Source organism: Diceros bicornis, chromosome 5 (assembly GCF_020826845.1).
Source record: "Diceros bicornis minor isolate mBicDic1 chromosome 5, mDicBic1.mat.cur, whole genome shotgun sequence".
Taxonomy (NCBI): Eukaryota; Metazoa; Chordata; class Mammalia; order Perissodactyla; family Rhinocerotidae; genus Diceros; species Diceros bicornis.
In genome coordinates this window covers 57,737,485-57,881,663 of record NC_080744.1, presented here as the reverse complement: position 1 = coordinate 57,881,663, position 144,179 = coordinate 57,737,485, and the positions used below count along the sequence as shown (strand labels likewise).

Sequence of the window (144,179 nt, the reverse complement as noted above, 5' to 3'; positions counted from 1 at the left end):
AGACCTCAGGAGGGAATCATGGGAACCCACAATTTATTGCCAGTTGGTCAGAAGTACAGGTGACAACCTGGGACTTGCAATTGGTGTCTGAAGTGGGGGCAGTCTTGTGAGATTGAACCCTTAACCTATGGGGTCTGCACTAACTATGGGCAATTCTTAGCATCAGAAATGAGTTAAATTGTAGAACACCCAGTTGGTGTTCATGGAGAAATGGAGAATTTCTTGGTGTGAAAAAACCCACATATTTGATGTCAGAAGTGTTGCAAGTAAAGGAAATGGTGTTTTCCTTTATCTTTCTTCTATCATTCAAAGTAATTTCCAACTGACTTTCTCATACCTCCTTATTCAAAAGCAAAGACTTAATAATGAACAACTACTGTCTGCAAGGCACAGATTAAGTGAGAGGGATTCAACCACGATTTAGATAGAGTTCCTATATTCAACGATAATTGGTATCACAATCTCATTTAGGAAGGCAGACAGAAACCACTAACCATAATACATAGAAGAATAGTGTGGAAAGAATGCTTTGTGTCTATCAACAGAAGAATGGCTATACAAATTGTATATCCATAAGATGGAATACTATTCAGCAAAAAGTTGCAAATTATTGATATACATAAAAACATGGATGAATCTCAAAAAATTATGTTGCGTGAAAGAAGTCAGACACAAAAGAGTACATTCCATTTATATGAAGTTCAAAACAAGTGTAACTAATCTATGGTGACGTAAGTTGGAACCATTGGTTGCCTCTGTGGACAGCGGGGCAGATTGACTAGAAGGGAGCATGAGGGAACCATCCGAGGAAAAGGAAATGTTGTATATCTTGACTGGGATGGTGGTTACACAGGTGTACACGTCTGTCAAAAGTGATCCAATTGTACACTCCAAATCTGTGCATTTTATTGTATGTAAATTCTTCCTTGATTTAAAAAAAATATGCTAAGGGATCACAGTGGAGAAAGCCACTTGCTTTTCTGAGTCTAATCAGGAAAGACTTCACACAGGGTGACATTTGAGCAGGACCTTGAAGGAGGAATAGGATGTTTTCTGGTTGGAGCCAAAAACAAGAGCAAAAATGTGGATGTATGGTGCATCACAAGCAGAGGCCTCAGGGATGTGTTTGAGAATGTCCTAGAATGGAGAATAGGGAATGGTGGGAGGGAGGAAAAAGTGGTTGAAATCAGATTGTGAAAGGCCTTGAATGATATATCTTTTCAAATAAGGACACCAAGAAATCATGGAAATGCTTAGATTATGGTTTTTTCTGATTACATAAATAATATATGCTCATTAAAAAAAATACAAATAATTAAATCGTGTATAAAGCCAAAAGTCCCCCATAATCCTAACTCCCCAAATAGTCATTGCTGACAATTTAGTTTTATCTTTCCAGACTTTATGTGTGTGCATATTTTAATATTCACTTTTAAATTTTTAATAAAATGGACTAATAGGATACATATCGTATGCTCTATAAGGACTAAGATCACACCTGTCTATTTTCACTCTTGTATTCTCAGTATCTAGCACAATGTCTAGTGTAAGAAATATTTGTTGAATGGAAGAATGGTCTAGATCTTGCTCTTGTTTTCTAAGATATTCCAAATATCCGTATTCTTTTTAATGGCTGTAAAGTGTTCTGCTCTTTGAGGCAAAGCTCTATTGATAGACATTTGGTGCAAATTCCTAACAGTTACAAGACTATTACAAGATCCTTATGTACTTGGATGTATTTCTATAAGATAAATTCCTAGAAAAGGAATTGCTGGTTCAAAATATGCACATCTCAAAATTTTATAGCTATAATAGAGTTTGCTAAATTATCACCCAAAAAGGTTGTACTAATTTGCTTTCTCACAACATGCTGTTTCTACCATATGCTCAACAATTCTTGATATTATTCATCCTTTTCATCTTTGACAATCTGATAATCTAAAAATTATTTGCTTGTTTTCCATTTCTTTGATTACTAATGGTTTAGCATTTTGTCTTATGTTTATTGGCTACTGCATTTTTTTTCCTGTGAATTAACTGTTTATGTCCTTTGATTACTTTTTCACTAAATCATTAATTTCTTTGTTACAGAAGTTTCTTATGTATTATAGGTGAAAATTCTTCATAATATATGCCAAAAATATTTCTCCCAGTCTTCTTTGTTTACGGTATCTTTTGCTGTAAAGTTTTAAATTTTACAGTCAAATCTGTCCATTTTTTCCCTTGTGATTTGTGGCCTCAGTGTAGTGCTGAGAAATACTCTATCCACCTTAAGATTATGAAACTATTCTAGTTTTTTTCTAGTTTAATTTTTGCATTTTTAATGTCTAGATTTATTTTATAGTGAAAGTGAAAGGACCTAGCTTTACTCTCCCCAAATATAATCAAAGAAATCATCAAAGAGCCCATTTATTGAATAGCTGATTCTTTCCCCATTGATTTAAAATGGCAATTATACTATATACTAGATTTTTATATACACATGAGCCTGTTCTGGAACTTTCTATCCATATCTATTATTGTAGATTTATGGTATATGTTGGTGTCTATTGGGCAAACATAGAAATATTTTAGATATGCTTTATTTTTTGAAAGTAGCATTGTTATAAATCTAATCTAGATTAGGTAAATTAACAAATCAGACAAATTCATTTATGATGTTAAAAATTAAATATTGATATTGGGTATTCTTTTATAGTGTGTTAAATAGGCATTTAATATGGAGAATCGCCTTCTCATTCATGACGTTTTGTTCAGCTATTACAGAAAAACAACAAGTTTTGAGTGTAATAGTGATTCTATATTAATCGCCTATAAACACATTTTCAATAAACGTACATTTTTATATTTCTTTTTCTTTGTACTTGTTTTATTTGTTGAAATGTAATTTTATATCTGTTGAGTCTAATAACAATAATTTGGGGTTTGTAATTTGAATGTCTTTTTTATCATATTTTTATAATAATTCATTTTTGTTGTATTTTACAAAAGTATTGATCTGTGATGGATTAGAAATTTTGTAAAAAATGGCCCTCCACTATCGATAGTTTGAGAAGCAAACTAGTTCTAGAGAGACAACTAATTTCAATATCCAACTGTTTGCTGCTTGTATAAACATAATTGATTTTTGTACATTGACCTTGTATCCTATGACCTTACTAAATGCACTACTTAGTTTTAGTCTCCTTTTTGTAGCTTCCTTAGGATTTTCTACACTGACAATGATATCATCTGAAAATAAAGAGTTTTATTTCTTCCTTTCCAATCTGTATGACATGTCTTTTTGCACTGCCTAAGACCTCCAGTACAATGCTGAATAAAAGTGGTGAGAGTGGACACCCCTGTCTTGTTTCTAATCTTAGTGGAAAAAGCATTTAGTCTTTTATCATTAAGTATGGCCTTAGCTGTAGGTTTTACATAGATGTCCCCTTTTCAGGTTCGAGAAATTTCTTTCTATTTTATTCCTAGTTTGCTGAGAGTTTTCTTTTTAATCAAAAATGGACAACCTAGAGAGTGACGTCAGCATCATGGCGGAGTGAGCTTTCCCGTGAATTCTTCCCCCACAAAATAGAACAAAAGTAACAGCCACAGACCAACAACGGAATCCCAGACAGTGAAAAGCTGGAGCGGAGGGATCCACACTGCCGCACATCTGAGAGCGGAACGTGCTGGGCCCCCGGAGGAAGTGGGGAGAGGTAAGGAGAACTCCGCTCCCTCCCCATCAGATCAGCGATCGGGTCCGCGCGGCTCCCAGAGAGGGGGGAGGGGCGGCCCTCGGCGGGAAACTGTAGCTCTTCGGGCGCTCTCAGCCAGAGGGAAACTCCCGCACAGAGGGCTCAGAGGAGCCACAGGGCTACCATCAACATCTGAGCAACCCAGAGAGCGGATAAAGAGGGGCAAACGAGAAGCCTCCCACGTCAGGGACCCAGAGGGCAAAAGAGAGAGCTCCCCCCTCCCCGCAACCCGGAGTCTGCAGCTCGACCAGATCTAGCGGTCCGAGGCAGACCTGAATAAACTGGACTGGACCCGTGGATCGCAGTGGGGAAAAGAAACAAAACAAAACAAAACAAAACTGCGGATCGCAGCAGAAAAACTGGGGCAGAGCGCAGGGGGCTTAGACTACAGAGCCCTTTACCACCAGACAGTGGCGGCAGGTGGAAATTGCAACCAGAGACTTCCAGGATGAGGAAAATCAAAACCAACACAGGAACCACAATGCAAAAATATATGAAATCACCAGACCAGAAACAAAATGACAAGCACCCAGAAATCAACCCCGAAGACACAGAAATCCATAAACTAAATGACAGAGATTTCAAAATAGCTATCATAAAAACACTCAACGAAATACGAGACAACACAGACAAACAATTAAATGAGATTAGGAGTTTCTTCACAAAAGAGATTGAAATCATAAAGAAAAACCTATCAGGGCTGATGGAGATGAAGAACACAATGGAGGAGATAAAGGAGAATCTGGAATCTTTAAAGAACAGAGCTGACAATATGGAGGAAAGAATTAGTACTTTAGAGGATAGGAATACAGATATACTCCAGATGGAAGAAGAGAGAGAACTAAGACTAAAAAGAAATGAAGAAAGACTCCGAGAAATATCGGACTCTATTAGAAAATGTAACATAAGAATTATAGGTATTCCTGAGGGAGAGGAGAGGGAAAGAGGAACAGAGAGCCTATTCAAGGAAATAATAGCTGAAAATTTCCCAAATCTGGGGAAGGAGCAGGAAATACCAGTAAGCGAAGCCAACAGGACACCTATATATATTAACAGACAAAGGCCTTCACCACGACACCTAGTGGTAAGGCTAGCCAGGGTCAACGACAAAGAAACAATATTAAGGGCAGCTAGACAAAAACAAAAAATAAGGTACAAAGGAACTCCCATCAGGCTCTCAGCGGATTTCTCAACAGAAACTTTTCAGGCTAGAAGAGACTGGAATGATATATTCAAAATACTAAAAGACAAAAACTTTCAGCCAAGAATACTCTATCCAGCAAAAATATCCTTCAAATATGATGGAGAAATAGTAACTCTCCCAGATAAACAAAAGCTAAGGGAGTTCATGGCCACGAGACCGCCACTACAAGAAATACTCAAGAAGGCCCTCAGGCCTGAAAACAAGAAGAGAAAGGGAACACAAAGCTTGGAGTAAGGAGAAAAGTAGGTAGACAAAATCAGAGAAATAGTAGATCTTTACCGGAATAGGTTAGCAACCACTTAAATACTAAACTCAAAGATCAAAGGAAGAAATTCACCAAAAATAAATTTAACCTCATCACTGTAAACACACAGCCACAACAAAAGATAGAATAAGGTATAACAAGAGCAACTTAGAAGGGGAAGAGGAAAGTGACTGAATTGACTTAGTATAAGGAAATAGGAGGCTATCAGATAATGGACTATCTCATACAGAAGATTTTTCGCCCAAACCTCAAGGTAACCACTAAACAAATAATCAAATTAAAACCACATATGATAAACAAAGAGAAAACTAGAAGAATCATAAGACAGAACAACCAAACTGAATTGGCAGTCCAAAACAAATGGGACAAGAAACAAAGGAAATGCAAAAGAACCAGAAAATAAGTGACAAATCAGCAACATTCAACCCTCATATTTCAATAATTACCCTAAATGTAAATGGATTGAACTCTCCAATCAAAAGATACAGAGTGGCAGGATGGATTAAAAAGCAAGACCCAACAATATGCTGCCTTCAGGAAACACATCTTAGCACTAAAGACAAGCACAGGCTCAGAGTGAAAGGATGGAAGACAATACTCCAAGCTAATGGCAAACAAAAGAAAGCAGGTGTTGCCATACTCATATCAGACAAAGTAGACTTCAAGATAAAACAGGTTAAGAAAGACAAAGAAGGGAAATATATAATGATAAAAGGGACACTCCATCAAGAAGACATATCACTTATAAATATATATGCACCCAACATAGGAGCACCAATGTACATAAAACAACTATTAACAAACCTAAAAGGAGAAATCAACAACAACACAATAATAGTAGGGGATCTTAACACCCCACTTACAGCAATGGATAGATCATCCAGACAAAAAGTTAATAAAGAAATATTAGACTTAAATGAAAAACTGGACGAGATGGACCTAGTAGACATATACAGAGCACTCCACCCAAAAACAGCTGACTACACATTCTTCTCAAGCGCGCATGGAACATTCTCTAGGATAGACCATATGTTGGGAAACAAAGCAAGCCTCAATAAATTTAAGAGGATTGAAATCATAACAAGCATCTTTTCAGACCATAAGGCTATGAAACTGGAAATGAACCAGGAAAAAAAAACTGGGAAAGTGACAAAAATGTGGAGATTAAACAACATGCTACTGAACAACCAATGGATCATTGATGAAATTAAAGGAGAAATCAAAAACTATCTGGAAACAAACGAAAATGATAACATGCCATATCAAACCATATGGGACGCAGCAAAAGCGGTCCTGAGAGGGAAACTCATAGCGATACAAGCCCACCTTAACAAACAAGAAAAAGCCCTAATAGGCAGCCTTAAATTACACCTAACAGAACTAGAAAAAGAAGAACAAACAAAGCCCAAAGCCAGCAGAAGGAGAGAAATAATAAAAATCAGAGCAGAAATAAATGATATTGAGACCAAAAAAACAGTAGAAAGGATTAATGAAACAAAGAGTTGGTTCTTCGAGAAGATAAACAAAATAGACAAACCCTTAGCCAGGCTAACTAAGAAAAAAAGAGAAAAGGCTCAAGTAAACAAAATTAGAAATGAAAGAGGAGAAATTACAACGGATACCATGGAAATACAGAGGATTATAAGAGAATACTATGAGAAATTATATGCCAACAAATTGGACAATCTAGAAGAAATGGATAAATTCTTAGACTTATACAACCTCCCAAAATTGAACCAAGAAGAAATGGAGAATCTGAATAGACCAATCACAAGTAAAGAGATTGAAATAGTAATCAAAAACCTCCCAAAAAATAAAAGTCCAGGACCAGATGGCTTCTCCAGTGAATTTTACCAAACATTCAAAGAAGATTTAATACCCATCCTCCTCAAACTATTCCAAAAAATAGAGGAAGATGGAACACTTCCTGAATCATTCTATGAGGCCAACATCACCCTGATACCGAAACCAGACAAAGACAATACAAAGAAAGAAAATTACAGGCCAATATCGCTGATGAACATTGATGCAAAAATCCTCAACAAAATATTGGCAAACCGAATACAACAATATATTAAAAAGATCATACACCATGATCAAGTGGGATTTATACTAGAGACGCAGGGATGGTTCAACATCCGCAAATCAATCAACGTGATACATCACATCAACAAAACAAAGAATAAAAACCACATGATCGTCTCAATAGACGCAGAGAAGGCATTTGACAAGATACAACATCCATTTATGATAAAAACTCTCAATAAAATGGGAATAGAAGGAAAGTACCTCAACATAATAAAGGCCATATATGACAAACCCACAGCTAACATCATACTCAACGGGGAAAGACTGAAAGCCATTCCTCTGAGAACAGGAACGAGGCAGGGCTGCCCACTCTCACCACTCCTGTTCAACATAGTACTGGAGGTTTTGGCCAGAGCAATTAGGCAAGAAAAAGGAATAAAAGGAATCCAAATAGGTAACGAAGAAGTGAAACTCTCACTATTTGCAGATGACATGATTGTATATATAGAAAACCCTAAAGAATCTGTTGGAAAACTGTTAGAAACAATCAACAACTACAGCAAAGTTGCAGGGTACAAAATCAATCTACAAAAATCAGTTGCATTTCTATATGCTAATAATGAACTAACAGAAAGAGAGCTCAAAAAGATAATACCATTTACAATTGCATCAAAAAGAATAAAATACCTAGGAATAAATCTTACCAAGGAGGTGAAGGACCTATACAATGAGAACTACAAGACATTATTGAGGGAAATCTACGATGACATAAAGAAATGGAAAGATATCCCATGCACGTGGATTGGAAGAATAAACATAGTTAAAATGTCTATATTACCTAAAGCAATCTACAGATTCAATGCAATCCCAATCAGAATCCCAATGACATTCTTCACAGAAATAGAAAAAAGAATACTAAAATTTATATGGGGCAACAAAAGACCCCGAATAGCTAAAGAAATCCTAAAGAAAAAGAACAAAGCAGGAGGCATCACAATTCCTGACTTCAAAACATACTACAAAGCAATAGTAATCAAAACAGCATGGTACTGGTACAAAAACAGACACACAGATCAATGGAACAGAATTGAAAGCCCAGAAATAAAACCACACATATACGGACAGCTAATTTTCGACAAAGGTGCTAAGGACATGCAATGGAGAAAGGAAAGTCTCTTCAATAAATGGTGTTGGGAAAACTGGACATCCACATGCAAAAGAATGAAAGTGGACCATGTGCTATCGCCATTCACAAAAATTAACTCAAAATGGATCAAAGACCTGAAGGTGAGACCTGAAACTATAAAACTCATAGAAGAAAATATAGGCAACACACTATTTGACATTGGGTTTAAAGGAATCTTTTCGGATGACATGCCTACCCAGACTAGGGAAACTAAAGAAAAAATAAACAAGTGGGACTTTATCAGACTAAAGAGCTTTTATAAGACAAATGAAACCAGAATCAAGATGAACAAACAACCAACCAGCTGGGAGAGAATATTTGCAAAATATACATCTGACAAGGGGTTGATCTCCATAATATATAAAGAACTCACACAATTGAACAACAAAAAAACAAACAACCCGATCAAAAAATGGGCAGAGGAAATGAACAGACACTTCTCCAAGGAAGATATACAGATGGCCAATAGGCACATGAAAAGATGCTCAACATCACTAATCATCAGGGAAATGCAAATCAAAACAACACTAAGATACCACCTCACGCCCGTTAGAATGGCTATAATCACCAAGACAAAAAACAACAAATGTTGGAGAGGATGTGGAGAAACAGGAACCCTCATACACAGCTGGTGGGAATGCAAATTGGTGCAGCCTCTATGGAAAATGGTATGGAGATTCCTCAAAGAATTAAAAATAGAGATGCCCTATGATCCAGCCATCCCACTACTGGGAATCTATCCAACGCACCTGAAATCAACAATCCAAAGAGGCTTATGCACCCCTATGTTCATTGCAGCATTATTCACCATAGCCAAGAAGTGGAAGCAACCTAAGTGTCCCTCGACTGACGACTGGATTAAGAAAATGTGGTATATATATACAATGGAATACTACTCAGCCATAAAAAAAGACAAAATCGTCCCATTTGCAACAACATGGATGGGCCTGGAGCGTATTATGTTAAGTGAAATAAGCCAGAAAGAGAAAGACAAACACTGTATGATCTCACTCATATGTGGAATATAAACCAACACATGGACAGAGAAAACTGGACTGTGGTTACCCGGGAAGTGGGGGTGGGGGGTGGGCACAAGGGGTGAAGGGAGTCATATATGGGGTGATGGACAAACAAAAATGTACAACCCAAAATTTCACAATGTTAGAAACCATTAAAATATCAATAAAAATAAAAAAAAAAAAAATGGACAACCTAGAAGAAATGGCTAAATTCCTAGGAACACACAATCTTCCAAGAATGAATAATGAAGAAATAGATAATATGAATAGACCAATTACTAGTAATGAAACTGAATCAGTAATTTAAAAACTTCCAACAAACAAAAGTCCAGGAACAGACGGCTTCACAGGTGAATTCTACCAAACATTTAAAGAAGAGTTCATACTCATCCTTCTCAAATCATTCCAAAAAACTGCAGAGAAAAGAATGCTTCCAAACTCATTTTACAAGGCCAGCATTACCCTGATACCAAAACCAGACAAAGATACCAGAAAAAAGAAAATTACAGGCCAATATCCCTGATGAACATAGATGCCAAAATCATCAACAAAATATTAGCAAACCAAATTTAACAATACATTAAAAGGATCATACACCATGATCAAGTGGGATTCATCTCAGGGATGCAAGGATGGTTCAACATCCACAAATCAATCAACGTGATATACTACATTAACAAAACAAAGGATAAAAATCATATGATCATCTTAATAGATACAGAAAAAGCATTTGACAGAATTCAACACCCATTTATAATCAAAACTCTCAACAAAGTGGGCATAGAGGGAATGTACCCCAACACAATAAAGGCCATATATGACAAACCCACAGTTAACATCATACTCAATGGTAAAAAGCTGAAAGCTTTTCCTCTAAGATGAGGAATAAGACAAGGATGCTCATTCTCTCCATTTTTTATTCAATCTAGTATTAGAAGTCCTAGTCACAGCAATTAGGCAAGAAAGAGAAATAAAAAGCATCCAAATTGGAAAGGAAGAAGTAAAACTGTCACTATTTGCAGATGATATGACACTATATATAGAAAACCCTAAAGACTATACCAAAAAACTGTTAGAACGAATAAAATGAATTCAGTAAAGTTGCAGGATACAAAGTTAAAAACCGGTTACATTTCTATACATTAATAACTAACTATCAGAAAGAGAAATTAAGAAAACAATGCCATCAGGCCAGCCCCAGTGGCCTAGTGGTTAAGTTTAGTGTGCTCCACCTCAGGGGCCTGGGTTCAGTTCCCTGGCGTGGACCTACACCACTCATCAGCGGCCATAGTGTGGCAGCAGCTCACATACAAAATAGAGGAAGATTGGTCACAGGTGGTAGCACAGGGCAAATCTTCCTCAGCAAAAAAAAAGAAAAAGAAAAGAAAACAATCCCATTTACAACTGCATCGAAAAGAATAAAATACCTAGGAATAAATTGAACCAAGGAGGTGAAAGACCAGTACTCTGAAAACTCTAAGACACTGATGAAAGAAACCGAAGATGACACAAATAAATAGAAAGACATACCATGCTCATGACTGGAAGAATTAATATTGTTAAAATGGCCATACTACTCAAAGCAATCTACAGATTCAATGCAGTCCCTATCAAAACACCAATGGCATTTTTCACAGAACTAGAACAAAGAATCTTATAATTTGTATGGAACCACAAAAGACCCTGAATAGCCAAGGCAATCTTAAGAAAGAAGAACAAGTAGGAGGTAACATATTCCCTGATTTCAAACTATCCTACAAAGCTATAGTAATTAAAATAGTATGGTACTGGCATGAAAACAGACACAAAGATCAATGAAACAGAACAGAGAGCTCAGAAATAAACCCACAGATATATGGTCAATTAATCTATGACAAAAGAGGCAAGAATATACAATGGAGAAAAGACAGTCTTTCCAATAAATGGTGCTGGGAAAGCTGGATAGCCACATGCAAAAGAATGAAACTGGACCAATATCTTATACCATATACAAAAATAAATTCAAAACAGATTAAAGACTTGAATGTGAGACCTGAAACCATAAAACTGCTAGAAGAAAACAAAGGCAATACGCTCTTTGACATCGGTCTTAGTAATATTTTTTTGGACTTGTCCCCTTAGGCAAGGGCAACAAAAGCAAAAAAAAAAAAAAAAACCACCAAATGGCACTACATCAAACTAAAAAGCTTTTATGAAGGAAACCATCAACAAAACAATACGGCAATCTACTGAATGGGAGAAGATATTGGCAAATCATATATCCAATAAGGGGTTACTTATAAAATATATAAAGAACTTATACAACTTAACATCAAAACAAACAAACAACTTGATTAAAAAATGGGCAGAAGACCTGAACAGACATTTTTCCAAAGAAGACATACAGACAGCTAACAGGCACATGAAAAGATGCTCAACATCATTAATCATCAGGGAAATGCAAATCAAAACCATAATGAGATATCACCTCACACCAATAAGAATGGCTATTATCAAAAAGACAAAAAATAACAAGTGTTGGTGAGGATGTGGAGAAAAGGGAACCCTCATGCACTGTTGGTGGGAACGTAAATTGATGCCCCTTTACATAAAACAGTATGGAGGTTTCCTAAAAAATTAAAAATAGAACTACCATAGAAACCAGCAATTCCACTTCCGGGTAATTATCCAAAGGAAACAAAAATGCTAATTCGAAAAGATATATATACTCTCATGTTCACTGCAGCATTATTTATAATAGCCAAGATATGGAAGCAACCTAAGTGTCCATCGATAGATGAATGGATAAAGAAGATGTGGTATATATACAACAGAATATTATTCAGTCATAAAAAAGAATGAAATCTTGCCATTTGTGACAACATGGATGGACCAAAAGGGTATTATGCTAAATGAAATAAGTCAGACAGAGAAAGACAATTGCTATAGGACTTCATTTACATGTGTGGAATCTAAAAAAAAAAAATGAACAAACAAAACAAAACAGAAACAGACTCATAAATACAGAAAACAAACTGGTGGTTGCCAGAGGGGAGGAGTGTTGGGGAGTGGGTGAAATAGGTGAAGGCGATTAAGAGGTATGAACTTCCAGTTATAAAATAAATGTCATAGAGATGTAATATACAGCATAGGGAAAATAGTCAATAATATTATAATAACTTTGTATGGTGACAGATGGTCACTAGATTTATTGAGGTGATCATTTCATAATGTATATAGATATTGAATCACTATGATATACACCTGAAACTAATATGATATTGTATATCAATTAAACTTCCATAAAAATAAATATCCACCCCCCCTCAAAAAATGGATGTTCGATTTTGTTAGAAGCTTTTTCTACATCTATTGATATGATCACGTCTGTTGATATGGTGAACTGAATGATATTGGTATGTTAAACCAAACTTGTAGTATTGGGATAAACTCACTTGGTCATGTATATTATACCTTTTATATATTATTGGATTCAATTTGCTAAACTATTGTTGAGGATTTTTGTATGCATATTCATGATAGATGTTGGTCTGTAGTCTTTTGGGTTTTTTTCTTTATAATATTTTTGTTATCAAAGTAATGCTTGGTAATGCTCATAGAATGAATTGGGAAGTGTGCCATTGCTTCTATCTTATAGAAGAGTTTGTGTAGAATTGGTATTGTTTCTTTCTCTTTTTTTTTTTTTTTTTTTTTTACATTTGATAGAATTCTCTATCAGTGAAGCCTTCTAGGAATTTTCTTTAATGGATATAAGGGATTTCTGGTTAGCTCCAACATGTAAAGAGCTTGGAAGTTGTCATTCCCATCCTTACAACAAAAAAAAACTAATTACTGAAACACTAAACTAATTACTGAAAATCAGTAATTTTTCTTGCACCCATTAGAGAACTAAGGTCTCAGGGCAAGCCATCACCCTGAAATCTGGAGAGACAGGAGAATCCAGGGAGTCACAGCTGAGATTTGCTTAGAGCAGAAGCTATTGGAGCCATAAAGTGGTAGGGACACTTAAATGATAATTTTGACAAATTGCTGGAGTGTGAGTGTGTAATAGCGTAAGAGCGAGAAACGCCTTAGACTGGCACATAGTTGTAGGAGCCCCATACTTTTGTAGATTTTTACCTCCAGGAACCCCAAGAGATTCTCACGGTGAAGAGCCCTCTATGGCTCTGGCAGTGAAAGGGTAAGAATAATCATTGTAAAATATCCCCAGAGTGTTCTCCATAACAAAGGCCTACTCTCCAGGGAAAAAGATCTTACAAGAGCCTTATCCCACCTGAAGGAAGGGCATTTCTTCCACCCCAGCCCCCTTTAGCCTTCCTGTCTCACCTAAGGGGGGCAAAACCTAAGAGACACTTAGTCAAGGGATATAGTTCCACTAAAAAACTGAGATTTAATCTTATGATTATAGGACCCACCCCCTCCCATACCTTAATGCCACACCAACAGGGCTCCAATATAATAGTGGATTATGGCTGAAAGAGCTGCAAGATTTAGCCTTTCTTTGAGGAGGAGCACATAGGGAAGCCCAAAGTCAAGAGAGGAGACAAAAACAAGGACGCTAGAGGAATCTGAAGCCTCTGGCACTCTGAGCTGCAGCAAACACTAAATACAGCCCAATTTAACCTAAAACTTACCCTAAAGGCCTATTTACTTCAGTTCCTATTATCCAATACTTGATGTATAGCTTTCAATAAATAATTACAAGGCATGTTAAGAGGCAAGAAAAAACACTGTCTGAAGAAAGAGGGGTATTCAGATTTTCTATTTCTTCTTGAGTGAGCTTTGTTTTTTTAAAAGGAATTTGTCCATTTCATCTAAGTTTTTAATTTATTGGCATTAAGTTGTTCATAATATTCCCTTTTTATTTAATAATGGAGGATCTGTAGTGATGTCTCTTCTCATTCCTGATAATCATAATTTGTGCATTCTCTTTTTCCTTATCAATCTGGCCAGAGCTTTATTAATTTTATTGATTTTCTCAAAGAACTAGATTTTTGTTTTGATTTTCTTCACTGTTTTTCTATTTGATTTCTGCTATTCTCTTCATTACTTCCTTTCTTCTGCTTATTTTAGCTTAACTTGCTCCTCTTTTTCCAGTTTCTTAAGTAGAAGCTAAGTTATTGATTTTAAAAGTTTTCACTGGGGCGGCCCCGTGGCTTAGCAGTTAAGTGCTCGCGCTCCACTGCTGGCGGCCCGGGTTCGGATCCTGGGCACGCACCGATGCACCGCTTCTCCGGCCATGCTGAGGCCGCGTCCCACATACAGCAACTAGAAGGATGTGCAACTATGACATACAACTACCTACTGGGGCTTTGGGGGAAAAATAAATAAATAAAAAATTAAAAAAAAATTTTTTACTTATCTAATATAAGCATTGAATGCTAAAAATTTCCCACTCTAGTCCTCAGGGGCTTTGTTTTGGCAACTGTCCTCCCTCTCTCCTGCATCATTAATTCTTCCCTTTCCACGGAATCATTCCCGTTTTCATACAAACATGCTGTTATAATGCTATATTATAGGGAAAAAAAGAAAACGAAAACACTCTTTCTTGCCCCCCACAACCTCCTTAGGCTGTCACACCATTCCCCTTCTATAAATATGGTTATCTGTCCTCTAATGCTGTGTCTACTTCCTTATCTCCCAATTTCTATAATCCACTTCATTTAAGTGTTCACCCCTACACTGAAATTGCTTTTATCAAGGTCACGAGAAAATTCCATCTCTCCATATGCAACAATCAATTCTTACTCCTCATCTTACTCATTATTCAGCAGTATTTGACATACTTTCCCCTGGCTCTCAGGCCACCACTCTCCTGGATTTCCTTCTTTCCTCAGTGATGACTCCACCTCCCCTTGCCGACCTCTCAGTTGGAGTGCTCCAGGGTTCAATCCTCAGTCTCCACCTTTTCCTCTTGCTCTACATCTATTACCCAGGTGCCCTTCATCCACTCCTAAAATTTTAAGTATCATCTTATGTATTCGAGCTATTCTATATTACTTCATAATTTGTAGTGCATAATTTTGTAGTTGCATAATTTTTTAGTTGCCTTAAAGTAATATTTATGTGTTTTAATCTGGGCAGTGCGAGTATGTGTTCTCTGAGGACAAAGATATCCACTATCTTGTTCTTTCCTATCCTTTTAAAGTATCTAACACAGTGTTCTATGCATGGTAAGCCCTGATTAAACACTGTAAACTCCATCTCTGCTTTTGCTCAAGCAGTGAAAAACATATGGTTCTACTATTAGGAAGACACAGGATTTACAGTGATTCACACTTAAGCAACAAGTACCACCTACAAATTATTGAGCCTTAAAGCCAGGACCTGCTCAGGGCTCATAACCTACTATGGTCACCTTAGAATGTGTCAACCTTCAATTCTTTTACTGAGACTGAGACCATAAGCCAGTTGAGTGGTTCCTTTTATTCAGCATTTTCAATGAGGTGAAGGTAACATATGCACTTCTTTTTTTGTCTTTTTATTGCGGTAACATTGGTTCATAACATTGTATAAATTTCAGGTGTACATTATTATACTTCTATTTCTGCATAGATTATATCATGTTCTCATGTTCACCACCCAAATACTAATTACAATCCATCACCACACACATGTGCCTAATTACCCCTTTTGCCCTCCTCCCCCCACCTTCCCCTTTGGTAACCACCAATCTAATCTCTGTCTCTATGTGTTTGTTGTTGTTGTTATTATCTACTACTTAATAAGTGAGATCATATGATATTTGACCTTCTCCCTCTGACTTATTTCACTTTGCATAATACCCTCAATGTCCATCCATGTTGTCACAAATGCCTGGATTTCATCGTTTCTTATGGCTGAGTAGTATTCCATTGTGTATATATACCACATCTTCTTCATTCATTCGTCCCTTGATGGGCACTTAGGTTGCTTCCAAGCCTTGGCTATTGTGAATAACGCTGCAATGAACACAGGGGTGCATGTTTCTTTACGCATTGGTGTTTTCACATTCTTTGGATAAATACCCAGCAGTGGAATAGCTGGATCGTATGGTAGTTCTATCCTTAATTTTTTGAGGAATCTCCATACTGTTTTCTATAGTGGCTGCACCAGTTTGCACTCCCACCAGCAGTGTATGAGACTTCCCTTGTCTCCACATCCTCTTCAGCACTTGTTTCCTGTCTTGTTAATTACAGTCATTCTGATGGGCGTGAGGTGATATCTCATTGTAGTTTTGATTTGCATTTCCCTGATAGTTAATGATGTTGAACATCTTTTCATGTGTCTGTTGGCCATCTGTATATCTTATTTGGAGAAATGTCTGTTCAGGTCTGTTGCCCATTTTTTAATTGGGTTGTTAGTTTTTTTGTTGTTGAGATGCATGAGTTCTTTATATATTTTGGAGATTAACCCCTTATCAGATGTATGGTTTGCAAATATCTTCTCCCAATTGTTAGGTTGTCTATTCATTTTGTTGATGGTTTCCTTTGCTGTGCAGAAAGTTTTTAGTTTGATGTAGTCCCATTTGTTTTTTTCTATTGTTTCTCTTGCCCAGTCAGACGTGGTGCTTGAAAATATGTTGCTAAGACCGATGTCAAAGAGTACACTTCTTTCCATTGGAGGTTTCTCATGTGTTGAGGCTGGTCACAGGGAAATCCCTGTTCCAACCAGATAACAAACTAGAGCTACAATTTCAGTGTGGAAGGGCCAACAAAACTGTACACAAATTTGGACTGTTACCTGAGGAATGTGCACCCTTTTATAAGCTTACAAGTTAATAGCAAGTAGCCCTTGGTCCCTGAGGATAGTTCATCTAACAACACAGTCAACATAAACCTGGAACAGCCTTATTTCAAGCCATCAGGCATCATACAGCTTTGAGCTTCAGGCCATAACGATTCTCTATGTAGCCTGATAGCGAAGGCCAATCTCGACCCCTTAGCTGCACTGTCTCCTCATCCAGGGGAGGAAAAACAAAAGGACTTTATAGGCTGCTCAGGGTCACTGGGTAGAAACTAAATTGTAGTCTCCTCATCAACCAACTCCTCTCTTTAGTCACTATTATAGGATGTTTTATAAATTTACTATTTTATAATTACTTAGGAGATTTTTCAAGGTGAAGTTCCAGGATCTTTGAGGATTCTCCTCCACTTGGTTTAAGGCACCTCAAGGAACTTCTCTGCACCAAATTGTTTCTGAACACGCAGAAATGAAATAGTCTTTATGAATTTTAAGTCAGATAAGAAAGATATCTTTTGAAAAAAGTCTCAGAGCTGACCAGTCATAAACAGAATCTACAGCCAAGTTTTATAAGAGACAAAAACTGTAATAACAGATACCAACGGATACACTATTGCAAAGAAGAGGAAACATGGGAAATGAGTAGTGCCAAATAATCTTTTTATTGTTCACTGAAAAATACAGGTCTAGAAAGGGTCTATTGCATTGTGTATTGAACACAAGGTCTGATATTGCAAGTATATATGACATAACAGTATAACTTATATAAAATGATACATATTATACAAAGAGACAGTACACACCTCTCTAAACACTAAAATTTAATAGAATGAAGTAAAGCCTTTTATTAAATGAGAAATGTAAACATTGCGATCATAAACAAAGAGCTCTAAGCAAAGCACTTTAAAATTGTTTTGTTGTGACATCTACTTTGTCTACCTGTCTTACGAATGGTGGGGCCCAGGAAAAACTTAGCTAACAAAAAGCTAGCACTCTCAAGGAGCTCTTCCCAGGGAGCAGGCTGCTGGTGCCTGAGACAGGCTGCCACCCCGGCTTCCCTGGAGCCCTCAGGTCCACGCTGATTGCTAATCCCTGTCTTGGGGCTAGTCTGAGGTGAGTGGGAACAGTATCAGGTAGAAGGAAGCTTCTGTCACAACTGCTTATACTGCACCAACTCTATGGATAAGAACACCTAGCATTTTTTATGTGAATCTGCCCCTCTCAGCAAACATTGAAATGTGCTTGAGAATAAAAATATTAACATTGGGAACAAAAGCCATTTTCTGTGCAATCTGCAGATATCATCATTTATTCCTTTCAGCCATATTTTCATGAAAATGCTCAAAAGAGGCTGCTAATACTATATTACCAGTCAGGCAGGCCAGGATCGAGGTAACAAAACTTCTCCAGTTACAACTACTAATTCAAATGAATTAAAAATAAATACAAATTTGTTAGAGAGCAACAAAATCAATCTATTATTCACTTGGAAACATATTCAAGCACTACAATAATATTCACATTCCAAGGTCAACTTTAACTATACCTACATTTCCCTCCAAACTGAGAAAGCCCTATGTGGAGGAGAGATACAACCTCAACACCACCTCCTCTCCAAATACCATCAGGGCTCAGAAAGATAACAAATGCAAAGAAAAAAAAAAAAAAAAAGCATCTCAATATATATACAGCAACAGAGGAAGACTATACTCTCCCTCTGGGCTTCCTTGGCATGAGGCAAAGCAAGGCTATTTGTAACAATAGTGCCTAAGCTGACTATGGCAGTGTTCACATTTTAAGAGAAATCAGGATTACAAAGTTCCTCTTTGGATAGGTAATCAAGGATTATTAAATAATTTCCTGAACTAAGACAATAGTCAAACCATCAAAGAAAATTTTCTTCTCACTTGAGAAGTTTTTATGAGATTTTATAATATCCCAGCTTCTTTACTTAATATTAAATTTAATGCACAGAGGACATCCTCAGAGCTCAAGTATGAGTACTATTAATATTCTCAGATTTTTCTACACTTTACAGATCAGCAAAATTTTATCAGACTATCCATTTAAGAGATTTGTAAGTCAACAGTAATAACCAACTATACATTTTTCTTATTCTGTTCATCAAAGAACACCACGTTCCACTAGGAATAAAGCCCCGTTCAATGGGTATCTTGTTCTCCTCAACTCTGCACAGTAAATTTCACTATTCAGTCTCTATGTCCTTGACTCTTCCTATGACTCTTCTAGACTAAGGAAAATCTTGTATTAAGGTGGAAAATTCTGAACTCTAGCAGAAGTATTGGTATTGGTGCTGAAGTAAACTTTAGGGGACTAACCATAATTGCTTATGTTTACAGCCTTGCTAGAAACCCTATTCCTCTTGAATTCCTAGATTGAGAAATTCTAGTAATTTATGGAGGGGATTTCACTGCTAAAGGTCTAGTTCACATGTAAGGTTCTGGTCCCTGGAATTATGTGTGGCTAGCCCAAAATACTGGCCGAGTTTCCATTTTAAACATGTTCATTATCCTTCCCCACCACAGCATTGTCAAATTCCTCCATCTTTCATGTCACTGGTGAGCCCCCACATTGCTACTCCTGTTTCTTTTGGATGTTCTACTGCACATATGGGATTCACTGAGGTTATCACTTTAAGTCTAGGGAATTTCTATTTCACACGATCAGCTCCCTAAAAGCCATCAACTGGGAACAATTTCTAGTTAGGAAAGGCACAATTCACTGGCATTTCCTCTTTATAAAGGGAATCAAAAGGGTTGTTTAGAAGCTGAACAAACACCTTGGGTATTCCTATAAAGGAAATGCTGTATCTGCTACCAAAACCCAGAGACATTTACTAGATCTAAAGATTATATGGATTATGTAAAAGCATGAATTTGGCAGTTTAAGACATAATTGCCAATTTTACACTACAACATTTGAGGGGGAGTGTTTAGTATCACAGGAGCAAATTAAAAGTGTCAACACCACCCTATTTGCTTGTTTTCCTCGTGTTTTGGTAAACTTCCACCAGCTTCAGTGAAGCCTGTCCCAGGGTACATCACTCAGCAACCTGCAGAGCTGCTCAGAGAGAGAACAATGGGCTTCACCTCAACTAGCCCAGCAACTAGCACTCAGCTGGCAAACACTGCCTTGGGGCAGAGCCCATGAAAAGCGTTAAATCCAGGAAAGATTTATAGATGTTACACAAAAATTCTTGGCTTTATAATACCTTTCAAGGAAGTCAGAAAATAATTGGTTTTTAGTTAAAGAAACTGAATCTATACTTGAAAAACAATGTAATGACTCAAAAAGCAAATTCTAGAATGGAAAAACTACAGAAAAATACAGCTGATTAATCAATCGTTTACTTTGGCTAAATTATCATAGTAAGTCAGTGCAATTTATTATTGCATTTAGAAGCACAGCCTACCATGTTCTCATAAAACAGGGTACTAGTGAAGTACATGAAAACAGTTCACAGAGATGGTAGCCCTTTAGCCTTTTGTGACTTCAGAACTTAAAAAGACAAAGGCTAACCAGGATTTGACATTCAGATATTTACTTGCTCAGCACAAGTTGAGTTAGGAGACAGCTAAACACCTGATTCTTATTTACTTATGGGACTCTCAGGCAATTCCTATTTGGACACCAATGGTTCTAAACCCAGCTGCACATCCGAGTCATCTGGGAAGCTTTTAAAAATTACCAAATGCCCAGACCAATTAAATATGGAGGGTGGAGCCCAGAAATCAGTAGTCGTTATGTTTCCCTAGGTGATTCTAATGTACAGCCAAGATGCACATCACTGATGTATCCCTTTTAGAGAGCTGTTGCTTGAAAGCCATATTGTATCTAGATAGTTTTGTTTTGTTCTAAATTCCACCAGGAAAAGGGATTTTAAAAAAAGGCACAGTTGTGCTTCCTCTAAAGATGCAGCTTACTGTTTAAGAGGTGCTGGTTCTCGGGGGTTATCTGGAGCGCTGGTTGAAAAGGAGGAAGTCTTTGTCTTGGCAGAGCAGGCATAGTTTCAGGCTTCGGCAGCTGCCTCCAGCAGCAAAGAATGCCCAGATGCCCATGAGCACCATGATTATATATGCTGACACCAGATTTATTCCATAATGAGGATTTATGAAGGTCTGCAAAGGGAAAATAAATCAGTTTGGGTAATAACAGCAAGCTTATTAAACACGTGGAGTAACCAAAGATAAAGGAAAATATGGAATACTCTCAATAGCTGGGGTGTGTTTCATTAAATATATAATGTATGTCAAGTGTTGAGGAGCACCAGGCCCCACAAAGACACATGGAACTAACCTAGTCAACAGACACTAGCCCATAGATCTGTGCTTTGCTGATTCAAATGGCAACCCTAGAAGGTAACCAGAGGCCAGAACCTAATGAAATACCCAAATAGAAGGTGCATGTTATATAACCTGGGCCCAGTTTATAATAATTTCTATGTTAATTTGCTCTTAGAATTTGCAAGAAAGTGAGACAAGTCCAAGTTACTTTAGTATAAATCCTTAGTATTCAAGGGAATATGAAGGAACAGCATCTCTTTTTCAGCTGCACAATTGCTGTAGGTTCTAAAAGTTCATTGAAAAAACACTGATAGGATGCTGAGAAGTACTGTTACACAATAGTGAAGACCAAAGTGTCTATCCTAATGGGGCTTATATACTAGTAAGGGAGACAGGCAACGAATGAAGAAACAAATTAATTAACTACAAATTGTGATGAATGCTAGGACAGAATAATTATAATTATGATGGTGCTAGGATAGGTAAGAATAAGATGATCTACTTAGGGTGGTCAAGGAAGGCCCTGAGGAAGTGGCATTTAAAATGAGACACACAAGAGCAGGAGTGAGCCAGCCTTGTGTAGACTGAAGGAGAGAGCCAAAGGAAGGCAAAGAGCTCAGTGTGGCTGAGAACCTGAGAAGAGCTGATATTAATAACGCGTAGGGACGGAGGGGCAGCACATGAGATGAGGTCAGAGAGGAAGGCAGGGGCCAGCTAAGCAGCATGTTGGTAAGGAGTGTGGATTTTATCCTCAGTGCCATGAGGGTCACAGAAGGGTTTTAGGCAGAGGAGCTGAATGACTTGATGTAGATTTTTAAAACTGCAAAGAATGGATTAAAGGAGGTTATGGTGAAAGCAGGGAGACTAGTTAGGAAGATTCTGTAGTGGATGAGGAGAGTACAGGATGGTGACTTGGAGTAGGGCGGTTGTGATACAGACGGAGAGAATGGATGATATGATCTGACAGGACTTGCTGGTGCATGGAATGTGAGGGAAAGGGAGAGGCCAAGAACGACTTCCATGTTGCTGGCTTTAAGTAAATGGTGGTGCTATTTCACGAGATAACAAAAACTTGAGACAGACCAAGCTTGGAGGGATCGGTAAGAATCAAGTCCAAGGAGAACACGCTAAGAGTGACACGCCTGTGAGATTTCAAAAGGCAGATGTCAGGTAAGCAGTTAGATATATGAGTGTGGGGCTCAGAGGAGAGGCCTGGGCTAGAAAAAGGAATATAGAAACAAAGTCCATAGATGGTATTTAAAGCCATAGCTATGAATGCAATTACTCAGGGATCTAGGTAGAGAGAAGGGAAAAGAGAAGTCAAGGCGAAGCCCTGAGAACATTTATAAATTATTTGTGCTGTTTAGTATCACAGGAGCAAATTAAAAGTGTCAACATCACCCTATAGGCTTGACTCTTATTGAAAAGGAGTCAGCAAAGGGGTGTGAGAAGAGCAAACATGAGGTAAGAGGAAAATCAGGACAGTGTGATGCAGAAGTCAAAAGATGAAAATATTTCAAAGACGGGGTGGTCAACTCTTTTTAAAGGCTGCTGAGATGAAAAAAGAACAATGTCCATCAGATTGGAGAAATGGAGGTCCTTTTTGACCCTGACAAGTACAGTTTTAGGAGGGTGGTTGAGCAGAAGCCAGATTGGACTAGAAGTATGAGAGATGAAGAAGTGGAGACAGAATTTATGCAGGTAACTCTTTTGAGAAGTCTTGCTGTGATGGGGAACAGAAGAAAAAGGGTGGTAGCTAGAAGGGGAAAAGGCAATAAGGAAGAATTTTATGTAAGACATGTCTATATGCTGATGAAGAGAGGAACATGCTGGTAAGGTAGGATACAGAGCACTATCAAAGGAGTGAAGCCGTTAAGTAGGAGAGAATTAGGCCTAGAGCCCAAGTGGAGGGACTGGCCTTTGATAGGAAAGAGATTTCCTCTGCCGGGCCAGGGTAAGGTGGAGAGATGGGTTCCCATGTGGCCCAGAATTTATACTTAACAAAGGAGAGGATCTGATTGGGTCAGTGTGTCACTGTACACCTTTGCCTATCAAGGCTCCTCACTGTCCTCGCCCTCATCATACCTGCACATATCCCTGGCTAAGGCACCAACCCTGCCTATCAGCTCTGGCCAGGGAAATGGGCCGATTTTACAGGTAGCACCTTATGCAGAAAGAGTGCTTTTCACAAGAGGCATCTGTGGGCATGGCTAACGTTGAGCATTTTCTGGATTCTTCTTCAGAATAATTCTATATCTCAAATCCACTAAATTTTAATTTATTTTACAGGCTGCTAAGCTCTTTTGTATTTCTCTTTAAAAAATTGTTTTCTCCTTCAAACAATTACAAAAGCAATATGTGATTATTGTAGAAAATGAGAATACAGAAATGAGCAAAATAAACAAATTTTAAAGCTTGAAATTCAGATGTCAATATTTATTAAACAGAAACAAAAAGTGCAAACCATAAAGGAAAAATTGATTAGACTACATTAAAATGAAGAACTTTTTCTTATAAAAAGATAACATTAAGAGAATACAAAGATAAACCACATTGTAGGAGAAGTTAATTACAATACATACATCAGACAAAGGCCTCTCTTAGAGATATATAAAGAACTCCTAAAAATCAAAAAGAAAAAAACAGACAACCCAATAGAATGATGGGCAAAAGATCTGAATGGGCACTTCACAAGAGAATTTCCAAGTGGACAATAAACATATGAAGACATGCTAAACCTCATTTAATCATGAGGGAAATGCAAATTAAAACCATAATGTGATACCACTACACACACACTGTGATGGGTAACAATAAAGAGAATGCCTTAATAAGCGTTGGTGAGGAGGTGGAAGAACTACAACTCACAAATTAATGGTGGGAGTGTAAGTCGATACAACCACTCTGAAAAACTGAGTGGTATGAACAGATGACATATGTACATCCCATGACCAGCAATTCCACTCCTAGGCATATAACCCAAAGAAATGTCTACATCTGTTCACCAAGAGACATACACTAGATACTACTCAAAATAGTTAAAGACTGGAGACACCATAAATTTCTCTCTGCTGGAGAATGGATAAATTATGGTATAGTCACACAGCAGAACACTATACTGCAATGAAAGAGCAATCAATAGCTATACTCAGATGAATCTCACAGAGTGTTGAGCGAAAGGAGTTGTATGGTTCCATTTACATAAGACACCAAAAGGCAGGGCAAGCTGTGGTGGTAGAAGTCAGCACTGTGGTTCCTCTTGGAGGAGCAGTGAAGTGGCACTAGGAGGCTCGTGAGAGCTGATAAAGTTTTCATTTAGGTTCAAGTTACATAGGTGTGTTCACACTGTGAAAATTCATCAAGATGTACACTTCTTATTTGTATCCTTTTCTGTATTTTAATAAAACAATTACTTAAACATTCTCTGAAATCTGCCATTCAGACATAACTACTGTTAAGATTTTAGTATATAATATTTCAAATTTCCTGGCTTCTTTTTAATCATTAAGGAGAATAATATAATCTATTCAATATTAAACAATATTTATTGGCCAGCTACTGTGTGTCAGGGACTGAGGATACAAAGATTGACAAGATAAGGTCCCGTCCTTGATGATCAAACTCTAACTGGAGAGAGATGTAAAAACTATATTAAAATAATGGTCGCCAAGGACAAGTGTTATAACACAGCTATGAATAAGGGCTAGTGAGAGTGCCGAGTCTGAATATGCACCTTTTCCAGGGAGGCTTCACATGGAATGAACAGGAGTTTTCCAAACTGACCTAGGTTAGGAAAGATAAGTCACTGCAGACAAAACAGCACGTACAAACGGATGCCACACTGGATCAATTTAGATGGAGTCTATGATGTGAACTTGCGGAGCAGCAGGAGGTAAGTTTTGACCAAGAAGATTGATAAGAGGCTTATGTCAAACAAAGAAGTCTGGGTTTTATTTCAAAGGCATCTGCTACAGCTGGTCACTCTCTCCTCCTTAATATACTTGGTTTCCAGGACACCTGGCTCCTGGTTTTCTGCCTGCCTCACTAGTTGCTCCTTTTCAGTCTCCTTTGCTGGCTCCTCTTCTTCCCCCAACCTCAATGCTGGAGTGTCCCAGGGCTCAGTCCTTGGGCCTCTTGTCTGCTTATACTTACTCCTTGTAATCACCGTTTCTAGCCCAGATTTCTCTCCCAAACTCCAGACTGTTTTATCCAACTGCCTAACTGACATCTCCACTTGGATGTCAAATAGGCACCTCTAAGGTCATGTGCCCAAAGAGAACTCCTGATCTCCCCTCACAAGCTTCCCCATCCCAGCTGACGGCAAATCCATCCTTCTACTTGTCCAGGCCAAAAACCTTGGAGACATCCTTGGCTCCTCTTCTTTCTCTCCCATGCCTTATCCAGTCTGTCAGGAAATACTGTTGGCTCTAGTTTCAAAAATATGTCCTGAATCTGATCATTTCTTATATTCTCCACTGCTATATCACCCAAGTTGTCACCATCTTTCTTGAGGACTGTAATCTCTTCCCTCACTGCAGTCCACTCTCAACACTGCAGTCAAAGTGATCCTTTTAAAATGTGAGTCAGATCACGTCCCTCTCTTCAAAACCCTACGACTCCCATTTCACTGAGAGTAAAAGCCAAAGTCCTGCATTATCTAGACGTGGTTCTCACTTCTGACCTCCACCTTCCCTCCCCACCTTCAACTCTGTGACAGTATCTCCTATTAACCTCTCCCTGGCTCACTCTGGCCACCCTTGCTTCCATAAACATGCCAAGCATGTTCTTCAGTCTTAGGACTTTGACACTGACTGTTCAGTCTGGGATGCTCTTTCTCCAGACAGCCACATGACCAACCCTACACTTTACTTTTTTGCTGAAATATCACCTTCACAATGAAGCGTACTCTGACTACCTATTTCAAAAATTCGATAACCCTCACCTCCCACACTCTGGATCTCTTTTAACCTGCTTTACTTTTCCTTTTTTCCATAGCACCTATTAATTTCTAAATATTACATAATTTCTTATTATGTCTATTGCTTATTGCCTCTATTTCCCACTAGACTGTACAGGCAGGGATCTTTGTTTTGTTCACTAAACTGTTTTGTTCACCTAGAACAGTGCCTGGAATATAGAAGGCACTCAATAAACATTTGTCAAATGAATGAATAACCAGTTGGATCCATAAGAAGGACATTTGCCTTTTTCATGTAACTTCCTTTCTGATTATAAAAGTGTACATTGTAGAAAATTTGGAACATGCCAAAACTATAAAGAATAAAAGAATCCACCCAGAGATAAATGCTGTTAATATTTTAATGCATTCTCTTTCCAGTCTTTTTTCTATGAAGATTTGGTTTTACATAATTGCCATCATATTAAAGGTAACTTTAGTATCCTGCACCACTGAAAGGTTTTTGGTAGGGGAGGCAATAAGACTGCATTTTAGATGGATCAGAGGACAAGGAGCCCAGTATAAGAAAACTTGATATAAATTCTAAATGAATGGAGAGAAGCATGAGGCAGAACACCATCAGAAGGAACTTTGTCAATACTTGAGGTGAGAAATGGTAACGGTCTGGACAAGGCAGTGGTGAGGATAATTCTGATGTAAATATACTACAAATTACAATAAAAGTCAGTCCCAAAGCATTAAATGTACTTAAAAAATATATGTAGACAAGTTTTCTTTTTAAACTTTATTTATTTTGAAAACTGGCATTATTATAATGTCAGTGAGGAGAGAGTGAAATGGGCACTCTTGTTACAGATCAGAATGAATAAAAATGGTACCACCCTTGTGGAGGGTATTTTAGCAATTTGCATCAAGGGCTTTAAAGATATTCACACCATTTGACTTCATAATTCTATCCCTCAGAATCTAAACAATACATTGAAAAAGTTTCAAGTACAAAGATGGTCAAGACAGTATTATAACAACCAAAAGCAGAAACAGAAGTGATCAGTTAAGCAAATTATAATTTTTATGTAATGATATAAAGCCATTAAAATTTATATATTAAAAGGATTTATAATAAAATGGAAATTATTTAAGATGTGTTAAATAACATAAGCATAATGCAAGATTACTTCAGGTTTGAGTATACTCATTAAAAGAAAGACACGTAGAAAAAAATCTTTAATAAGATCAACCAACAAATTAATAGTTGTTGTCTTTCTGTAGACTTGGATGATTTATCTATCATTCATTCATTCATTCTTTTAAATGACTTTTCTGAATTTCCTCCATTTCCCATGAGTATGTATTGCATTTAGAGTGGAATCTTCCACTTTAGATATGTGGACTTGCGTTCCAAAAAAACAGTTTGAGCACAGTAGCAATACTCACCAGGGCTGACACCAGCAGATGGGTCAGAAGAACTACAAGAAGGGCATACCACTTCTTCTTCTCACAGCCATCAAAAAATACAATGCCCCAGAACATATGCAGCATTATGATTACCAGCGTCATGAAAGCTGAAAGACAGCCATCCATTAGTGCCCAGTCATACAGACAACAGATACCAAAGCTCACTGAACACCTGGTCATGAAACAGGCTTTGGGGTACACCATGCCACTGTGAGAGAGTTTAACCACCATCTCACAGAAGTAGAACCCTGACACACATATACTCGAATGGTAACTCGGAAAGCAACATTTCTGAAGGAAGGGTCAGCTTGCAGCGGCTTCTCATCTAGAACGTGAACCTGTCAAACAAAAAGTTAACTTGGATCTGGCCTTCAAGAAGTTTTTCTGAGGAATGCAATAAAACTATTGTGACATCTAATCAGCTCATTTCAATCAGTATTTGCATTAATTAAGAAAGACTTTTCTCAATTAAAAGGAATATTTTTGTTTTAAACAAGTCTTTTCACTAAAGTAGAATTTCTCCTTGGATATTTTTTTTTTAAAAAAAAGACCAAGGGAAGAATAAAAATATTAAAAATTGCAATAATTATCTAAGATTCTTCTTAGGCAACTGAAACTGAATTTGACCAGCACACACAGGTTTTTCTGTGGAATACTCTGTGTGTGTGTGTCCTGGGTGGGTGTGTGTGGGTGGGTGGGTGTGTGTGGGTGGGTGGGTGTGTGTCTTCTGTCCTGGACAATATTTTTTATTTAAAATGGGCAAGTTCGAGAGAATCTGAAAATTTTAACTTGGAAAAAAAAAGGCATACAGATTTCCCTTTTCAGCCACATGATAAGATACCTTTAACACCCACCAGTCTGGCAAAAATTCAAGTTTGACAATTCTCTTTGAAACTGCTGGTAGGAAAACAATCTTCCATTACCTAGCAAAGTTGACAATCTGCATTCTCTATTTCATTCCAGCAATTCCACAGCTAGATCTATATACTCTGAAGCAGTTAGTTCTTGGATTAATAGATCACTAGCACCTGCGAACCTGTTAGAAATGCAAATCCTTGGGACCCACCCCAGACCTCCTGAATCAGACATGATGAGCCCAGCGATCTGTGTTTAAATGGCCCTCCAGGTGATCCTGATGCATGGTCAAGTTTGAGAACCATGGTCTAGAGAAACTAATGTATTTGCACAAGGAGATATATACAACAATATTTTTGTAATAACAAAAAATTTCCATCGTTGTCAGAATGGATAAATTGTGGTGTATTCACACAATGGAATACTATATGATCTACAATATAAATGATCTCAAGAATATAATGTTGAGTGGGGGTAAAAAGCATATTACGGAAAAATGCCTATTATTTCACTTATACAAAGTCAAAAACATGCAAAACAATATTAAAAAGCCATAACTGTTGTGGCTGGAGGAAAGCAAGTTGTTACATCTAGTGATAGCATGCCAGCATTTCAGTAAATGATAGTAAATACTTTAAAGTACAAGAGGATTTTTTTTTTAAACTTTGGGACAATGGTAGACTAAACTAAAATGATGTATTTCAGTCCCAGTGATGATCCTGGAAAGGGAAGTTCTCCTGAACATAGATGCTTGGTGATGTGATGGTGTAGAGCTGAGACCACTGAAGATACCCAGGAGGTAAGTTTATGTCAGAAAAGACCAGGGTAGAAACTGTGTCTACACAGGCACAAATGTTCACACTCTAAGGTTTTTCTAAAACCTAGATGTCAATCAAATGTCAAGAGAAAGCAATGACACCATTAATGTGTCATCTGTTTGTCAGCTTATGTTTGACCTTCTCTCTATGCATTACCATGAACAGTGAAACCAGCCAATCATGCTCCTACAGTCAAGTCCTAGAGTTTAGCAACTTGGAAAATGCTCTTACTTATAGAATTTCAAGCACATTCTCATCCAAAAGAGCATTATTCTGTCAGTTTCAGATAAGCATCCTCAAGATATCATTAGCCCCAAACTTTCTCCCAAATTTTAGGTCCATATTTCTGTTTGCAAGGCCCTTTCCTGCTAAAAAATACCTGTGATGGATTGACCCTGTCTCCAAAGTAAAATCCAAACATCTCAAATTAGCATCCAACACCCTCTACAACCTAGACCCAAATTACTGCCCTTTACTATTCTTCAAATAAATCCTATGTAGCAGAAAATCAGAACTCTTATAATCTGTCTATGCCTCTGTGTTGTTACTTTTTTAAACTGATTGTCCCTTTTGCCTGAATACTCTACCCCTCATCACCACCCCTGCCCATTTCACCACATCCAAATCTTACTTTTATTTAAGACCTAGATCAGTGCCATCTCCTTGGTGCTTTTGTGTGTGTGTGTGTGTGAGGAAGATCAGCCCTGCGCTAACATCTGCCAATCCTCCTCTTTTTTTGCTGGGGAAGATTGGTCCTGGGCTAACATCTGTGCCCATCTTCCTCCACTTTATATGGGACGTCGCCACAGTATGGGTTGCCAAGCGGTGCGTCAGTGCGTGCCTAGGATCCCAACCGGCGAACCCCGGGCCGCCGCAGCAGAGCGTGCGCACTTAACTGCTTGCGCCACCAGGCTGGCCCCTGGTGAATTCTTTCTGATACCTACTCTTCTCCATTTTTCTTTCCTTTTTAACACTCAACACACATTTGCTGAGCACCTGGATGGTCTGGCCTGAAGATTATGTATATGACGTCTGGCATCACACAATCCTGAGTTGGAATCCCAGCTCCACAATATGGGTTCGGGCAAGATATTTAACCTCTCTGAGCTTCTGTTTCCTTTATTTCTAAAATGGGGATAATAATACCTCATAGAGTTGTTGCAGGGAAGAGAAGTGCTTTGTAAACCATGGCTTTTCAGTAAATGATAGCTACTACGTGCTGTGGTCTCCAGATTCAAAGATGAATAAGCCACAGCATTTAGTGAGTTGGACTATCAGGTGAGAAAAGTGAGGCAAGGCAGCAACCAACTACCACATTCATCCAAGTTTCCTGGGTACTTGACTACATTTTAAAATTCACTCTTCTTCACTCTTGTGGATTATTTCTTTCTCTGACTTTGTATTACTCTTACGTTTATTTTCTTCCTCTGACTTTGTATTACTCTTACAGTTATTTTATTCCTCCCCTTGTTCACTAATCCATACAATAAGTATTTATTCAGTGCCCAGTACGGGCCAGGCACTGTTCTAGGCACTGCGGCTATCATGGTGAACAAAACAGTCTCATGGGGGCCAGCCCGGTGGCATAGCGGTTAAGTTCGCGCACTCCACTTCAGTGGCCCGGGGTTCACAGGTTTGGATCCTGGGCACGGACTGATGCACCGCTTGTCAAACCATGCTGTGGCAGCGTCCCATATAAAGCAGAGGAAGATGGGCACAGATGTTAGCCCAGGGCCAATCTTCCTCAGCAAAAAGAGGAGGATTGGCAATGGATGTTAGCTCAGGGCTAATCTTCCTCACAAAACAAAGAAACAAAAAAAAAACAGTCTTATGGAACTTTGCCTCATCTTTTCAGTTTACTGTTTCATTAACACAATACCTAAAGGGGATCTCTCAGACATTTATTAAAACACTGTAAATTCCTACTTGACTGCTTATTTATTTAGCTAGCACTAGTTTCTAGCTGGCTTCCATGGTCATCATAAGCCTTAACTATTACAATGTGCTACTTAGAATACTGGGATTTATTACTTATTCCCTCTGTAACTGGTTAGAGGTCCAACAGAAATCAAGACCTGGATATCTAAACCATTTGCCACATACATGTAGCTAGAGTTACATACATACTATTTTGATATTTCTCTCTAGTAAATGGAATTAACTCCAACTAGAGATGAAGATTTGCTAATAGTATCTCTAGGGTACTATCTTTTAGTTACCAGACCTTCCTCATTTCATGTTCCTAAATATAAAATTCCAAAAGTCCTTCAGTGAATCTAACCTTAAAATTTGCTTTGTTCTAATATTCTTAAAAGTAAAAAACAAAAAAACTTCTATAAGTTAACCATAAGAATATCAAAATTAGTTTATAATCCAGATTAATAAAAGGAGTTTCCATAATTTCTAATGTTTTGGAATATTAATCAGAAAGCTGAACAATTCTAACAAGTATTGTACATCTATTTGTGAAATTGTAGCTGTTTAGTTTGATAATGGACTTCCTCTTCTAATAATCTTTTAAGTCAAATTCTCTTGGTCGAGAATGTTACAATCTAACCTCTTTCTAAGCAAAATGTTTCAGTTCTATCTTTAAGAAGCTACATTTACTATTTGGTTCTTTCATCCTTCCTGCGTGAATACACCCTACATGCTCTAGCACACAGATTCATAAATTTTCACACTTATCCCTCTCTCCCTCATTCCTGATATCTACTCTTCTGTCCTTGTAAAGACAATGGCCTAAGATAGCAACTGATTCTAATATTGGATCCTGCCAGCATGGAAATCGCTATCATCTGGCTTCCCCTGACAACTTCAGAGTATCTCTAACCATGCCAGAGAGAACCAGGGGCTGGTGGTGGTGGCAGCAACAGACAGAGGAGGACTTCCCAGAGCCAAGGCTGAGCCTCCTCAGCTGCCCAGAAGCAGGATGTGATTACCAATGGGCTTCTGGCTTCTTTCTCCAAGTAAGAGAAGGGTCTGGAGTGTCCGAGTTCTGTGAAATGAGGGGCTCTCCTCCATCCCTCTTGGGTTGCAGAAACTCACTGGATTCTTGCGAGATCTCTAATGACCTAGCCCAAGCAGGAGTCAGGCCACAGAAGTAAATTAACGTTTTTGAAAATGCCTTTCCTGAAATAGAGATTTAACTTTAAATTTTTGCTTTAAAAAATGTAAGAGAATTCTGTGACCTAGTTTATTATAATATAAATGTACATCTATTACTAATCAAACAACATTCTCCAAGATTAAAAAAAGACATTTTGAAAACCATCTCGTACTGCCATAAGAAAGGCATAGTCCTGTCCCTTAATACCAACCAGATCATAAAGGAGATGTCCTGAAACCAATTTGAATGACTACAGGCATTTAAATAGCATTTATCATTTCATATTTATGAAAATGCTCCTGACGTATGTTCATGAGCTGAACAAACTACCAAGGATACGATTTTATGTTTTAAGTCCCCCTAGCGAATGTTAAGAATGACGAAATTCTCTCCTCAAATTAGCTCTTCAGTGCAGAGCCAGTGTTGGGAAACCTCTTAGAATTTGTCTGATCTAGTCCCCTATGCAATGAAAAAAATAGATCCCACAGCACCCACTTCAAATATTTACAGTTTAGGAGCTTACTTCATTAAAACAGTTACTGTGGGAAAGTTGCTTCTCAAACTGAACCCAAATCTGCCTTCTAACAGTGATTCTCAAGTGGAGTGATCTTGCCCCCAGAGGGCATTTGTCAATGTCTATAGACAATTTTGGTTACTACAACTGGGGGAGGGGTGCCTCTGGCATCTAGTGGACAGAAGCCAGGGATGCTGATGAGTACCCTACAATTCACACCACAGCATCCCCTCCAACAAAGAATTATCTGACCCCAAATGTCAACAGTGCCAAGGTTGAGAAGCCCTGCTCCAACTCCTGCTTGTTGATCCTAGGAAGGCTCTTCGAAGAAGTACAAGTCAACTTTTTTTCCATATGTGGCACATTAAAAAATATTTGAAACTCTCCGTATTAGTCAGCTATTGTCACAAAAATGCTGCATAACAAACCATGTCAAAATTCATTGGCTGGAGCTGCCATTGGCAGCGTGGGGTCTAAGGCAGTGCTCATGGGAACCTGGGGTATAATCCCCTAATGGGGAACCCACCTTCTGGCAGTGGGCAGTGAGTGTGGGGCTCTCCGGATTCTATTACTTTGTATTAATGCTTCATTGACTTCATGAAATTAACTAGGGCCTTTCCATGTTTGTTCTGGCCTGGAATAGTTTCAGCACCATCAGATTTATCTTTTCTTTAAAAGCTTGCTTCAAACCAGCTCGCAAACCATCTATTCCTGATGTCATATACAAAGCAAAACCAAACCCTTAACAACTTGGATGGACATTTAAATGGAAGTTGAAGATAAGATTTGCAGTTGGATTGGATGTGCGTTATGAGAAAAAGAGAAGACTCAGGAATTACTCCAAGGTTTTTTGCCTGAGCAACAGGAAAGATGGAGGTGCATCAACTGAGATGAGGAAGGTTGCAGAGGTACACCACTTTAAAGATATTGTTCACTGTCTTCTGTCCTCCAGAATTTCTGAGGAGAATCAGCAGTATTTCAAATCATTGTTCCCCTGAATGCAGGGAGGAAGTTCCCCTAGAGACGGAAAAGCAGTCTACCATTTGAAACAAGGGATTTCAATTCTAAGATTGAAATATTTAAGTAAATATTCAAGTAAATCTTTGTAAATCAAAATATTCAAGTAAATCTTTTGTGAAGAACTTTAGAATAATGAAAAAGGTGATAAAACCCAACAGATCTATCCCTTAAAATAAACCTCAAGGGTGATTAATTCCTTAAGAGAACCATGAAGATTTCCAAACACTTATGCATATAATACAAAAAGTCCGGTTCTGGGAAATCTGGCTAAAATCTGTTCCAGGAATAGTGTTGGAAAACCTCAGAGTACACCAATTAAACATGTTCCATGCGAACTATTCCCCCAGAAATTGTGCAATACAGCAGCAGTGATGTGAACATTCTGATTCTCTTTTTGTCTTTTTGCTGAGGAAGATTCGCCCTGAGCTAACATCCCCTGCCAATCTTCCTCTTTTTTTGTCTGTGAGCCGCTACCACAGCATGGCCACTGACAGACGAGTGGTGTAGGTCTGCACCCAGGAACCAAACCCGGGCCGCCAAAGCGGAGCGCACCGTACTTAACCACTAGGCCACGTGGGCTGGCCCCTGATCCTCTTTAGAAGAGCTGTGTAGAGGTAGAAGAGTGAACTGGTGCAAGTGGTCCCAGCAGTGAAGAACATCCTTGGTGAGAAGTGGGCATAGAACAGGTCAGTAAATGCCAGGACTCCCAGCACATTCTCCAGCATAGCCATGGAGCTGCACAGGATCAAGCTAAGGTTGCTGAGGAAGGCCAGACTGATCAATCAAGTTGAAAACAGGGCGGTTTTTTCCCCCTTTCAAATTATAAATATTCGATGTAATGGACAAAACACATATTCCTATAGGGCTAAATGAAGGAAGATACGACGATGGATGATATTCAAAAAATGTTACTTTTTTCCAACTTTATAGGGTAGTACCCTGCTCATTACAGCTATGAGAAAAATCTGTGAGATTCATTGAAGAAAAAGAAACTAAACATCAAAACCACCAGAAATTAAAGGCAGTAGTAGATGAAGAAAATAAGGACCAACTTGCATGTGAAGAAGAAACAAGGCCTGCAGAGAATAGAGAAGCAGAAGGAGTTAGACTGCCTGAGCTACAAAGGGGTGACAGGTGCTGGCCACTCAGCCATGTGAGGAAAGAGACATCAGTGTCTCAGAAGGTGGCCTGGAACATACCTGAAAGAGCCACCAAGTCTCAGAGCACAGCCTATGTCGTTCTTCCAAACTCGGTGAAGCAGTCCACTGAGCTGCCCTGTTTGCCCACTGCCTAAAGATGGCTGCCTGTGCTCTACATACTTGATAATGTATCACAGGCTACTAGAGTCTATAATAGGCCAAGGGTTAGTGAAAGACATTCTGAAAGTATAATTTTCCATTCTCCATTATTTGAGCAGCTTCAAGGAAAGACTATTACACTACCAATATAATGAAAATACATATTTGATGATAAAATTGATAACATATTACAACATATAGAATATCCTTGTGTCATAAGCAGTGGCAGTTAGTACTGATAATTTATTATAAGAAATTAAGATTCGAATAAGTTCAGAATGGATAAGAATTGCAGATTAAGCTCCATTGTCGATCATTCTCTCTGTATCATTAATAGATGTTATATTTTTTCTAACATTTTGGAATTGGTAGTGTAGTTATTTGAGATAGTCTTGCTTACAAAGAGCTTTCATTTAAAAGTCTAAACGTTTAACAAACTGCCACACTGTAGAGATTATACTTAAAATATTGTGAAAAAAAGATGAATGAGAAAGGCAACTCACTGGGTTACAACAACAGGGATTTATTCTCATGCTCACTGGTCTAAAGGTTGACTGTGCTTTGGCTGATTAGGGCTGGGCTCAGCTGAACAGCTCTGCTGCAGGCTGCTGGTACAGCTGGGTCTGGCTCCTCACTGCAGGTTGGGCCCAGATCTGCTCCATATGTGTCCATTCTGGGGTCCAGGCTAAGTGGGCATTAACTATGTAGAGCATGTTCTCTCTCATAGCACATGATCAGAGCCCAAGAGGGCTGGCCCAACCACGTAAGTGCTTTTTAAGCTTCTGACTTACATCACGTCCACTAATTGGCCAATTCAAGTCACATGACTGAGCTCAAAGCCAGGGGCAGGGAAGCACATTCTAGCCATTATGAGGCCATGCAAGCATGTGGATGTATGATTCTATTATAGGTGAAGGACATACTGGGACAAAAACGGAATCTCCCACATTCCTCTTACTTTTATTTTTCTTCAAGCTTAATATTCCTCTTTCTTTCAATCATACCCCATAGGCCACAGCTTCTAGATCATTCACCATACTGACAATGTTTTTCTATACCAATCTTAGTTCTTCAGTATTTCTGTTAAATCGCAATGCTCAGAACTGAACATGATACTTCACATTCGATCTGACCCGTATTAATTTCTCCTAGTGAAAGGTTTAGTGACTAACAAGTTTAAAACCTTACCTAGATAAGAGTACTGCCAAGAAAATAGAATATAAATTAAATGGTTTGGGGAAGTTTTAAAAAAATATATAAGCTGTCCTTCTTACTGAGTACTAAAGACATTTTTCTTCTAAAGCATAAGGGAGGCAATTCAGAGAGATAAACCCAGATTCCACACAAATTAAAGAAATTATCCTCTCTCTAAATTCTGTTCTTTCATTTCAAGAACCAAATTCTCTACCCTTAGGCCACCTTACAGTTTATAAAGCACTTAAATATATATTCTCTAAATTAATTTCCTTTAATTCTTCACAGCTCTGAGCTAGGTATTATTTTTTCCCTTCCTGAAAGATGAGGAAATTGAGGGTTAGATCAAAGTCAAGTACTTCCTTTGCCCAGTGAACAATGTCTTTCTTACCTCGAGGCCTGGGGAAAACTCTTCCCTCTGCCTGAACATTCTTCCCTGACAACCCCCTTCCTTTGCCTGCCTGGATATTACTCATCCTGTAAGTCTCTACTAAAGCAGTACTTCCTCCATAAGCTGTGCCTAGCTTTCATTTTTTCAATAAATATTTATGAGTCTGTCTAGAAACAAAGGACTCCACAAAGTGTTGGGGATACTGCAGTGAACGAGACAGACACAGTCCTTGCACTTATATGGCTTAGCAGCCAGCTGGAGAAAGGGACGTAAATAACTGCCCAATTGACCAATAAATTACAACTGCGGTAAACGCAACAAAGGAGAAGTACAATACCATCCAAGTGCGGGTTAGGGCTTGTCTTTTGTGCGCTCAATGCTCTGCCTCATCATAGCACTTATCACACTATACTGTAATTAGCTGTTTGTCTTTATTCCCCACCATGAGTAGAATGTATAGACATTAACTAGGCTGTATTTTCATAGCTCGGTATAACTCCTGTTGAATAAAAATACTTAACAATTGCTTGTGGAATAAGTGATGAAATGATCAAATAGACTTGTCCAAAATACAAAATTAATGAGCCAGGATAAGACTTGAACTCAGGACTCCAATTCCCATACTCTTGCCTCTATACAGCATTACCAAGAAATGGTAATGATTTTAATAAAAGTTAATGCTAGCCTACTACACAACTACAAATAAAAAAGCACTTATACATACATATTCTTTATAAACTATGCCTACCTGTAACATGAAAACCTACGTACACACAGGTATCATATAGGGTATATCTTACACCAACATAGGTACACTAATTAGTAACCCCATAGTCCTTATTCTGATTATTACTTAGGCATTTGTATAGAACATGTTAAACTAGCACATAAACTTATAGATTTAACTGAAAAATTAAAATGAGCTCACGCCTAAATAAATGGTAACAACATCAGTTATAAATAATATATATAACACAAATATATACAAAATTTGGGGTTATTTTTAAATGCAATAAAAAGTAATTTCTTAAACGTACAATTCAAAGTTTATGCTCCAAAGAATGATGTTATAACAAATAAGAAACTCTTGCATATGATAAAGTAACAGCTGCTCTTTCACTCTATAGGTAGATATTCACAGCACCGTCAGCCTGCCATCCTAACTTAGCTAAAAACATTAAAATATTTTATTTTCTTTGAATTTTCCCTTGAATTTAAAGAAATTACAAATATAATCCCCAAATCACTAGCACATCTTTCTTTTACTTTCTTCCACATGAATCATTTTAAGCTCGTCTTATGAAAACAGCCTGGCTCACCAAAGAGAATTAGCACCATCTAGTGAAAGAAGCTGGCAGAAAAATACGCTCCATTAGGAGGATGCTACTTGAGAACCAAAAGAAAATTGCTTATGTAGCAGTATAATAGACCGATTTAAGAAAATATAGAAAAATGTAGCAGTAATATCCCTTCCTGATTATGTCTTGTTAACTTATATAAGACTCTAACAGACTTTAACTATTAATATAACATTTGTTCTAAAAACCTAACACTTGGTATTACAATCATTAAAAAAACTTGCCAGAAATATTCTAATTATGGAATGTTTAAAAGGAAGATAATTTGCTATGATGGAGGCACCACTAAATAAGTATGACCCATTAACACACTTTCCCATCCTCTAACTTGCAGCCAGATGTAAAGGGCCTTGACTCTATCCTGTATACCTTGGAAAGCCATTACACATTTTTGTACAGGGAATATTAGTTTGGTGGCTGCATACATGATGGATTCATATGGAAAGTGTGTTGAGGAAAGACTAACCAGCTGGGGATTGAAGGCAGTAATCTAGACAAGAGATGCTGAGGCCTGAACTGAAATAGTGAACAAAAGTCCATTGGGTTTGGGGATCACTACAACATGCAGGAGGTCTCTGAACTACTGCAGCAATTTTTTTTTAATTTAGTCATACCTCCTTATATCTTTTCTATTATTACCTCAAACTGTACTGAAATGCTTATTCACTTTTTCTTATCTTATTCCCCCTACTAGAGGGCAAGCTCCTTGAGGACAGAAATTACTTTTAGGTGTTAAATACATAATGATTTAATTAAAAGAATATGTGCATGGGGTCACTTATTTCAATGATATAACTTGTGGAGATAACAAAAAATACACTGGGGTTTTGTAAAACTGTTGTTTAAAAGATTCTTCTTGTGGAATTTATGAGAAATTTTACGTTAATTACATACATTATCAACCCTGAAATGTGTGTGATCATCACTTCATGATGACAATTTTTATATGATGGATGAAAAAGCAGTCTGAAATAAATTGGTCCTTTTATACTGTATCTTTGGATAAAAAGGTCAACTCATTTATTATCATTTTTTCCTCAATTTCTTTTTGTTAAAGAATAAAGTACGATTTATTTTTAAATGTTCAAAAGTAAGAAAACTAAATATTAATTTTTTTCAGATACATACATGAAGGTAAAACTTCTATGTTTTACCTTCAAAACAAGTAACATGTTAACATTAACTTTCAAACCTGGTTAACCTAGGGAATTAATAACACAAAATCAGGGCAACTGTTACCTGTAAGGGAGGAGTGATGAGGAACAAGGGGCACTAAGTTCCTGCAAATGTTCCAGTTCTTAAGGAATAGGGTAGATGGGTTGTTATTCTTTAAATGATACACATATATTTAAATATACATTTTTAGATGTATGACACTACTTCACATTAAACAAGAACCATTTTTTTCCTCTCATTTTCAAGATTAAATTATAATGCCTATCCCAAAAAGGGGCCAAGATGACAAATTAATTAAAGATTAGGGCTTATACTGAAGATAAATATAAACTAATAAAAACCAAAAAAGAGCATACAGCCTATAAAATTCACTTCTAATACATCAAGTATACAGCAACATTGTTAGTATAGTAAAATAAAAATAAATTTTACGCAAGCTAAATTCTACTCTAAAATCCTAAAATACTCCAAGCAACTTTTTATTTTCCTAGGTCCCTTACTTCGTGGTGTCTAACTGTATTTTGCTTTTAAAAGGTATAACATAAACTTCTATTCACTTGAATTCCTAAGCTAGAGAACTCTAATAAGGATGTTCATTTAGACCAGAAGGCTGAACATTCACAGCTAGCAGGCACGTACCTGAATTTAGGAAGAACTGGGGAGAGTCTCCATGAATGCCCACCGTGCCTGGCCCCAAGGAGTCAGACAAGGTATTTACAAAGGAAAATACTCCACTCATGATTCCAAAGCCCAAGCCAGAAACTGAAGAGGAAGAAAAACACTGTTAAGCCCTTTATATGCTATGATTTCTCTTCAAATCAAATTTCCAAGGTCTAGAGAATACTATTTTGTTGAAGGGGAAAGGGTGTACATGCTGTTGGAGAAGCAGTGGAGAGCTGGCTCAGAAAAGGCAAGTGCTTGGCTAAATGATGAATTAAAAGAGAACAGGGGAAGAGGAAAGGAAATGAATAGCGGAACATAGCACAGAAATGAAAAAGATCTAGAAAGGCACAGAAGTAATAGGCGAGACAGAAGGATACAACGCTGAAGTTCTGGCTTTAGTTTATGGTAAGAGTCTGTAGAATTAAGTTTGATGGCTTAGAACCAGAACTGAGCTTGAGGGGTGACTGTGTATGATAAGGAGTGATCCCTGGGCCAAACTGGGGTGACTCAACTTAGGGACCTAGATCCAATCTTTAAAACATAATTCTGAAAGAAAAATATGCAGAAGTATTAACTGTATTAACATGAAGAGTCTTCCCATTACAGCCAAAGTCATGGTAACCACCCAGAGAAGGTAACAGTAATACCACTTAGAAATTGCCAATTAACTAGAGTGTATCCATGTTAAAAACCTAACTTTCAAACCTGGTTAATATTTAGTGGACACACAGATAAGGGTCACCTGCAATCACTTGCCTTTACATAAGGGCCCTGGAAAGCTGGAAAAATAAACAATGTACACCAATAGGCCAAGGCAGTAATAAAATACTATTTGAAATCTACAAAGACGTAAAAGATAAAAATGGCTTTTATGTCAAGTCTAATCTTTTTTCTTAAAGATATCATGCAGTTCTAACCTACCATAGGCCAGCAGTCGCATAGACGGTGCTGTCTCATCTGCGTTTATATTCTTCAAACCTTCATTGGCTTTTCTAAAATAAAACCACACAGATAATTTTTTTAAAGAAAAAGTAGTATATCAGGAAAACACAAGATATTTCAAAATCCAGATATTTACTGAGGCTTTTGATCAGGTTATACTCTAAATCTAAAATCCATTTAAACAAAACCAAGCAAATTTTCAATTAACCAAAATCAACCAAAATTTCCAACCAACTTTTGCCTTTTATCTGACTTTCACAGAGAGGGGAAAAACATAAGAAAAATATAAGTAAACAAGCCCTCAGGCATTGAGTTTAATAAGAAAAAAAGCAACATTTCTGACTACTTTCTGAGCTCAGTAAATATTTAATTCAATATCAAATGGCATCTACCACTCTGAATTTTTCCTCTTCCCAAAGTACTATATCTTCAATCCCACTTTGTTGGTACTTTATCTTTTGCCTGAGTTATACTTATTCTGCCACCCTCCCATCTATCTACCTCCCACTCCACAGAACCTAAATTATACTCTTCCTTCAAAGTCTAGTTCAGGCAGCAATTTCTCAAAGAAGCCACCTTTACCAAGGATTGGTAATCACTAATCTCTCCTTACTCTTAAATCCTATAATACTGATGGTCTGATCTCTCACATGGGTACTTAATCATATGGTCTTCTGATTCTAAAATACTGTACATATTTGTTTCATATCCCCAATCATGCTTCAGGGGAGAACAAAATGCTACCTTCAGAAAAGGAGATAAATGAATACCTGAATGAAACATTAGAATACTGCTCGATAAGAAACGATCTTCAGAATGATCATATCCATGCTTCCGTGTGGACAATTCACAAACTTACCATGAGTCCCTGCCCACCGTGCAGATGTGTTAGGAATGCAAGCTGTGGCTAGTTGGTTCCACTAGTGTCACTATTACTAACCCTTGTTGGCTAGAAGCTCAGCAACAATGATCTTGACTCAAAGGATATTTAAATTATATTTATATAAAGTGTATTTATTAAAGCAATAAAGGAATCAAATATTTTAGAATGATTTTTCAGCAAGTGCTGAAACAAAAATGAGTTAGCTTAACTCTAAGAGTAAAAAATTAAATTAACCACGCACACTTATGAGCATTGTGTTAATTCAAGGTATGCATATTAATTATAGTTGGCCTATTCGTTACATAAATATAAATATCATTGATTACATTAAGTTAAGGCAACGCAGAATTCAACCACAATAGGAATAAGTATAATGAAAAGGTCTTTTGCTTTTCTAGATTCAAAAGAAACAATTTGCCATTTCAGTGCGCTTCATCATTTGGTAGCATCATTGGAAGCATCATTTGGTAGCAAGGACATGAGCCAAAACTTGAGTGACCGTCATCTTTCTTTGGAGCAGTCACCAAATAAAATCTCCAATTTTCCTAAATAAACTTACCTGTCACAGGAATGTTGTTAAAGGCTAATTAAAGCTTAGAGACATATATAAGAGTAATAATCCATCAACAAATGGATATAATGGTATAATAGAATCAATAAATTTTGGAGGATTTCTGTTTTATGTAAATTGCTCAGTAATGAATAAAAGATTTTTGCTATTTGGTATAGCGAAGTACTGCTATCACAAATATATTAAATAAATTCAAAAGTTTAACAAACTTCCTCATTCTGTGTTGCAAGTTTGTAGGAGGAAAGGTCTATGGCACTAACAGTTCACAATGCTAACCTTAGGAAGTGAAAAAGTACAAAACACCATTAGTTTCTGCGTTCCTGACGGACAGAACACACAACTGATGATGTAAGGGACAGTTTTTAATTTGACCATTTTACTGAAGTGGAAAATTCTTTGTATCTTTTATTGTTTCCAAGAACAAAAAGAAAAAGCCCAACTGTTTAAATATACACTTTGAAAAACTATGGATAAATCAGACTGTCTTTCTTGTTTGTTCTGATTCTTTTTCGTATGTGTAGTGAGGGACAGTACCAAAAAATATGCATATAAATTAAATACCATTTTAGAAATTTTAAAAAACAGACTTATGCCTTTTAAGAAACTGCAATGATTATCTTAACATTTTTTTCTATAAATGGAAAATTTTCTAAAATTACCAAATATTTATGGTATCAGCATTATAAGACAAAATTGAATTAAATTATAAAAGCTTCAATCCAAACCAAAACAATTCTAATGTATGGTTTAGATAAGGTACAAAACCATAACTTGGATTTTTTTAAATTAATGTAGAAAGTGCTATCACTTGTGGCCACCTGCCAATTTCTCATGTGCAACTCTTTGCTAAGCTGAAAGTTACAATTTATTTAGTCACTCCTTCATTCGAGATGAAGTACTGTTCCTAAGGCCTGACCCATGAAATAAATTTATATTAGACTGCAATGATAAATATTTTGATTCAATTCCATATACGTAAAAAAAAAAAAAAAAAAAAAACTGGTACAAACTCTCCACATTTTAATCTGGCACCAAATTCAGATAGCAAAGATTTGATTAAGGCAGTACTTTAAAGTTCAAAATTTACTTTGGCAGTGGAGATAGTTAAAATATTGATTAAACCCAAGTTCCTATATTTGAATGTAGTGTAGCATAAGAGAACAACTTAAATGTATCTATATATATGTTAGTCATGAATAAAGTACCATAATAATTCTCAAACTTGTTTTAACACATAACTATATAACATCCAACATTTCTGAATTTTGCTAGGAAAATATTGTACAATATTTCAAAAGCTTGTTAAAGATGCATTTTGCAAAGGCAAACAAAGGCACCTGTTAATACAGGTTTGTCCTACTACCTGTTTGCAAATTTCCAAAGGTCCTTTCAGAGGAGCATATGTGGTTTCCCCAGAACACCAAAGAGGCTTCTCTGAACTTGCTGGCATGAGAGCCTGCAAACTGACAGCCATAATTCCTTCTGCATGTGGCCCTACTCCCTCACTGCCCTCATTAAAAATGGCAACCCATGTTCAGCTTGTAGTCCTTTGCAACCATAGGTTAGTGCCAATAAAGGGATGCATTTCAGGTGGAAACTCTGAAGAAACAAGGTAGTGAAGAACAGCAGATACTCATTTAGCCACTCAGGTAAGTCAGGTTTTAGAACCTAAAGTGCTAAGGGGTGACTAAACCCATGTCCTAAACTGTGAAAATCTATTCGAAATTAAGTTTGTTTCAAAATTAGAACCATCATATGTGAGAATGCAAAACCAACGTGAGCCAATGATGTTGCTGACAGGAAAACCCAGTGCAACCTGAAGCTGAGCTGTTAAGAGAACAGGGCCCAGTCAAGGGTGAGAAGGGCTGCTGCTCTCCGCACTTTGACCACAGCAGAGTACTGTGCTGGGTCCTGAGCACAAGTAAACCCCAGGCACTGACAAAAAGGGCTGTGTCTACTAACATAAAAGAACTGAGACAGGAAAAGCTTTGGAAGCCACATCTAGGTCTTCTGAGGGCCAGGTGAAGAAATGAGGAATGTTTAGCCTTGAAAGAAACAAGATGACAACCATGTGACAGAGATTTCATTTGCCCGTGTGGAGCCGAGGTCAGAAAGAGGGAGATTTTGATTACCTTAATCTATTCTACAATTAAAATTAAATTTTGGAATGGTAGTAACTGCTGCATACCAGAAACATTCACCCACAGTTGAATGTCCATCTGTTAAGGATACTGTATTCCCACGGAAACTTAACATTATCTTCGATATTTGTTTGTTGCTCTTTAATATTTCTAGGAACTAATAGAAAAGGTTTAAAAATGAAATTTCCAACATATGACTTTTGCTTCTAAGCAAGGGCTTCCTGGTTTTCTATTTGTAATTTAAATTGCTTCATTATTAAATTTCATTATCTTTTATTAAAAGCAACAAGTAAAAAATACAGAAGGCCTAGCATATTAGCAAGAACAAATTATCAGAAGCCTATTATAAGAGATATTGTTGAGATTCTGTCTTGGGTACATCCATGAAATTCCTGGAGTGCCTTAATTATCTCATTTGCAGAAATGAAAAGAGATAGCACATTTATCACTCTACTAAGTCTTACTACATAATCAAAGCCAACCTCATGACTGCCTGGAAGAAAATATGGTTCCAAGTTCAAGCTGTGTTTCAAATCAGTGGTTTCATGTGAGGTCCTCATGGTTCCTACAGATGACCTCCTTTCTGGCCTAAAAAGGGAACTTGTCCCCACAGCTTTTTTTTAAATGTATTTTTCTGTTATAGATAGGGAAAATCACAAAATGAACCCATTTTCCCCTAATACAGTCAAAATAATGGTAGACATAATCTCCATAATAATTATTTATTTTAGGTGGTGGCAAGAGAAGCACATACAAGCGCTAAGCTAGAATGGTGGTGGTGGTTGTTTCAATGACTTTCTCTAGCTTATCTTTCTCCACGGCACTTATTATCTTCTAATATACAAAGCATTTTCTTGTTCATTCATTTGTTATCTATCTCTTTCTCCTATAATATAACTTCCATGAGGACATAGATTTTAATCATGATGTATCCCCAGTGCCTAGGATAGTGCCTGGTATTGAGTAAATTCTCAAGAAATTTTTTTGAATGAGTGAAGGCAGGCAGGAACGTCCACACGTTAAAATACTCAATATTTTCAGGCTGGAAATGTACAATCTCTTGGCTTTGAACTAGGTAGGAAGGGATGGACCCTCAAATACCACACTATTTTAATGTTTCAAACTACTAAATCACAATTCAAATGTAATTGGGAAAAAAAGGTAAAGCAAACATTTAACTTACTTTAAAAGTTTATAATATGCAAACCGGAACATTTCTTGGATAAAGACTGAGACTAACACCCCAAAGATCAGCAGGTATTTCTGTGTTGGTCCATCTTTGTCACCAGTAATGGTTCCTGCTATGAACCAAACAAGGGAGGAAAGGAGTAGAGACACCAACCAAAAGAAAGCTCTGAAAATTAGGAAAAAAAGAAAAGGTTACAAGTGAATAGGATTAATAATGATTTAAAAGCAAAAAAAAAAAAAAAAAAACCCTGCTTGAGATGAACAGTTCCTGACTCTTTAATAAGGAAACAAAAAATCCTCATAAAGTGATGTTCTGGATCAACTGTTCTTAATCAATGGTGCATTTTCCCTAGTGAGATGAACACGCAGTCCAAGAGGAATTTGAGATTCTTCCTAACAATCACTCTTTTTCAGTCACCCTGCTATTTGTAAGTACATCCGCAGACTACCCGCCAAGGACTATCTAGTTGGAAACTTGGTTATTTGCTACTCCTCCTAATTAAGTTTTGCCCATTGATGTGCAAATAGAAGTGTCTTTTCTAGAAAAATGCCTACATCTCTGGATTGGTATAAAATCCAGAGGTTGAAAACCTGTGCTCTGATCTAGATTAGTTTTCCAGGCCTGGTTTTTACAACATTCCTGTGGATTTTAACGATTACAACAAGCTTTACAAACCTTTTGCCCAAATCTCCGTTGTTTTTAAAATGACACAGGTGATGCAGCACTTTCAATACAGCAGTGAGAGGTGAAGAACCTCAGAAAAAGTGGGAATCGCTGGCCTAGACTCAAGGGTGGCGGGGAGCCCCAGTAGGAGCTGCCAGACAGGTGAAAACTAGGATTATGACCACTATCACCACCAGAGTTCAGTATTTACCAAGCTCCCGCAAGGAGATGCACTGACAGGTGCTTCGGTGTTTTCGCAGGTTTCCACCCTTTGGCGCACACCTGAATCATCCGGGGAGCTTCAAAAAATCTCTAGCCCGAATTCCACCCCCTAGACATTCCGATTCATTTGAGCTGGGGTAGGAGTTGGGCATCGGTAGGTTTTCAAGCACCTGATCCCCAGGTGCGAATGGCTCTTAACCCCTTTGGGATTACAGACGCCTGTGAGAATCTGAGGGAAACAGATCTGAGGGGCCCCCTCTCCAGAAAAATACAAGATGCATATTTGAACTTATCCACAATTTTTTCATACAATTTTAATGGCTTCACGACTCACTAAAGCCCACCCACGGACCCTAGGCAAAAACTCAGCAGCCAAGCATTAGGGTTTTCTGAGACCCACAGGGTCAGCTCCCTCCCCAGAGCCTGCCCTCTGGGGTCGCGGGACTCTCGTTTTTTTCCCGCCGACCCTGGGAGTCCCAGAGAGCGGGATCTCGGCTCTCTCTCTCTCAACCCTTCTCCCCTCCAAAGCCCAACAAGGTCCAGCCGTTTGGTGGGGACGCCGGTACCCTGGGTGGAGAGGGGGAGTCAACGGGGTCCGAGATTCCCGGCGCAACTGCCTCACCCGATGATGAGGAAGATGACGCGCAACGGCTCGGTGGCGATGGTGAAGATGTAGAGCGCGAGCGCAGGCCCAAAAGCAATGAAAGCGCAACCGAAGAACACGGCCGCCGTCATGGCGACCGCAGAAGGCGGCCCGGGGGCCTGGCGGGAACGCGAGGTGTGCGGTGCGCTGACAGAGCTGAACGCGGGGCGAGGAGGGGCGCGGCGGCGGGGCGGGGCGCGGCGGCGGGGCGGGGCGCGGCGGCGGGGGCGGGGCGGGGGCGGGGCGCGGCGGCGGGGCGGGGCGCGGCGGCGGGGCGGGGCGCGGCGGCGAGCCTCATCGCCGGCTTTCGGCCCCACCCCGCGTCTGGGGCCGCCCTGGGCCGCGCAGCAGTTCGTGATCCAGGGCAGCGTTTGCTGGCGACTTTAGGGCCGGGGCAATAGCGCCCCCCACCCCTCAACCCCCACCACACTAACACGTCGATCAGGCCACCGAGCCAGTCTCGAGGTGGATACGAGGGGAAGTCCCAGCCCGCTTTGCAGCAGAGAACGGGGAAAGAACCAGGTCAACTAAAGAAAAACTTAGCGCCGAACAGAGGAAGGATTCAATCTCTAAATAAAGGAAACTATTTTGAAGCGTATTTTTCCATTTGCATAGTTGGGGGAACTTCGTGCTCCATCATGTATAAAACCCAAGCTGGGATAGGGGCGACCCAGGCGATAACTCACAGACGGTAAAAGGATGAATTAGTGGTGGACAAAGCTGTCCTCAGGGTTGTTTGGGCTACCTGGTTTTCTTTTTTTCCCCCTCAAGTCTTCAAAAAAGTTGTTTTTGAAGGTGTTCTCTGATCGCTCTGTAGTAACGACAGCATCTCCCTGCTGTTTTTACTTGCTCTGTTGTCTGCTCATTAACATGTAAACTTTGGGAGGGCAGGGGCTTTATTTTGTTCTTGTTTCCACAGCACGTAGAAGGTGCTCACTAAATATCTGCTCAATGAATGAAATAATTTAAAAAGTGGAACTTAAAAACATTTGCTATTTTATATTAATTTAACCAGGTTTAGAAATTAAAACCAGAAGGTTAAGTTCCCTAATCATTCACATATAAGATTATTCTCCATGTTTAATGGGAATAATAATAATACCTCATGGGTTATTTTGAGGATTGTGCCTGCACAGTAAGTGCTATATAAGTGTTAGCATTCCTACTCATTCTTTCACGTCTATTATGAAAAAAAGCTCTTGGGAATCATCACTAAAAAGAGAAATGCCAGTAGACAACAGTTGTGACCTGACTGAAGACGTTTTGTGGCTCCCCTCTGAAAATGGGCCTTCAAATAATACAATTACAGGTATTTAATTCTCATGGTAAAATGTCACCTTTGCCCATTTAAAACAGACATATTTTCCATTTACTCCACAGAATACTTCATTTTGAAATGTCTTATCCAACACCTAGTGAAACTTGGGTTGAGATAACAGTTCAAAGTGATAGAGTGACTCACCATTAGATAGATTCTTTTTGGTTCCATCCTGATCAAAGTTATCAAATGCAATTCCATTACTTCAGCTCCATGCAGAAATGCCTTCACAAAAGTATAATGTACTTGGGTCCTCAGTGTAAATTAAGATTTTTATACAAGAAATGGCCATCTACCTTTTTTCCTCTATATTTTATAAGACTGTTTCATTATTATGGGGGCCAGCCCAGTGGCCTAGTAGTTAAGTTTGGTGCACTCTGCTTTGGTGGCCCAGGTTCAGTTCCTGGGCGCGGACTTACACCACCTATCAGCAGCCATGCTGTGGCAGCAACCCACATACAAAATAGAGGAAGATTGGTGATAGATGTTAGCTCAAGGTGAATCTTCCTCAGCAAAAAAAAAAAAAACGTGTTTCATTATAATTGTTTGGTATCTCTGATAGATCCATGCTTTACTATTTGAGTTCAGGGCTGGAAAAAAGTTTTGTTTCTCCTGACAAATGCATATGCTCAGCTTGAGAGCTAACTCATCACATTCAGGCATTATCTGATTCCCAGGAAGCTTAGAGCTAAATTTAATTGTCAATTATAGCAACTATTCTTCTGTGTTTTTTTTTTTTAATTATAATTACTGCCGTGACTTCAGAATATGACTTATTCTTTTATCCCTATTTTAATGATTTGATTACCCTGATTTTAACCAAGATCTATGTGTCTTGGGTTTGTTTTTTTTTTTTAATTTTTTTTTAATTGCAGTAACATTGGTTTATAACATTGTATAAATTTCAGGTGTACATCATGATACTTCTATTTCTCCATAGATTACATCATATTCACCACCCAAATACTAATTACAACCCATCACCACACACATGTGCTGAATTATCCCTTTCGCCCTCCTCCCTCCCCCCTTCCCCTCTGGTAACCACCAATCCAATCTCTGTCTCTATGTGTTTGTTTATTGTTGTTATTATCTACTACTTAATGAAGGAAATCATACGGTATTTGACCTTCTCCCTCTGACTTATTTCACTTTGCATAATACCCTCAATATCCATCCATGTTGTCACAAATGCCTGGATTTCATCGTTTCTTATGGCTGAGTAGTATTCCATTGTGTATATATACCACAGCTTCTTTATCCATTCGTCCCTTGATGGGCACTTAGGTTGCTTCCAAGTCTTGGCTATTGTGAATAATGCTGCAATGAACACAGGGGTGCATGTATCTTTACGCATTGGTGTTTTCAAGTTCTTTGGATAAATACCCAGCAGTGGAATAGCTGGATCATATGGTAGTTCTATCCTTGATTTTTTGAGGAATCTCCATACTGTTTTCCATAGTGGCTGCACCAGTTTGCACTCCCACCAGCAGTGTATGAGAGTTCCCTTCTCTCCACATCCTCTCCAACACATGCTGTTTCCTGTCTTGTTAATTATAGATTATATGGCTATAATCTGACGGGCATGAGGTGATATCTCATTGTAGTTTTGATTTGCATTTCCCTGATAGTTAATGATTTTGAACATCTTTTCATGTGTCTGTTGGCCATCTGTATATCTTCTTTGGAGAAATGTCTGTTCAGGTCTTTTGCCCATTTTTTAATTGGGTTGTTAGTTTTTTTGTTGTTGAGATGCATGAGTTCTTTATATATTTTGGAGATTAAGCTCTGATCAGATGTATGGTTTGCAAATATCTTCTCCCAATTGTTAGGTTGTCTTTTCATTTTGTTGATGGTTTCCTTTGCTGTGCAGAAGGTTTTTAGTTTGATGTAGTCCCATTTGTTTATTTTTTCTGTTGTTTCTCTTGCCCGGTCAGACATGGTGCTTGAAAATATGTTGCTAAGATCAGTGTCGAAGAGCATACTGCCTATGTTTTCTTCTAGAAGTTTCATAGTTTCAGGTCTTACATTCAAGTCTTTAATCGATTTGGAGTTAATTTTTGTGTATGGTGTAAGGTAAGGGTCTACTTTCATTTTTTTGCATGTGGCTATCCAGTTTTCCCAACACCATTTGTTGAAGAGACTTTCTTTTCCCCATTGTATGTTCTTGGCTCCTTTGTCAAAGATTAGCTGTCCATAGGTGTGTGGGTTTTGATTCTATTCCATTGATCTTGTGTCTGTTTTTGTGCCAGTACCATGCTGTTTTGGTTACTATAGCTTTGTAGTATATTTTGAAGTCAGGGAGTGTGATACCTCCAGCTTTGTTCTTTTTTCTCAGGATTCCTTTATCTATTCGGGCTCTTTTGTTGTTCCATATAAATTTAAGGATTCTTTGCTCTATTCCTGTGAAAAATGTTGTTGGAAATTTGATAGGGATTGCGTTGAATCTGTAGATGGCTTTAGGAAGTATGGACATCTTAACTATGTTAATTCTTCCAATCCAAGAGCACGGAATATCTTTCCATTTCTTTGTGTCTTCTTCAATTTCTTTCAGCAATGTTTTATAGTTTTCGGTGTACAGATCTTTCACCTCTTTGGTTAAGTTTATTCCTAGGTATTTTATTCTTTTTGTTGCAATTGTAAATGGGATTGTATTCTTAATTTCTCTTTCTGCTACTTCGTTGTTAGTGTATAGAAATGCAACTGATTTTTGTATGTTGATTTTGCATCCTGCAACTTGACCATATTCGTTTATTACTTCTAAAAGTTTTTTGGTGGATTCTTTAGGGTTTTCTATATATAATATCATGTCATCTGCAAATAGTGACAGTTTCACTTCTTCCTTTCCAATTTGGATCCCTTTTATTTCTTTCTCTTGCCTGATTGCTCTGGCTAGGACTTCCAGTACTATGTTAAATAGGAGTGGTGACAGTGGGCATCCTTGTCTGGTTCCTGTTCTTAGAGGGATAGCTTTCAGTTTTTCACCATTGAGGATGATATTAGCTGTGGGTTTGTCATATATGGCCTTTATTATGTTGAGGTACTTTCCTTCTATACCCATTTTATTCATAGTTTTTATCATAAATGAATTCTGTATCTTGTCAAATGCTTTCTCTTCATCTATTGAGATGATCATGTGATTTTTATTCTTCATTTTATTAATATGGTGTATCATGTTGATTGATTGGCGAATGTTAAACCATCCCTGCATACCTGGAATAAATCCCACTTGATCATGGTGTATAATCTTTTTAACATATTGTTGTATGCGATTTGCTAGTATTTTGTTAAGGATTTTTGCATCGATGTTCATCAGTGATATTGGCCTGTAATTTTCTTTTTTTGTGTTGTCCTTGTCTGGTTTTGGTATCAGGGTAATGTCAGCTTCATAGAATGAGTTAGGGAGCTTCCCTCCCTCCTCAATTTTTTGGAAGAGTTTGAGAAGGATAGGTATTAAGTCTTTGAATGTTTGGTAGAATTCACCAGGGAAGCCGTCTGGTCCTGGACTTTTATTTTTGGGGAGGTTTGTGATTACTGTTTCGATCTCCTTACTGGTGATTGGTCTATTCAAATTCTCTACTTCTTCTTGATCCAGTTTTGGAAAGTTGTATGATTCTAAGAATTTATCTATTTCTTCCAGATTGTCGAATTGGTTGGCATATAGCTTTTCATAGTATTCTCTTATAATCTTTTGTATTTCTGAGGTGTCTGTTGTAATTTCTCCTCTTTCACTTCTGATTTTACTTATTTGTGCCTTCTCTCTTTTTTTCTCGGTGAGTCTAGCTAAAGGTTTGTCAATTTTGTTTATCTTTTCAAAGAACCAGCTCTTGGTTTTATTAATTTTTTCTATTTTTTTTTTGGTCTCTATTTCATTTATTTCTGCTCTGATTTTTATGATTTCCCTTCTTCTACTGATTTTGGGCTTTGTTCTTCTTTTTCCGGTTCCTTTAGGTGCACTGTTAGATTGTTTATTTGAGATTTTTCTTGTTTGTTGAGATAGGCCTGTATTGCTATAAACTTCCCTCTTAGAACCGCTTTTGCTGTATCCCATAAATTCTGGCATGTTGTATTTTCGTTTTCATTTGTCTCCAGGTATTTTTTGATTTCTTCTTTGATTTCTTCGTTGACCCAGTCATTGTTCAGTAGCATTTTGTTTAATCTCCACGTATTTGTGGCTTTTCTGATTTTCTTCCTATAGTTGATTTCTAGTTTCATACCGTTGTGGTCAGAAAAGATGCTTGGTATTATTTCAGTCTTCTTAAATTTATGGAGACTTGTTTTGTGGCCTAATATGTGATCAATCCTGGAGAATGTTCCATGTGCATTTGAAAAGAATGTGTATTCTTCGGTCTTTGGATGGAATGCTCTGTATATCTCTACTAGGTCCATCTGTTCTAGTGTGTCGTTTAAGGCCAATGTTTCCTTATTGATCTTCTGTTTGGATGATCTATCCGTTGGTGTAAGTGGAGTGTTAAAGTCCCCTACTATTATAGTGTTACTGTCTATTTCTGTTTTTATGTCTGTTAATAATTGCTTTATATATTTAGGTGCACCTACATTAGGTGCGTAGATATTTACAAGTGTTATATCCTCTTGTTGGATTGTTGCCTTGATCATTATATAATGCCCTTCTTTGTCTCTTTTTACAGTTTTTGTTTTAAAGTCTATTTTGTCTGATATGAGTACTGCTATCCCAGCTTTCTTTTCATTGCCATTTGCATGGAGTATCTTTTTCCATCCCTTCACTTTCAGTTTGTGAGTGTCTTTAGGTCTGAAGTGTGTCCCTTGTATGCAGCATATATATGGGTCTTGTTTTTTTATCCAATCGGCCACCCTATGCCTTTTAATTGGAGCATTTAGTCCATTAACGTTTAAAGTAGCTATTGATAAGTATGTACTTACTGCCATTTTTTAACTTTTTTTTTCCTCAGTGTTTTAGTAGTCCTTCTCTGTTCCTTTCTTCTTCTATACAGAATTGATGGTCTCTTTAGTTTGACCTCTGTCTGAAAGCTCTACTCTTTAACTCCCCTCCTCCCTCCTTTTATGTTTTTGATATTATATCTAACCTCTTTTTTGTGCATTTGTATCCATTATGTTCTTATCATGGAAATAAATAATTTTTCCTATTTGTGATCTTCTCTCTTCCCCTTAAATCAGTCCCTTTAACATTTCTTGTAGCACTGGTTTCTTGGTGACAAACTCCTTTAATTTTTGCTTGTCTGGGAAATTTTTGATCTCTCCTTCCATTTTGAACGATAACCTTGCTGGGTATTCTTGGCTGTAAGTTTTTTCCTTTTAGCACTTTAAATATATCGTGCCACTCTCTTCTAGCCTGTAATGTTTCTGCTGAGACGTCAGCTGATAGCCTTATGGGGTTTCCTTTGTATGTAACTTGACTTTCTCTTGCGGCTTTTAGGATTCTCTTTCTCTTTAATTCTGGACATTTTGATTATGATATGTCTTGGTGTGAGCCTCTTTGGGTTTATCTTGTTTGGGGCTCTCTGTGCTTCCTGTACCCGGATGTCTGTTTCCTTCCTTAGGCTAGGGAAGTTTTCATCTATTATTTCTTGAAATAGATTCTCTGCCCCTTTGTCTCGCTCTTCTCCTTCCGGGACACCTATAACACAGATGTTAGTGTGCTTGATGTTGTCCCAGAGGTCCCTTAGACTGTCCTCACTCTTTTTAATTCTTTTCTCTTTTACCTGTTCAGCTTGGGTAATTTCTTCTAGTCTTTCGTCTAGCTCACAGATCCGTTCTTCTGTATCCTCTACTCTGCTTTTGAGTCCCTCTTGTGAATTTTTCATTTCCAGTATTGTATTCTTCATTTCTGATTGGTTCTTTTTTATATCTTCCATTTCTTTGTTGACATTCTCACTGAGTTTATCTATTCTTCTCCCCAGATCAGTGAGCATCCTTTAACACTCTTAGTTTGAACTCTCTGTTGGGTAGGTTGCTCATTTCTGTTTCTCTTAGTTCCTTTTCTGGGGTTTTGTCCTGTTCCCTTACTTGGAGTGTATTCCTTTGCCTCCTCATTTTGCCTCTTTCCCTGTGCTTGTGTCTATGTATTAGGTAGGTCAGCTACGTCTCCTGCTCTTGAATAGGTGACCTTATGTAAGTGATGGTTTAGGAGGCCTGCAGTGTGCTTCCTTCAGTTCTCAATGTTCCAGGGGTGACCCCTATGTGGGCTACATGTGTCCTTCTGTTGTGGCCTGTTTGCTCTCCGTGTAGGCGCCCAGGGAGGCCGAGTTATGCTCTTGGCCAGCTGTTGTAATGCTCAGCTGTTTGTAGTTGTTGTGGGCCCTTTAGTCTCTTTATCAGGTGTGGGGAGCCCCAGCACAGTTGGCTGCAAGTTCTAATACCACATTTGTGTTGCAGTATTTCTTTTAAGTGAGTAGGCCCCCAGCGTGGCAGGTTGTCAGGCTCAGGGCCTTACAATTGCTGTAAGCCTCTAGCCTATTAGGTCTCTTGTCAGCTCTCTGAGGATTGCAGCTGGGTGGGGCTGGCCTCAGGCACAGGAGCACCCAATTGTTTCAGGCTTTGGAAGGTGGGGCAAACTGCCTATGTGGGTCTTTGAGAAGCACAAGTCTTCTGCAGCTGACAAGCCCTGCCGCCCACAGATCCACACACACAGTCAACACAGTCCTGCCCCATGTGTGCGCCCTGACCTCCCGATGTGGACCCAGTCTCTCCACGGCAGGAGGCCCACACGCTCCGCCACTGCCCCACACTCTCCACCGGCTCCTTGTGCACACCCTGCCCGCTCAAGTCGGCTCAGTTGCCAGGCTGCAGAGAATCCAGTCACCAATCTATGCAGGCCCACACGTTGCCTGAGGGCTTGTTGTTGGGTGGGGCCAGTCTCTAGGGTGGGCTGCCTGCCCTGGCTGAGCTGGATTAAATCCATGCTCTAGTGGGTGGGGCAGACCTGGGCTAGCAGGCCTCAGGGAGAACTCCAATGGTGTCTGTGTCAGCACGCTCACACCAGGCCACAACAATGGCCACCGCCAACGTCCCAGTCCCTGGAGAGGTCTCACCAACCACCGAGATGCACCCAGGGCCCACTAGGTGAGTCTCTTTTCACCACAGCACTGTGCACCTATCTTGCTGGTGATTTTAGGATGCTTTCTGAAATGGGTGAGTTTGTGCGCGGGCCCTTTAAGAGCCGGTTTTAGTTTCTTTGTGAACCGGGTTTTCTGCGGGTACTCCCCAATGCTTTAGTAGCAGGCAAAGTCAGATATTATGCCGCTGGTCTCGATTGTGCTGGGTCCACAAAATGCCCACAGCGGGGGCGCTCCCCGGCTCAGGGCCCCAAGCCTCCAGGGAGGGTGCGTACCTGTGAGCTGCTCCTGGGCGGCCGTGAAGCTGGCGGCTTGTGAAGGCGGTGTTTTTCCTCTCCAGAAGGGAGTTTCTGCCTCTTCCACCTCAATTAGGATTGTCCGTTGTTGCAGGAGTTCCTCTTATCCAGTTTTCAGTTCTGTCTCAGGGGTAATTTTTCCACGAATAGTTGTAAATTGGCTGTGTCCGTGGGAGGAGCTGAGTTCAGAGTCTGCCTACGCCGCCATCTTGACTCCCCACCCCCGCCCCGTGTCTTGGTTAAAGTTGCCTCAAATACTTTGGAAGTAGGCAACTCAACATGCAGTGCTGTAAAGTGGGGGAATCTGTATTCATGGTATTTTGACCATATTTCAGTTCAATCTTAGTCCCCAAGCCCAGTTAAAAAAATGGGAAGGCAATGCAAAATGTAATGAGTCTGCCCCTCTATCTGTGAAGACATCTCTAGCTGATGTCTGTTGGAATAGAAAAGAAGAAAGCAACTAGACCCAATTGGCAAAATCACCAATAAAATAGTCATCTTCAGCGTTTACAGTTATTTACTAGAAAAACTTACTTCAAGTTTTCTCTGAATAATGGCACCTTACATTTATATCATGCATTATTGTCTAAAAAGCACTTTTAAGCTGATTTCAACAATTCTGTTTACAAGCGAGGAATTTGAGGCTAAGTAGCAGTGCTATTGACTCCTTAAGTTTTTATGAACTTACTATTAGTTTCCTACAAAGACTTAAAGACATAAGGTACTAAGTGATGTTGGGAATTAAATCCCTAAAATGTGACTAGGGGAAGGAGGCAGGCACACACTATGGATACAGATATAGACTGCTGAGAATTCCTTGGAACTGTGTGTGTTTGGGGGTGGGAGGTGGGGGGTGGGAAAAAGCAATACTACATTTTAGCAATTTATCAAGTAAGGCTTTGATGTACTTACCAGTAATTCATAATATACTAACGAATTCACTTGAGCTTTGTTTTCTGGTAGTGCTGATAGATTTCTATTTATTCAACCATTGTTCATTCATTCAAAATGCATGTTGTGCATTTTGGCTTAGCGGTTAAGTGCTTGCGCTCTGCTACTGGCGGCCCGGGTTTGGATCCCAGGCGCGCACCGACGCACCACTTCTCTGGACATGCTGAGGCCGCGTCCCACATACAGCAACTAGAAGGATGTGCAACTATGACATACAACTATCTACTGGGGCTTTGGGGTTGGGGGGGGGAAAGGAGGAGGATTGGCAATAGATGTTAGCTCACAGCTGGTCTTCCTCAGCAAAAAAAGAGGATTAGCATGGATGTTAGCTCAGGGCTGATCTTCCTCACACACACACACAAAAAATGCATGTTGAATGCCTACTATGTATCAAGCACAATGCTAGACACTGGGAATACACCAATGAAACATGGTCCCATCTCCATGGAGCTCACTATCTAGTGGGGAAACCAGACAGGCAAGTGTAAGGTGCTATGAGACTATACAGGAAGGGGAAGGACACACAATCCAACCTTGTGAGGTTTTGCTAAAGAAGATAATACCTAGTCGCTCAGGTCTCAGCTTAGGAGTTAGCAAAGCTAGGAAGAAGCAAGCTTCCCTAGCAAAGCTAGGGAAGAAATGGAAAGACAAGTAGAAAGTCCTCAAAGTGAAAGAAAGCAGGGCATTTCTGAGGGACAGAAAGTAGTTCAGGATGTCCTTGGAGTGTGAGGAGAGGGATAAGAGGTAAGACTGGAAAGGCCATCAGGTTAGAGTTTACCTCAAGTCATGGGTTTATCTAAGGGATTGACATGATCAGATCTCTTTTGTAAAGATAGGGGAAATGGGACTCAGAGAGGATGTCTTTGGCATACTGCTGAGATGACAGGGAAATAGCAGGAGTCTGGAAAGAAGCAGACAACTGAAGAGAGATTTAGCAATTGTGCAAACAGAATTAGTGACTGATGAGCTACATGGAGTGAGGGAGAGGGGAAAATCAAGGATGATTGCTTCTAGAAAGGTATATATATACTTCTTTAATTAATTAACATTAATTAATTTTATTTGCTATGGGGGCATTCTCATGTATCCCTGGAACTAATATTGGAAAACTCAAATTTTGAGGGTAGGAAACATGAAGAAAGGGAGACAGAAAGTTGGCTCAATTTATCAATACATAAACAACATTCCAGGTGATTTATCTTTTATTAAAAGGAAATTCTTCTGCATTTAATTAAAGATTAAAATAACGTAAGATATTTAACAAAGGTCAAAATAGTGTAAGGTAAGGGCCAGACTGAAAACCAGATTATGAAGCTTCTCTTTTTATTACTTTACTTACTGAGGCATTGATGAATTTACTTCAAATCTTTCTTTAAATTAAAAAGTAAGTGGAGAACAAAACAGCTCCTAAATTACACTTAGCTTTCTTCAGCGACATGTTAATTTTGATTACTGCTGAAGTTCACTGATTCTTTCAACATTTATTAAACACCTTCTCTGTGCCAGGCTCCTTGCTGGGTACCGTAGATACAAAAACTAAAGACAGGGTCCCCACCCTACAGGAGCTTAGAGTTGACTAGGGAAGGAAAGTAAACAGACAATTCAAATCTAGTGCAGTGAGTGACACTTTGGGCATACACAGGAGGGGGTTCCTAACCAGGGATGGGTTGTGGCTGAGGTCTTCCTGGAAAAACTCTTACTGACTCTTGAAAGATAGGAAGTTTAGACAGAAAAAGGGTAGGAAGTCAGCAGAAGGAGCAGAATAAGTAAAGGAATGACAAAGCACGATGTGTTTGGGAACTGCAATTACTGGTGATGTTCAAAAGTTGGGTATGACTTAAGGTGTGAGAAGATCTTAGGCTGGAGAGAAAGATGTGGGGATGGCAAAGGACTCTGTTTGCTAGGCTAAAGAGTTTAGGTTTTATCCCAAGGTTATGAGGTACCACTGAAGGATGAGATTTGGCAGTGACAGAAGATTCCAGTTTTAAAAACTTGTCAGCACTGTGAAAACTGGATTGGAGGAAACTAAGATTAGAGACTGGTTAGGAGAGGTTGCAGAAATCTACGCAAAAAATGAAGAGGCCTGAACAAACATAGAGGCAGAAATGATGGATGAGTGTATAGATTAGGAAGACTTGGAGATTGATTAACTGTTTGAGGATCTAGGTAGATAATGGTGCTATTTATTCTGATGGAGAAAAGAAGAGAAAGAACAGGTTTCTCCTCCTGGGATTGAGGGTTGTTGGCAGGAACTGCTGGGGAGGAGAGAAAAGATGGGGAGTTGACTTTGAGTTTCAGACATGTTGTTTGATGTACCTGTAGTAGAGCCAAGGGGAGATGACCAGCTGGCCGATCAACTTTGAATTATGGCCCTCTGGAAAGACGGTGAGGCTCGAGATACAAATTTGAGTTGTATTAGTTTCCTATTGTTGCTGTAACAAGTTGTCACAAATTTAGTGGCTTAAAGCAACACAAATTCATTCTCTTATAGCTCTGGAGGTCAGAATTATGAAATGAATCTTAGGCTAAAGTCAAGGTGTCAGGGTTAGCTGGTTCTTTCTGGAGGCTTCGGGGGAAAATCTCTTCCCTCACCTTTTCCAGATCCTAGAGGCTACCCACATTCCTTGGCTCAGAGCTCTGCATCACATCACTTTTTTTCCCTGTTTCTGTCATCACATCATTTCCTTCCGATTCAGACTCCTCCTATGTCCTTCTCATAAAGACCCTTGGGATTACATAGGGCCCACCTGGATAATGCAGGATAATCTCCCATCTCAAGGTCTTTAACTTGATCACATCTGCAAAGTCCCTTTTGCCATATAAAGTAACATTCACAGGTTCTGGGGATTAGGACACGGACATCCTTGGGGGCCATTATTCAGCCTACTACAGAAGTTATGAGCATTTAAGAGCCATGAAAAAGGATGAAATTGTTTTGGAAAAGTGGGGAATGAGTAGAATACTGTCACAGAACCTAAGGGAAGAGAACAGTTCTGGAAGGGAGAGATATACTGGTCAAATGCTGCCAAGAGGTTAACCAAGACAAGGACTGCAAATTGTCTGCTACTTTAGCAACTAGGCCGTTGTAAGCACAATGTCAGTGAAGTGGGAGGGGTGGAACCCAGACTGCACTAGGTGGAGGAACAAATGGAGAATGAAAAAGTGAAGACAGTAACTAGAAGCAACTCTTTGAAGAAGCTTAGCTATGACAGGAAGAAGAGGAAAGAGAGCAACAGTTGAGATGGACATGAGGCAGAGGGGTGGGAGGGTTAAGGATGCTTAGATGCTGAGGTGAAAGAGATAACACAGGATAAGAGTTTGAAGGTGTATGAGAAAGAGTTGTGAGTTCCCTGAGAACAGGACAGAGTTGGGAGGAGGAATCCAGAGAAGAGGCAGAGAGAAAAGCATGGGATAGGAGGAATGCCTCTGCTGCAAGAGGAAGGAGGCGAGGATGAGGGCAGATGTAGAGCAGCCAGCCATGGTAGGCTATAGGTTGGGGAAGGACAGATGGCTAAGGTGGTTTTAGACTGATGTTTTCTCTGTGAGGCAGGAGATGAAAGTTCTGTCTACCAAGAGTGAAAGGAAAGAAGTCGGAAGCTTGAGAAGAATAGTGAAGGTTTGAAATGGTTGTGGGGATGAACGGAAAAGGCTATGACTGGGAACAGGCACAGGCACAGTGGTAGAACATTGACAGGGCTGGGGCCATCAAACTGTGTTATTTGGAAGTGAAAACAAAACAACAGAAACTAAACTCACAATGATGAAGAAGGGAAGGATGATCAATTTAAGGCTGCAATTCTATAATAGAATAACTTCAATGTATTCTGAACTAAGTATGAGGAGGAGATCTGGCCAATTTTCTAAGTCTTCAAACAAGATGTAAAGTTTGGTAAACTATCTTAAGTCTACCATGGTTTGAGTCACACACCCAGCAAATTTGAAGAAATATTTTTTAAATGTGCAATCCACTTCAGAGAGTCATGAGTATTTCCATTATGTAGTTTTTATTTTAGACGAACATTATTGTAAAAAAAAGTTCACCTGGAATAAAATCCATGTTTTTAAAAAAAACACAGCATCAGTATCAGTACACAGTTAATGAATTGGCTTAAACAAGATTAAGCACATAGACAGGTCCACTTTATCTGCAGGAGCTTTTCACATTAAGCCGTTGGAGCAAAAATAAAACAGGCTGAAACATACACAGTAGGATAGTTCTATGGAAAAAGTAGATATTTCCCATTAGGGGCATGGTTTTAGTCAAATAGTTTATGGTATTTTGCATTAAAGGAACTGCAGTGTCAGCTGCAAACAAACAAAATAAAATCCATCTGTAAGGCCATAGGGATGAATTATAATAATTAAATTCACATTTTAAAAAAAGGTAAGAAAATGAAACAAGAAGTTCCATTAGTTCTTGGCAATAAGAAATGCAACTGCATATGGCACAAGCATTTCAAAAAATGAAGTAAAATTTGAAAATATTCCTAAAATAATTGTTTGCTAATTTTCATTTCTATAAATTTCAGTCATTTAGGTTTTTTCATAGTGAACATAACACCTGTTAATTTTATTAGTCTAAAAAAAAGACTTGATTCTACTGTAAAATTGTGCTAGCGTTTGAAATTTTATTAGCATATCCTGTCCCTCTAGGTCCCTCTAGGACAAGGAATTTCATTTTTAGACATTCCTTTTTCCCCCCTTTCTTTGGATATAACAAGAAAGAAAAAGGAATGTCTTTTCTGTTAAAAGAAAAATTCTAAAAAACCTGATGGTAGAAATGAGTGCTTAAAATCTGAGATAAGTAAACGAACATAATGAAATGCTGTTTTAAAATTTTAAGCTTAAAAGCTCATCTTTAAAGATTAAGACTACATTTATAAAGAAATCTAAGTCATGAACTAGAAAAGAGAGTCTGCTTAAATGTATGTTACTGTTCACAGGAAAAACTTTATAAGCCTTAATACAGATTCTCAGCGTTCAGAAACTGTAAAATGGAGTTATAATCTCTTGTTTAGAAATTTCTGCAAACATTTATCTATATTGCACAGCTAAATTTATTAATGGAGACAGAGAGATAATACTTTTTTTGCACTATTGGATATGACATGTATGTTCTATTCTAATCTAAACTACCTCCTACCTTTCCAATGATGCCTTTAGTTTAAAACAAAACATATAATCTAAATCGGGTTGGATGTGTAAAGGCTGGCTCACTGTTTTCCTACCAGATGTTAGAATACTATTAGCTAAATGAGGTATAATTAAAAAATAGTCCTTCAAAGTAAAGAGTATAGTCTTCTGAAAATTTATAACAAAGACTGCACAAAATATTTATGTAAATAGTAAGAAACCCTGCAGCACCTCCTAACTGATGCACAGGTGGATTATTTTCTCATAATCTGTCTGACGTAAAATATAGCTAAAATAAGTTCCCAGTGAAACATTTTATAATCAACTGATTCACATGCTACTTAGTTACAGCACATTTTCATTGTCTGATACCCTCAGACTCTATTTGAAAAGGTCTATTCCAATCATTGTCAAAAATTAGCACACTGATAATAAAGTGCAGCCACTAAACCAGTAATACTGCTGCAAAAATCTTCATGTACCTTATCCGTAGGACCACAAAAATGTTCACACAAAACTAGTGAACAAAAACTTTTTCAGTTTCAGCAGGGAACAGACAATTATCTGTCACTAAATTCATCTACACGTAGAAAAAATAATGCACTATATGTACATTATTAAGCAAAGTGGAATATTTATTGGGTCATTTACCATGCAGAAAGTGAATTTCCTATGGTCTTAGCTCAAATTATATACAATTTAGCAAAGCTAAATGTAAGAAAATAGCAAGAAGAATTTATTTCTATATAACAGAGCATATTCCCCCAATTTGCTGCTACTTCAAAGAGCACTTTTAGACTCATCTAATTTTTACAGGCTCTTTCAAAGGGAAGTTCATGGAGACTAGTTATTAACCCATATAAGACAACAGAAGAAAGAAGGAAGAAAGCAAAGCAAAGCATTCTGTTAAAAACAAAATAAAACAAGGCTAACCACAGAATATGTCAGTTTTGGTTTGCAGACAACCCCTGAGATATAAACCAAAGTGTTAAGACACCAAATAGTCAGAGGTAAATTACTAAGAGAATTACATTCATACATGGTGTCATAGCACTTGCCTTTTAGAAAGTACTTTGTTACCATCCAGAAAGCTTAACTGCTTGGATCTTTTTCAGGAAATTAGTGAACACAAGATGTTTCTAAGAAATTACTTTGTCTTTCCAAAAACGTATCTAATTTTAAGATGGTAGACTTACAATCAACTTTCAGTCAAGGAACTACTGATTATACGAGGACACCAACAGGTGCCTTTAAGCCTACAGGGAAGTACAAAAAAAATCAAAGAGGGTGAAATTTGTCAACAATAAGTTTAGTGTATCCATCAAAAATAGCTCTGGTATACTTGCTGCCACTAAATTGTGCATAAGTTTTCAAACAAGTCGTAAAGGTTGACTGGTCCAAGCATTCGAATGATACACCTTAATTTGAAGCAGAATTCTGTGGTAACAAAGCAATCCATTTCCACTTTCATCTCGCATTCTTAACTATCAAGCATGATGGTAACCTTTGTGAAACAAAACAGGCCTATCAGGAAGAATAATTATTAACAGAATTCATTTCCCTAATCACCTCTTTATTACTCCCTTCTGTGTTATGGCACTGAAGGCTAGAATAACAGCATAGCCATGACATAATGATTTGAATTTGGCACGTAAGTTAACACTAAATACTTTTTTCTTCTTATGTAATGGTTTCATCCACAAAAGGTGTACCAGTACCAGTGTTTGCTGAGAAAGGCAGCTAAGCTTTTGGTTGGCTTTGGCCCAAATGACTGGACCAAGTGCTATAACAATGAACCTGAACAGATAGAACTGGGTTCTACACATTCCACAACAGCTGTTTTAAAACCTTGCTCTAATGAAAAGGCAAGACTTTTCCTAGAGGCTGCACTAGGTCTAATTACTTTTATTTAAAAAAAAAAAAAGCCCAAATAAAAACAGAACAAAAATCATTATTTTCACCATTACCAAGGGCTCTCTCTATTAAATTTACATCAACAAGTTCATCTCTCTCCCTATAGGTAAGCTTTCTGTGAACTGTAATCTAAATCTAATTCTTGTTAACTCTTGCAGTCAGGGATTACGGTAGAAATTGGGTATTACAACTAAACCAGCAAGCTAAGGAGTGAACCTAAGAAAAAATATATTACATATGCTGACGTGCCAGAACCACAATTAGATGATGAAATAAAACCCTAACTGGCACATCTCTCTACCTATGTAAAATTTCAGCTCAAGAAGTTCACAATTAGAAGCAGACAACAATGTTCAAATACGTTATGTTTTAGATAACTGAGTGGTTACAATAGGTCAAACATAGAAAAGAACAGCAAATACAAACCCCAGGAAAAGTGAGATGAAGGTGATTTCCAAATGCAGTTTCTATAGATTAGGCAGAGGTAATCAACTGAAAAAGTGATTTCTTCAGCTACCCAGACTCCCTGACAAAAAGGTCAGGAATGAAGCAAAGCTCTAAACAATCTGAAGAAATAAAGAAATTGTGGCCTCTGATGAACAGACGGACATTTTTAGGAATTTTTAAGATAAAAATTTTATCAGAATTTAATGATTCCTATTTAAGAAAATCATAAATCAGAGCCCTTAAATAAATGCTATTAATGCAATAACACTTGGCCATATGAACCAGACAAATGTCCTTTAATTTTAGTACATTAACCTCTGCTTTAAATGTTCTACTCTTTTTTCAAACATCCCCAATTGCACAAATTTGTCTAGAATTTTATGAGACAAAGTGTGCACATATAAGTCTAAGATTGTGCTGTAACAGGGAAAGGCTAATACTGATGTGCAAAGTGAAAAAGAAAGATAGTAGCTTCTGCAACAGGCAATAAAACAAAGAAAAAACAAGTTAATTCCTGCATGTGTCTCCACTTCATTGCTTCCACGTTTGAAAAAGGAGCCTGTTATCTTGATCGGCCATGAGGCTGGAATCCACTTGGCATTCTGTGTTGAGAGGTCTAGGTTCAGTGGTGCTCTCAGCAGCAGCCGGGTGGTATGATTCTGAGGCTGGGTGACCTGTGCTTTCAGAGAAGCAGGAAAGGGTCCTCTAGGTGTGCTGCAGTCTCTCAGAAAGAGTTCATCAAAGTAGCGAACAACGGAAGAAACTGGTCTTCTTTGATCGGTTTTCTGTTATTTTCACTGGTCCACCTCCCCCTGATGAATTGCTGTCATTCTAAAAAACAGAAGATAAGTTACCAAGGAAATAAAAGTTTCATGGTTTGACCCCAATTATCTAAAAAATAAAAATACCAATCCATATCATAAATGTATATGCAGTAGTATTTTATTAGAAAGGGAACTAGTTAAGCTCTGATGTTATCTGTTTCTTTGGAAATGGTGGATTAAAATGAGAAAACTGTTTTTAAGATAGCACCTTTCATATTAATAATATATTAGATAGGAAGCTCCTATTTCCAGTTCAAAGAAATTATAGCCAGTGGAATGTAAAGTTTCAAAGGTAATGATGGAAACAATATTAAGATATTGGTATAGGCAATTCTGTTGTCAGAGGTAAGAAAAGTTGGTAACATAAGGTATACAATTATATCCAGGATCCAGGTTAAAACAAACTTTCAAGGTTGTCCTAATGATTCATCACTGAGATCCTTTCAAATTTAAGCAAACTTTAGCAACTTCAAGATCATAATTATATATAGATATAAATATCTTTCACATGAAAACTGAACTAGATAATTTTACAGCAAAAATTTAATTTGTGCCATTATTTTAAATATTCTGATTAAAATTCAATTAAAGACCACTTAAAGAGTCAGATAAAAGAACTGAAACAACTGCAGTTCAGAAATAACAAGAAACAGAAGATAACATCAATATCAGAAGATAAACTGAAGAAACAGAAATAAGAATCAAAGTTCAATCAGGTGAATATGTGAGGCAGGAAAAAAGAGTTAATGTGAATATATTATAATCAAGTCTATCCTTTTAACCAAATAAACATCATAAATAAGAAAACAAATTTTAAAAATAGCATAAAAATAAAAATTTTGTAATACAAACCATTTTTCTGTTGAGTTTTGTCATTATATCTCGTGCAAGTGTAAAAAATGCCTAAAGGTAAACCAAAAATTTCATAATTACATATTTATAATATATTTTAAAATAAAAATATAGAATTTTTTCATTATTTCATTATAAAATATAAACATATTACTTCGAAGTTTTTAATTGGGAAAAGAATATAATTATAATCATAGTATACTCATAAATATTGTATCTTATTTTTCAATTATATCATAAGCATTTTCCAGTGTTATCAAACTGTCATTCATGCATTCATCAAATATTTTCTGCACATACTATCTGGCACAAGTTCCTCACATGACACTTGCTGAGCTATGGAGAACCTCCTCAGTACACCAGGAGCACCTGCGGGGCAGAGGCTCTGTCTAAAAGCCACCCCCACGTTCCCAGAGCAAGACACAGTGCCTGGTCTAGGAGATGCTGAATATCTGTTTAATATTATGTATTAACCTATAGCTCTAAAATCTGTTTTCACAAAAATCTCTACCTTTTATTCTCGACCTCCTCTCTTTCAAATTGTTTTCACTCTCATACCTAAGAACATATAATCTTCCTGTCTTAACACTCCAAAAGCCCCATAGTTCCTACGTTCAGCTCAATTCGCCACAGAGGAAATCAGTTCAATTGGAAGCAGGACAAATCTGATTAATCTCAATGACATTTTATGCCTAGTGTCTCTTGACCCCAACCAAACATTTTTTAAAGCTATCATCCCTACTTTGTTTCTATAGACCCAAGACTCTTAAAGCTTCTTCAGTTGTGTCCATGCTAAACCCACTGTTACGTCAGTCTCTTTCTTCCCAACCACTCCTGATGCCCTGAAAAATGTTCAGCAAAAGGATTATTTCCAATCAAGTCAAACAGAAACAATATGATGACTACTATTATCACTCACTGTCAGTGTCCCATGTCACACTGGTCACCTGTGAGTCTAAGTTTCTACATAAGCCTATCCCAGTTTTTATGAGGCTAACCACACTAAGTTAAAGCTCTGGGAAAATTGCTAACTTCTGCAGAATACCTAGCCAGAATAAGTAGCTCGGGCAACTCCCAGCTCTGTATTTCCATAACACAATGTTCTCTCTAAGCCACAGCTGTAATCAGGGTGCAGGTACTAACAGAGACCTAAGCCTGCTCCACTAAGCCAGGGTATGGAGTTCATTCTGTGGGAGCAATCCTAGGTGGGCCATCTCAGTGACCAAGCTTTTCTCCTGTCTCCACCATTACAGCTGACTTAAGAGGCTCCCCTCTTTCTGATGGAAGGAAATCCTTCTGTGGCAAGCAGAAGGAAGGATTTTTCTGCTTATCTATTCTTGCATAAATAAATCAGAAGATGCTTCCTGTTTCCTAACACCCAGTAGCCAACCTTAAAAAAAAAATAGTGTTAGTTGTTTACAACAAAGAGAAAATTTTGATCAATGTCCACTAGCCAATAAAGTCATTTAAGTCTCGATTTTTAGCCATTATGTTATGGTGAACAGTGAGGATCCTAAGAGTTTAAACGTTTATGAAACCATCAGTATTACTGTTAAGTGAATTACATGTACTAACACGTATTTTTATGATCAGTTTCAAAAATGTTTTTAAAAAAGAAAACATTATCGACAATTCTGCCCTTGGTGAAGCACATCTCTTCTTAAAAGACTTTAGATGATCTGGTTTTCTTTAACAGTTAACTTACTGAAAATTTATTAAAACTACTCTCTGATAAACACACTTTCTTATTTCTACTAAATGCCACTGTGTTACAATGTATCATGCTTCATCTACTTCAAATGTGTACACTAAGGGAATTTGTTCAATAAGCTAACAGTTTAATTCTCTCCTGAGAGAGTACAGACATGAAAGTAATCACGCCTCTCCTGCTACAGGCTACTAGAGGATGACATGAATGATGATAAATGAGCAGAAGACACGGAGCTTGGTTGGCTAGAACAGGACTTCCAGCTTCCCAAACAAAGTGCACACTGAACTTAAATTGAACTTACACTTCTAACTTCTGTTCAGTGAATCTTAATTGAGCAATCTAATACATTCCATGTGGAGGCTGGGCGCTAGAAATTCAGCCAGACTCCACGGAAAAGTCAGAAGCACAAAAGTTCATACAATGGAGGTGGAGTTCACACAACGCCTTCACTAAGTCAGAAGGAACAAGGCTTTGAGAGTTGCTTGAACACAGGCCCCTAAGCACTGGTGCTTCTATATAACAAGTGACCAAACATCGCTTTCTTACCTCTTCTACATTTGTACTGGATTTTGCACTTGTCTCCAAGAATTTAATCCCATAGTCAATTGCTAACTGAAAGGCAAACAGAAATATTTAAATTCAGTGAAAGTTGCTTGACTATATAAAGCATCTATATTTTTTAGGTTTTCAAAGTTCAAAAAGCAGAGTGTCTAGTTCAGAACTTCTGTGGCTCTCAAATTTCTTTGCTTTCTCCTATTGTGGTTGGAATTTAGATATCTAACTCATTCATCATAAATAAAATGGCACAACTTCCAGTCAAAACACAGTCTAAGTACGTCTCTTTTTTTCTAATATACTTTTAGTTCTCTAATATACTTACAAGAAAAACTAGGAGATGGACACCCATCCCTACCATTAACTTTGGATTCATTTGCTCCTTTTATCTGCTCCTCAAGTAAATTCTCCAACAGTTACTATGCTGACTTTTAATTATTTTTTAATAAATTGGTGCATAATAGAACAAAAGCTTAAAATACAAAGTACTCATTGCTTCGTTTCTATGGATTGAGACAAACTGAATTCTTCCATGTTTCCATCCACTCCCAAAGAGTTCTCAGTTCATTTACAATAAGTACCAAGAATAAGTGAATGTTTTTAGGGGAAAAAAGTTTGCAGTCAGATTGAAAAACAGAATGCATTTTGCATGATTCACTAAAAAAGGGCTAAAGTAAAATTCTAAGACTTAAAAATTGAAGCCTCTAAGTCAATTTAGAAAATTTCATAGAAGTAAATATGTACATATAATAAACTCTTTACAGGACACAAAACAGAGAAATGCCTAGAAATGACCTATAAATGACATCCACAGCTTGATGATTTACAAGGAGTTTATCCATAATGACCTAAATCTAATAAGTAGTAAAATATTCTTAGAAAAAATTAATGAATTGGAAAATGATTACTATTGAAACTTTACCTATCCATTACTTTTTTCAAAGAGAATGAACTACTTCTGCTTCAAAACTGGGCATTTTCACAGAGCTATGGAAGAAATAGCCTAAACTCTAAGCTGCAGGAATCTTAAAAAGGACCAATTTGTATCTCCCAGAAAACAGCAAATTCCTTAGGAATGAGTCATGACTACACAGTATATGGCATTGGATCTTGAATACTAATTCACACCATTCAAGTATGAATTACATCTCTTTGTTGTTTTTTTAAGGAGTAAAATATAGATATTTTTAAAACTTAAATCGATAATTAAAAAATACTAAGAAAATAACGGCTTAATGTGAGTAGATTCCAATCTTTATGCATTCAGTTCAAATTTACCTTCTCCCCTCTTTCTTTTGACACTTGTCTTTTGTCATTCATATCACATTTGTTACCCAGGATCATTCTTTCTACATCTGAAGAGGCATGCTGCAGAGAGAAAATAATATGTTATAAAAACAGCCTGAGAAAAACACCGTTATTCAACAGACAAATCCAAACCTGTGAGAAACATATCCATGAATTTAATAGACAAATAATCTTTCACTCAACACAAGGCCTGATTCAGAGAAAAATTTAAAAGATGGGAGGAAGGGAAAAGCTACAGCATAAGAACACAGGTAAACTTTTTTCCCAAAGGTGTGCAGTTATTCTCATGTCTTTTTTTGCACAGGAACAAAGAGAAATAAAATTTATGGTTATCTAACAACACAACTTACATATATTAGTTTGGGTCAGAGAAGAAAAAAAAACTCTGAGTAAGCCAATTTGAAAAAGGTATTCTGGATTCAAACTACTTAAAAATTAAATTCATGTAGGTTAATATAAAGGTGTACAAAATTATTTCAGAGTCAGATTTCTTTCTGAAATGTCAAAGGCTTAAAAAAAAATCTTAATACCAATCAATCTGGAATTAAATCAAATTTCAAATATCTAAGATGGAGAAAATGTTAGAAGGGCAAAATGAGAAGTTGCTGGAATAAAGATATATTTTTGCCAGTCAAACAGCATGGTGGAACAAACAAAATCTGGAAATCAGATGTTCTAATCCTAGCTCTCCTTTTTAAAGGCTATACAAGCACAGACAAGTCACTTCTTTCTGACCTCAATTTTCTCATGTGTAAAATGGGGACTTGATTAAATTATTTTCAAGACCTGGCCCAAGTTTAAAATTCTGTGAAACTGCTCCTCTGTCTGCATCCCCCTGTCCGGCAGAGTGGTCAGACTGGCATACAGGAGATCTCGCGCCCTCCATGGCGCTCCACACAGCAAGAGGGCCTGATTGGTCCATGCCCTACTTCTCAGCAGCTCAGCTGCCTCTTAGAGACAGGAGTCCTTTACAAGCACCCAGCAGGTATCATCATTCCAGTATCATCTTGATGATCTCCAGAATCATCGTTCTCTTGCCATACATACCTCTTCAATGTTTCTTATCCAATTTTTAATATTGTCAAAGGACTTTTCATTTGTGATGTCATAGACCAGCATAATTCCCTATAGGAGGAAAAAAAGATCTTAATTTAGTCCTTTATATATTTAAAGTTATAGAATATAATGTCAATGTACTCCTCCTCTCCAGAAACCTTTTGTTTGTCCTTTTTTTTGTCTTTATAAAAGGGATTCATAATAAATTTTAAAAGTACAGAGAAGCAAAAATAAATAAATAAGTTCTTCCATTGTCTCACCATGTAAATAAATATGCTGTTAACATTTTCACTGTTAACCTTTAATCAATTTGTGATCATGGTAAAGGTGATACACCCTTTCTGCCTGACCTCACATGATAAGAATCGGCACCAACTAGAGAAGAAAGAGTGTTTAAGTTAAAATAGAGACACCATGGAGAGTAAGAGGCAACCACTTCTGTTCTGCACTTATTTATTCCAAGTAGAAATTGTCTTGCTCCTTACTCCTCTACTAAGACTGTAACGATACTTCTTTAAAGTTATTTCTTTTTATATGGGCTGATCAAAATGTCACTACCAATCTAAGCAAATCACAGACACTTAAAATATAACGCATTTGTTATACAGGTTTAATAAAAGGCATTTTCTTCGCATTTTTGAAGACTCCATGTCAGGTATTTCTAAAGAGTTTATCTTCCAAATGTTTCAACTAACACCTGTATGCTAACTATCCCCAAATCTATATCCTCGGTCCATACTTCTGTACTAAGTGCTAGATCCACCCACCTGCCCATACATTCAACAAGCATTGAGTGAGCAGCTACTATGCTATATTAGGCTGATGCTATATTAGCATCAGCAGGGAACAAGAGAGCAGGGAACAAGATAGACAAGTCCCCTTCCTTTCACGGATGGCTGGCAAAGAAAACAGACAATGAGCCACTAATTATACCATTACTCACAATTTTGACAATTGCTATGAAGAAGCCTGGGGAGCTCTGAGTACAAATGCTAATCTAACCTGGTTGAGGAGCTCAGGTGGTCAGAGAAGGCTTGCCTGAGAAAATGACATTAAAGCCAGGGCCTGAGGTCTGAGTAGACTTGAACTAGGCAAAAGCATTGAGGCTGGGGTGAAGAGGGGAAGCCCATGGTGCCTGGCACACAGCAGAGATGTAAATATCCTCCTGAATAGGAAGGCTCAGAACCCACTGGATCAAGTAACAGAAAGTCAGCTTAGCAGGAGCACACAAATTTAATGGGAGAAGGGCACCAAATGAGGCTGAAGGGATACTTAGGGTCAGATGTGCCTTGGAGACCACTGAGGACATCAGCTCCTAGATGTCCCCTGTGGTCACTGAAAACTCAACTAAGTAAAACATGAGGCTGTCTTCATCCCCTCCAAATCTTCCAATCCTCCTTGTACTTTCATTCTAATGAAGAGCAATCCAACTCGGCCAGCCAGCCCAAGCAGGGAGTAATCTCCTCCATAGCCAGTCAGCTGCTACGTCCTGTAGACCCAGTGACCTCAATATTTCCAGAATCTGACACTCCCCTAAATGCATGGCCTTATTCCCATTCTCATCAATTAGCCTTTACCTGGATTTCTGTCATAGTCTTTCATTGGTCTTCCTGCTTTCATTCTTAACTTCCTCTAATCCACTCTCCATAAGGGCACCAGAGTTATCACTTCATTGCTTAAAATTCTTCAGTACCCCTCCACTACACTCATTATTAAGTTACAATTTCTTAGCATGGTAAACAAAGTCTTTCAGAGTCTGATCTCCAACTCTGTACATAAATATAAACGTAAATAGGGGCCGACCCGGTGGTGTAGCAGTTAAGTTTATGCATTCTGCTTTGGCAGCCCGGGGTTCGGATCCTGGGTGCAGACCTACTCACTGCTCATCAAGCCATGCTGAGGCGAAGTCCCACAAAGAAAAGCTACAACTCTACAACTATGACATACAACTATGCACTGGGGCTTTGGGGAGAAAAAAGAAAAAAAAAAGAGGAAGATTGGCAATAGATGTTAGCGCAAGGCCAATCTTCCTCAAAAAAAAAATGTAAATAAATATAATTTATAAAAAAAACACAAGTGCACATAGACAAAAGAATCTAGGAAACACAACAAAATGTTAACAGAAGCTTTCTCTCAGGATGGTGGGATTTTGGATGATTTCTTGGGATTTTACAAGTTTTCTATACCACACGTAACCTTTTGACAACCAGAAAAATATATATTATTGTTTAAATGACAAACAATATTCTCTTCTATCCACCCTCCTCCCAGACTCAAATGCAAATGTTTCACTTTGGCTGCACTTATGTAAAGGAGATTTTTCAAAGGTCAATGCAAATAATTTTATTTTTAAAAAATCAAAGTAGAGAACTGTACACTTAAAATGGTAAATTTTATGTTATGTATATTTTACCACAATTAAAAAAAAATCAAAGTGGAATCTGAATAATTGCTGATTCAAAGAGTTCAGCTGCCTATAATATTAAAATTGACCAAATAACTGCCATAGCTCTAAACCCTTTGGGCTACACGGACAACCTTGATCTCTACTGTCTTATGTCTGTCAAGTGGCACTCTGGGTGGTTAGCACAGGAAGTGTGAACACAGTGTAGTGGTTGAGAGCACAGGTTGTGGAGTCAGAGGCGTCACGCCTGGGCTCTACCATGTACCACCTGGGGGATCCTGGAGATGTTATTTTATCCCTCTCAGTCTCCACTTCCTCATTTGTAAAATGAGGACTGCACATCTTCCACACTGGATTCTTTTCTGAGGATCTACTGAGATATTATTTGTAAAGTACCTAACCTGGAATCCAGGACACAGCTTGGACTCAATAAATGGCAGCTATTATTAATTCATATCTTTGGTTTCAATAGCAGAAACTCTTCAACTATTTCCTATGTTTGTAAGCTAACTGATATTACGAATCAGCGAGAAATACAAAATCAAGTATATCAGTTTAAACTTTACATATCTGGTATATACCTATAAGAACAGCTTCCTTAGAGTTCACAAGATGGTGTTGGTCTATGAGAAATGTTGATAATGTATTGATATAGTCCGTTTTTGTCCCAAAAGCCCAACTGTCCATCAGGGTTAATGCTGACTATGAATGTTGCTGAATAGTCTAAAACAGACCAAAGGACTCTGCCATGGTGGCAGACCTAGTACAGTATTTATCAATATGCTGCATACCAACCAAACTAAACCTGCCAGAGCCACCACTTGCTGAAAACGAGAACATACCGCAACGAGAACATGAGGGCCTCACATCCCACTAGAACAGATGACCTCACAGAGCAAAGACATGAGGAAACCAGGATTTCTCAGAGATCTATCTAAGAGTGATACCCCTTCAGCAAGTATTTATTGAGCATCTTATGTGTCAAGCACTGGCATTACAGCAGAACAAAAACAGAGACAAAAGTCCCTACCTTCAAAATGGAAAATACAATTCTATCTTAGAATAGCAACAATTTCTAATTATTTGAAGTAATGTGAAGAAAGACTAGGCAGTAGATAAATGAAAATGACAGATGATCCTCACATCTAAATTAAATAAGACATTTCAATGACCTCTTTCCTCGTATCATGAACTATAGCTAGTCACCCAGGTGAAACATTTGCTCCACATTCTAAGTGTTCCTGTCCACTCTCTAGTGAAAATGAGCATACAAGTGGTGCCAAGACACCACTTCTAGAAAATAAAAAAACTGCTCAAGAGAAAAGGCTGTGTTTCTAAGATGGCTCCAATCAAAAATACCTGTAAACTATTCCAAATCATCCCCATTAAGATGTTCTCATTTATCCCTAAAATCCTTCTTGGAGGAAAGAAATGGCAAACTTCTTCCTGGCACACAAGGTAAGTCCCTTCCTTTTGATTCCAATCTAAGCAAAATAGAGAGCAGCTGACAACTGTTTTTCTGAAATGATGGCCTTTCACAATCTTAAAAGTATTATTATAGGGTGAAGTGTGGAAAACACATATATATAAAACTCTTAGTGGTATATAGTGCAAAGGTGATATAGCTTTAAAAAGGAATCTCTAATCTTTTTTGGGGGATGAGTTACTGGTATTCAGATAATGGAGCGTGATGGGCAGTGGAAGAGGAAGGGAGGGCAGCATGATAATGAAGGGATCCGTGGATTCAGATGACATCTTCCTGGAGGCGAGGGGACAGTTATCTCCTCTTCAGCTCTGTCACACCAACACCACTCCCAGGAACACAACAGTTTTTTAAGCAATGAGCTAGGCATGACGGCAGCTGGTACCCCACAATCTACTAGGTTCAGCTTCATGATCTCAACTACTCAACCTTCAAAGACTCTCTGACACATCGGGTTTCATCATAATGCAAAGCTCCAACATGTGCCAGGCTTAGGCCTAAAAGCCAGAGACAAAGTCCTGGTCTGGGCCTGTCATTCTAGGCATGGTTCAGTACAGCTAGGCATGGTTCAGTACAGCTCTGCTTCTAAACTGCCTTATTCACCACTGGTACTCCCAGTACCACACAGAATCTGTCTTGAACCAAAAAGCAATATAAATGAGTTATATAGATAAAGCACCTTAGGATGGACAATAGCCAAGTGATGAAGTTATGATAACAAGGTTAAAGCTAGGATGTAGCAAAGAAGGACTTGGTAGTCAAGATTCACCAGATTATAAGCCTCAAAGAGTCACAGATCATTCAGCTACTTCCTGGCCAGCTGGCAGGATGCTGGTGGAGGAGACTCCAGAGAGATGAGTCATAAGCAGTAGACGTTGTGGACCTGGTGAGAGATAAGGGATGATGGTGGCAGGGCTGAATGATGAGAGGGTGCAAGAAATGAAGACTTAGTCACGGAGTTTGTGGTTTCCCAAGAATTGGCAAAAGTATGAATAAAAGGAAAAAATCACAAAAATATACAATCACCTCAGAATGTGTGGAGGAATTCTGAAATATCTACAAGCTAATTATCTGATTAATATTATGAAGACCAATGGCAAAGTACATAGCTACTAAACACAAAACATAAAAAACCATTTAAATGTCTTGTTTTCACATCAAAAAATCTATTCTCCTCATTGTCCTAGACTCCAGCTTGAATCCTATAAACTTGACAAATGAATATTCATGTTTTACTTTCACCTGAAGAATTACAAAGCCCTAAAACACACTCACCATGGCTCCTCTATAGTATGCTGTTGTGATGGTTCGAAATCTTTCCTGACCCGCTGTGTCCCTAAAATTTGAAACAAAGGAGAGAGTGGTTTTAAAAGTCATCACCAGCATCACTGAGGAGAGACTCTAAACTCTAGGGGATATAATTCTGGTCTGCTTACAAAGGCAGTGGTTTCAGGGGAAAGGGGAATGAAACACAAAGGGAGCCTACTGTGCATCTGTGAGCTGGAGGCGGTGGTGGCCACGGGAGCCTGTCAGAAGTTCACAATGACTTGGGTGAAAAACTTGGACACTGATGATAAAAGCAGCAACAGGAAAATACATGGCCCTCTAGGAACTGGCATGTTATATTAGTCAAACACATGAGGTAGAGAATCGAGAATAATTCTTGGACTCCTAGAGGTAGTTATAATCCTTTTTATAAATGCCTAATGATTAAGGCATTTTTCTTTCTTGATTGAAAGTCTGATTTCTGTACAAAGCAAGCAATTGGGCTGGACTTACTACTGGGTAAATTCTGCTCAGCAGAGCACACTAAAAGGATCTCTTCAACTTTTTCGCTGTGGAGCCCACGATTAAATGGGAGCCTGCAGTTCAACACAAAACCCTTGACAATGTTTCCAAAGACTTCAAAATATGACAAACACCTCAAAATTACATAAACTTTCGTACAGTCTCGCTTTTTAGCTGATAGCATACCATTAAAATACTTTCTGAAAAACACAAAAATTTCTAATTACATTTATTGAAGCAATCCCTATAAAGGAATTCAAATTTCCTTGTTATCTGGGAAAATCAATATTCCTAAATTTGCAACTTACAGCCAGAACTAATTCACTCCCTGTGCTACTAAAACAAATTAAATTGTAAAATTTAATTGCAGGGGAGAAAGAGGCATTTGTGGAAATATACTAGAAATCTGCATATCAAACCCAAATAAGAGACGAAGGCCCAAGGGAAATATGGCAAATTAAAAACACTAATAAATACCTTAACCTTTATGTATACCTTACAAAATACTTTCACTTGGTGCTCACATGATGCCCCCACAGCCCAGTGTGGTGGCATCACCATCATCCTCGTTCTGCAGAAGAGGAAACAGGCTCAGGTGGGCTGTGGTCCCAGCTCCGCCACTAGACAGCTCATCCCTTTGAATGAGATTCAAGCATCCTAGGTCTTGGCTGTTTAGTGCAGGCCTCACACCACAGTAGTCTTATCCTGCCATTCTCTCACTGGTTGGGATTAATCACACAGGGCACTTGTGTGGTACATGGCAAACAAATCACAGGGAAAATAGAAGCCAAGCACCTTTGAGCAGACTAATCATATTTTCTTGATTCAAACACACTACTTGATTTAGAACCAGCTTTGCAGCAAGGATGGAGGAGAAACCTCACAGGTCGTGAAGATTGAATGGAGACTATTTTGCTGCTCAGAGTATTGAGAAATAGTGCCATGATGTTATGGCCACTCTATATTAAGTTCTAATTAGCTAATCAGCCACAGGCTCCTAGAAACACTCCTGATTGCTATGCTCAGGACTACACAGCACAGAGTCAAAAATTCTTTTGCTCCCCTCTTAAAAAATTTTTTTTTATCTTTAAAATATTTGGCTTCTTACTAAATACCAATAGATGAAAAGGGCAGCCTGTGGTGTTCTTTTTCCAAAGAAGTATCCTGGGAGCCACTACCCTAGGCTAATATATAAAGCTGACATGATATTCCAGGAGATTTGGGTAGTTGTCCCAGTTTTATCAGTAATGCAGACATGTGCCCTCAGATGGACTTAACCACTCTAAGTCCTAGTTTCTGTCTCTGTAATAGAAGGGCTGGTAGGGGGGTCGGCCCGGTGGTGTAGTGGTTAAGTTTGCATGTTCTGCTTTGGCGGCCTGGGGCTCACAGGTTCAGATCCCGGGCACGGACCTACACACCGCCTGTCAAGCCATGCTGTGGCGGCATCCCACATATAAAGTAGAGGAAGATGAGCACAGATGTTAGCCCAGGGTTGATCTTCCTCAGCAAAAAGAGGAGGATTGGCAACAGATGTTAGCTCAGGGCTAATCTTCCTCACCAAAAAAAAAAAAAAAAAAAAGAAGGGCTGGTGGATTTCAATGTAATGTTCTAGTTCTATCTGGGCTCTGAGTCACAGAAGAAAAACAGCCTAAGGAAAAAGCTGATATATACTACTTTATAATTTTGCCCTGCCTCATTCTTAGTCAATGCTGCTTTTAATTTCTAAGCTTTGTCTACTGCTGTCATCATCACATATTAGATCAGTAAACATCATCAAAAACCTTCCTCAAGCCTCCAATCTATATAGCTCTAAATGGCTCCCTCCACATGGAAGGGCCTATAACGAAAAGAAATTAAACCAGCTTATAGCAAGTTAAAAAAAAACCTAAGAGCTTCTGAGTTAAAGCCAAAAATATTCAACCTGCCAATCTGGAAGAACCATATACATTCACGGTTGTTGGACAAATTCTTCAGCAATTAACCAGTCAGAGTTGGGTGATCATAAGGAGATCTTGGCCTTGCGTATTGCAACATGAGAGATGAGACGCAGGATTTTTTTCTCCCTTATTTCCCAGTCTAGTGTTCCTCATTGTTTTACTTAATGAGAATAAATATGCAAATAAATTATAAAATATCAGAGCTGGAGGGGAACTCAGATATCATCAGTCTAACCAATCAATTTACAAATAAGGAAAAGTAGGCCTAAGAAGGGAAGCAACTGGCACCAAGTCCTCAATTTAGAGGTAGTCAAGACTAGAACCTAGATCTGCACTTCCCATTCAGGGCTCCTACCACTTGACTACTTTGTCTTATCTGATTTCACAGCTATAATGAAAAAGTAATTTACACTCTTTAGAATTTAGTTTCCTCCCCTATAAAATTAGCATTTTGGAAGAATGAGTTCTCAGATCTCTTCTGGCTGTAAGAGTTAGTGATATCATTCTGTACCTTCCCATTCTTGATGGAGATAACTGAATACTTACCCATTTCCCCTTGGTTCTGATAAAGAAAAGATGTTTTAACTATCATAGGATACCTCTAACTTATCACAATTCACATTTTAAATTCCACTTTCAATTTCTGATTAAGGTAGAAACTCTGTGTGTATATATATATTTTTTACTTACCATATCTGAAGCTTAATTTTCTTTCCATCTAGTTCTATCGTTCTGATTTTAAAATCAATTCCTGCCAGAAAAAGAAAGACATGCTAAATTTCTTCAAATATAATCCAAGTCTTATTAGGAAAAGGACAAAGGTTTCTATTGAAAAAAGCTCTCCAACGCACTGGAAAATGTGAACACAGAGAGGGTGTGAATGGTATGTTTCCTCTGAATACGAGCTGAAGAAAGGAATGCTAATTACTCTGCAAAGAATTCCCATACATGTTAAATGCAACGTATTATATGCCTCACTATTTTGACACGGATCACATCCCTCAAAGTTACATAATTTAGATAGATTGAGAACATGCCATATTTTCTACTTCCTGAAATACATATAAGAAATGCTTCCTACTCCTTGTGCCCCGTCCTTCCCTAAAGGCCACAGGACCTCTTTACAATGTCTTCTTTTATGTCATTCCATTTGTTTCTTTAGAATCTGCAACTGGCTAAGGGGGGGGTGGGGGCAACCCTGCCTATTTGAGACCTATTTGTAATCTTGAAATAGACAACAATCACACCAAAGCTAATCTAGCAGAACAGCTTCTCAATCCTTCTTTCCCCTCACTAATAACCATGTATTATTAACAAATACAATCTGATACCAACTATCCTCAGGTTATCTGGCTCATGTTTCCTCCTCTAAGGTACCTCAGTATTGCAGGGTCTATGGTGGCCGAAGCAAAACTTAGCAACACAGCATGAATATTATTCTTAGCATTACACAGAATTTACTGTGGCCATCACTCATTTAAGACTTAATACACATTGATTTTTATCATGATTTATCTTTCAATATATCTCCAGATCCAGTGTAACAAAGACCCTCTAGGGATTCTCTTCTATCCTTTATCTCTTTTTGGTCCTGGCATCGAGAACAATGCCCAACACCTTATAGGCACTAAATAAAAGTTTCTTGATATTAACATTTAAAAAAAATTCATAATTTTCCAAATTCATAGAAACAGAAAATAGAATGGTGGTCACCAGGGGCTGGAGAAGGGGGAAAAGGAGAGTTGTTGTTTAATGGGTATAGAGTTTCAGATCTGCAAGATGAAAAAGTTCTGGAGATCCAGTTTACCACAATGTGAATAAGCTTAACACTATTGAACAGTACACTTAAAAATGGTTAAGATGGTAAATTTTGTGTGTTTTTCACCACAATGAAAAAGAAAAAAAAAATTCATGACTTTCAAAATGCCTTACTGTATTATCTGGAAAATAACTTGCTCAACTGGAAGGCTAATGTCCAACATTCCATCATCTAATAGTTTATTCACATTTTAAATAAGAGAAGATGTATATCGAAATGCCTGTTCAAATGAAAACTTTCCTCGTTCTAGCTTATGAAGATGATAACTCCTGTTCTTTCCAGGTGGTTTCTTCCTGTAGTTGGGAGTCATGGGCAACTTTTCCACCTTCATTCAACAAAGCCATTTTGAGGCTCCCTTAAAGTCTCAGTTACTCTCCATTCATTTAAAATATTCGGGAAACTTTCTACTGACCTAGCCTTTTGTTTTTTGAATTTGTTAGAAAGATTACCTTTCTGTTATCTGAAAAAGTTCTACCATTATCTGTGATACTTAACCATCTTTTCACTATTCATAGGTTTTCAATGTTTCTAAGAGTTGTGAACTTGTATTTAGCTTTTGTTTATGCTGCTGTCAGGAGCCAGTTGATAGTAATAGGGTTCAGGGCAGGCTGCCCTGTGGATTATTTTGAGCTGAAGAAAATCAAGGCCCAACAGGCTCAAGAAGAGCTTTTTACCTCCCCCTTAACTGCCTAAAAGATTTTAGATAGGAGGCCTGTACCAGGAAGACAGCTATTACCAGAGATAATTTTTTACATCAGAAAGACTTATCCACATGGCATGGCAGACATTTGTTTACCAAACATTTGCTCTTCCCATCTTCCTGTGAACTGTCTTCCTCCCCCTTTTTAGTCTCAGACCCCTACCCCCTTCTTAGCTCAGGATAGCATACAAGCCTCAATTGCCTGACTGTTGAGGAACCTCATATCTTTTGGGTTCCCGCATGTATGAAATAAAATTTATTTTTCTCCTGTTAATCTGTCTTATGTCAATTTAATTATTAGACCAGCCAAAGAACCGAGAAGAGAAGCAAGGAAAAGTTTTCCTCCCCAAAAGTTTTGGTGCCCAATGTGGGGCTCCTCACTGGCTGGACACTACTTGTTCAGAGGCTGCTGCAGCGGTGAGATCCTGGGACCTCTGACAAGCCCGGCAGAAGGTAAGAATTCTCACCACATCAGTCTCCTGGATCTCTGCCTGCAGGGTCTGTTGGAAGCAAGAGTTTCCTTTTCTTTTTCTAAATTTACATTAGCAGGAGAAAATATTTGGGTAACTTGTTCCTTGGATATAGTGACTTTGGTAAAAATTTGTGATGAGTAGTCTTGTATTCTATTGACCCCTTTACTCCCAGAGATGGTCACTGTTTTCATTTGTCCCTGTTGTAAAATTTGGCTGGACAGAAATGTGGGTTGCACCCCATTTGCAGCTAGATATGTGTCTAAGTCTTTCTTTTGGTTATCTTTGGGAATGAACTTTCTGGATCTTGTGAGGACTGCATCTTTTCACTCTCTTGTGGGACACCTCTAGTGTCCTTGGTTAAGCCATAAAAAGGCTTATTGGTTTGAGTTGCTATTGAGATTAATATAAGATCCTACTTGTCAATGGCCAGATGATGGATTGTTTGAATTGGCTATATTTAAAAGATAAAAAAAATTTTTTTGAGAGCTCTCATCCTAAACAATTGTCTTACTGATACCTATGGAAAGATCAAGGTGAAAAGTATATACAAAGGAATATAATGGCTAGTTAGGGACTCACTTAATACGATGGAAGAACAGAAATTGGAACAAAAATTAAAATCCATTATCTAACGTAAATTCCCCTTCTCCACCCTCTTTACATCCCTTTATCCCCAACTTCCTGTTCCTGACCCTCCAGAAGATCTTTTGGACCTCTGGGCCCCTGGTCTAAACCCCTCCTCTCAAAATTCAGCCCGTTGCCTCTGCATATTCCTTTAGATTCCCAAAACTCCTTCACTTTGCCCAGAAAATCCCTTAAACACCCAGCTGCCTGTTTTAGCTTCCCTTTCCCTACAAGATTTACAGAGAACACTCCAGCCTAATCTCTACGCCCAGGGTATACAGGTTACTCAAGTAAATGCTAAGCCAGGAAGTAAATTTAGCAGACGCACCTAGGATGGACAATAAGGCTCGTTTTGCTGGGCTCTAAAATCAAGCTCTGCCAGCTTCAGGCCTTCCTATGCAATGCCCTTTGTGGATGTATCCTGGACCTTTACCCAATGAATTCATGTCCTCTGGACAACAGGAGATCTTTTAAATTATAAAGCCTTTTTACTTCCATTTTCAGAAGATCCTACCAAATTTAAAGAGGAATTAAAAGATTAATGGTCATTCAGAACTGCCCACCCCCCACCCGCCAGAAGAAACAGATGGCCAGAAGTTCTCTCAAGCCCTCCTGCAAATGACCAGGAAATGGCTCAGCTGGACGCTGATATTCAGGGGCTAACAGAAACATTAACAGAGGCTTTCCCCTCTAAGGTGAATTGTTTAAGGTTAAACTGTGCACTCAGGGAAGAAGGAAAAATTTAAATAATTAACTACCCTAGACTTCTGATAATAGAGAAATATACCCAAAACACGTAGGAGAAAAATTATCTTCTTTCTCTGTCCCTTGAAGATGTGAATCTTACCATGTCTTTGAAAAGTAAACCCTCCAGGAGGTAACTAAAACTTGCTTAAGAGTGAAGAAAAAAAAACGGGGGGGAGGGGCCCTTTTTAAAATACAAACTGCTATAAAGGCTCCTTTGCCACAGCCTGCATAAGATTACTTGTCAAGGGCAAATACAAATCTTAAAAGTCTTCTCCACAAATAGTAAAAAGCTTTAGCCATCTGAGCAAGTAAACTTAATTTATTCCAATTGTTATTTATAAACTATTGAGTTTCATATTGTTGTGCCTGATTCACGGCTAAAATTTTAAAACAGAATCTACAGGTCTCTGTTGGTGTCTGTCTGCATGTTTATGTATGTCTATATATGTACGTTATAGATATGGTATTTTTCCACCTCCAGATAGTGTTGCCAAAATTAATTTGTAAGAAAGCTCTATTTAATTGGCTTAAAATTCAGTGTTTATGAATTAAGTATTTCTAAATCTCAGAAATATAACAGAAACTAATCCAAATGTTTTTCAAGTTCACAAGATCTAGGATAATGTTCAGTAAATAAAAGCTAGTTTAAGTTTGTTGGCTTAATTAAAACAAGCATGTCTTTAGAGTTATCAGTATTAAGTATAATACTTTTATTCTACCTACGTTTACTAGAAGTCAAATAAGATCATGTTGTCTCTTCTACAAAATTGGTCAGCAAGTAGCTTAGGATGATGGGTGACTTTAATATCTCGTGAAGTTTTTGTGAGTAGTCTAAACATAATTGTTGAGGGTAAATGATTTAGATAGATATAAATCAGATAAAAGTTTTTAAGTTAACTTTTCAGCAATAATTATATGTTAGGGTATGTCTACGCAAAAATAGTTTCTCAAATCTTTGGTAACTTCCACTCTTAGAATTTTGCTAAGTTAAATTAAATGACAGAAAATTCACTGAAAGTCTAGATCACTTCCAAATAAGATAAAATACTGAAACATTAATTGCTAAACAAGCCTAAGTTTACCTACTTTTGACCTTTTATTACAGAGGAACTGAAGATATTTGGATCTATTAGTAAACATGTCTTGTGCCAACTGAACAAACTGTACTATGAGAAAGCATGTTTCTAGAAATTATAAAATGTATTTATAAATTTGCCAAGCCACAGAATGCTAATGTAAAAGGCAGTTTACAATTGTTTACTTCTTTATTTTCACTAAAAATTAAGGCTTTTAAGGGTTAAAAATTCTAATATATATATAATTAAAGCTATTAGAAATAATACAGGAAACAACTATATCCAGGGAAAGTAGGATATATTTTAGCTAAGAAAAGGTATGAGGTATGGAGATATATATAAATATATATATATTTTTTTTTTTTTTAAGGGAAAAGAAAGTAAATTTCTCCTAAAGTAAAACTGCTTATGTCAAAATGGGAAAGGGAGAAATAAAGGACGAATTAAATAAAAAGTTGGGAAGAGAGAAAAAGAGAAAGAAAATTTTATCTTGTGTAGTTAATCAAGTTGCCTAAAAATTGAATTATTATTATAAGGGTTTTAAAAATAAGATTTAATATCAATAGTGTACTTATGTAAAACTGAAACTTAATTTTCTTTCATCTGATAAAAGAACAAAGTTTACTTGGACTACTGGTCTGCTCCTGATAGGAGATTATGAAAGATTTTTCTTTACTTTTTAAGTAATCTCACTGGAAAGAAAAGATTTTCTGTCTTTTCAAAATAATTTCCAGTGTTGTCTTTATCAGGTCTTTCGATTACTTGAGAAAGTTGAGTCTTCCCTACGAAGAGTTGTTTTTCTTTTTTTACAACTATCTAACTTTCTGTATTGGCCTGTGAAGTCTTTAGTTGTCACTACCGTTAAATTGATAACTAGGTATTGTTTCACATTGACCTATGATCCTATTTGACCAAGTGTTTTAAAATCTTTTGATATTTTTGACAAACTTCCGAAAATCAAATTCTAAATGAAGTCTTTTTGGCCTTGAACTAACTTTGGGTTTTCCACAGGTTCCTGGAACATCTCAAAAGATTTGATCTCTCTCCTTATAAAAGAGAGATATTAAACTAATCAGGCTTATTCGGTATGTTAAATTACATGGGAACCATTGTCAAATAAATGATAATGCCCTTCTTAGGTTACACCATATGGGTGAACGTTACTAATGTAAGTGTTCCGGAAATTATATGAAATTCCTAAAAATCTGATATGTAATGTTGTCAGTCATAATTCCAGTTATCATCTTAAAATGTTGTGTGTCACAGAAATAATCAAATTTCCTTGTCAGTTACATTATAACGAACTCTCATCTGATCTTTAACCACTGCCATTTTTAAGCTTTCTGTCACTTATACACAGTTATTGTTTTACTCTTACACTCTTGCAAAAGTGTTCCTGCAAAAGTGCTTCATCTTCAAAGAGATTAATGGAAAAGACTATCAAATACAGGTTTCTGATAACTTTCAGATCATACCACTGAACTGGGTAAGAAATTATAGAACTCTGATAAAAAAACAAACTAGTGGGGGGACTGGCCCAATGACATAGTGGTTAAGTTCATGAACTCCGCTTCGGCAGCCTGGGGTTCGCAGATTCGGATCCTGGGCACGACCGACGCACTGCTTGTCAAGCCATGCTGTGGCAGTGTCCCATATAAAGCAGAGGAAGATGGGCCCGGATGTTAGCCCAGAGCCAATCTTCCTCAGCAAAAAGAGGAGGATTGGCATTGGATGTTAGCTCAGGGCTAATCTTCCTCACACATACACACACATACACAAAAACCAAAAAACTAATGGCTTTATAAAACTGCTACCAAGGATCAAAATCAACAAGAATTAATTACTCGAGACTAAATGAACTGATGAGGATGATTATAATTTTTATAACTTTTTGTTTGAAACATTGCTAGTTCTTTCATCTTTTTTCCCCCAGATTTAAGGACACTTTTTCACTTAAGCTAGCTATGACTTACAGCAATTTGGTAAAGTATACCTTTGTGAACAAAGATGAAACAATTACTTTTTCTCCCTACCTGATCCCTACAGAATTTGGAAATTTTCAGTGAGTATTCTTATATTTTCATGGCAATATAATTATTTGCATAAGCTCAATAAGAATATGTTTGCCTTGTAACAGAACACAATTGGAAACACTGGTTATATTACCAAGGCTTTGATTGGAATGTCATATTTGACAGAGACCCACATAGACTCAGATATGACCAGATAGCTTTAAAGAACTAAGGTTGACTTTAGGGAACCAATAATGCCCCTTGGAAAAATCAGCCTCGTACCTTGCTTACAGGGTTTCTAGTAGTGTTACCAGGTGAATAAGGAAAGTCACTTCCTGGCAGGCCCAAGAACCTTAGGATATTTTGGGGACCTTGAGAAGAGAGCAATTCATCCAAATCTATAGGCATCACTGGCGAAGTCTGCTAGCAAGTCCTTGGCTTGGCTTCCTGGCCTCAAGGCTTTTAAAAGTATAATCTGAGACTCCTTATGAAAAATTCCAATAAAGCAGATTCAAAAGAGCCTATATGATCAATCGCTATTCCTGCTGCACTTATGTAAATAATCAGGCCAAGTTTATTGAGACTTTGTTTTGCAAAGAAATTAGTCTTTCTTTGATTATCTCTGATAGAAATGGGGGTGATTTTAGAGAGAAAAATTGTACTTTTGTATATATTAGATTTTAGGGCTATTAATTATCTTTGAGGTTTAGATTTTTTTACCTGTAAACTGGACTGGATCCTGAATTCTTCTTGTTTCCTCAGACATCTGGCTACAAATGTCCAAACTAATGTTTTCAATTTTTCTCCCACCCTGACTTGGAATCATTGAGAACTAAAACTCCCCTTTTTCCGAAGCCATGCAAGCTAAAGTTGGACAACTTGATTTCTTCAGAGAAATCAGCACAGCAGCTCATATATGGACAATCTTTGTGCCTGTTGCTATGTGGCAACTCAAAAAGATCACCAGAGACATTCAAACTGCAAAACCAGGAAAATCTGTCAGATTACCACTGCCTGCATTCAACCCATCTGAAGATGCTTTGAGCCTGACATCTAGAAATCTTCTCAACTGGCTGCCTTCAGAACTTAGAAACTAGAATTATAGTTTGCTCCAATCATTAACCATTGTTTTTCTTTTGTTTCCATAGAAATGTCTCTTATTAAATACCTGATTGCTTGTGCAATACAGGCCTACCTTTGGGAGGCTGCCTGCATCACTGCCTCTTGAAATGAGGCACAAGTGTTTAACTGAACTGATCTATTCTCAGGACTAACAGATTGGTTCAATGAGATATGGAGCCATCTACCACTCAGCTACTAACCTGATTCTTCTCTCCACAGCCACCAGCTCAGCTTTTACTATGGGAAACTTCCAGGGAAGTTTCAGAGGAGGGAACCGATGGGGTTCAGGGCAGGCTGTCCCAGAATGTGCCACTCTGGCATGTGGATTATTTTGAGCTAAAGAAAATCAAGGCCCAACAGACTCAAGAAGAGCATTTTACCTCCCCCTTAACGCCTAAAAGGATTTAGTTAGGGAGCCTGTACCAGGAAGACAGCTATTACCAGAGGTAACTTTACATAAGAAAGACGTATCTGCATGGCATGGCAGACATTTGTTTACCAAACATTTGCTCTTCCCATCTTCCTGTGAACTGTCTTCCTCCCCCTTTTTAGTCCCAGACCCCTACCCCCTTCTCAGCTCAGGATGGCATATAAGCCTCAACCGTCTGACTGTTGGGGAGCCTCATATCTTGGGGTTCCCGTTCATATAAAATTAAATTTGTTACTTTTCTCCTGTTCATTTGTCTTATGTCAATTTAATTATTAGACCAGCCAAAGAACCTAGAAGGAAAGAAGGGAAAAGTTTTCCTCCCCTACAATAAGACAAATTGCTGTAGAGCACAGTCAAATTATCACAATTCAAATTTCACTAAAAATGGAAAATATCATTTATATTACTATTGAAAAGCACTGGACCTGGAAGTCAAAAGACCTGACTGTAGGTTGAGTTCTGTCATTAACAACTTTTGGGAGGTTGCTTACCTGCTCTGAACTTCTATATCCTCATCCATAAAAAAGGTTGACAGGATCTAATTAGATAAATTAGATAATGTGTTTGATTGTGCTGTGGGAACTCTGAAAGTCTATATAAATGTAAGATATTACACGTTCAGATTCTATTATCCTACAGCTCTTGTCACTTCAGGCATGGATTATGATAATAGCTTCCCAGGAAGCCATGCCAACATCTCTCCCTGGTCTAATTCCCCTGCATGCCAGTGTGAGAAAAACTTTCAACAATCCCTGTGGTAACGTCACCTCACTATTTAAGAAGCCATGAATCCAACTTCCTCAGCCTGACAACACAGCCTTTCCCATCGGATGCACTGCTCTCCTGACACTGCAACCCTCAGAGCCTCTCTCCAACTTGGCCTTCGTTTCTCTCCCCACACCTCCTTTCCTCTGCATGTGCATGGCCACCTCACTCAGCAGCCTTCTCTGAGGATGCCACTCGACCTGCACAGTCCTCTCCCTTCTTCTCTCCTCAGCTCTCCACTTAGCCACATCCATCTCTACCTCAAGGCCTGACTTTTCCACAGTAATTCAATCCTATGTTATTGGGTTTATTAACATATTGCTCTGAATTGCTCTCACATCAATCAAGGGCTCCATCCTCTCTTTGCTAGTTAGGCTGCACACAGAAACATGTATACAGTAGATACTAACTGAAAGATTAAATACTCTCACGTAATTAAGTAAAGGTTAAACTCTATTAAGTGTGGAGAGAGCTAAGAAAACCTTAGAAGTTCAAAGTTTTCTTAGTATACTATAGTAACAATAGTAAGGATACTGAGAAATCTTACTACAGTAACAAAATGAAGACCTTTACATTACAATTAGTTTGACAATAATATCAGTAGAATATATAATGCATTAATATTCACTTTAAAATTTAAAGGAAAGATAACTTCCTGAGGCTACTCTGGGATTAAAAGAATAACCAGACACAAGAATATAATTATATCCATTAGGATGCTTTCTGCTGCAAATAACAGAAACCTCAAATCAAACTAGCTTAAGGTAATTTGTTGACTCATATAAGAAGCCTAGTAGTGAGTTGGGGTTCAAAAATGGCTCAATACAGCAGTTCCGGCTCACTTCTCTGCACCTCTCTTGGCTCTGCCCTGCTGGGAGTATCAATTTCATCATCTGACTGACAGCAGCTCCTGACCATGACAGCAATACCGAGAAGAAAAGAGGTCATCTTCCTGTGCCTCTCTCTTAAAAGTGAAGAAATGTTTCCCTAAAGCCTTTAGCAACCTCTCCTTCATGTCTTATTTCTGAATTTATAACCATGGGAACGTGATGTTCTGGGGGCTGAGGCTGAGTTCCTGAACCAATCACTGCCATGGGCAGTTACCAAGATTGGATTAATCTAAACCCATCCCTAAATTTGGATTAATCAAGGCCCATCCCTGAAGCTGGGTCACTCCCCGCAATCCACAGGGATGCTAAAAATAGGGGAGAGAGTGGAAAAGCTGTTGAATCAATCATAATATCTGTTAGAACAATACTCAAATATATCTAATTAATAAAATTTTATATTCACAGCTATATGAAATGGACAAATCCTAACAGCTATCATTATTACCTTGGCATAAATGTTATTAAATTTCTTGATAACTATAGTACTTCTTTGAAGGTAATTTCATCTAGTGTTCAGCCAGGAACCAGAGAATATGGAGGAAATAAAGAGGATCAGCAACCTAAGTAGCTGCAACAACACACATCTCTGTGCTAAACCGTCATCTTCATTGCCAGGAGAGTCCCCGAGCCTGTAGTCCCAAAGACTTGGCTTGTGCTCTAGCCCCAAATGATTAGGGACTGCAAAGAAGGAGGGAGCTGTCACATTGACAGCAGCAGGAACCACAGCTCATCCTGGCAGTAAGAGAGCAATTTTTTTTTTTTCATTTAAAAGGACTATACAATCTCAAAAAACATAGCTTTTGAAGGGCATTACATTTCGGGTCAAAAAGTCCTTCATATTTCAATAGCCTTTCAGAAAGCATCATTTTTTGGCAGCGCATAATACAATAATTCATGTTCAAAATGACGAGCCTGAGTCATCCCAACTCCAGAGCCATGAGCTGCCAGGCTGCATGCAGCCTACCCAGCCAGCAACACAGCCCCACGTCTACGCTCAGGACACAAGACTCCATCGTTGCTGCCACATTGCTCAAATATGCCTCGACATTAACTTTCTGATGGCTTTAAAGCAGTACAAGTTTTTCATTAATATTTATCTAGTCAGTAAAATAGGAAATCTAAATTGTAAAACATTCCCAAGGGACTCAAAGCCATTTTCATTTTGAACTTAAATACATACACACACACACATACACACACTAAAAGATTTTTATTTTTTCTGAATTGATTCTCATGCTAAACAGTTGCTCATGACTGATACATACTTTACACTATGAGGAGACAGGGAAGCAAGTATAAATGGAATCACAGAATTCTAGACCTGGAAACAACCTTAAAAATTGTTTAGTCCAGTCCTCTCTTTGTGCCTAAGAAAACTGAGGTCTGGGGAGATGCAGCAACTTATCCAGATTCACAAAGACCAATACAAAAAGAGACTGAAATCAAATTTTTGCATTTAAAGGTCAGGTCTTCCCAAAGAGGCGTGTACAAGAAAGTCTATGTCTCCCTGAGGATGGTCACAGCAAAACGCTAGCAAGAACGGAAATGTCCACCAGTAGGAGAAGACCTAGGAATATGAGGGAATACTTGGAAGCAGTGAACAAGAGCCACATGTATCAACATGATGAATCTAAAAACATAATGTTAAGTGAAAAGAGCAACTGCAAAAATTTACATAGTCAAACCATTTCTGTAAAATCTCAAAAATACCAAAATCATTTATATATACATCCATGTATAATTAAAGTATAAAAACATGCACAAGAATGATTATCAACAAAATCAGGATAGCTGTTACCTCGGGAGAGAAATGGAAGATGAGAGATTAGGGAGGGGGTTCACAGGGACTTCAACTCTATTTATAATTTATTATTTCTGAAATTGAGTGGTGGTACATGGACGTGGGATTGTTTTATATTAGGTATACTTTTGTATGACTGAATTGTTCATAATTTCTAAAAAGCAATGATTAGTTATCTGGAAAAATGACATATGGCAGCACTCATTCATTCATGGTAGTAGAAAAACCAAATTTTACAGATGAAAGGTACCTTAGAAGACCTAGTCCAGGGAAAAGCAAGCACTACCCCCCTCCCCCCTTGTTCAATATAAAGATGGCATGTGAGCCCTGGGTGACCAGGTGTAGGGTGACAGCAAGATTGGCTCAAGTTCAGAAAGTGAGGGGGCAGATCAGAGGCTTGCGGTAGCAAGGAGTGCTGGTCACTCTGATTTCAACAGGAGTTCAGGGATATTTCCTTCCTTGCCTGGAGGAAAGGAGCTCCATTTGGGCCAAGGACAAGGGAAGAATATACATGGGGTCACTATTGGGGGTGGCCCTCTGGGAGAGGAACAAAGGAGTTCTAATTTTCCATTCCAATGGGAGAAGGAAGAAGACCCCCTCCCCCTCAGGCAGGGGGTGGGGGGGTGGGGGTGGGGTTGCCCTGTGCCCCTGAGGAGAAGGTAAAGTGGTACTTGAGGCCTCTGCATTGTCCAGGGTGACCACAGGACATAAGAGCTGGCAGAGACCTGGCAGTGAGGCTCTAGTGAGGCATCTGGAGGGAGCACTGGCCCAAAGCACTGCTTATCAGATATTTCTAAGAAACCAGTGGTGTCGTTGGAAGCAGCTGCAGGGAGGGCGTGGCCAGCAAAAGAGAGGGAAGCAGCTGGAGGGAGGGCGTGGCCAGCAGAACAGAGAGAGAGAAACTCTGAACTTGGCCCAAGACCACTATTAACAGACCTAACAGGAAAAAGGAGCTTGGAATGAGCAGTATTGGGTCACCTTTCATTCCACAAATTAGATAAATTTAACATGGAGAGGGAACAGATTGACAAAATTCTTTTACACTAAAGTCAAATTAGTTAGCCAACAGATACTAATACCATAACCTTTTCTGTTTCAAGAGAATAGGGAGGTTGCCCCGGGTTTGTGAATGGGTGGAAGGATACCATTGCTGGAGTGGGGGAAAGAGTACCCAGAAGGGCTTTTCCTGGCCTTCAGGACTAACTCCGGGGCCAGCCAGTTGTCCTGGCCTTCAGCATAACCTGTGACTTGATGCATTGTTGCCCTGTTGTGGGGATGGGGGAGGGGGGAGTGCTGTGCCAGAACACACATAGCTCTCTCTTCTACCTTGGGTTACCTGGGGAAGTCTGCTGTTCTGGCTCAGGAAAATCAGGGGTGATGAAACAGCAGGCACCTTCAACTGAGGTTTTAGACACTTGGTTCCTACTGAGGTTCTTTTAAGAGCCCAATCTGGCTCTAGTCAAGAGAGCCAGGAAAAAGAAATTCAGATTTCTGAGACATTTACCCTTTCAATGAATGATAGCAATGAAAGACTCGATGTTGGGTTTACTCACAGCGCCGCACAGCAGTGGAGAAGAAGCACGGGCTATCTATCCCCTTTGACCCATTTTAAGAAGCAGAAGTTGAACACTGTGCTTTTATAATTTATAAGAAAAAAAAAGTGCTTTGTTTCAAAAGTACATTTGGAAAGAACATCTGTGATCCCAGGCCATCTGAATGTGGGGTATGTGGTTTGTCTATTTACATTTCAGAGATATTCCACTAATAGAAAAAAAGTTTCTCACATATTGAAATCCACTTGAAAGAAATGCTTCATTCACTTCTTTACTCAAGATTTTTATTATTAATGATGAAGATACAGTGCAGATGGACCCTGCCAGTTTTGAAACTTTGACAACCACATTTTGCTTATGCTTTTTTTTGTGGACTTTTAAACATGGAGATTAATGAAATTTTAGAGTAGCTGACTTTAGGATAATTAGCTAAAATTTCTAATTAGAAAAACAGATTACTGAAATAGGAAAAAATATGAGTCATAGATGGAACGTATAAAATATTTTTTTTTCCAAAATAAAGAAAGGACTTGGAGAAAATGTGTTAAAGTAAAAAGAAAGTTAAGAATGTTACTTAGATTGAAAGAGAGGAGTTCAAGGCATTGTTCTTTTGTAAATACACATTCTGTAAGTTCGTAAAAGCATATTTTCACCAAGTACCAATTTTGCTGCATATATTTAGAACCATTTAATTTTTAGTTTTATTTATTTATATTCAAATTTACAATCTTTTCTTGTTTGAAAACTAGAAAGTCTAACATTTAGGAGGAAAAGCATATTAAAAGAAAGTTTGGAAGACAGTTTGAAATGATCACTAGCAACCAAATATGTTAGTTTTTCTTAAATCCAACATAGGAAAAGGGGGATTTTTTTTTTAAAGGTGGACTAACAAGTGGTCTGGAAATATAATTTGCCCTTACAAAGGACACCTGATATACTAAAAAGAAGCTAGACTAGAAGTTTTCAGATTTCTTTAGTTCTTCTATTCTGTGAATAGGAAGTGGTAAATTAAAGCCCATTTATGGTGTAAATCAACAGTGACACATATTACCATTTCCTGCTGAAAAAACTATACATCTTTACACTGTTTTAGAATTTCCTACTTGATACTGAATTAAATTCAATTCTTGGCATTCTTCATTAGACAGCTGTACCCATAAAATCTAATCACACCAACAAAAGATAACAAACTCATAAATTAATTCTAGAAATCAGGAAGGATTTACTAATCTTTCTTTGAGTCATAAACATATGCGTGACAGATACAAAAACAGTGCAGTTAAGAATAGTTTTAAGTAATGTCTATATTTGAGAGTCTCAAAGGGCTTTATAGATTAAAGTATAAAGATCTAATTAACCCTTAAAATGTCTTTGGGAAATAAAAGGGCAAAACAACAAATCATTATATACCAAAGGATAGCTACTAAAATATAACTGTGTAGAATCACAAATAAGAGGTTTGTAAATGCTAAAACTACCAAAATGTCAAGAGAGAAAAACAGATATTGCAAATAAAGTCTAATAACACAGCTACAATAACTGAGATGAAGTAAGCAGAAACACTTACGAAGGATTGAGAATTTTAAATCTGATTAAGGGGCCAGCAGAGATTACCCAGCATTCAGCTCACCATTTGAGAATGGCCAAATGAATGCATGACTAGTCTCCTTTGCAAAGCTTGCACTTTCAAAAGAAAATGTGTTTTAAGTGTTACTCAATCTGGAAGTAGCAACATGCTTGAAGTTGTCAAAATGTGGGTTTTAGAGATTTTCAATGAACAGTTTTATTTTCAATAAAATCTCTTTCCATAAAGCGCTTAATTTATGAACTAAACTTTCTTGAAGAACAAAAGTTCAGAATTCCTCTGAGATTTCCATCACTCTCCCCATTATTAATTCATGAGGTTCTCCAGAACCAAAGTGCTCCCAAATAAAACCAGTTGCATCTCCTCTGCTCCATCCACTGTTTCTGAGAAAGTGTACCTTTATAGCAGGTACAGTATGAGCCACTATCACTTTCCTAAACCTGGAATTTCCTTGTTTGCACTTTGACAACTCAGGGTCAGGGTTGTTTCATTTAAGGGGAAAGGGAATATTGCGGTTATTCAAAAGATGAAGATAAAAAAGCAAATCCCTGATTTTACACACTATTGCTACAGGAAAACCAAACTGCCAAATCACTGGAATTATCACTGGAAAAAATTACAACTACATTCCAATGATGTTGCACCAAAAGTGCAGTGAAACTGATCCTTTAGATCTTTCCAAGTATTGACCATGTGTCATATTTTCCATTCATGTGGAGGTGAGTAAAAGCTAAAAAGAAAAAAATTATGAAGTAATAGAACTAAGTAACAACACTACATGGTGCAACTAGCAAAAACAAACGATATATTATTTTCCCTTTGAGAAGGAATTCTTAAAAGAGGGAAAACAAAAAAGATTGTTATCAATGTAATGTATCAGTTAGCAACTAGGGCTGAAATAAATTTTAGCTACAATTTTATTATTTTCCAGGAAATTTTCCAAATCACTTGTGTAAGAAAGATTTCAGCTTATATTGGTGCAAAATATAAAATTTAGTAATTTTCTTCACCCAATTAATACAAATCAACTTTTTTATGGGGGTGGGGCGTCTGTACCAAATTACTGGAGGCTGAAGAGAAGAATCATCTAAAGTCATCTTCCCTCCCTTGCAATATCCACCTCACCCCTTCCCATCCTCTTCTCCCACTGACTTTTCTCTAGATAAAAGGAAAGTGATCAGAGATTATAAAATAAACATAACTGCAAATTCACAGTGCTCTGAATCTAGTTAGCAAAAAAGCCTTTGCTTGATCAAAACCAACATCAATACCACAAAAGCACAGTAAAATTAAGCTCACTGCAGCCCGAGGGAAAGATGGATAATTATAATATGCTATTGCTAATGAGGAGGGTTAAAACAAACAGATGGAGTATACGCAAGTAAAAGGATGACACAAAAATCAACAAAAATGGCACAAACAGAATACAGTTTTTCCCAATCAAAAATGAAAAATTTCTACTGACGATTATATCATCCTGATTTGTAAACATAAGTTTACAGTTGACAACACTCTATAACTTGCATGCATGTAGTAAACACTCCTACGAGCCAATTCTGCCTCTCTCATATATATAGCCATCGACCTCTAAATACTTAAGACATTTTTCTAACTTTATAGGAGTGATAAAAGATTCCGCCGCCTACTACTTCCTTGGCTTGGCTGTTATAACAGAATACAATGTTACAACTGGGTTGGTAAATCCAAGATCTCCTCTAATCTACCTTTTGGGCCTACAGATGTGGTCTGGACTAATGAAGGACCTAGAACACGTCATATTTTCTCGTCTCCCTTGTCCCCTAGCTAATTGCCACTTTAAATTTCAAGTACACACGAATGAGTAATAATTATATCAAAGCATAAAATGAGTGGGTTGTCAAAATATGCTACAGCAGACTTCACATTCCATCACTATTCTCCCTACTTCCAAATCCCAGTGTTTGGGGAGGGAGGGAGAAAACCTAAACAGTATTGACAAGAGATTGTTTTTAAAAAGCCATCCTTATATTTTAATGGCTTGGAAAATCATCCAGTACCACATAAAATAATTTTTCTAAAATTGACAAAAAAATTATTTCGAATTATATTTTACCAGCTTGTTTTTACAAAACCAACTTCAAAGTGGAACATCCCATTCAAGGCCTCCCACCCCCACCCCTACTAACTAAGGACAAGGCACTCAGGTGTTAGAGCAAGAAACTACCTGCACAGTTCCCACTGACTGGCCCTTAATCTTAATAGGAGAATTATTTACCTTATGTTTCCCTTTACCTGCTTCTTTCAAAATAGACAGTTCTTTCCAAATCCTGGAGAAGCACGGTAAGGATCACTGAACGTCTGTTAGCATCTGTCTTTCTCAGGCCAGTTTGTCAAAGTTACAAATATAAAATATGTTTTTTATTTGTTTTATTTGTTTTTTTTGTTTTAGTGAGGAAGATCAGCCCTGAGCTAACATCCATGCTAATCCTCCTCTTTTTGCTGAGGAAGACCGGCTCTGAGCTAACATCTATTGCCAATCCTCCTCCTTTTTTTTTTTTCCGCAAAGCCCCAGTAGATAGTTGTATGTCACAGTTGCACATCCTTCTAGTTGCTGTATGTGGGACACGGCCTCAGCATGGCCGCAGAAGCGGTGCGTGGGTGCGCGCCTGGGATCCAAACCCGGGCCACCAGTAGCGGAGCGCACGCACTTAACCACTAAGCCACGTGGCCGGCCTAAAATATGTTTTTTAAACAGGTCATAATCAGGTAGTTGCCCCAACTGACAAGCATGTAAGATACAAAAGACTCATTTGGAACTCTCTAGACTGACCATGGGTCCTGGAGGGCAACGACCCTTATTTCCCACAACAGAATACCTAGGAGTGAGCAACCAAGAGCTATGTCTTCTCTTAGGCAGGTACAGACCCACTTCCTTGAAAATAGCATCTCCGCACCCCCCCACTGCACCCAACCCCCGGACATCCCCACCCCTTACTTCCCAATGCTAGAGTGGCCACTGAAGGCTTTGCAATTTTTTCATCATGAAGGAACATTTGGAAGCTATTAAAAATAATCCTTGATCATTATCAAGATTATATAGAAACTTGGAAAGTATTTATAACGCTATAAAAGTAGCAAAATATAAAATGTACTATGTCCGTAACTACGTAAAAAATATATGTGCATATGGAAAGCAATATGTAAAACAGTAAAGCAGTTATATTAGGGTAATTTACTGTGAGATGATTTTCAAAATTATAAACTTAAAATTTTCACATACTCATGTTTGAAGAAAATATTACACATGCTTTAGTTGAAATAGTATTCACTACAACTATACCTCAAATTCTGGATTAAAGAAGCTTTTTGGATGCTGCCTTTGCAAAATCATACCATTGAGTATAATGTTTCTATGTGAAAAAAGCATTAAAAAAAGCACACCAAACAACCAACTCACACAAGGCATCTGAAAGAGCCGATGTTAACTGAAGGCTACAACCCTTATTTACCAAATAGTCCGACAAATTGGTCCCTCTTTCTCTAATTCCTGCAGTTCCAGTTTATCTGCCGGAACGTGTGGGAAGACAAAGACAGGGATAAAGAAATGTGCGCTTGTTCTCACATGACGTGTCTTTGTGGCATCTGCAGAAACAAACCCCGGAGGAAAGACATCCTCTGCAGATTTCATTTTTCCATGCTATCCTTGTCCCTAATTAACACAGATAATTCTGAGTTTGCCATACTATAATTTATTAATCATATTCAATTAATCTAATCAGCTGTAGAACAGGAGAGGGCAACAGTGCAAGCTTTAATAAAGTGAGCTCACTGGACTTGAGAAGCTGCTCAGCTGAGGCTCCCCACGAATTCTCAGAGACACAAAGGGCAAAAGTGACCTAGGTGAATAATTTGCTTTGTATATTTTTAACTCATCTTTCTACTCATAAGGCCCATATTAAAATGTGGATTAGAAGAAAGAAACAGCAGGCATATACAGATTATTTTAAAAGTAAACTCAAGGGTACAGAGGGTAGAGAATTCCAGACTCCTGGGTGTGCAAGGGGCGGATGTTGCCATATATAAACAGTTGAGAAAAAAACAAAACAAACTTGTCCATCAAGTTGAAAAATTTACCTCTGCAATTGAAAAGGTGGTATTTTACAATGTTAAATTCATCTACCTAGTTTTTGTCTGATCCGAAAGTACACTGGCAGCACCCTAACTGTAACCCGCAGTTACTAATATGAAAAACAAAAACAGAACTATCCACTCACATGATCATTTTACAGACACACTGTAATTTCACGGATGTCCTCAGGCAAGCCTGAGGCAGGATTTCCACATCGGCGGTCACAATGTTACTACTCCCAGTTTGGACAGCGTAATCATTAGGTCAGGAAATGCACACAACAGTGATGCAAAAAGTTAAGAAACTTGATACACAATGACTGTGTATTTTTAACCCCAAATGGTCTGTCAGCAGAATGAGAAGCATGAAGGAAAATGTCACTGACCATTTTGGGAACAGAAGAGATCAACCACTGGACTGCAGTTCTTTGCATGAGTTTCTGGAAGTGATAGAAGAAAGCAAAAAAAACTGTATGTTCAGAAAAACTGATATTTAATCTACTTCGGGTAAGCCTTTGCAGGCCTCAAGGTTGAAGTCCATACTTGGAGATTATGATACCAAAGGCAGAGAAGTGGCAGACTCGGCCCTTTTCAGACTTTGCACTCAATTCCTTATCCTAAGAATGAGTATAATCCATTACTCAAATTATAGAATAGAACACTGACTGAGACTGCTTCATTTTGGCTACATAAAGATATGGCTATGGGCCGGCACCATGGCTTAGCAGTTAAGTGCACGCGCTCCACTACTGGCAGCCGGGGTTCGGATCCTGGGCGTGCACCGACGCACCGCTTCTCCAGCCATGCTGAGGCTGCGTCCCACATACAGCAACTAGAAGGATGTGCAACTATGACATACAACTATCTACTGGGGCTTTGGGGGAAAAAGTAGGAGGATTGGCAATAGATGTTAGCTCAGAGCCGGTCTTCCTCAGCAAAAAAAAGAGGAAGATTAGCATGGATGTTAGCTCAGGGCTGATCTTCCTCACACATAAAAAAAGATATGGCTGAAGAGTGCTCAACCACCTATGATAGATACAATGAAACCACCTATGATAGATACAATGAGGTTTAGCTTAGTCAAATGTAAGTCACACTTAAGAAAAATCAAGTTGACTAACGAAAGGGCAAATTTCAATATTTAATTTGACAAGAAATATTGAGACTGACACTACGCTAGGCACTGAGGAATATAAAGATGAAAAGTTATGGGCCTCAAGGAGCTCCCAGGCTACTACTAGTCACTACTGCTACTAGTAGACTACTACTACTGGTCACTAAAACTTCATAACGTGAAAATCCTATGCCATACAATGTCTTTTGTTAAAGATAATATCTTAAAGTTTGCTCTTGAGGAGCAGGAACTAACAACAGATGATAAACTAACAGAAAACATGATTTCCTAAGATATGAAACTGCCTGCTTTAATTCTGTCATTCCCACAAGCAAGCACATAATTATCTCCCCAAATGCTGAGAGTAAACAAGTGGCATTTGTCTATCACAAACGGCAAAAATGGTAATAGCGATTTTTCACTGTTGTTTAGAAACAAATTTGGCTTAAGATTTAAGACAGTTAAAAAAAAGAAGTACTCACTACACCATCACCTTCACATTCTCTTCCAGCACTCGAGTGTATAAACTATAGCCTTGGTCAAGTTTGAAATTCTCTCCGAACCCTAAGAGCTTTGACGACTAGCTGAAAATCAAAATGAGCAAACATCATATTTACAAAGAATAGTAATATTAAAAACTCCATGAGTTTTAAGTTATATTAGCAAGGCTAGGGGGCTTAGCAAACCTCTGTGGCTCAGCTGGAGAGTCTTGAGCCCCTGACTTCAAAGTCCTTTGTCTGATAAGCACAATGAAATTACACTAAAGAGCATTATTGTGTACCTACCATGTGCCAGGTGTAACCGTAGGAAAGAGCCATCATTATCTCTCATTTCACCAATAAAGAACCTGAGGCTCAAAGAGGTTAAGTAACTTGTCCAAGATGACAAGCTAGTAAGTGGCAGAGCTGGGATATTTACCCACATCTGCCTAGCTCCCTTCATTGGGCTATACACTATGCTAAGGACGAGAATTCTGTGACTGAAGCGGCCCCAACAGGGGAATCATCTTTAGCGCCCTCCCTGGAGTTACTAACTCAGATTACAAAGGATTTGGGAGGAACTGGTTTCCAACAGAACACTGAAAGTTGAAGCTAGCTCTAGGTCATCTCTAAATCACAAAAAGAGAGTGGGTCCACTCTGGATGGACCTGAACATTAGGTACTAGTTCTTTGAGCTCTCTGAGTATGCTCAGTATAACCATTCCATAAAGAATTCTTATTCTAGATCAATCTGAAATAGATCTGATCATCCTGGCATCTTTTGAACTGGAAAAGACTCCACCACTGCAAGTCTGTTTTGAATCAAAGTGAATCTCTCCCCCAAGGCAAAGCCCAAAATAAGGGACGTTCAGGAGAAGGGGCAAGAGGCAACTGTCTGCTCTTATGACTGCAAGGCAGGGATTGTGACACTCGTGCTGCCCCAGGGAACATGCTTTTGGTTCTACTCGAAAGCTAGAAAGAACCAAAAAAGTTTGGGATACCTGGGGTATTATTAGTGATCAAATGTACTTCTTGGTCATTTGAAGGATACCTTTTAAATGCACATAAATTTCTTCCAACATGAGATGAATGCTTTAGATAACTTTTCTCTATCTAATTGTAGTTGCATCTTACAACTCTGAGATTATAATGAGAAAGGATGAGAAACTATGTTAGAAATAACTACAAATGCTCATAAAACATTAAAATATGACCAGCTGGTAGACTGTTCTCTGACATCACTGAGGCTCCAAACCCAATGCTCTATTCACTACATCACACTGCTTCATTAGGAGACATTTTGTGGAATAATAAAACGGATTGTTTTATAGCTATTTCTGACGCTGCACCATAGGGGGAAAAAAACATAAAAGATAAAAGAAAATTTCTTTTTTGGAACAATGTATCAGTCAAGGAAAAGAAACCACTTCAAGTATTTACAACAGAAGGAATTTAATACAGGCAATTGGTTACACAAGACATCAAGTTGCTAAGAGCCAAACAGGAGATAGTAAAAGGTTCAGCAACAGCAGGAAGCCACTACCATCCCTAAGCTGGAGAGACAAAAGGAGGAGATGGTATTACTGGAGCTAAAGGCCTAGAGTCACCTGACAAGAGAGTGGAACCACGGTGGGCCTGTCCAGTGGGAGCTGGAGCCCCAGAGAGACAGTCTCTGCTGAAGACACCCGAGGCAGAAAGGGAGAAAGAGAAATACCCTGGTTTCTCTCTTTCTCCTCCCCTCCAATCTCTTGCTAGTGTCTCTGATTGGCTGAACATAGTCTGAAGCTGACTGACCCAGAAGCCTGGGCTGGGGAAGAGGGAAGAATGAACCTGAGGGAAAACTAACCAAGGATATGAGTGGCCTTAGTTGCAAGAATAAATGTGTGTTACTGTAAGCCACTGAGATTTGAGGGCTGTATAACAGCAAAAGCTAACTAATAGATACCACCACAAACAACATCAAGTAGGTAAATAAATAAACAGTCAGAAAAAAACAGATAAACGGAGAATCAAACATGAAGTAATATTAATAATTATTTTCAATAATTGCTTTGAGGAAAATATTTCCACCACTAATTTGTGAGCCTGGGGCAGAGCACAAGTGCCCATACAGATCCCCAACCATGCCCTGGTCCTGAAGGAGAAGCACACTGGGGAACCTGTCTAGGAATGTGGCGAGATCCTCAGCTAGAGGTGGAAAGGAGCCCTGGCCAGAATTGTTTTGCAGCTTCACAATCAACTGGACAGCTCGGGACAGGATGACCTGGTGAACTGGGAGTGTCATATGCTGGCAAGTCAGGAGCCAGGCCTTCAAAAAGGAAGTCTGTCTGTCACTGAGTCAGAGATGTTGCCAAGCCCTAAGCCAGAGCAGTACCAATATAGCTCAAGGGTAGCCACTGACATGGTGACTCCAAGCTTTTTGATTATAATACTTAAAATATGACCAGCTGGTAGACCACCACAGTACTAACTTCCAACACAGTACTCACAGAACAGCCTCGTTAGTTAGTTATAATCCCTCCCTTCTCCCAAAGTAGACTGTTAGTACCCGCAGGATGTGGGGTACCTTTTTAGCTTATGAAACTCTACAATTAGTCACCTTAACATATATGGCCCCACCCAACACATCCAACCCTACTTTTCACAATTCCTCAGTACACACCCTCAGAAATGCCTCCTTCATGCTCTTCTCTGATATTCCCTGACTCTAGGAATTTTTCAGGATTCCCCCACTGTCTGGAATATTCTCCATCCTTCCCACTGGAATCCTGACAGTGGTTCAAGACTCAGTAACTCCACTTCCTCTGTCCTCCAGATATCCCAGCCAACTCTGCTCACTCTCTACCATAAATTCCTACAGAACTTAGAATAAATGTCATTAGAGACAGCATTTAATTATTCTTGTTGCTTCATACAAGTTTTGCCTTCCCAATTAGACTCGGGCAGAAAAATCTTGCACAGCAAGCAGCTGAGTAGGTACTCGGTAAATGTTTAAATGGGTGAATGAAAGATAAGCCTTTTAGAAGCAGGAGCCTCATCTTTTACTTACAACACTTCTTTTGGAACCTCTCTCCTGTTTGCCAAGCACATCACAGGCACTCAATAAATATCCTTGACATTGATTAATTACTTCTGAATACAATCAGGTTGACATATTCCAAAATGATCCTACTGGAATGTATCTTAACAACTGACAAATTAGGTTACATATTTGGTTAACTTTAGGTGATAAATGCACACACACAAACACTAAAATATTTAAATTATTGAGAAAAGAACAAATCACAAAACATAGTACCAAGCACACATAAAATAAATGTCTTTTCATTTTAGAATGGAGAAAAGACAACAATGCAGTCTCTTCTAGAGAAATGGAATTGAATTAAAGGTTCTGTTACCATTGTCTCAATTCTAATCTTTAAAATCATATGTTGATTTAGACAGGCTTAGGAATGTGAGTGATTTTTAAAGATACACACACAATGAAACAAATACTAATTCTGTAATTATATTAGGAGGACTAATATAAATGCTACCACCGGGGGGGGGGGAAAGAATTGGATATTTCATGTTGGTTAGAGATTTTTACTTTCTTTGGAAACCATAATTTTCTTAAAACTTCAGCAATAATCACAAAACCATATGTTACAGATGTCTCTGCCTTGTGGGAACTTCTGCCATTGCTCCAATAACTAGAATGGCTTCTAGGGTCTACTTAGAGAGAGAAAAAGCAGAAAACCAAAATAAGAGAGAAACAATAGGTTCATTACCCAAAAGACCCTAACAAAAACACAGCCAGTCAAACCAGCAGCTGAAGCCCTCCATCAATAAAGGCTTGACAGTTAAAGGGCCCAGTTTTCTTTCATAGAAAAAAGGGATTTATCTGATTAAATACAGACTCCATAGAACTGGGGTTTTCAAAAAAAAGTCTTTGGCAAATCCAGCAACAGCAATGGCTTTGTAGCTTTTTTGACCCTCAGTTAAGAAATACTTTTTATATCATAGCACATTACACATATATACATACTTACATAACTGAAACAAAAGTCTCATAAAATAGCACTTGACCCTTACTCCTTATTACTCTTATACATGATTGGACTTTGTACTTTCTTTTCTATTCTCTTATATTCTGGTCTATACTCTTCCCCTCCGTAAAAAAAAAAAAAAAAAAAATGTTGTTCTAGACTCACTAAATTGACTCATGACCCAATAATGGGTTGCAATCCACAGTGAAAAACATTGGCCTAAAGAACATTCTAGAAGTCAACCAAAGGCCACACGCTATTTCTTTCTTTTAAAAACATCCATTGCTGATAAGGAAAAGCCACTCTACCTTCACTTTTTGATGAGAGAGAGAGAAAAAATGACAACTTCAGGGCCTTGCACAGAGTAAGCACTAAAATATTTGTTAAATTTAAGAAGCCATTAAAAAGTGTGTGTATGTGTGTGTGTGTTTTCCTGTTTTGTGAGTAAAGTAAAGAAAAGAGCAGGGGAGCTAAGACTTAAAGGAGAATTCTAATAATGGAAATACTACCTGGGCAACATGCCCAATTTTTTGAGCATGACTTCTGCTTCCTCCATCACCTGAGATGCTTTGATCCATCGGGCCTAATGCCAAGAAGCAAAAGAGAAAAAGACCCATCATAAAAGGGCAGAAGAGTTGAACATGGCTTGATAACTGACCTTATTTCAAATAAATGAATTGGGACTATATCTTTTAAATGAGGGAATAATTGCCTGCAAAATCAAAGACTCCAGTTTAATCAGTCCAGAATGGCTAGAGCACAAATTGTACCAAAGAACAAAATGTAGCCAAACAAAATCGAGCAACAGATTAGATAACCCTGTATAGTGGAAGCAAATAATATCCCTTAAGATACTCTCCTGAGACCCCTCCCCCACAACAGATAATGATACTGACACCTAAAATGGGATAGGCTCTCATTAATAAAAATAGCTATCACTTCTCATGAGCCCACTTAGTGCCAGGCACTGTGCTAGATACTTAATACACCTTATCACTATTCTCATAACAAGCCTGAATGGGGGCTATTATCCCCATTTTACACAAGAGGAAACTGAGGTCCAGATGGAGGAAGGCAAAAGTCTAAATCAGAGAGAGGAGGAAGGATGGGTATGAGAGAGGAAGGGTCCTGGGACTGAATTTTGCAGGCATCAATCTTCAACTTCCAGATTCTCCGGGCCCCAGCTGATGGTTTGGGACAAACATGGAATTTGGTCACAAACAGCCACAGTAGGTATCTGCCGTGTTTGGAATGGGAAAGGAGCTCAGAATCCTGTTGAGACTGCAGACACTTGACTCTGTGATAACGAAGTGGAAGGTATGAGGACATAAGACCTTAATTTTAAAAACCTTAATAAGCAAGAAAAATACATATAAATACTACACATGTATTCTACGGAAAATATTTTTTCTTAAAAAAAAAAAATACACTATATGCAGTTTTTAAGTTAGGAGGGAAAAACCAGAAATGTGAACTCTCAAAAGCAGAAACTCACATCATAAGGGTTACATAAGAAAAGAGAAATGAACTGCTGCTGAAACCGGAGGCAGGAGACCCCGGCCTGGTCACATCCCCTGTCAGATGCACAAGCTTCGTAGAGTGTCAGAAACTGAACCACCCATTTCCAAGGAATTCAACTCCGTTGCAGAATTCTTTTTCAAACTAAAATTAAACTCTTGTATAAGTGCATTAGACAGACCTTTTACCCCCTACACTGTAATACCTTGAAAGGAATGACCAATTTCAATTTTTAAACACTGGATATTTCTACATTTTACAAAGTTAGTGGAGAGAATAAAGCTACTTTCGCTTTGTTCTTCAGAGCAGATATGAGAGAGAGGAATAAATGGAAAACGTAGAAAGTTATTGGGAAGACAGAATTTACTCATTTTAAGATTCAATACTCATAAACAAAAGCAGTTGGAAAGAACTCATGTAAGAATCCCCCTTAACCAGAGGAAGATTGTTTTGGGGTTTTTTTGTTGTTTTTTTTTTAGTGTCTATATTACAACTTAAATTTACAACTTAAGCTTTTATCATTTTTTAAATGAAAGCTGCATCATCTGTAGTCATAAATGCACAGCCTACTGAATTTAAAAGAGGCACACGTTACAGCTTTAAGCATAAATAGAGTGACTAAATGAACAAGAAATTCTTTAGGCGGTACAGCGGCTTTTCTGAGCTTTTGGCATTATTTGGAGGAGAATGATTTACTGAGCACCAATCCACTGACCTAAGTCATATTATGATTGCTCCCCTAACCTAACCTCTGCCTCCCGTCCCACATCCCTCCCTCCATACATACCCACCGGTTTTTAATAGTGAAATAGTGCTTAGAAGACATTTATCCTCATTGGATTTTATTTGAAGAAACAAGTCAGAACGCAACTACCTAGTATTAACTTAGTTACAATTTCAGGTACCAGCTACAAAGCAGAAAAATGAAAATTAATTTAATCTGTGTACATGTTGAAATTGTCCCCAGTTTTGAAAAGAGATTAGTCAGAACCTAGAGAGTTTCCTTTTGATTCCAAATTGGGAGGAAGGGAAGAAGAAGGAAGGAAGGGAGGGAGGGAAGGAGAGAGGGAGGGAGGGTGGGAGGGAGGGAAGAAGGGGAAAAGGAAGACTTACACACTAAAACATGTTTTAGGTTTCTGCCAAAGTCTTATAAAAACCTAACAGGAACCTCATAGTTAACTACTGACAGTGGCATGTGCTTTTAATTATATTCTGAAAATGTGCAAGCAAGCAAGGCAAAATTATATCATGGTTCTCATTTACATTTATCATTCCCTCACTACGGGAATGTATAATCACATACAGACATCTGTGGATGATTATATATGAAGATGGCCCTTTCAACATCAAGTTTAAGAGTTCTTGTGTCTTTCTTTCTATTCATACACCAATCGTGAGGCAATTCACTAGAGCTGTTTTAGTGAATAGGGAAACACATGGGGAAGTCCAGAGGCTATCTCCCCACCATGTATGAACATTTTATAATAATTTCCCTGATCTCCCTCCTCCTTCCCACAGTAAAGCTCACAGGTGACATTTCCTTTCCCCTATCTGTTTATAAGAATCACTTTGAACTTCACAACACTTTTCTTTGTAAGGATTCTCTATTTTTTCCTTGAGTCGAAAGTGATGCCAAGTTATCACTACAATATCTCGACTCTTCTGATCCCCAATCAGAATTTCCCCTCCCCTGGCTGAAAGTAACATTTTCTAATACAAAAAATTTCCAAGCAAAATGAGGTTAGACTAGAATAAATATGAGTCACAGCCGAACATGAACTGAAACAGAAAATGTGCTGGTGAAATCCCTCCCTTAAAAACTTTATCTCACAACCCCGGATGTTTAAAAATGATAACCACAGTGACCTACGCCACAAACTGGATATCAAGTTTTTATTGCCGTTTATTTTTTGCTGTGAACTAGTTCAGCATGCTCTGCTTGTTATGCACCAAGGATGCTTCTACACCAACTCAGACGGCAGGACCACAATACATTGTGCTAGGAAGGCAGGGCTCTGAATGATGTTGAACAAGGGGCATTTCACCTTCAGATCCGATATACATGAGATGTACTGGTCAATCCACATGTGGCAATACTAAGGAAAATGTGGTGCTTGGCAAAAAATCCACTAAAACCATAACTGGATTTAACTAGAGGTTAATTTTGAACTCTTACCACACTCGCTTTTACTTTTAACAAGATATATTTAAAGGAAGTATTTGATAAATACAGTATCAAGAAGCTTTATAAAGAAAATTTCAAACTAAGGCTCTCTCTGAAGTCTTACACATTCTTTCCTGTTCAAATGGCCATCCTAGTTAAGATATAATGGGGTTAAATAAGCCTGTCAATGAGAGAATACAGTGAGTGTATACAGCCTGGAGCAGAGCACAGTTATAATATTCCAGTAAGTGAGACAATAATCTCCCAAGCTCCCAACACGTAAAGGGGGGAGAATTCACTCAGTTTGGCTGTAGTTTCAGGAACATCTCTGAAACATTTCTCCATATCTCAGTAATTTCTATACTTCTGATCTACGAAGGACATTCTACTATTTGTTCCCCTGTCAGAAAAGAAAAGTTAGGCCAGAGAAGCCAAAAGAGATTTTAAGGCAAAACACTTAAGCCAGTGAAAGCAGACCTGATCATTCACTTTTATATGGACTTTTGCAGATAAGACACACATCTCAAACCAAACATAGAAACCTCCCCCAAACTCTACTCCTGCTTCTGTCTTTTGATATTGCAAGGGCTCCAATGGGTCACTGTGTAGTGGTATCTTTTGGCAAAAGAAGTTTCCTTAGGTTAAGGCCTGGCTTTTCAAAGCTAATTAGAAACACGCCACACAGTATTGTTAGTACGCTGTTAGAAAATGCCTGTGGTACAATGTTAAACTTTCATTCTCTTCAAGAGACAATTCAATTTCTCATCTTTTATTTACATACCAGTCACTCATAACACAAAACCAGCCTACAGTTTAGAAAACGAAGGCCAAGAACTGGCCCAGTGGTCGCGGCCCACAGCTGCAGCCGCCACCACTGCCATCACTACTCCCCTTTTCAGTAGAAAAGACAAGACAGAAGAACCAGTGGCACTCTCTTCCTTCTCCTTTCAAGGTCTTCCATGTCAGAAACCCTGCCATTTCCACAAGTCCAAAATGATCTCAGTGCTTCAGCAGAAAAAGCTGAAAAATGGCTCCATCACAGAAGGTCGGGAACTCAAAGGAAGAAGGTATCTTGCACCGAAGGCTGCCTCTGGCAACTACCAGGGGGCCTAGCTGTGCTACTATCTGTCTCCCACCCAGGTCTGCTTTTGCACAATTCAAACTCAGTAACAAAAGATTTTGCGGGAGATGGTAAAAATAGACAAAGCAGAACAAAAAACCAAATTCATTGAAAAAAATTTTTTTTAAAGAATGAAACTGACAGGACTGTATATAGCTTGAAGATGGTCTTCTCATAGCACAGAGAAAGCCTCATTATCTAGATCAGGCCAATGTTCACAGGGTGCTGACAGCTCTAGAGAAAGCCAGAGGCAAAGAAACTGTAGCCTATCACCTGGGGGAAAGATTTCCAGGGCCTCCTCAACCTTCCAACAAAGGTTTCACCAAAGAATGTCAAAGGAAATGTGTAATTTCTCAATTTAACCACCTAACCCACAGCAGATCTTAATCCCACAGTGAGATATGTAGAGTTGCAGTCTAAGATTATTTTATCTTTAAAAGATAAATGGATAATCATTCTTAACATGTTTTAGAAATCAACTGTAATTCTAATTCTAGAATCATCAGAAAAAAAATTCTAAACTAGTACCTTTAATGGACCCCTTCCCCCAAAGATGAGAGCTTTACTTAATCACTTCATCAGTATCATCCTGAAATCTCAGTTCAATGACATCTTTTTGAGCACCAAATATTTGGCATCTGAGGAGCATCAGGAAGGAAAAGTGTAGGATGTCAACAGGAAGATAGGAGGTATGTTCATGGAACCATCCATTCTGGGTAGAGCAGTGATTCCTAGACTTTAATTTTGTGAATCAGTAAAATTTCCAGAAAAGGAAAAAAAAACGTAGTGATGGTGAGGAAAATGAAAGAAGTTGAAAGAAGGAATATATTAAGCTAGAAACTGTGTTCCATAAAATTTGATTGGGGAGAAAACTGGGCTGGAAATAACCTTTTCTCTCTCAGAGAAACAAAACAGCAAGAATTCCATTGCAATTTTTTTTTATTTTGTAAATGATAGTGAGAAAAATAATGACTATCTATTATTACCATCATTTTATAAGTAAAGGAGCATTTTAATTCCAAAAATGTAGGAAGCATATCATCTCAGAAACTTAAAAATGGCATTCCTTCTCATGAAAGGGCAGCTAGTAACCTAACACTGGTCAGATGAATACCTGGCCACAGCCCACCGGATACACCTGTTTAGGGGTCCCTGGGTTAGAGCCTAGGACTCCTGTAAAGAGCAAAGGAAATATAGCTGAAGCCACATGGTAGGGAATTTGGAATGCTAGACTGAGAAAGATATATTCAATTAGGCAAAGTGAAAAATAAGACTTTTGAGAGGAGGGTTAAGGGACTAATATGATATATAATCAGGGCTATGTTCTACAACTAATTTGATCAAAGTGCGGAAGATGGAATAGGGGGGGCGGTCAGGGGGCTGCTGACCAAGGCAAGTGTTCAGGTCACCTAGGAGGATACTGCAATGTCCAGGTGAGAAGTGTTGAGGGCCTAAACTAGGGTGGTTGAAGAATGGAAAGGACTTGGCAACAAATTATATGTAGGATTTGAGGAAAAGGACAGAGTCAAAGATGATTTCCAGGTTTTGAACCCAGATAAATGAAAAAAAAAAATGAGGGTAGTGTTAACAGATATATGAAAATTCATGAAAGGGTTCTAGATAAGAGGAGGAAATGACTTCATTTTGGGGTGGCACATGCAGGGCAGGAGTCTGGGAAAGGCTGGGGATATAATGAGACAGAAAGTTGGGAGTCCTACGTGGAAGGCTTGGAAGGGGGCAGGCTTATCTCCTTCATCACTTGGGGATTTCTGAACCCTTACTATGTGCCAGGCACTGTACGAGGTGCTAAGGACACGATGAAGAACAACAGATCAGGAACCTGCACTCAGAGAGTTTCCATCTGGCAGGCGAGACAGACATTAATGCAGTAATCACACAGATGGGTGTGATTACAAATTGTATTAAAGTGTCTAATTTCCAAAAGAGAAAAAAGTAAAAAATAGAGAACAGATACTTGGAAGATGACTTCAATTAAAAGGCAAAATGAGACTACCAACGGAAACAGAAGGCACAGTTAGAGGAGTAGGAAGCAAAAGGGAGCAGACAATTCCTGGAAGCCGATGGAGGAACGAGTTTTAAAAAGCAAATAATAAACAGTGGCAAGTGCTGCTGAGAGGCCAAGGGGCATGAGGACGGAGAAAAGGCCACTGGCCTGTTCAGTGAGGAGGACAGGATGACCAGGCGCAGTGTTGAAGCAGGGGGAGCAGGATTTCAAGGGGTTAAAGAGTGAGGGGGACCTAGAAAAGCGCAGGTGAGAAGACTTCTTTTTCAAGAAGTTAAACAACAAAGGAAAGGAGATGGGTGACTTGAGGAAGTAGCGAATTTAAGGGCTCTCCTTTTAGAATGGGGATGATTTCAACCGGAGTGAAAGCAGAGCAGAAAGGGCCAGCAGAGAAAGAGAACACAGAAGATGTAAGAGAGGAGCCTGGGCCCAGGAGATGAGAAGGTATTACATTAAGAACATCGACCAACAGGCTCCTTGGAGAGAAGGGGAAAGGAAATGTGGGAAGGTGAAAATACCCAGAAATTAGAGATGGTAAGAAAGGATGTTAAGGAAGTTCTTGTTAGGGGTTCCTAGGGTCTCTTCCGGAAAACAGGGGAAGAGGGGAGAGATCTGAGTGAGACACAAACAGCTGGACTTGAGGAGAGTGCCATTGGCTGTCAACCGTACATTCACTCAACAAACATTTACTGAGGGCCTTCCATGCACCAGAAACTGTGCGTTTATGCATGAGCATAAATGAAGTTAGTAGGCATTTGTTACTATAGATAAACACTCCGGGTAAAAGAGAAACAAGTTGATTTTATCACTCTCACATCTAGAAAAAGACCATAAGCAATAACAGGTGATAATTATACACCCTTTGAAGCTTATGTATGTGCTAATGGATGACATATCACTATTGCAGGAGCCCAAAACGCATGCCTCAGAAGGAAATGTATGGTGTTAGTTCATTTATTCCACAGATACTGTGCACCTGAGCATCAGATAAATGAGCTCTGAAGAGGCAAGCCATGGTTCCTGTTCTCCAGAAGGTCACAATCAGATGTGAAGTCCTGAAAGTTTCTGCTCTTTCCACTATTTTGGCACATTTCATCTCTTGGAGCATTAACTGAACCCACCATCACAATCATTATGCTTCATTAGAAGGTAAGACTTTGGCTATCTGAACATTTTTAACAAGATACTTTCCTGGATGCAACATAATTTTAGGGAATGGACTGGACCAAAGAATTCCATGGCATGGTTTTTCAGTGCCATTAAACCCCAAAATGAACCCTCTTAAAACCACTGCAGCTTTAAAAATTATAAATCAAATATGTCATTTCCTTGCACATAATCTTGCATATGTCCTCTCAATTATAGTAAAATCTGTCCTCCTTTCACTGGCCCTCAAGGCCCTTTATGACCTGATCCCTGTCACTTCTTGCACCATCCTTGTATATATTTTTTTAATGTTTAAAAACACTTTTGGGTCGGCCCCGTGGCTTAGCGGTTAAGTGCGCACACTCTGCTACTGGCGGCCCGGGTTCAGATCCCAGGCGCGCACCGACGCACCGCTTGTCCGGCCATGCTGAGGCCGCGTCCCACATACAGTAACTAGAAGGATGTGCAACTATGACATACAACTATCTACTGGGGCTTTGGGGAAAAAAAGGAGGAGGATTGGCAATAGATGTTAGCTCAGAGCTGGTCTTCCTCAGCAAAAAGAGGAGGATTAGCATGGATGTTAGCTCAGGGCTGACCTTCCTGGAAAAAAAAGACAAAAATCTTTTATTTATTTATTTTTTCCCCCAAAGCCCAAGTAGATAGTTGTATGTCATAGTTGCACATCCTTCTAGTTGCTGTATGTGGGATGCGGCCTCAGCATGGCCGGAGAAGCAGTGCGTTGGTAAGCGCCCGGGATCCGAACCCGGGCCGCCAGCAGCGGAGCGCGCGCACTTAACCGCTAAGCCACGGGGCCGGCCCAAAAAACACTTTTTAGCTAGTGAAGAACATCTCACCTCACCTTCCTGGTCCAAAGCAAGAACTGTACAAAACCAAACCCTACGTACATTACACCTTCCATGTACATGTAATCATTATGTACTAAATACCACAAGGGGGAAAAATGTTAAAAGTGGGGAAAAAAATCATGCTTTCGCCCATACGGACACATTTATTTCCCAAATTCTCTTGATGGGACAGTTTAATGATTAAGAAGAAACTAATAGCATGTATCGATCTTGTAAAACTATGATTAATGACTTTTTTGAGATTTAAGTATCATCATCTTCATTATTAGGTAAAGAAAAGCCTATTAACTAACTTTCAAGTTGGGTAATTTACTCCATTAAAATCAGCTACGGTGTTTCAAGATTTAATGTATTCTTCAAATTCATGTATGCAAAAACACTCATTAAAATTCAGGAGGCTTCACTCAGAAACTCACTGCACTTAAAATTCAGGGCCCTAACAGGACATTGAGCTGGAATATTTAAATGGAAACATTTGTCCTTTCCAGACAGGGCCTTCTATACTGATTTTGTTTTTGTTTTTGTTTTCCTTTTCACCGGAAGGAGGAATTCAAGATGCCCTGAGAGTTTGCAGCAGCTGGAAGGCTGGCAAGAATTTGCTCCTTACATTACACTGAAATTCTGCACCTGAGGTCAAGGGCCGCTCTTGGATGCCTCCTGACACCAGCTGAGGCCAGGGACAATTACCTTCACTCAGGGAATGAGAAAGACAAATATTTCTCATTCTAGCTTTGTAAAACGCATGTGGTTCTAAACTTTAAGAGGTAATTTTCTAGACACTGAAGCACACCCCATTAAGTAACCAAATGTTCTCGTTCATTTTTTTTTTGTGTGTGTGTGAGGAAGATCAGCCCTAAGCTAACATCCGATGCCAATCCTCCTCTTTTTTTCTGAGGAAGATTGGCCCTGGGCTAACATCCGTGCCCATCTTCCTCTACTTTATATGGGACGCCGCCGCAGGATGGTTTGATAAGCGGTGTGTTGGTGCGCGCCCGGGATCCGAACTTGCAAACCCCAGGCCACCGCAGCGGAGCGTGTGCACTTAACCGCTGCACCACCGGGGCGGCCCTCGTTCATATTTTTTTATGAAACTCATTCTAAAAGTGCTTCTTAAGTTACCTGGAAAACAAAACCCCTTCCCATTTACTGAGCCTGACTGTGTGCTAAGCCCGGGCTAAATGCTTTACTACAGTAGTACTTCATTAAACCACTTCAAAACAATCCTCTGCAGAAGAGGGGACTAGGACCAAGGAGATTAAAGGACTTGGTGATGTCACCCAGCTGTTAAGAAGTGGCGCCACAGTTCACCTTGCACCACATCACCTCCTTAAAATTAACTAATATATTTTTTTAATATTTCTGAGTCACTGTTAGGCTGGAAAGGCACAGTGGTTAAAAGTACAGAGTCGGCGGGGTTGGCCCGGCACAAGCGGTTAAGTGTGTGCTCCGCTGCGGCGGCCCGGGGTTCGCCGGTTCGGATCCCGGGCGTGGACCGATGCACGGCCTGTCAAGCCACGCTGTGGCGGTGTCCCATGTAAAGTGGAGGAAGATGGGCATAGATGTTAGCCCAGGGCTAGTCTTCCTCAGCAAAAAGAAGAGGATTGGCAGATGTTAGCTCAGGGCCGATCTTCCTCACAAAAAACAAAAAAACAAAAACACAGAGTTGGAACCAGACTGCCTGGATTCAAATCTGAGTTGGTTCTACCACTTACTTGCTGTGTGATCTTGAGAAGTTATTCAACCATTCTGTGCCTCAATTACCTCATGTGGAAAATGGAAATAATAACAGAATGCACCTAAGAGGTTGTTGTGAGAAGAAATGGGTCAATCCCTGAAAAATGTTAACTCATGTAAAATGCCTAGAGCTGTACCTGGTATACAGCAAGCACTCAACAAATGTGAGCGCATATCATTAAAAGCAGGTGTTATAACAATGAAGCCCCCAGGGATTACCAAGGTTCTCATAGCTATCTGGACCTAACCTTAGAGAACTGGGACTGAGTTCACTCAAATATTCACACATGCCTTTTTTTGTGTCTCCCATGTACCAAAGATATTATACACACAATAATGCATTTCATTCTCAAAATAAAACAAAACAAAAATCCTGCAAGGGAGTTACTATCCTTCATCAATAAAGAAAATGGTTAAACAATTTGCCCAAGGCTCTCAAACAGGAAGTGGCAGAATCAGGATCTGAATTGAGAGTTTCTATCTCAAAAGCCCAAGTTCTGTTATCTACGCAATGTTACTTTGAGTTCTTGTGTCTACTTTTTCCATTTTGTTGGTTAAGTCCATTGGTTATCACTTAGGATCAGCGTTTTGAAAGGGACTTTTGAGTGCATCTAGCACAATATTCCCTTTTTGCTTATGAAAAAATAGAAGCCCAGAAAGTTTACTACTGCGTTGCCCCAAGTCACATAATGAATGCCACTGCCTTGGTACCACACTGTCACTTTCTCCTCTCAGACGTTGGTGGCCTGGCTCTAGGGCCTAGGCCCTAAGCCCTGCTCCAATCTTTTAGGGACTCAGAGAAACCAATGACCACTGTATAGATCAAGAATGCAAAGGCCAAGTGAGGCCCCGGGGGGCTCCCCTATGAGGCAAGCTCATGATTTTTAGCAAATGTACTTTATGATGTCAAGCTTAGCTCCTTAGGCCTTTCTGCTTTCTGGCTCACAGCAGCATTCTGGAGACTCAGGTTAGCAAACACATCAGTTGTTAGTCTAGTCTACAATGTCACTGCGATTCTGAGGAAAACTCTGCCAAACAGGGCTTTACAAACAAAACCTGGAGTAGAGACAATTTCACCCTGAAAAAAAAGGAAAGGACAGGCTGACATGAAGTTTAAACTTAATTTGTCAAAGGAAGGAAGCTCACAATTAAAGCAGCTGTTCTAGCAAATGTCAGTCTCTCTAAGGCCAACAACATACAAGCATAACAATCCAACGGCCCCCTGCGGAGAGGCAATGCTGAGATGTGTGATATAATTAGTCTCCTTTTCACAAAAGAGTTGGATTTATAATCAAACTCTGTCCCCTCCTGCCCCCATTCTTCTGCGCATATATTTGATTGCTTCCTAAGGGACTGGGTTAAAGGCCAAGAGACAACCCGACACCACAAGTCCACTGACCTCCCAGGCCAACAGGCAACACGATGCATGTTTGTATTAGCTGTTACTAGGGCTTGTTGAGGAGGAGGTTGATTTCATCTTTCCACTCAACACACTTCTCAAGGGTCTGCTGGTCAGTTTACACAGTTCTTACAGACCACTGAAAGTGACCGCTACTGCAGGCTAAGCGCCAACGCACTGAGTCCCATAGAAAACTCCAGGACCCATCGTGAGAGGAGCAGGTTGTCGCGGACAGACTGTGGTCCAGAACTGAAGTATAAGGCTCAAGTCTTCGCTCCTCTACCTATTTACTTGACTGATCAAGTCAACTACCCTCTCAGAACCTTAGCTTCCTTGTCTAGAACATGGGGATAATAATCTCTGTCCATGGATATGATTATTGAGGAGTTTAAATAGTGAGATGTAAGTGAAAGTACTTTGTAAACACTAAAGGTCCAAGTGAAGGTAAGGGGCAACTGATACTGTCTGCTAATCTCCTAATTGGTCTCTGTGTGTAAAATCCCCAGTGACTCCCCACTGCTCTCAGGATAAGGTCCAGACTCCAGAAAAGGTTTAAAATCCCTTTACAATCTGCCCTCTAATTACCCTTCAACTTCACCTCTTGTCACATGCCCCATTTCACTTGAGGCTTCAGCCAAACAGGATGTCTTCGAGTTCCTCCAGAGGGCTGTGCTGTCTCTCACACCTGCAGGGGAGAGCCCTCCCTCCCTACACTCTTCCATTCTACCCAACTAACTCCTCCTCCGGGTTCTGACTTTTGCTTATGTCACTTCCTCCCAGAAGCTTTGCTCTACCTTTCCTCCGCGCTTTCACAACATCTCATATTTATCCCTTTATAGCCCTTTTCATCATTCTGTTAAAATTGCCTGGATACTCGTTACTCTTTCCCCTCTCAAAATGTTATGGCCTAAAACATGTTGTTCACTGAATGAGTGAATTTAGCAAAAATGACTTAGTGTCCGATATTGGTAGCCTATTGACAAATCATTGCAGTTCCCGTCCTCCACCTCTCCTTTTTACTGATAAGAAAACAAAGGCCAAAAGAAAAAAAAAAACAACCAAAACAAAGGCTGTGAGAGACTTGGCCAAAAAGCAAATGGCTAATCACGGGCAAAGATGTGTTTGGACCCTACATCTCCTAGTTGAATCGCTGACTTTTCTCCCACAAAATGCTGACTATGTCCAGATTTTATGCTATACCATCAATGTCTTTTCATAGCAAGAGAACTGAAGGTAGATGAGGTATAAGAGAAAAGAGACTTGGGCCAGTCCCAGTGGCCTAGTGGTTAAGTTCGGCACGCTCTCCTTTGGCAGGCCAGGTTCAGTTCCCAGGCGCTGACCTACACCACTCATCCGTCAGTGGCCTTGCTGTGGTGGTGGCTCACAAACAAAAAGAGGAAGACTGGCAGCAGATGTCAGCTCAGAGCAAATCTTCTTCAGCAAAAAAAAAAAAAAAAAAAGAGGGAGAGAAAACAGACGTGAAATCAGAAAACTAATACTCAAGGCCAGGCTCTACGTGACCTTAAACAATCTCCATGCCTTTGGGCCTCTCGCCCCTCATCCATCAAATAGAAACTTAGCACCAGAAACCTAAGCAGCAAAAGGCTTCCTATTATTTTAGATTATTTTTCCCCTTCCTCACCATGTTTTATGTGAAGAAAATGAGATAATTCAAAATACTTTATATATCTCTTCTCAAAGAAATATTTTTACAACTTTCAAGTAGTTATTTTTCTGGTGACATTTAGCTTTATTGTTCAAACCAAGGCATTTTTATTTATTTATTTATTTTTTTTTTTAAATAATTTTTATTTATTTTTTCCCCCAAAGCCCCAGTAGATAGTTGTATGTCATAGCTGCACGTCCTTCTAGTTGCTGTATGTGGGACACGGCCTCAGCATGGCTGGAGAAGTGGTGCGTGGGTGCACGCCCAGGATCCGAACCTGGGCCACCAGCAGCGGAACGTGCGCACTTAACCGCTAAGCCACGGCCCCAAACCAAGGCATTTTTAAAAACAGGATTCAAATTCATTATGCAGTCTCTTTAGTACTACAAAAGGTTTAACTGATTTACAAGATCAACACAGCCTTGGCTTGAATTAACTAATGCTACCATTTCTTCCTTCTGTCTTCATGTCATCAAAACACTAGTGACCACCTGCAAAAAAAGAACCCTCACCCACAATCATTAACTGAAGAACGAAAAGGACAAACCCTTTTTTCTTTACAGACACTACTTGATTTCATAGACTCACAGAATGCTGCAGCCAGAAGAGACTACGAAGACCATGGAAGCCTGCACTTGCCTTTCATGATAAGAAAACAGGCCTAGTCTAATGTCCTTAGGAGAGGCTTGTGCCATTGCTGATTGGAAACATGCACCCATTGTTTTTCAGAGAACTATATACTTTATTTTCCAATAATAAAGAGATGATTTGAACAAAAAAATGTGGTAAATCACATAATGAAATCACAACATAAATTTAAAATGTAATGCTGTTTATCAAAGTTGAAGACTGAAGTGCCAAACAGAGACACAGACACACACTTCTGATAATATTACATATGGATGCTTTAAAACTTAATTAAAATGGAATTTTGTGGAAGTGAAAGAAATTATTTTGCTTGTCCCACAAATTGTTCATGCTTCTATAAGACTGGAAAATTCCAAAACAGTAATAAGTAGACAAAATAAGAAATGCAGTCATTCAAATTATTCTGTTTGTGGATGACACCCTAATCTGTGTCACTATTCATTACTGGTTGTGACTGAGACAAGCACCAACTTTTTATTATCTAGTTTTAAAAATATAAGAGAGCAATGCAGTCAAAAGTCACTATTACTTCTCACACTATTTTAGACAGAAGTTTCTAACTCCTCACCCAATAGTTTACTCCAATTGCTAACAAAAGCGAAAGAGACAGAACAAGTAGCCAAGGAAACTGATAGGGGTGGAGGGTAAAATGTTGTTTTCATTCTTCTCCTCTTCCCAACCCAATTCCCTCTCCCCAAAAGCTGGTAGGGGGAGGTGTTAATGGAGAGTGAAATGAGAAAGTGGTCGGAATCATTCCAAAAACGGAATAAACTCGCAATAAAAAATTTTTTTCCAAGCCATCTCAAGATTTTATTCAGAGACCTTTAGAAGAGAAAAAGCAAAAACTTCCTTGTTGAAAACCCATCCAAATTCATAAGCAACAAACAAATTACAGTAGAGTTAGTCACTGGCATCTCACAATGCAAACTCTTTTTCTTTTGTAATGGATTTTGTGTATTTGTGTGTATGAGATTAGAATATTTTGCAATACCTATTCCAGATAAATATTGCATAGGATCATAAGAAATGAACTCTTATAATTCAACTTTTAAATAGATCACCCTATATTTCATGTCAAAACATGATCATATATTTTAGAGACTGTCTTTCCACTTTATATATCAGGAAAATGTCTATGAATTATTAAAATAATTACTGTCTTTCTCAAAATATGCAAAATTATAGTGTAATGTGGGGAAGTCATGCCAGTCTCAGCTCTGCCAGCAAAAAGCTGTGCAACACTACACACTGCTTCACTACTTTGTGGTGGTTTTTATCATGATGAGGTGGGATTCCATACCTAACCCAGCTTCTGCAAAGTGCTTTGAAATCCTGCAATGCTGTCATGGGACCGCAAGCAGCACTGTCATCCAGTCTATCATAGTGATAGCAAGCCTAAATTTGATAAACATGAGAACATGCAGAGCTTTAGCATTTTTTCCTGGGAGCCAAGAATTAAAATTCTGGGCCAAAGAAGATGAGAGCTCCTTGGAAAATATCCAAAGGTTTAGCAACAGGTAAATACCAAAGTGCCTAATTAAACTGATGCTGAATGCTACAGGTAAGACAGCCAAGTAACAAGGCTGCTGCAGAGACCTGTTTCCAAATTGTTTCCACCACTTTCTGTGGCTTCCCAAAGGAAGTCCTGAGTAACTAAGAAACTTAAAAAAAAAAAAAAAGCAGACATTTCTTCTTCTAAAGACAATGAGGTGCCTACTTCTTTTAAGGGTCTTATTAATTCAGCTCAAAATAAGAAAAATTTCAAAACACAAAACTGAACATAGGAAAAGGACGCATCTCCAGACACAACATATCAAATAATCATTGACGGATAATATTTTTAACACCGACATCCAGCCATAACACGTTGGACAGCAAATAGCTACCTATTCACTTTGGAAAATAGACAGCAAATGCGTAGGACGTTGCCACTCACTCTCTCCCTCCAGTGCCCATGGCCGACATCAGGCACCCATCACAGCCCTCGCTCTTGCTGAGCTCAGACAGGACATCAGAACTGTACACAACACAGCATTCCAGGAGGCTCAGTATTGGCATTCATGCTGAAGCCTATTTCATCCTGGCTTTGCATATCCTCAACATACAACGTCAAAATACTGAAATGGATCTTCAAAGACAGCCATTTCGTGAATAGTTTCAGGACTACAGTAAAACCTTCATATAAGCCATAAAATGGGATTTTTTTCCATTTATTTAAAAATGGTAATAAAAGCAGAAAACATACCTGCAAACATTAGTTTTACTCTAGACACTGCTGTTTCAGTGAGATATACAAGCAGTTCTATATAATAAATGTTTATATTCATCTTTTTAAAAATAGAATTTGGGGGGCCGGCCCTGTGGCGTAGTGGTTAAGTGCACGTGCTCTGCTGCTTGCGGCCTGGGTTCAGATCTGGGCGCTCACCGATGTACCACTTGTCAGGCCATGTTGTGGCGGCGTCCCACATAAAGTAGAGGAAGACTGGCACAGATGTTAGCTCAGGGCCAGTCTTCCTCAGGAAAAAGAGGAGGACTGGCATGCATGTTAGCTCAGGGCTGATCTTCCTCAAAAAAAAAAAAGAATTTGGTTTTATTCAACCCAAACGCCCAGTCCAATTCCCATCACTCACTACCCTGTCACTCAAGGGAGTGCTGGGCATAACACAGACACAAACACAGTTCCATCTGCTAATTAAAACTGGGCATGAAACTGTTAACAGGCATCTGTTGCATTGTTTGAAGCTAATGGGCACAGACAAAGCTGAAATGGCTCTTCTAAGGCAAACCCAGTGATTTCACTCATTTTCTATTTGGTATTTATGTTAGTGGGGGCGGGGGGGGTTAGAAGCAGGGTGTGTTAAACAGCTTATTATGGAGACTGAAAGATAACTGAAATATCTTTCATATTCTAAAATGCCCCTTTAAAACGGATTATAGAAAGATATACAGCATTTTATATTGGAGGAAATAGCATTCTTGTGTTAAGAATTCAAATTAAGCACTTTTACTCTTATCTCAGACACCATCTAATTATCTATAATACTATGAAAGATAATAATAACTAAAATTCAGGCAGTGCTTTATAGCTCATATAGTGCTTTCACAATTCATCCATCCAGCCATTCATTCATCCAGTTGATTAGTCATTTAATACAGGCCTTGGAGATTTAAAAGGTGAATAAGCCTTGACTCTTGCTCTGGGGAACTCACAGCAATCCTGAATAGCTGGCATGGTATTATTATACTCTATTATAGATGAAGGAACTAAGGCCCTAGAAGGACAACTGACTCACTAAAGGCCAGAAAACCAGGAATGGCAGATGCCAAGACACAAACTCAGATCTGACTCTAGACCCATTGCTCTTCCTAACTCGCCATGCTATCTCCCTCACACCAAAACATGAACTAGCCCACTTCATCTGCTACTCACACATCAGAAGCTCCGTATTATGTACTTTCCACAATATTACTCACTAATACCTAAAATCTACTTCCCTATCCCTACTCCAACCCTCTTCTCATCCTACTATAAAAACTCTTTCCTGAAAAATTTTCCCAAATAGCAATTCTAACATACACAAGAGAGCTGGTCCCCAGAACAGCTCTGTGTACAGGCAGGTAAACCTAAACTAGAGCCAGCCTCAGGCCATGCCAGCAGCTCCCTGGTCTTTCACTTCTCCCTTGCACGGTTCTTTTCAGATTCAGTTATTGGATTCAATTCAAAAATTAACTGCTAAATGTTTCCTGGTCTTCAAAGACTAGACTCATTTCCCTCTAAGACAATATTCAAACCTATTTCCCTCCAGCTTTTCTCAGTGGATCCAAACAATCTTGCTGCTGTTGCCAAGAGAACCTCCTCCCTGATTTGCTGCCATGCAGAACAGCTGGTGAAGCTCTTTATTAAAGCACATTTATTCTTTTTTTTTTTTTGTGAGGAAGATCAGCCCTGAGCTAACATTCATGCCAATCCTCCTCTTTTTGCTGAGGAAGACCGGCCCTGAGCTAACATCTATTGCCAATCCTCCTCCTTTTTTTCCTTTTTTCTCCCCAAAGCCCCAGTAGATAGTTGTATGTCATAGCTGCACATCCTTCTACTTGCTGTATGTGGGACATCGCCACAGCATGGCCCAACAAGCGGTGCGTTGGTGTGCGCCCGGGATCCGAACCTGGGCCACCAGTAGCGGAGCGTGAGCACTTAACCGCCAAGCCACGGGGCCGGCCCCAAATCACATTTATTCTTGACATTCCCATATCTGTATCCGAGACTCAGTTTCCCCACTTCCATCCTTAACTTGTTGAATGGCTTTTTCGTTCACTAGAACACTAATTGAGATGAGTTTAACCCTTTATTATCAAGTATTAACTTCTACTTTTTCTGAAATAGTTTTGTTATCAGACCTATCACTTAGATGGGAAGTCTAACAGCTGTAAAAGAACACAATGACATTAAAATAAGGCTTTATGTACAAAATGTTCAATTTGAAGTTGCATGTTCCTTGCATGTTTTTGTTTGAGAGATTGAAACCAAGGAAAACAACTATGAAAATTAAAATCAACTTGCTCTATGTATCTGGATTATGCTCAGCCAAATGTTGATATCATCTTGGATAAAAATGTAAATATGACAAAGTTTGTTTTTCAGTCAATAAGTCTTGATAAAAAAAAAAGCTTTGAATTGCTACTAACCAAAAACCGTTTTTTAATTTTAAGCTGGGGTCAGTAAACTTTTTCTATAAAGGAACAGTTAGTAAATATTTTTAAGCTTTGTGGGACACGTACGGTCTCTGCTGCATATTCTTCTTTGTTTTTTTTTTAATAACCCTTTAAAAATGTAAAAAGCATTCTTTGCCTGTAGACCACACAAAAACTGGCTGTAGGCCACATTTGGCCTGTGGGTCATAGTTTGCCAACCCCTGATTTTAAGGAAAGTGAACCCAAGAAAAGAATGCCGTGTTACAGAATAAAACGTCTAAAAGTGCTCTCTGATGAGACTAGGCTGCAACAATTACCAGCATACCACTACTAATACGATTTCATTAGTTATTTTGCACATGGAAGGAATTTTAACGACAGGATGCACTTTGATCTCCTAACTTGAAACTACAGACACAGAAAGCAAGGCTAAAGGACAGCTATAATATGCTGAGTTACCCCAGTATAAACTCCTATAGGACTCTGAGTCATTGTATTAGCATTTATCGTTTCCCTGAACAGATATGGTAATTCAGAGTGGGAATATCTTAACTTTTCTCACATAAAAGCATATGTGCAGGGGCCAGCCCCCATGGCCTAGTGGTTAAGTTCGGCATGCTCTGCTTCAGCGGCCTGGGTTTGGTTCCCAGGTACAGACCCACACCACTCGTCAGTGGCCATGCTGTGGTGGCGACCCACACACAAAATAGAGGAAGACTGGCAACAGATGTTAGCTCAGGGTGAATATTCCTCAGCAAAAAGAGGAAGACTGGCAGCAGATGTTAGCTCAGGACACATCTTCCTCAGCAAAAAAAAAAGCATATGTGCGAAATTTAATTCCTCCCTGGAAAAGGTGGTGACTTGAATTTATGGATCTGATCATACTGATGAGAAACAGCAGCAGCTCGACTGTGCAAACTAACACAGACTTGGATGTGGTGAGGCTCTACTACAACCAGCTGTGTGATCTTGACAGTGTCAACTTAGGTTTTCTCATTTATAAAATTGGGGTAGGGGTATAAAGTCGATAATTTCTAAGACTCCTGCTGTCAAACTATGACTATACTAAATAATGAAACCACTCAGAAAACACCCTAACAGGAAGAAGCGGGCAGGGGAAGGAAGAGAGAGCAGAGGGAAGAAGCTTAGACTGTCCTGTTAGAGGAGAACACAGCTGGGTTTTCTCTTTTTGTTCTACCAGCACCTTGTTCGGTACAGGCCATTCCAAGATGCCATTGGATCAATACTGAAATACATCCACATCCCATAGGAAATATAAATCATAACTAACTGTATTACCATTTCCTAGTTATCTCAACATTACATTTTACAGACATTTAATTAAACATTAATTATGATTATGTGAGGGGTTTGGGGGAGCCAATCAAAAAACTTTTTTCAGTTCTCAAACATTTGAACAGAAAGGCTAGTTGATCCTAGGCACTGGGACTATAATTTTAAGGAGAAGAAACATCCCTACACAATAGTTAACAAATATTATCAGACTGATATACGGGAAGATTCCCAATAAGTCAGCTGAAAGAAAATATACTCTCTACCACCCTCAAGAGCAGAAAGGAAATGAGGGGAGCCAGGAAATCAGAGAAAATGGCAGAACCTTAGAGAATTGAGAAGAGGAAAGTATCTGTGAGACAATCGTCTCTGTAATCAAAATGACTAATTGTCTCCTTCCTTTCATGATGGCAGAACCCCTATCAAAACCGTGTCTCAAGACGGCAGATGCTCTTCTTCAAGACTACTCAAATTTTGACAAAGCAAAATTACAACTTTAAATATATCTTCACGGGAAGAAACAGGCACGCATACGTATCTACCAAAACACACACACACAAACCCCAGGCATTAAGAAATAGATCTTTCCTGTGATGACCTTATCAAGTTTTGTCAGCAATCCTGTAGCAGACCTTGTCAAAACGCAGTCAGAAAAGCCCAGGAACTCACACACCTAGGTAACTCAAGAAATAACTATGACTGGAAGGAGACAGACCACCCACTCTCCCCTCAACAACTTCAGACCACCTGGGGACGGGGCGAAGGTTTTGGGGGGTGGGGTGGATATTGCTGCTAAAGATGTGGACACGCCAAGCCTATGTCATGGTCAGTGAAGAGTTTGTGGAACTTTTCACTAGAATAGTGTTAACATTCACCTTGTTTTCCTAGCTTAATTTCAACTGCAAAGCATTAGTTTCAGGTATATAAATTCTTCTGCTGTTTGAAGGCAGTGTGCTACCACTTCCTGTCGGGGCTCTGGGCCTAAATAAGAGGCACGGGAAATCCCCCCCTTCATGTCAACTGAAGACACAGCTCGTAGCCTCTTTTTACCACATCCACCCCACAGAAAATATAAAGACCAAGATCATACATGAGATTCACCCTAATGTCTACCTCCTATCCTAAACAGTTTCAGGACGTTGGTTTTCCTGCCTTAGTAGCTACAACCCTCCACGGATCTGAATTTCAATCATTAAAAAAAAAAAAAAAGAATGTACGCAACATTCTAATCCTTCAGAATGAAATGTAATATTTAAAAGCTACTATTGTAAAAGGAAGCAGACACCCTTAAAGGAAATGTGAGACAAAAATTAAGGCAAAAAAAGAGAAAACTAATAAAACTATCACAAACAAGCAAAAGTCATCCAAGAAGCTTAACAGAAACAGCATCATCGAGATTCACTCACATTCAATGCCGGAAATGCTTCCGGGAGATTCACACATAGAATGGACAAAAGGCTACCCACTCAACTTGTCAGAAATTGTCCTTTACCATCTGGACTGCAGCATGCATACAGCAATGAAAAAGGGTTATTTGGGGTTCTGAAATTAATACTAGCATAAAAAATTAGTGCCCTTTAGTTGCCGTAACAGCTCCCATCAAATCTCTTAGGAATATACTTGAGACATGACATTTAAAATCTGCTTCCTCAGAAAAGAAAAAGTCCCACTCAAGACTGACCGCCAAGAACTTGCAACTCAAACTTCCCTATGCCGAGACATCATAAACACCCAGGAGATTTCTGACCACTCAATCCGTACAAAAGAAGCCAGAACCAACCAACAAATCATAGCCTTTCCTAGTACTTGATTTGAAGAGTGCTCTATACCCAAATATTCTTTCTTTTAAATGATAAATTATCCTTAAAACATATAAACATTCAAATATACTTATTACCATAGCACTAGTCTCTTAATAATCCCAGAAATTCATGGTGAAATATGCTATAAGAATCATTTGAAAGATGCTTAAGTGAGCTACTATCAGCAGCCACAAACATCACCCAGACAAAAGCTAAGATTCTTATGATACTTAATTACCTGCAGCTATTTAACAAGGGAAATGATGTTAAGGTCACTTGTGTAAGCAGCTTAAAACAAGCTTTGATTTGCTTTTCAGTTTATAGGGAGTTAGAGATCTTGTTACCTGAACACAAAGTCTTCCTGGACAAAAGTAGGAAGGACAGCTCCCAGCCAAGATCAGAAAAAACTGAATCAACTGAAAGTAATTGGGGGGGTATACTGTATGTTGTGATTAATTTAGCAAGTAATAATTAAAACCAAAGCAAAATATACAGGGAGGCAAGCAGAATATAAGATCAATTCCTCAGGTGAGAAGTTATTAAACATTCAAGCCCAAGAATTTAAAAAATTGAGAATTGTTGCTTCTCAGGAGATGGTAGTAAAGGAATGAACCATATTTTCCTGACCACACCATTCCCAAAAGTCACCAATTCTCTTAATACCCGTTAACACTCCCAGAACAATTTAATGCTCCATAGACATTACTCCATCATTAGTCACCTTTTGCTCTTTCTCCTGCACTTGATCCAAAGCAAGTAGAGAAAGAAAATGGTAACCAGTGCTCCCAGTTAACTGGAGAAAGTCCTGTGTCCCACTGCTTTCCATTTCCTCTCTCTTTCCCATCTTCTCTGCTCAACCTCTCTACTGTATATTCTGCTTCCCCTTTTCCTTTCTATCTCACACCCAGCTCTCCTCTACTTTCTCCACCAAGTATCCTCCTTCCATCCTCTGCGCCCCTGAACTCTTCTCCCCATCCTGCAGTTTTCTTCTGCTCCCTCCCATGACAAGAGGTCCAGACCTCTTGTAGCCAGTGCCCCTCATCCCTCATCTCCTGATCACTCATTCCCCTGAATTCCTTCTGACTGCCAGGTTCTCACCTCTCTTGTCCCTTGTGTCCTATGCCCCTTTACTTCATGTCCCTCCCTTTCCCCCAACCCTTCATTTCCCCCTTCACATTTCCTTCCTCTTTCCTGTCTTTTAATCCATTTCACACTCACTATCCTCTTCTCTCTCTCCATGAAATTTCCTGTCCCCCCACTTTGTCCCTCTGAGACCCTTCCCTGTCATGCCCCCAACTCTCTCATTTCCCCCAATACCCCTAGTCCTTGTTCCTCTGGCTCGCCTTCCCCTTCCTTTGCCCCTAAGTTCCCCCTTCACCCTCAGCCTCACGTCCCCGCCTGCCCCTCTCCCTCACGCCTTCACCCTCTCACTGTCCTCGCCGCCCTGCCGTCCCCAGGGTCTCCTCCCTGGGGCTCCGAAGCCCTCCTCCCGCCCTCTCCCTGGCCCCCTCGCACCCGCCCCCCGTTTCTCACCCCCAGTCCCTGGCCGCGGCCCCTCCCTCACCGATGGTGGAGATGAAGGTGGTATTGAAGGCGTCCTCGGAGAAGCGGAACAGGAGGCAGGTCTTGCCCACTCCCGAGTCGCCGATCAGCAGCAGCTTGAACAGATAATCGTACGTCTTCGCCATCTTCTCGCTCCGGCCCTCTGACCGGGGAGCCAGAAGAGCGGCGGAGAGAGGCGGGAGGGGGCCGCGGGCGAGGGGGCGTGCCCGCCGAGCCGCTGCCGCTCGCCCCGCCCCTCGCCCCGCCCCTTTCCTCGCAGAAAGCCTGCGCGCCCCGCCCCGCGCGGCCAATCCGCGGGGGCTTCGTCATCACCGCCCGCTCCTCCGGGCTTCATGGAAGTTGTAGTTCCTTGGAGGAACTTCGGGCGTTCCCGGCCCGGGCTGTCCGAGCTGCCCCAGCGGATGAAAGATCTGCTCTGGGTGGGGTGACCGGGTGGACTAGACGTTTCCACCCGAGCTGAGAAGGGAGGCCCGGTTTCGAACTCTTCGCGTCGCGCCGCCGGAACGTAACTTCGTGGTTTCTTTGTGTGTGGGCGCGTTTCAAATCCAGGACCTCGGAATCTGAATCCCGCGGTTCCCGCATTCTTCCGCAGGGACCTGGAGCAGAGATGCTTTCTTTCCTTCACGCTGCTGTGGCGCAGCCTGTGGATTATCTGCAAAGTGCATTATGTGGCTTCGCCTTCAATTCTTACCCAGCGTCACCTCTAAGCAGTTACAGAGCTCGAAAAGAATGATTGCAGTTCTAACTTGAACCCCAATCGTGTTCTCTTCTTCATGCCACACTGACTAAAGCCAAATACGTATGTAGGTATTTTAGAGGATCTGCTGTGCAGACCGCTCCCCTCCCCCCCGCAAGAGGCTGGATAAATAATCTGGGAATTGAAAACATTCAGGCTTGTGCTACAGGTCTGTGCCGTATAAAATTGCAGTCATCATCTGTGACAGGAACTATGACCATGGGAATCTAGAGAATAAGATTTGGATTTTGTCTTGGCTCAGCAGCTTAACCACACACAGGCTCTCTGCACCTCAGTTTTCTCATCCGTAAAATGGGTATAAAACAAGCTGTTTATAGGGTTGTACGGAATATTAAATGATACTAAATATGAAAGCACTTTGAAATCTATAAGGCTTTGTAGAAACGTTAATGGTGATTGTTATCTTCAACCCTGGTAGGCTCTCACTTAATGGACAAATGAAGGAGGAAAAACAGCATTCTGTTATATTCAATTTAATCCTTTATTTACTGTCAGACTATTCTTTAATTGTTTTGTGGATGTATTGTTCAGGCCTCTTTCATTCACTAGCTCTTGTGAAATGGGGGTTTGCTGGCTCAGGTAAAGCCGAAGGGCAAAGCAAATAGCTAAGGAGGTCTAGCACCAGATGCCCCATTCAGTCAGAGCTCTCTGTCCCTCATCTCTTCTTCTGCCCTCTCAGTTTGAATTTCTAATGTGTCAAATACTGACAGATAAGACCCATATGAACAAAAGCTCTTTAGAGTCCTCAGTAATTTTTAAGAGGATAAAGGGGTCCTGAGGCCAAAATATTTGAGAACCACTGTCCTAGGCATTTACCTTAGATCTAAAGAAACACCTTCTGGAAGGTTAGAGGAGGTTATTAAGGAAACCAGTGGATTCAGCCATTAGTGGAATAAAGATAAAACTTGGACAGTTAGTTGAACAAGACAGCAGCCTTTTCTAAAACACATCCTGAATGCCTTGTGACTTCACATCCAATGAAGTGGTGGCAGAAGATTCAGTTGACCCTAGTATCAGCCTTCACCTTCTATGTGGAAAGAAGATGAAATGCATCATTAACTCATACTTATTGATCTTACAGTACCCAGAGGGTTGCTGCTAATCTATTGTCTAATTTTAGAGCCCACTTGATGGGAACAAAGCTCTAAGGAGGTCAAAGTCACAGTTTCTGCCCCCTAATGAGGAGGGATTTTGCCTTCTGGCATAGGCTGAGCCACCTTGCGCCAGCTAGTCCTTGGGCGAGTTTGTGAACTTGGCCTCAGCCGGGGCTGAACAAGTGTGGACAGCTCAGTTCTATACCTTCATCTTCATTCTGGAAAAGAAGGGAAAAAAATCTTCAAAGATGAATGGAATCTTCTTTTTTTAATAAAATGTATACTGATTAAAATAACTTTTAGTCCCACTATCTGCATGCAACTTTTGGCATTCTCTTTCTATATGAATAAGAACACACTGATGTGGTAAAGAACTTAAGTTCAGAAGAGAAACTAGAGTTAGGAATTTTAAAGTCCCTAAATTTCCTTAGGGGAATTTTGTTAATTGATGGGAATTAAAAAAAAAATACTTCTGTCTTATTTTCACTTCCCTGGTTTTTCTCTACTACCAAGCGTATATAACATTGGGACTTTCTAGCGGGTAAGTCTGTGCACCACTAGTGAACCATTCAAGCATTTTGATATATTGACACTACTTCAAGAAGAACCCACTTTTTCCTTTTACACATTATTAATTTTCATATTTTGTACAACAATATGTTAGAGATCAGATTTTGGTAGTAGTAACAGTACTATTGAATCAGGGCACTTTGCTCAAAGGACTGGACAATAAGAATATTTGTGGAGCTGAGGGTACCACAGGTAACAGGCTGCTGATTGCCACTTTCTTTTCTTTCTCCAAGTGGCTTTGGTGGACCCCTTTCTAAAAATCCATGTTACTCTGCTCTGAGGAAACCACATCAATACTTTTTTGCCAGTTGCCCAAACACGCCCTTGAAATGCTACATCACTGTAGGCAGACCAGCACATCAGTTTGACTCTGTAAATGTTTATTGAAGCCTTTGATAAGGTTAATATGTGCATGGCAGCTTGCTTACAGAAATCTAGATGTCCAAGGAGTTTACCCTCTGCAGTTTTTGTCAGGCCAGCACTCTCCCTTCCTGCTTTTGGGAAGCTGCTGTGAATCATGGTACTTTATTCCTCCAGCCACAGAGGTGGGCATGTGACCAGGCTGGTCAATCTGAGTTCTGCCCTGTGAATTTCCTAATGAGGTGGGGAGATGATGCTAAAAAGAGGTTTGTCTGGTGTGTGGTCTGTGTGAGCTTCAGGCTGGTCTGGATCAGAGCTCTAGTTCATTTTCCTCTATCCTTTTGTTGCTGCCTTCCTCTATAGGTTTACTTTGTCCTCAGGCTGGCTTTCCTCGTGGTAGCAAGCAGGATTGCCATGTTCTACAATTCCAAGGGCATTATTCACTTCTTACACTAGTTAGTTCATCTTGGGGTCAAAGACCCCCAAGAATCTACATATTCTTGAGGGTCTCTGTGTTCTCTAGGCAAATTTTCAAATTAATTCAAGCATTCTTTAATTGGTTTAAATTGCTCCATGACACTTGAGTGCAAGAAATATCACCTTTCTTAATTGCTTAAATGAAATCAAATTTGGCTGAGACCCCTACGTGTCAAGGGCTGGCAAAACTGGTATCAATCATTATTTGGACTTTTCCTCTCCTTAATTGTATCCTATAAGAATCCATGTGCTTACGTTGTCCTGAAAAACTAGGGGCAAAGCAGCCTCTGGCCATCAGTCTGCATACATCCATGCTGACACTTCTGTCCAACCACTCTTGGTTCTGGTCCTCTGCCATCTGTTGAGCACAGCTGTCCCGGTGGGCTACAAAGATGTCCTTCATGGTGATTATTTTCACTGACTGATGACTCAGCCATTGAATAAGTTCTCTCTCTGTTATCTACTAGTTTGTGTACTTTTTTGTCTTCTCCCTTAAAACTTGAGCTCTTTGAGGAAAGGGACATTGCTAATTTTTCACTGTGCCCCCAGCATGCCTAGCATGAAGCCTTACACAAAGTAGGTACTCGTTTAAGCTGTCGACTGAATGAATGAGCATCTGACTATCATGCCAGCAGTCTAGGTATTTTAAAAACATCTGGGACACCTTCAGTTTATTATTCGCTCTAAGACCAAGGTGTTTTTGGCCTCAACAATACTTTTCTGGTTGTACTTTACCTGGTGTATATATGTTATTCATTCTGTAAGTATATTATTCATTGTTGTGTTTAAGAAATCAGTGTGATTATATATTATTTCTCTAGCTTGTCAAGATCATATCAAATGATAAGCCCTCAAAAATACCAATTTCTCTTATCACCTATGTGTCATCCCAAAACATGCTATTTATTTAGTGATATTCCAGTGAGATAATTCTGTAATTATCTTCATCAGAGAGGGACAAACTGTACTCTTTCCACCCACTGATGTTCCCTGAGCAATCACTGGGTGAATAATGTCCACTCAAGCAAAAATATTCATTAAGCTCACACTATGAAACTAGCTCAGCAAGGCCACCTGGAGGATAGAAAGAGATCTATCATGTGGTCCCTGCCCTCAGTTTGCTTCCCAACTAATTGAGGGGAGAACCCACAAGTGAAAAGTTCAATGATAAATGGGAGGCAGATATTTGGCTGGTACATACTTCATTTATTCTGGTGGGCCAGGCATCCATTCTGATTGGTTGGGTGTCCATTTAGATTAGTTGGGCATACATTCTGATTGGTCAGATGCTCATGCCAAACTGTTAAATATTTTGCATAGCACCACTGGATGCAAAAGTTAAATAAAAATGACATGATAATACAAAAAAATTGCTACATGAAAGTGCAGTATCTGTTTGATTAACAAATCTCTATCAACCTAGTTTCTTATAACAAAGTCAGCAAGGTGTGCAGGGGATGAGAGGACATTCTGCATCGCTCAGGCCTGTTAATGAACATGACTGAATGGGAGGCCATCTATAGCATAGGCCCCTAGAATACGAGCAAGGGCCATGGCCAATGCCCAGATGAAGACAAAACTCTTTTCTTGGGAATCATAAGTGGATACCTAATCACCTAGAATAGAGAAGAAGCCACCCAAGTTGCAACTATTCTGGGTGGCTCTATTCTGGATAGGGTCCAACCCACAGAAGGGGGAGGTAGAGCTTAGCCTGCTAGAGAGTAATGCTCAATATTTTACCCTATTGAAGGGTGGCTTGGAAGGAATCCATTCTAATACCTCTTTATTATTTCTTTTTCTGATAATAAAGTTTCTGAAAATAAAATTTTAGTAAAATTCATTCCTCTCATTAACCTAGGCATTGCTATGTAGGACTGTGTGTCAGATAAGGCATATACAGTAAGTCCTATGTGTTTTGGGTAGAGTTTCTTGTAAGCTTGAGTCATTAAAGAAATCCTTTTGGGACCAAGTTTAAAATGGACTATGATATTATGGCAAAGTCAAGCTCAAACTCACAATCAGCATCATAACATGTACTGGGATGCTTGTGGTAGTAAATATCAGAACAATAAATAGCTTAAATAGTAAAAAGTATTTATTTAATCACATACTAAAAGAATCAGACATGGAACTAGTGACAGGTGAGGCTTAATCCAGCAGCTCAAACGACATGTGTGGGTCCTGGTTTCTCTCTCTTAGTTTCTTAGCAGTGCTTCCTCAAAGTAACACTTATTTCAACAGCCCTGCCCCATGTGGTTGCAAAATATCTTCCTTAAACTCCTGGGGTTCCTTGCTTCCTAATTCAAACAAAGCAGAACATAGAGAAAATCCTCTTCCTCAAGAGTTCAAATAAATGCCCTAGAATTGAATTCCATGGGCCCTGACTGCCCTTCTGTGAACCAGTTTTACGGGCCAAGAGAATGGCCCAGGCCAACTGGCTTAAGCCATTGGAGCTGAGTGTGGGGTCAAACTCACCCTAAATCACAGGGTTCTGTTAGAAATAGAAAAGACAGGAGGAGACAAGGCTACAGAAGCAACAAATGAATGCTACCACTTGTTTCAGTGTTAAATGCATATTGATATTTGTATCAAGTACTGCTAAGTAGTTGGTTACGTTGAAATTTCTGGAGTAGTCATGGAGCTGAATTCAGGAAAACTCTGACTTGTCATGCTCTTAAACAGATGGATTGATGCTGAACTGGGAAGAAGAGGCAAGAAGGAAATATTATTTCCTTAAGGAGCGGATGAGTGGTCCAAAGCTAGAATTAACATAGGCACTTAGACACCTGGTCGCTTTTCTGCCTTACTTCAGCAACCAGCTAAGGTTAAAGACTTAGGCAGCCCTGAACTTTCTAACTTCCCTATCAGGCTCTGACAAGTCTGTCCTTGGACTTTGTAGTGAAAAGAGAATTGAACTAAGTATCAAGTGACCTGGGTTCTGTTCCCAACTCTGCCATTAACTAGCTCTGTGACCTTAAACAGGGACAACAATCTTTCTGTGCTTCAGTTTCCACATCTGTAAAATGAGGGGGGCTGGATTAGATAATTGCTTTCTGTCTATGAAATCCTTTGACTCTTGAATCCAAACTCCCATAATAGATCACCTAAGATCTGCCATGGGGATTCTGGTCTTATAGACATTGGTCTCCCAGGCCAATCAAACACCCTGGTGAATCAAGGAGATTTATCAACAGCCTCGAGGCTTAGCGGATCCCATAGAGGCCAGGCAGGATGAGGTGCTGGGAAAGGAGCTCAAGATACCTAGTTCCTTGTTCTAAACAGCATTCAGTTCGCCCTATGACTCAGTTACCAGTACTTCTCTCTTTCCAAAGAGTGCAAAGTTTCAGTCTCTCTGTGATGGCAACAACAATTTATAGGGTTGCCAACAATTTATTCGGTTGCCAACCTATAAGGTTAAGAGGAAAATGAAATTCTGCTTTGTATTTTGAGCCATATACAATCAGATTCTTGTCTCCAATTCCTACTTAATATGGATAATCACTTCCTGAATAATCTTAAACAGACTTATTTTTTCTAATTTAATAGCAACAGGACTTATAAACAGAATTAATCAGGGAGCATGTTGAATGCTGTAGAACCTATGATAAAATACCCTGTCTCTCTTAAAATTCTTTGCCCTCACTGTTCAGACAGAATTGAAGAGTTTATACGAAATCAAGCAGAACTCTTCGGTTCCTCATTTTTAAGATTTAGTATTATAAATGATGGTGACAACCTAATAGAATGTTGAAGAAATAAGGCTGAATAGGTGATTCTTTGGGGCCAGAATGAATATTCAGATTAAGAAAAACTGCTAATGAAATCTCAACCGCATAGTAATTTCCCACCTATTGCTTTCTGAAACCCAGGTAGCTGTATGACCTAATTAGGCCTGTTTGGGGGATTATCACAACATCTTATTTCTGCAATGAATGGCGTCGTTCGGCATTTAATATTCATTGAGGCTTTTATGAAACAGAAAGCTTTCCATATGTCTCTAGAGCAAAACATTTGTGTTTGCCATCTGCTACTCAAGAGTAGTTTTGTAGAAAAAGAATGCAAATTGCTCAGTTCTTTAATTACTTTGAGGTTAGGCTATCCTATAGTTGGGACTGTGGGACCGCCAATTCACTGCTAGAGGAACACTATTGTTTGCTTAGCCACCAACTTAAAGAATTCTTTACAAGCAAACAGCATGAAAAGAAATTGAAGCCTAAAATTATCTTTGTCCTTTTAATTCAAGGCGAAGACCCCTGTGAAGTGATGTGGGGGACTTTTTTTAAGTTGGCATTAAGGAGACACTATCTAGGATCCTGGACTTTAAGGTCAATACAGCAAGCATCAATTCTCTTTTCTTAGTCTTGACACCAAAGGAATATATGACTCAATACTTAAGGAAAAAAAAAAAAATCAAAGGGTCTCCTTGAGGTCAGTATCAAAAAAAGGTAATTTAACTTTTAGTCACCCAGGAGCTAATTATCTGGGCTGTGGACTCTGTGCTGTTTGTTTCTCTTTCCCCCTTTCGCATTAGCTTCGTGAATGTGGATCATTCTCTGCTCAGTAACATCTCCACTAGCCTATGGATACGTACCATTAGTTTTGCTTAATCAGGAGTAGCTTAAACCAACAGAGTTTAACCAAAAGTGGAAACCCTGGAGCTTAGAGATTATCTGTAGATTTCAATTGCTGAGGCTTTTCCTAGCCCTCCTCACAGTAAAATTTCATTCATTGGGGTTATTAGCGTATAGAACGTAAGAAATTGACAGATGAAAGGGACCTAGTTTGGCCACTGAATGGCTATGAGATCCTTAATAGGATACCTAACCTCAAGGGACCTCTGATTTCTAAGATTATTTTCTGCTTTAGGGTGCTATAAAACCAATGAATATAAGAATGGTTTATTCTAATGTTTCCAATGTTCGTACCTCAGATCGCTAAGTGAATCAGCAGATGTTAGTAGGTGAAACTAGAAGAAAGAGTTTCATGGTCAAACCCTTTTGAGAAATGCTGCTATCCTAGTGTTTTGATGGTACAGCTTCTCAGAACCCTTAATATGCTGAAGTGCCTTGTGACTCTCCACAACTGGGTGCCGTGCATAGCTTTCCCCACATTCCGCCCCCAGGCCTCTTTGTGATGGAGCATCTTATGGGACCTATGTTCTGCAGAATATATGTTGGGAAACTCTGATTTCATCTAAACCATTAGTTTTAGATATAAAAATCTAAATTGTAAAGTCCTACTATCATGATGAAAATCAGCATGTTTACAGGAAGCCATCTGGAAGGGAGGCAGCATCCATTACCAGAGTTCCTGACAAACTGGACGGAGAACACCTGTCCAGCCTCGCAGGTGTCTCCTGAATCCCAAGGCAGGGCTTCCCCATGCTGCCTCTGTCACTATCACACCCACAGAAAGATCAGCCAAGGAGGTGGGGGCACTGTGATGGCTGTTTCCTCCCCATCTGGGGCAGCAGCCTTACCCTCAAGTCCTGGGGAACTGGCAGACATTGTACTAAACTGAAATGAAAATCACCTTATGTGCAGAAGCAAATTTACCCAGAATTCTGAAAGTGCAAAACACTATATTCTTAAATGAACATTCCAGATGCTATGTTTTTCAGAAAAAGGCTAATATCAAGTAATTAAGCTAACATTTGTGTTTTTCTTTTTGTCTCACTCTATTTTGAGAGTTATGGAATATGTTAGAGGGTCACATCACACCCGGGCTCATCTCCTGCACTAACTTCTGAAGTTCTGTGAAATGATCTACACAATAAAATGTTTTTAAAGATGAATTATTTAAATTACTTGAGGGTATGAATTATATTCACATTGTACCCCTAATGACTAACAAAGGGCTTTGCATATATTAAGCACATATTGATAAGTATGTTTGCATTAATTAATAAATTATAATCTGATAATTGGAGTTTAATAAAATTAAGTAATGGTAATAGTACACTAATGGTATTAATGATATCGTACCTTTCCAAAAATCTCAAAGATAAATTCCTTGGCCTGGTTAATGTTTATAAACAGAAGCTAGTTAACACTCCTTATTTATAATCTTCTATTTTCATAAATAATTAACTGTGATGTGATGTTTCTTTTAGGTAATATTAAATGGGATCACGTCTATATTTGACTTTTTTTTTTGCTGAGGAAGACCAGCTCTGAGCTAACATCTATTGCCAATCCTCCTCCTTTTTTTCTTCCCCAAAGCCCCAGTAGATAGTTGTATGTCATAGTCGCACATCCTTCTAGTTGCTGTATGTGGGACGCGGCCTCAGCATGGCCAGAGAAGTGGTGCATCGGTGCGCCCCCGGGCTCCGAACCTGGGCCGCCAGTAGCGGAGCGTGCGTACTTAACCACTAAGCCACTGGGCCAGCCCTATATCTGACTTTTAAACACATGCACATAGACTTAGAATTGGAATGAGTCAGTAGATATCGAGTCCTAACTTCCAGTCATTGTAGAACTCCCCTTTCAGCTGCTTGGCCCGTATTAAACATCCCCAGAGATAACACACATAATTATAAACCTGAAGAAGTGTGTGACCCTGGAGGACCCTCTGAGGGATCAATGAAGGATTAAGTCATGTTGGTAAATTATAGTTTGTGCTCTATATTTTCATTCATTTAATAAAAACTTTTTTTTGGCATCTACTATATTTAAAGCAACTTGCTAGGTACTGCAAGGGGAATAAAGAGGAAACCGATACAGACCTTTGTTTAAGAAGCCTATGGTCTTGCAGGAGAAGTGGGGCACACGTAAATAATTACAATGCTAGGTAAAATTACAATATGCCAGTATAGTGCTGTTGTGTTAGTTTATAGTTCTTTTAAAATTAGTTTATATTTCTTTCAAAACTGTAGTCTACAGTTAAGCAGATTATCCAGTGTATTAGAACACCCCATTCCCTAACTGTTCTGGATAAATGGAAGGTCACATTTCTCGGTATCACTGACATCAGGTTTGACTAGCAGTCATCAGCATCATCCAAGAGCCATATTTCTCAATAGATGGCAGGACAGGACCATCCCACCAAGATCTTACTGACCAGCACTAAGTCACTTTCTTTGGACATACAATTCACCTGAGTTGGATGGGTGAGGAGGATGAATCATAACGTTGTGGGAACCTGAACTGTGGTGGGGAGGCTGTGGGCATGCTTGCAGACGTTGGATACTTATGTGGGCAACAACACAGTAGCAGACTGGCCAAGCTGTCAAGTGACAACCAGAAATGGGGTCACTATAGGCACACAAATTGTCTGGCTCTGCAGAATGGCTCTGTCTGAACTGATAGTGGATCTGGGGGCAGAAGGGTATGGGGGCAGGAGGAGGATCAGCCTGTCCACACCTCAGAAGCGACCACCACCTGATGGTATGAACCAACTCTTTGATTCTGATTCAGGCTCTATTTTGACCTCCATTTTAAAAGCAAAAAATTTTTAAGGAATTAATTTATATAACCAACATCCAAAGATCATTAAGGAACTATGTCCTTCATATATTAGGAACAATGCTGTCAGAGAAGGTTAGACTAAAGCCTTTGTCTGAGTCACGAATCCAGAATTCAGTGCTGCTAGCATTGATGTACACAACAACAATAAACTAGCATAAAAATACTCATCTTACACTTTCCCTTATTTACATCTTTTGCTTTAAGAATTTGATGACAAAAATACTTTTTATATGTGAACATAGTTCCTTAAATGTTTTAAATCATTAATTTAAACAAAATTATGATATGAATTAATAAGGAGGCTCATAGTTTTAACTTCTTTGCATTTCAAGCCAGGACTGGGATCATAACTCTATTTCCGAGGGAAATGATGTGGGCAGAGGGATCTGTTTTGTCCCACAGCTCCACACAACCTCAGCTGACCCACAGACCCCCTCCGCAAAGAGCAAGACAGCATGGCCCTCCAGGTGGCACAAGGAATCATGCTTCTCTTCTTCCTCCCACTTGGTCCATTTCGCAGAGGCAACAGCAGGGCCACCCACCCTAGGGTCACCATCTGGAGTTTTGGTATCTGTATTTTTAATGGGAGCTCAACCTCTCCAGTAAAATTATTTATTTATTTATTTATTTATTTATTTATTTATTTATTTATTTATTTATTGGTGAGGAAGATCAGCCCTGGGCTAACATCTGTGCTCATCTTCCTCTATTTTATATGGGACGCAGCCACAGCATGGCTTGACAAGTGGTCAGTCAGTGTGCACCTGGGATCCGAACCTGCAAACCCCCGGCCGCCAAAGCAGAGCGCGTGCACTTAACCCCTGCACCACCGGGCCGGCCCCAATATTTATCACAGAGCCTATTCTTTTGGTTTCTGGCCCTTATACTAAAGACCATGCCCAGGATAAGTAAGTTATTTGTGGGAGGCCACAGACAAAACACTTGAAAGAGCTCGTGTCTCTGTGTTTTATAGTTGAGGTAGAAATTATTTATGGTATCCAGATTTGTGCAGACTCTAGTATTAACTGACACTTTTGGCTTATTCATTATTTGGCCAGATATCATATTCTCTCAGGCCTTGGCAAGAGGGGCCCCTCCCCTGGGGCCCACTCTTTAGAGAGCCCTACCCTTGCTCTCTTCTGTCACTCCTCCCCACTGGGCAAGGAATCCACAGGCCATGCGGATTTATTCACACAGAGCCATGTCCCCCTTTAGGCCACATTCCATGCACCCAGACACCAGAATACCCTGCCAACGGCCCTGCTTCCAGGACTGGTGTGGGCCACTTCTCCTGATATACCCTTCCGAAGATGGACTGTGCCACTGATGTGGCATCATAGGCTCAAGTGGTGGCCAAAAGGGGGTGGTGTCATGGCGAGAGCTTGAACATATGGGCTGGCATCCTCATCATGCATGTGTGAGGCCCTTCATGATGCAGGCCAGGCCTGGGGGTGGGAAAGAAGGACATCGGTCCAGGCCAGGCCTGCTCTCTGAACCATCACATTCTGGTGTGAAGCTCTGAGGAGCCAGAATATTCTAAATTCAAACCTCATATTATAACATATACCTGTCAAGGTAGGAAACTAGCTTGTTAGCTTCAGCTATAATTTTCAAATATTTAGGCACATGATATGTGAGCCTCCATTTTTACTCTTGCCCCAGGCCCCACAGATATGTGGCTAGGCCTGTTCTTGAAATAGGTTTGAATTTGAGTTGCTTTAAAATCTTAATATAAAGAATCTGGTAACAGAAGGTTGAAGTGTGGGTAGTGGGTAGGCTGCTTTCCACCAGGTTAAATGTAGTGTTGCTACAGCTATGTCCCGTGTTCTGGCCCTGCTTCCTGGCCTAACAGGAGAAATTGTGTGTGTGGTGTGTGCGTGTGTGTGTGTGTTTAACATCCACTGAGAACTAGAAAAATATGACTTGGCCGTTTTCGAATAATTCGGTCCCCACACTGCTGCTCTGGTCTAGATTGCTGCCATTTCCCTGCCAAGCAAACTCTTCCCAGTTGACTTCCTTTAAGCTGCTTAGAGTTAAGAGCTGGGCACTTTGAAGGCCTCTTCCAGGGAAAAACGGGTGAACTAGAAACGGAACTGGGCCGGGCTTCCTTGATTGAACACCACTTCACTTCAGCAAATCCCTAAGCCTTTCTATCTGTTTTGTCAGCTGTAAAATGAGCAGACTAAATCAGTCCTGCCTCAGAGGGCAACCAGTGGCAGGTTTAATTAATGATGATTGTGACGAGTTTTGTAATGTAAAGTCTTAGGTAAATGAAAAGGAGCGTTAGAGCTATTTTATCCAAAGTGTGGAGTGCATTCTGCTTTCCACTGTCAGAGTTAAGCCTCTAAGTCCTGATCACAGACTGCTGCAGACTTCAGGGGTGCAGAAAAGCACAGCTGGGCTCGCATTACCTGAACAGAAAGCAGAGTTTGGTAATGGGAGTGGGGCGCAGGGCAACTGATCAGTGCACGTTTCAGATTTCTGGATGGCAGGCAGCACCGAGAGCCACTGGGTCCAGCTGGTGGCAGATAATGGGCTGGTTTCTGTAATCAAAGTACAAAGAACAGGTGTGCCCATTTATTCCTGGGGCTGTTCTGGAAAGATCCTTGACACCTAAAATGTCACACTGAGAGGAGAGCTCTATTGCAAAGATCTCCCCTGCACTTCTTCCTGTCGTCCCTGCCTTGGTTTGCTGGCTGACAGCTCATGTTAGAGGTATTTTTTTCAGGGAAGTGTTTACTGAGAACATGCAACAAGGATCAAGTCTGTCTAGGATCCATTCCTTCCTTTAAAGTCTTGTGTCTTGTTCATAGGGGTCATATCCCATAGTTCACTTAAAGACATGGCTATGTGATTTACCAGAAGTCATACTGGTCTTGCTGAGAGTCACATCGGAATTGTTGATTACTTTGGCGAACACGGGATTTCTGTCTCTCTCACACAATGCATCTAACAACATTCATATGCAGCAAATCATAACTTTTATATACTTAGTGATCATAGGCATGATCACTCCTCTTAATCTCCTGGAACCTGTGTGTTTCAGGGATAGTGTATCATACATTATAACCATGCTTGTACAGCCTTTTCCTCAATATTAGATGATCTTGAGCTTCTTGAAAACCCCAAGAGAGTCTTAATCATTTTTACATTGCCATGGACATCAGTGTCTTCCTTATAGGAGACTCAAAAAATACTTATTCAAAGGCATTGAAAATGAAAACACCTAACGAGTGGTGAAAGATGATAGAAAGGCCTAATATCCATTAGGAAGATTCATTTCCAAATATTTTTTTAAATCTCTTGTTGGAAGATCTAAGTATATTGTATTGGTTAAGGTGAAAGGTTTCAGCTTTAGCCAGACAGGTTTATATCTTGGTTCTACAAGTTACCATTTGTGGGACCTTGGGAATGGTACTTAACTAGCACTGTGCCTTAGTTTCCTCGTCTGTAAAATGGGGATAATACTATCTATCTCATAGAGATGTTGTAAAGATTAAATGAGATAATCCATGTAAAGTGCTTAGCACAGTGTCTGGCGTGAAATAAATGCTCAGATAATATCATCATCATTGCTGTCATTGTCACCATCATCATCATCATCATCATCATCTATTGTAGGGAAAAGAGTCTTGGTTGCTCTCAGAGCCTAGGAGTATAGCCTTCAGATTTAACAACCTGCCCCATAATTCCTTTAATGCTGCCTTATAAATCTGAAGCAGAAACCCATTTAGGTCAGAACCTCCAGATTTTCTACTTCTAGCCCCGATTTCGTATTTTATTCTTCGGATACTTGAAGTATGAATAAGATAGTTCTCATTCAGACATAATTTGAGGGCTATTTAAAAAGGCACTTTGCACATTAATTACTGGTGCTTATGCATAAGTAATTTTGTTGGTTGTAAAACATATTGTTAGGCAAGGTGGGTCCTTATAAATGCGCTCAGCTCAGTTCCAATGTATTTGGTGTGTCTTTAAACAGGTTTCTCCCCTCAACGTGTGGTCCCTAGATTTGATTATTCTATATGAAAAAAATGTTTTTGTTGCATACATTCGTCGCCAATTTGCTGAAGTTCATGAAGAACGTGTTTTCAGTTAACAAGCTATGTCCAGTTAATGTTCAATGTTTCAGGGAGAAGGCAGAGCAATAGTGAGGCAGCCTGAAGAGGAGGACTTAGACTGCCGGCTGCCTTGCCAAAGACAGTAATGACAACAGTTTGCAGGGAGTAAGCGCCTTACAGGGTCTCCGTTCAGTCTACACCTCCTTTCCTAAGAGCTTCCCCCAACCCCTTCCATAGGGGCGGGCCCCAGGAGTGACTATCACCCTAAGTGCCCACAGATGATTGGAGTAGACACTCCTGACCCAAGCTGAGACAACCAGATTCTCTCTCCAGGGCATCTGGAATTGGGACACCGGCCTTCTGGTCAGTCACTATTGGCCCTGGAACTAGGACAGCATATAACAGGGAACTGGCGTGGCCATCTTCACCATGTGCTCTGGGAGGCAGAAAAAACTGGGATGTAGGGAGAGGAGACTGAAACAGTGTCAGAAAGTAAAGATGAGAAACCAGGTCACCCCTGAGAGAAAAAAGGAGGTGGCAGGAGAATAGCTGTCTCCATTCCCAGTGGCCTCCCAGGGCTTTGTTCTGACCCACATGAGGCCCAGTTGTTCTTCCTGCCCTGGCCCACATCCAGTAGCCTCTTCATTTTAGCTCAGGCAAGCTTAAGATGTATCTATTACATGAAACCCAAGGAGCCTTGCCTAAGGGAGTGGGTTGGCACCGAGAGAGAGGCTAAACCAGGGGTTCTGGTTGCACAGGCAGGGTCTGCCTGGTGATGCCCCCCTGGGTGGTCCCATCACACTGGCCTGCCAAAATCAGACACATACACAAGTAATTTTTGCTGATGATAAAATCGAATGGAACAGATTCATAGTTATTCCTGAAACAATGTTCTCTCTTAGTCACTTCCTGATACACTTTCTTGTGTAGTAGGGAAGCAGGTGGCATTATAGATGGCATGCCCAGAATTTTGTCTAACCCTGAATACTTCTACAGGGGTATGTGTACCTGTGGCTGTCATTGGTCATACATGTTGCAGGAAAACAACCACACACACACAAAACAACTAGATAGGCAGTGGTCTCTTCTAAGGATCTGTCAGTCACCATTGCGGGCCACTTGACACTCATCCATAGCTTTGGCCCTGCCCCAGATTCAGGGGCAAATCTCATCTCCAGCTGAAGTCTTCAAGGAGCACTGTTTCAGTAGTTCAGGGGGCACAGTTAGGTTATCTTGTGACTTGCCCTGCTGTGCCCTGGTTCTGGCCTCTGGGCTTCTGCCTTCATCTTGGCATCGAGTCTCAGTTCTGATTCCCTGTAGCAGGACCTAAATCCTTAATTCCTCAGGCTTCAGCCCCTGCCTCCATAATCTGACCAGGACCCTAGTCTCTTCAAAATCAAGACTCTAATTTTCTTACATCTATTTTCCCCAGGTAACGCACCTGAATGCAGACCAAGCTGGGAGTTTGCTACCTGCCCCTTGTCCTGTCTTACCCACACTGCCAGTTGGGTCATTCACATTGTTCTTCCCAACATCTCCCCACCACTCCACTACCCCTACTTTTAACACTACCAATAATCATATTTGCTCCACTTATGCGACACGTACCTTTTGCTACCTTCTAGAACTTTCTAACCCGGATTATCTCTAAAACACCATCTCACCTATTACTACTCTGAGGGTCCACGTGGTCCTGAAGCTCTGCCTGCCTGGCAGACCTCCTCCCACTAACTTCAGCTGGGCACCAATCACAAAGCCTAGCATGCAGCAGGGTGACAGAGAAGTAGTGTGGTGTGGTGGAATGAGCATAACATGAGCATAGGCAACCTGAGCAGACCTGGGTTCAAATCCTTGCTCCTCCACTTGCACAAGTTTCTTAATTCCTCTAGAACCCAAAAGGATTATATGAAATAATGTG

At 39.2% G+C, this 144,179-nt stretch overlaps 2 protein-coding genes across 5 annotated transcripts; both read right to left on the bottom strand.

Annotated features, from left to right (window-relative positions):
• Positions 1-17,797: 17,797 nt before the first annotated feature.
• Positions 17,798-47,644, bottom strand: APH1B (aph-1 homolog B, gamma-secretase subunit). 4 transcript variants are annotated; one of them, XM_058541778.1, is made up of 7 exons: positions 47,462-47,644; positions 45,949-46,119; positions 41,150-41,220; positions 40,205-40,327; positions 27,815-27,942; positions 25,196-25,245; positions 23,881-24,807 (listed from the first exon to the last, which is right to left on the bottom strand). In XM_058541778.1, exons 1-7 carry the CDS (start codon positions 47,572-47,574, stop codon positions 24,789-24,791), a joined length of 675 nt encoding a protein of 224 aa, XP_058397761.1. In that variant the 5' UTR covers positions 47,575-47,644; the 3' UTR covers positions 23,881-24,788. The 4 variants fall into 4 exon arrangements, with proteins under 4 accessions (XP_058397759.1, XP_058397761.1, XP_058397762.1 ...); XM_058541776.1 differs by lacking the exons at positions 23,881-24,807; positions 25,196-25,245 and adding an exon at positions 17,798-21,297 and having other exon boundaries at positions 47,462-47,643; XM_058541779.1 differs by lacking the exon at positions 25,196-25,245 and having other exon boundaries at positions 47,462-47,642.
• A 13,441-nt stretch (positions 47,645-61,085) lies between these two features.
• RAB8B (RAB8B, member RAS oncogene family) lies at positions 61,086-127,655 on the bottom strand. Its single transcript, XM_058541781.1, has 8 exons — positions 127,478-127,655; positions 79,205-79,265; positions 76,065-76,125; positions 70,894-70,971; positions 69,817-69,906; positions 68,530-68,595; positions 66,273-66,323; positions 61,086-65,427 (listed from the first exon to the last, which is right to left on the bottom strand). The coding sequence occupies exons 1-8, from the start codon at positions 127,599-127,601 to the stop codon at positions 65,335-65,337; spliced, it is 624 nt and encodes a 207-aa protein (XP_058397764.1). The 5' UTR covers positions 127,602-127,655; the 3' UTR covers positions 61,086-65,334.
• Positions 127,656-144,179: the final 16,524 nt, after the last annotated feature.

Coding starts and splice junctions, on each gene's coding strand:
- APH1B (XM_058541776.1), bottom strand. CDS start 47,574: ATGACGGCGGCCGTGTTCTTCGGTTGCGCTTTCATTGCTTTTGGGCCT. Junction 46,120..47,461: donor GTCATCTTCCTCATCATCGG/GTGAGGCAGTTG, acceptor CCTAATTTTCAG/AGCTTTCTTTTGGTTGGTGT. Junction 41,221..45,948: donor GCATATTATAAACTTTTAAA/GTAAGTTAAATG, acceptor GTTTTATTTTAG/AAAAGCCAATGAAGGTTTGA.
- RAB8B (XM_058541781.1), bottom strand. CDS start 127,601: ATGGCGAAGACGTACGATTATCTGTTCAAGCTGCTGCTGATCGGCGAC. Junction 79,266..127,477: donor CACCTTCATCTCCACCATCG/GTGAGGGAGGGG, acceptor TTTTTCTGGCAG/GAATTGATTTTAAAATCAGA. Junction 76,126..79,204: donor AAAATTAAGCTTCAGATATG/GTAAGTAAAAAA, acceptor TTCAAATTTTAG/GGACACAGCGGGTCAGGAAA.